Below are 121,905 nucleotides of genomic sequence, written 5' to 3'. Positions count from 1 at the left end.
TAAAATTGGGGGTAATGTCGGTATCTTGATGTAATATGCAAAACTATGGATAGATGGCGCCACCATAGATCGGCCAAAACTGTTTGCGGCCAGAAACGACTTACTTTTTGGCCCCTTTGGAGGCTTAAAAATTCCATTTTCAGTTTAAGTTGCCTAAAAAGTTTATTTTTTACATAAAAGTACTCAATTACTATAAAATTTACAAGTACTACGACTAGATAAGAGATTTATCTTTCAGCGTAATGTCAATAAAACTCCGATGTCGCGCTCATGCCATTTGCGTAAATTGGTTTTGTGGACTATTTATCAGCTCATACCTTTTGTGAAAATACCTGCGAAATCTTTTCTTAAGGCGAGTGCCAAGACTCGTCGCTGGTCAGAATTCGAGCTGAGCTGTCACATCGGGAAGGTTGTCAAGCGGTACCTCTGTTTACAACACCCCTTACTGTGCTATCGTAAAGTGATAAATGCTTATTTTGCCTCTGTCTGGTAGAAATACTTTTTCATGGGTAAAATAATATGAATAAAAAACTTTTATTTTAAAATTGTAAGTACATTAGTACGTTGTTCAAAAAATAATTAGTCAAATAATAAATAGATTAAAGTATTATTTAATATTAGAATGCCAAACAGAAATTTTCTAAAAAAAAACTAAACTTATCTGTTTTATGTTTAATTTTATTTGTTTCCAAATAGATACGTATTTGGTATGATGGTATACTCAAAAGATACAAAATACATAGTATAATAATGTATATAATATGTACATGTTAGTAAGAATTTATAAGAAAAGTGGTATTTACATAATAGGTACTTATTTACAATATTGACAATTAACTAGTACATAGGTAATACAAACTCAATGACGGCGGATCGGAATAGACAATCTTTGTTTCCTAGAGTCAATTACGAGGGTAATTCCAAAAATTTTGAGAATAAAAAAAACAGAACAAGTTAGATCAAAACTGTTTATTACAGCTTTTCGAAACAGGCTTCTTGAGCTTCTATACAAGAGTGCATGCGTTTGAACCAATTCCTAAAGCATCCAGCTCATGCCTCTTGGGGTAGCGCGCTAACTTTGTCCTGGAATGCTTTCATCGCGTCATCAGGACACTGAAACGATCGGTTTCGGAGTCATAGGTGTATACCCAGGTTTCATCATCTGTAACAATCTCTGATCCACGATTGGAAATGCCATCTTCAAAACGATCCGGTATGTAGCGGCACCAATCTACGCGCGCGTCCTTTTGCTCCTGCCTCAGCTGGTGTGCCATCCAACGCAATGCAATTTTTTTACTCGCAGGTGTTGGTGCAAAATGCTGTCCAACGCTGCCGATCTAATGTTTAAGATGTGCTAAATCTCGCAACAAGCAATTCGACGGTTATTCACTATTAGTTCCTCCACAGCATTAACGTTTTCTGGAGTAATTGCGGTTGAAGGTCGGCCGCTTCTTTCTTCATCCGTCAATGTTACACGTCCACGCCGAAATTCACCATACCAGCGGTAAGCCGTTGCTTTGGAAGGACTTTCATCCCCAAATGCCCCTTTCAATTTTTCAAGGCACCGATCCTCCTTTATGCCAACTTTGAAGTCGTACAGGATTATCGCCCAGAAATGTTCTCTGGTCAGTTTCATTTTTATCACTGATTCGCGCTTCTATTATAGACTAAAGGGTTAGAGGAGGTGAGTGAAATTTTTGTGGTATAGTCACCAATAGTCGTCTGTTATTGTCATGAAAACAGATAACTTCCCACCCTTCTTGTTTTTTCTATTCTCAAAACTTTTGGAATGACCTATGTAATTCCAGCAACATGTGATCAAAATTAAACTTAATCAATTTTGGTTCCATTTTTTTTCCAAAAAGTTGTGTCTTCATAAATATATTCATATTTCATATCACTTTCTTGTCCAAACCAAACACCCAGAATACACATTTTTTTTCGTGTTATTCTTAACTGCCCTTGGATTTGGTAATACCAATTATGATTTGAATTTACAATGTATGTTCCATTTTTTTCTAGTTACCAGAAGTCAACCTTTTTATTCTCCCAAAAAAAATTTATATTGTTCTCAAAGGAACAAGATTTAGTGGGTTTTTCAGTAAAAGTTGAACCGGCCGGCGGCAAAATGAAAGAAATTGTCATCACCTAGTAAAACTTCGGTCAGTTTGTTAGATAAACTCTAATCCAATATTGCAAACATCAGGTAAATTGCATCCGGTCAGGTTGCTCCATAGAGACATACCATTCAAAACAATTTTGTTTCATTCAACATTTTTTATTCATTGATGAACTTTTAAATTCTAGTGAAATAAGAAAAAAATAAAGATAAATAATAAAATATGTAATAAGAAAAATAATAATAAATTACTATTTTATTAAATTTCATTTTCTAAATTTTACGTCCAACACCGTGAAGTAGTCGAGAAATTAATTCGTGTGTCATTGAAAGACTTTAGTTGAAAACATGACTATAAATTAAATGAATTTTCATACTACATAGTTGTTTCTATAATTTCATACATCAAGCATTATGAAACTTCGATGTGCTTGTACTTATTAGCACTTTTAATAACGCTCTTCTAATTGTAACCATTTTATTATCCTCTGTGCGAAACAAGCAGGTAAAAACTTTAGAAGAAATCCCTTGATCTACAACTTCGAAAGCTGGTCAAGAAACCGCAAATGAGGGTACGCTTATAAATCAACCTAGTCGTAAATTATCTGCAAAGCTCAGAGCTTCGATTGAAAATTTTTTAGTTTATCTCACTCATAACTAGACCAATTTTAATGATATCGATTTAAATTTAGCGGGAAAGTGATTTTGAAAGTATTCTTTACTAATTCTAAGTTTAAAAATTCACAAAAATCGGACATAAACTTCTATTCGTAAAACTACCCCTAAATTATCGAATTTTCAAGTCCTTTAACTTTTAAATTAAATGTTTTTTTCAATGTTTGATTCTTAGTTTTAGAAGAAAATATGAATACAAGCAGTTGAGAATAAGAACGAAACTGATACATTAAAAAATAAGCGAAATATTTAGACGATACTTTACATGGGATTCTCCATAAGAAAAATGTCTTGGCACTCGCCTTAAATTGCAGGAAGATGCGCTGTGAATGGTCAACTTTAAATGCTTGTAACTTGACTACTATAACTGACTAAGCATTGTGCGATACAGCAATCAACTCGGATTTTGATGGAGAATTTTCAGTTAAAAGAAAGTGCGAGTGTTCTGTATGCACCGACATGCACGATTTATTCAAAAAATGCAAAATTCGCTCTTTACTTAAGGTGGCTCGGGAGTGACAAAAATCCTTTTTTCGCTTTTTTGCCACTTTTTTTCAAATAATATCAACTTGTTATGCAGTATGTCCCCGGATTGAGTTCACAAGAGGGAAAAAAAGTATATTTTCCATTTTACAAACAAATTTCAAAGGAATAACATTTTTTGCTTATTTCAAAACAGATAAATCGGCAATTAAAATTTCAAAATTTTTAGTTTGTACTCTTAAAATTATTTTTTTTATTATTTTTATTTATTAAATTTTGTAATCGTGTTTAAATAACAACAGGCTGTGCATTCGCAATATCAAATAGTGCGTTAAAGATTAAAGAAAAATTTACCCAATAATGTGTAAGTATTAAAAAATTGGAAAAAAAATTACAATTGCATCCTTAACAATAATCGAGAAAATTCGAAACAGTCTTAAAGAATTACGAGTTTTAGAATTGAACTATGTTCTAAAACAGGTAATGGGTCAATCAAATAGTGGAAATTGGTTGAGTTAAGGAACAAATTTCATTCCTTTGACATTTTTTGCAAAATTAAAAATAAAAAAGTTCTTCGTTATTTTTTGTTTTTTTAGATTTTAAGAAACCAGCTTGATAATATTAAAGTTTTCTTTAAAGATTTATTTATTTTAAATTAAGCAAAAAATATTATTCCTTTGTCATTTTTTTGTAAAATGAAAAATAACGTTTTTTTTCCTCTTGTGAACTCAATCCGGGGACATACTGCATATCAAACTGTGTATTTTTTCATTTTGAAGGGAGGATGCTATGTTATAAGTTGGTTCACTTTTTTATAACAATATAAGAGCAAAAAAACGTGTTTTTTTTGCTTTTTTTCTATTTTTTTCTCTATTAATTTTAAACTAATATGGACATGTTTACATCAAAATGTGTATTTTTCAATTTTGTAGTGAGGATGCCATGTTATAACTTGGTTCAGTTTTTTCTAATCTAATTTAGTAATTATGAAAGAGTTCTAATGGATACTAAAAAGCGTTTGTGCTTCATATAAAGATCGATTGTCGATCGAGCTCTTCCACACTTGTCTTGGTTTCTGATTCGATTTTTACCTTGATTTTTGCTTGGCTTATATTTAGGACAACGTTTTGACTTTCACACTTATTTAATTTCAAATGTAGCAGATGTTTAGCAAGACATAGATTTGGCATTATACAACCCAAATCCAAAGAAATTCTGTTTTTCTGTAAATTGGCACTTAAAACGTCTTGGAATGGTAGGCCTCAATTATGTTCTTGCACAAATTAATTTGCAATTTAATGTCCATAATTCCCTTCTCCAGTACAATTTTAACAAAAGTGGAATGGAGTCATGTTGTATTTTTACATTATGCTATTAAACAATTTAAATTATTTGGAAGCTCTGGGAATACGTAGGTCATTAGGTGCCAGCCTAGTAATTTTCAAAACCTTTAATTGACATCCCCCTACATTTGACCACCCACCCCATCCCCTGCTATTATAAATAAATATTATAATTAAGCGAAGGTACTGAATTTACGATTTGCGATTTTTTGTGTTTGGTCAAAATAGCTTCCCATGATGCAAAAAAAATCTGTAGCATTTAATAAATTTTATTCCATTTTTGATTTTATTTAAAACTGATTTTTATTTCAATTACAAAAAAATACACAACTAAATTTGAATGATCAATAATATGTAGGTATGTACGCCACAAAAAAGTATTATTTTTAAGGGAAGAAATGTGCTATTCGTCTCAGTTATGATTTTGTGAACCAAAGCAGGTAATATTTTGGGGTCCGCAAACTTCGAAACTTCTCTTGCGCAACTAGTGGCAAAACAGGCTTACTAACTGCTCAAATAACTTTACAAACAATCATTCATAATAAAAAAACGACAGGTTTTATAAGCAACAAATTTTGGTGGATTCAACGTAGATATTTTTTTTCTATTTATTTACCCAACTTTAGGCATTTCTTTCGAAGATATTATGCATTTTGTAAAATAATTAATATTTAAACAAATGTAAAAGATTACAATGATTTGTCAAGTTAGCGCCCTTTATATTGACATATCAAATGTTCATACCAATTTTTGTGACATTTTATGAAGATTTAGAGTATAAATTATGAAAAAAACATGGTTAAAAGCTTGTATTTTTGCTTTAATTACAATACAAATAACTGAACCAAGTTATAACATAGCAATCCTCCCCTACAAAATTAAAAAAATACACATTTTGATGAATAACATGTCCATATTAGTTTAAAATTAATAGCCAAAAAATCGAAAAAAGCAAAAGTTTGTTTGCTCTTATATTGTTATAAAAAAGTGAACCAAGTTATAACATAGCATCCTCCCTACAAAATGAAAAAATACACAGTTTGATATATAACAAGTTGATATTATTTGAAAAAAAGTGGCAAAAAAGCGAAAAAAAGGATTTTTGTTACTCCCGAGCCACCTTAAACTGATAAGATATAATGAAGTTGTTGACAATATTCTTATAATTACACAGGGTGATGAAAAAAAGACGCCTTTGCTAACTATCATGTTACAGTTAATTGTTTCTTGAGCCCAAAACTAAAAACCAAAATAAAATTTGTGCTTTTTTAACTAAGATAGAAGCTTTTTTTTATAAACGATCAAACAAGCAATTTCATAGTTAGGCATTACATTTTACAAAACAAAAAGTGCTTTAAATCAAGTTTCTTAAACTTAAAAGTACCATTTTTTGACTTTGTAGAAAAATTTCAATGTTGCAGCTTTCTAAAGCTCTTAGTATTAGTTGCATTGTTACGGAGACTGGCGAAGGTAAAATTTTATTACTAAGGTTGAGCTGCATTGCTCGTTTTTCCTTTAAAAAAAATTCATATTGTGGAAAGGAATGGGTTTAAATCAATTTTGCTTTGATTTCTGAGATGGTTTCACTGAAAAGGACAATAGTACTTTCACTCATGGGCGTCTTTTTTCATCACCCTGTATAAATAGATTAATAGTCTCAGAACTCGCGCCCCAGAAAGAAAGGGCTTGTGGAGGCAACAATTCTGGCAAAAAATGTTGAAACTAAAATTTTTTTAACTCAAAAAATTATTGAGATAAGACAAAAACGGTTGCCAAACAAGCGTTTATTAAATAGATTAAACTTAATTTTTAAATCTAAACTCTGAAATTCAGTTGTGTGTATCAGTTTTGGCGTTATTAATATTTTATATTTTTCAAAAATTGAAAGACTGCTGTTACAAAAACTTTATTTTGACCCTTGCTTGTAAAGTTAAAGAATTTGAGAAATTTAGTTTATTCTTCTCCTCTTAGAATACTTCTCAACCAAATGTAATACGGACTGACTCTTGTGTACCCAGAAGGATTGGTACTCTCACATCCATTTCCACTAATAAAACTAGCAACTCCTACCAAATAATACCTATTGAAAGCAGATTCCAATAATGGACCACCATTATCACCCTAAAACCACATCTTGTGTTAAAAATGCGTGTTAAATTTAGACACACTTTGACCTACAGTACAAGTTCCTTCGTTGTAATTCCCCGCAACACAAACCATCCCATCGTCAATTTGCGACCCATAATAAATTTTACATTCATCATTTGACAATGCCGTTGTTTCTACATATTGCAGATGCTCAGATAACTCTGGTGTTTCTAAAATCTCCGATAAGAAATTAAAATTTATCAGCAAAAATATTATATTTACGATCGCTGGTTTGACCCCATCCTAAGATTTTCACGGTTGTGCCAGGTGAGACATCACCAATTAGCCAAGTAGCACCCTTAATATAATCTGAAAGCTGAAATTAACCCAATGCCGTACTTAACAAAAATTTACCGGTATGTGTCACATTCATTCTTAATTTTATAAGTCCGATGTCAGCGTGGAGAGTCTCTGGATCAAAATCTGGATGAACGAAATACTCGGAAGTGGCCACAGTCACTCTGTTGGGATCGGCGGTTGAAAGAGTTGCAGAGCCCAATTGAATGGTGAACAGGGTACCACTGAAATGTCACTGCTTGATACGAAAAATAGTGTGTTTTTTATAGCAGAGCACATTATTATCGGTCCACTCATTAAACAGTTAAGTTGGCAGCAGTTCTTAGCGATTTTTATCAGCAACAATTGGTAGCAAAAGCGTTTGACCTTGACGCAACTGTGTTTTTTGTTATTTTGCAACAAATTTGTAGTTATTACACTCAACTTGGGAATCCAAGCCAGAAAACGGCGAGAATCAGCGAGAAATCGCCGTTTAGTATCGAAATAAGCGGATTTTTCTGAGTTTTGATGATTTCGTGCAGATTTTTGTTGTTTTTTTGCAATTCAGCCGTTGAATCTTGATAAAAAGTGATGGTTTCGTGGATTTCGAGCTCTTCTTTGCAAATCCAAGCCAGATAACGGCGAGAATCAGCGAGAAATTGTCGTTTGGCATAGAAATAGGCGGATTTCTGTAAGATTTTTGATGATTTTGGGCATATTTTTGCTTTTTCTTGCAATTCAGCCGTTAAATCTTGATAAAAATTGGTGGTTTTGTAGCTTTCAAACTTTTCTTTGCAAATCCAAGTCCGAAAACGGCGAGAAATTGTCGTTTAGCATCGAAATAAGCGGATTTCTCTAAGAATTTTGATGATTTTGTGCAGATTTCTGTTGTTTTTTTGCAATTCAGCCGTTGAATCTTGATAAAAATTGTTGGTTTTGTAGATTTTGAGCTCTTCTTTGCGAATCCAAGTCAGAAAACGGCGAGATTCAGCGAGAAATTGTCGTTTAGCATTGAAATAAGCGGATATCTCTAAGATTTTTGATGATTTTGGGCATATTTTTGCTTTTTCTTGCAATTCAGCCGTTAAATCTTGATAAAAATTGGTGGTTTTGTAGATTTCGAGATCTTCTTTGCAAATCCAAGCAAGGAAACGGCGAGAATCAGCGAGAAATCGTCGTTTAGCATTGAAATTAGTCGATTTTTCTAAGAATTTTCACGATTTCGTGCAGATTTCGGCTGTTTTTTGAAATTCAGCCGTTGAATCTTGATAAAAATTGGTGGTTTTGTAGATTTCGAGCTCTTCTTTGCAAATCCAAGCCAGAAAACGGCGACAATCAGCGAGAAATTGTCGTTTGGCATAGAAATAGGCGGATTTCTGTAAGATTTTTGATGATTTTGGGCATATTTTTGCTTTTTCTTGCAATTCAGCCGTTAAATCTTGATAAAAATTGGTGGTTTTGTAGCTTTCAAGCTTTTCTTTGCAAATCCAAGTCAGAAAACGGCAAGAAATCGTCGTTTAGCGTCGAAATAAGCGGATTTCTTTAAGAATTTTGATGATTTTGTGCAGATTTCTGTTGTTTTTTTGCAATTCAGCCGTTGAATCTTGATAAAAATTGGTGGTTTTGTAGATTTCGAGCTCTTCTTTGCGAATCCAAGTCAGAAAACGGCGAGAATCAGCGAGAAATTGTCGTTTGGCATAGAAATAGCCGGATTTCTGTAAGATTTTTGATGATTTTGGGCATATTTTTGCTTTTTCTTGCAATTCAGCCGTTAAATCTTGATAAAAATTGGTGGTTTTGTAGCTTTCAAACTTTTCTTTGCAAATCCAAGTCCGAAAACGGCGAGAAATTGTCGTTTAGCATCGAAATAAGCGGATTTCTCTAAGAATTTTGATGATTTTGTGCAGATTTCTGTTGTTTTTTTGCAATTCAGCCGTTGAATCTTAATAAAAATTGTTGGTTTTGTAGATTTTGAGCTCTTCTTTGCGAATCCAAGTCAGAAAACGGCGAGATTCAGCGAGAAATTGTCGTTTAGCATTGAAATAAGCGGATATCTCTAAGATTTTTGATGATTTTGGGCATATTTTTGCTTTTTCTTGCAATTCAGCCGTTAAATCTTGATAAAAATTGGTGGTTTTGTAGATTTCGATATCTTCTTTGCAAATCCAAGCAAGGAAACGGCGAGAATCAGCGAGAAATCGTCGTTTAGCATTGAAATTAGTGGATTTTTCTAAGAATTTTCACGATTTCGTGCAGATTTCGGCTGTTTTTTGAAATTCAGCCGTTGAATCTTGATAAAAATTGGTGGTTTTGTAGATTTCGAGCTCTTCTTTGCAAATCCAAGCTAGAAAACGGCGAGAATCAGCGAGAAATTGTCGTTTGGCATAGAAATAGGCGGATTTCTGTAAGATTTTTGATGATTTTGGGCATATTTTTGCTTTTTCTTGCAATTCAGCTGTTAAATCTTGATAAAAATTGGTGGTTTTGTAGCTTTCAAGTTATTCTTTGCAAATCCAAGTCAGAAAACGGCAAGAAATTGTCGTTTAGCATCGAAATAAGCGGATTTCTCCAAGAATTTTGATGATTTTGTGCAGATTTCTGTTGTTTTTTTGCAATTCAGCCGTTGAATCTTGATAAAAATTGGTGATTTTGTAGATTTTGAGCTCTTCTTTGCGAAGCCAAGCCAGAAAACGGCGAGAATTAGCGAGAAATTGTCGTTTAGCATTGATATAAGCGGATTTCTCTTAGAATTTTCACGATTTCGTGCAGATTTCAGCTGTTTTCTTGCAATTCTGCCGTTGAATCTTGATAAAAATTGGTGGTTTTGTAGATCTCGAGATCTTCTTTGCAAATCCAAGTCAGAAAACGGCGAGAATCAGCGAGAAATCGTCGTTTAGCATTGAAATAAGTGGATTTTTTTAAGAATTTTCACGATTTCGTGCAGATTTCGGCTGTTTTTTGAAATTCAGCCGTTAATTCTTAATAAAAATTAGTGGTTTTGTAGATTTTGAGCTCTTCTTTGCAAATCCAGAGTGGACTGAAAACAATGATTGCACCTTATGTACTTATGATACCGAAATCAGTAATTTTGACATTGATTTCGGTGATTGAAATCGCATCTGAATCACTCTATGTCATTTTTCCTGCAGAGAATGTACCGATTTATAAGCAGTAATTTTAGACATCAGCGGGATTTTAAAGAAATATTTTAGATACCTGTAATGGATACTAGTCAGTTTTGATTTATTTATGGCTCCACAATCAAATGTCAAAGTTTATTAGTGCAAATGGGATTCGAACCACCTGAATCAATGTTAAAATGACTAATTTGAATGTCATGAGTAAAAAAAAATGAGTAAATACCCGTAGATACAGCTTGCTGAGGTGATCACAAATTGACTGTCAGTAAAAGCACCTCCACAAAAGTGTCTTCCGCCCTCTGTTTGAACAGTAATGGCGGCGGCGTATGGAAATTCACCGGCTGCAGCATTTTGGCCACCAATAATGCGAGAACCTAGGAAAGAAAATCAAAATTTTAAAATTGAGGTTTGATAGGATTTACCTGGTTTAGCGATTACTCCAACGAGCAGTATTGCCCCAATGTTTATGCACAAGATGGATTTCATTTTTGATGGTATAAAGGAGTTTCCTCGGATTTTACAAAACGACAACTAAATAAGAAATGACTTTGTGGGATAAATATATATTTGAAAATGATGATCGATCATCGTTTTATCTAACTATTTTTAGATCGAAATCATGTGACTATTGTGTTACGCACAGGTAGTAAGTTGAGCGTGATTTTTATTGATTCATCTTGCCAACTTTTACGCTTATTATCTTCGAAATATGTGTACTATATCGTAAAAATCTACTTAAAAATGTCAAAAAGTTGATAAATGTACATCGTGACCACGACATGACATGAACATGACCAGGAAGATGTACAAGATTAGAATGTTTTGACATAAAATTTTGACAGTTTTATGACAAAATTGAATGACCATATGCAAGAACATGACGTTAATTTGGACGTAAAAAATTGATTGCCTCGCCAATATTAAGATAATTGAAGAAAAAAATACTTGGATTTCTCTCATTTCTGGTAAATAAAAAACAAAATGATTAAAATTTTGCTATTAGACAGTTACCTATTTTATTAGCATATTGAAAACAGTAGTGCCACCAAATTTCACTGTCTTACTATCAAAACTTCTAATAAAAAAACAAAAACAAAAAGTTTCAAATTTGCAATTTCAAATTTTTTTTAGTTCTCAAATTTGATAATTAGGCTTACAATTAGTTAGCAGGTGGCTTAGTAAAAGTGGCATCTAAGGCCGAAAGAAAATCCTTGTTTTAACATTATAATAATATAATTCCAAGTTTATCCTGAAAAGGAAAATTTTAAAATTTGATGCAATAAATGTATTAATAAAGGAATTAGTGTTCGCCAAATTCTATCGTTTTTGTGTTAAAACCAAAAATTTCGAATTAGCCCAAAATTTTGTCTCTTTTGTTCTAAAACTTCGTTAATAGTCTCTTTTTTTCTCAAAATTTTGTAACATTAATAACTTTCTGACTATTAGAAATTTAGGAAGCACTGTTAAAAAATACAGAAAATCTTGCTTTATGTTAAAAATGTATAATATGCACTTAGTGATAAAATTATTTGTCGACATTGTTTTGATCCCAAAATTTCTTTAAATGTTCTAAATCAGACTTTTTTGTTTTAAACTTTTCGACAAATTTGACAAAGGCAATTAGTAGCGTAATAAAATTTTATTTTCATCACAATAAAACTACCAGTATTACCAAATTAAAAAAAATCTTCGAATTTTAAGTCCATTTATAAACAAAGATTTCTCAAATTTTTCATTTTTGTTCTAGAAATTTGTAATTTTGTACTACACCAGTGTGTTTTAAAATTTGACTGTTTTATTGGTGAAACTGGGAGGATATAGAGTTAAATCAAAATTTGAAATTTTTGGTTCATGTAGTTTGAAAAAAAAATCACTTTTCTGAAATTTGTTTGTTGACTTTGGTAAATATTAATTAGTGACATCACAAAATTTATTTCCTTATCTTAAACATTCTAAAAACTACGGGATTTAAGTGAAAATCCCATTTCAGATTCCACCGATGTCCTGTTAACTTGTAGTTGCAGTAATTAATGTTATTAAAGCAACATATTGTTAAACCAAAAATTTAATTATGCAATAACATCCTAGGAATATTTTTTTCTTTTTTATCGTGGTAAGAAAAATGTCAAATTTAGTCATTTCTGCCAATCAAAATATGTCACTCTGTTGTGACTGTTGGAGAAAAACAACTACCTAATTTATTGCTCCAATCAATTTGACAACCCTGACCCTACTAACTTTATTGTTCTTTGAGTAAACATAATCTGACAAACAATTCTGTTTACCATCAAGCAATGATTTGATTACGTTATCTGTTTTTGCAGTCTTTGTATCTTTCAAGACAATATTTATTCTGTTCTATTTTTCTGCTCTTTCTTTCGAAAAAAAATTCTTCGTCTTCTTTTCTCTTATCTTCCCCTTTATAGGGTGTAATGTCCTCTACTAGGCTTCTTTGCTTAAAATAAATTCCTTCCATCCAGTCTTCATCTCTTCTTCCTTCTTTATTAAAAGCACCCCTGTTCTTGCTTTTTCTGAATTCACATGAAACTTTTTAATACAACATTGGAAAATAAATATAAATAAATAAGCTTTCCAACGAGCTATAGAAATCGCCATTAAACAGGAAATTTCAGTTTTAGTTACGGTTTTGTGTCAAAATTTTTGATTTTCAGGTTTCAAACCACAACTAGAACAGTTTTCTTCTCAAAACTTACTTTGTTCTATGATTGAGGTTAACTACAAATGTCAGCTCAAAAATCTAAACCCTCTGTTTAATCCGGGCAAACAAAATATTCTTTCGTATTGTTATTTTCACCATATTGAAACTGACACGCCCGAGGAGTCTAGAACCTGAAATCTAATGGTTCGTTTCAAAACTGAGTTAGGGTTAGTTAGTGTGATTCAAATAATCGAGAGAAAGAAAAGAAAAATTTAAAATAAGTTTAAAGACAAACAGACAATAAATAGAATAAACAAACCAATCAGAGAAGAAATATCGTAAAACTGTTCTGTATAAGCCATTCTTCTGGTAAATGTTCACGAAACTGTTACAATTTGTGCAGTTTATCTGCATCTGTTTGTTTAAAGTAAATTGTTATATTACTTTGTACAATATATCTTTAACTTATCCACAATATAGTTCAAACATTAGTCAATTTTTTATCAAATAATTTTGCACAAAACTGTGTGACTTGTAATGCACAATATTGTGTGAATATTAATTACAGAATATTAGGTGAATTTTAATTGCACAAAATTGTGCTAATTTTTAACGGACACTATAAGAATATTTTGCGCAAAATTGTTCGAAACATTTTTAAATATTGTGTATGAAAATTGCCCAATCTTATACTTTAAAAACGCCCAAAGAAGGGTAATGTCAAAAAAAGTGCACATATAATATTCAAACATTTTTATTATTTATTTACTTCTAATAATACAAATACATATAAATGGCAAGATATTTTACAGAATTATTTAAAAATTATACTAAATATCTTAGTGAGACAAAACATTTATTATTTAGGGTTGTAACAAAGCACGAAAAAAAACCAATGTAAATCTGCAACTTTAAAAAATTCCTTTTCCTCACTTTCTACATCAACTTCAAAAGCATAAAATGTCGTGAAAACCCAATAGTTTTTATTATTTTACAGTAAAAACAGAAGTTTTGATCATTTTTATTTACAATGATTTTCTCAATGAGGCCGAAATCAGGAAAACCATCAGTCCAGTTTTCCGTTACATCAGTTTGGTTTTCATTTTGATGTAGAAAATGGGTTTTTAAATGTTTCCGAAATGAATTGAATTTATTGTAAATTCTCCAACATCTTTTGACATTACAAGGCAAATTATCATCAAATGATGGTTTCTTAAATGTTTTATGTAATTATTAACATCACATTTTAATGCAGAATCACATTTGAAACAACACAACATGTCAATATTATAAACAATGATTATAAATGAATAATAAAAATATAAAAATTAAAATAAAAGCATGCATAATAATGATTTAAATTAGAAACTGATTATAAACTACACATAAAATAAAAACAATAAAGCTGGTATATACTTAATTTAGATTTGTCAAAAATTATAAAAAGTACAAAATGTAGCTTAATCCTCAAACTGACGCAATTGTTAATTAATTGTCGAGTTAAAATTCAAAAAATTTTGACACAATCAAGTTGAAAAAAAGTAAGCAGTGGTTTAACATCAATTAACGCAATTGTAAGAAAAATTGTGACAATTTACACAACGTTGTGCAACAGATTTCTAGAGCATTTTCTCTGTGTAGTAGTAAAATTTAGCAGCAAAATCGTTTGACTTGGCGCACCTATTTATCTAATTGATCTACTTATTTTGAACGGAGGTATTTACAGTAGAGAGCAAAAGTTTGTCATATTTGGTTTTTGAAATATTATTTTGTTTTCGTTTTGGTTATCAAATTATACTTTATCCAACTACATTTATAAATGATTTCACAATAAAAAAATAACATTTTTTCCAAATAATACTTCAATACTAAAAAATTTTTTTTTTGCAAATTTCATGAACAAAAGTTTGTCATATTTTTTTATTTCAGAAAAAACTAAGTAAACATTAGACCTAAAACAATGTATTTAATATTTGGTTGGATAACCCTTTCAGGCAATAACTGCCAGGCAGCGCCGAGGCATGGACGCAATAAGGTTATCAATTATTTTTTGTGGAATTTTTTGCCACTCGCTCAACAAGTCATCATACAATTCTTGCGTATTTTTATGAGTTCTACAGCCAACACGATTAGCCAGAGCATCCCACAAATGCTCTATTGGATTGAGATCCGGGGATTGGCTGGGCCACTCAAGAAGACGGATTTTCTTTGTCTGGAGCCAGTTTGTCACAAGTCTGGATCGATGCTTCGGATCGCTGTCCATTTGATAGATTCAACCACGAGGCATTTTCCTTCCTTCCTAAGGCCAATCTCCATGTTCAGTTCTTTTTTCTTTGGGTCGGCAACCGATTTTCTTTTAATAATTTTGCTCAATCGATTTGAAATTTTTCTCGGTCTACCACAGCGAGGAAGATCCTTCACGTCATTATAAACATTTTACTTTTTAACAATGCGAGAAACACCACTTTGAGTGATATGAAACTGGCGACGTCCTTCTGTGATTTTCCAGATTGAACAGCTTCAACAATTAGTTTACGAACTTCAGGGGTAACATTTATACCTGTCTTTACCATTTTGTCAGGTAACACTTTTTCAGTAACGCACTTGTTAATTCACAGTCACAGGTTATAAAGAACATAGCCTACTATCGATAAGAAAAATGCACCAGTAATCAGAAAATTAGTATGACAAACTTTTGCTCTCGTAAATTAAAAAAATATATATTTTTATTCTTAAATTATTATTTCAAATGTGTCATTAATTTTTTTTATTGTAAAAATCTTTTCTAAATGCTTGAATAAGATTTAATCTAACAACTAAAACAAAAAAAATATTTCATATCAAAAACCAAATGTCAAACTTTTGCTCTCTACTGTATTTTCCTATTAGTCAACTCCGGACTACTTTATGAAAAAAAAAAACAAAAAGCAGTTCAAAGGTTACTAAGAGAAAAAATAGTTTTTCAGTGGTACAAACATTAGAACATTAGCAGCTGATTTGCCTAGCAAAAAAACACATGTGGAAGATTGTTTTTGACAGCCAAAAATGCAACTTAAAGACGGGTAACATTCAAAAATGTGGGGGTCAAAACGGCATCTGAGTGAACTGTGTTCGTACTATGACACAAAGCAACATAAGTATAGACTTAGTTTACCTAAAAACAGTTTCTCAGATTGACGATAAAATCTGCTGAAATTAGAAATGAAGACTCTTGTCGGTCAGGTCAGTAATTGTGTATATTATGTATATTTTTAGTGTCTATTGTTTTGAAAAAAAATAACATGGATAGAAATTCAGGGTAGATTTTTACACGAGTATACCACCATACAACCTCATAGAAACAGTTTTTGTTTGCTTTTTTAACTGTATGAAATTCAGAAATTTTCAACATTGAAATGTTATTTTTTCATTGTCACATTAATTATGTGTAACTTTTCTCAATAAATTCTTTAAATATGATCTTGATGTGTATTTTGTTAACCACTTCGTTTTCGTTATCTTACAGTGTTAGACACGTGTTAAATATAATAAAAAAGTGGGTTTTTGTAACATGAATTTTGTGAGATTCGAACTTACGTTCATCTTATTATCACCTTTGTTGTTTAATTAATTCATTTTATTCCCGGCTGGATGGCGCTCCTTCAATGGGTGCGATAAGAAGCGAATGATCTTTTGTTTTTGTCATACAGCGCGCCAATTACGAATCTTATTAATTTGCATACAAATTTGCCAAGTGCCAAGGTCAAAGTTGCAGTCGTCGGTTGATTTGCATAGATTATGCCATGTCGGTAAGAACACATGTAGCGCATTGGAATGCGCGAGAGACTTCAAAGTCCTCATCAGTCTGGGAAGAAGCGAAGCAGGTTCGAACCCCGACGACAAACTTTTATTTTTTTTTTCCAGTTTAGTACATGGGCATAACGCATGATGGCGCTCTCTTGGAACCAACAATTTGCGTTAAGTCAGCGTTCTGTATTACCTATGGAGTGCGGGCACTACCGCCTGTAAAGTATGCAACCTCCCACTCTGGAGGATCAACAAACCGTGTCGGTTCATTTAAATACCATTGAAAGTGTGTAATTATTTTTGACTGTGTTTTTACTATGATTGGGTTGAAATCTTTTAATATGTATTATCTATACTGTCATTGCGTAGTATTTGTTAATTTTAGGACACTTTTGGCGTAATTAGTGGCCCAAAAACGCCAACGAATGACGACTTTCCAAATTTGATATTTTAAAAATCGCAAAAAAAGTTACAGGCTTTTGTCACTTGACGATGAAATATTATTTTTTGCACGATAGAACAATTTTGCTTAGTTACTGCGCCTGCTGTTGGAACAGTAAGTTGAGTTTACTGGTTACCAAGATAAACAAAACGGTAAGTACAAAATTTAAAAATAGTCATTAAAAAGAAAAATTTATATTCATTCTCAGACCGAAATTTTGACTTTTCAGGAATTATTGAAGAACAATTAATGTCAATTATTTGTAACATTTTTAGTTTTATAAAAATAATCGAAATTTGTCTATCGTGCAAAAAATATTATAAGCATCACAAACGTTAAAGACTATACCGATCTCAGACAATAATTCGCTGCGCTCCTCCTCCAAACAATTGTCTTCGATCGGTAAAGTGTCCTTACCGTTCTTAATACTTAATATACTAATTTTGTTCATTTCTGCGAAATAAATGATTTTGTTTATTTTTTAGTTCGCATACAATTATACTTAATGGGAACTCAAAATTTAAAGTTGAAAGTGGTTCAAAATTGAGAGCATTGACAACATTTTATGTACTAAAAAATTCATGGCTCATTGTGGTTGGCCAATTCTTATTATTCAATGTATTACTGCTTAAAAGAACTGTATGTGATAAAATAAAAATTGGAAATTTTTCGTTTAAAAACTCCTCATTTGGTATAAATGAATTTAAAATTCGATTCTAAGCAACTTCTCTTAGAATAATACTCCTCATTTATTTTGAATACCGCATTTCAAGGTCATAATTTGTGAAAATTGTGGAGCTCTACAGCAAATTTGAGAAGATTTATCCATTGAATTGAACATAAACGAGTACTGGAACACCCAAAGACCTGTTCGTGATTGTTTTCAATACATAAATCCTCTTAAATTTGTCGTAAAGCTCCACAACTGTCACAAATTATGACCTTGAAATGCGGTATTCAAAATAAATGAGGAGTACCTAATTTTTAGAAATATTCCTAACGCGAAGTAAATTACAAGAAAATAGCTTTATTCAAAAAATCCTAATAGATTAAATTTGCCATATCTGCTCTATTTAGTATCGTCATGGATTATGCAAAGTTGCAAGTTGCATATAAATATCCCTAAAAAAGAAATTTACGATTTTGTGAAAATTTAACAAAATATGCCAAAAATTAATAGAGCTTGTATTCTGGCTGAAATTAAACATTTATTATTCACTGATCAAAATTATCATTAAGGCAATACATTTTAAGTCGTTGCAACCCAACTACAATACAAAAAATAATTAAATACTGCATCTAAACAACTCTTTCAATGGTATTTAAATGGACTGGCAGAGTTTGTTGATCCTCCAGAGTGGGAGGTTGCATACTTTACAGGCGGTAGTGCCCGCACTCCATTCTGTGGTCCAAACTAACCTCACTTTTTAAAGATTTGGAGCATTTGGAGATTTCTTTTGGAGACTAACAACCATGTCTAACGTTTCAAAACTCTTGTTCTAAAGCCCTTGGAATTTATAGTTAAGTTGCTTTAAAAACAATTTTCAAAGTTTGTGAATGAATAGAATGAGCAGCATTTATGCTACAACTGAAATGCATCTCATTTGTCAAGACGCTCTGTTAAGGGATTATTTGCTTTACCAGACGCATTTTAGAAATGACAAAAAATATATAGCAGGGATTGTCGAACAGAAGAACACAGGCAAACATCGGTGTTTTTCTTTTAATAAGAGTTCAAAGGTTCAAAGTTTTCGCAACATTTTGTTAAATTTTAACCTCATTTTTGCACAGACTCAAGTTAGTTATTTCGGAAACCAACAATTTGGACTTAGAACAAGAGTTTTGAAACGTTAGACATCGTTGTTAGTCCTCCAAGAGAAATCTCCAAATATTTAAAAAGTGAGGTTAGTTTAGACTCACGGTGATCTGCTGTCACAATGACAAATATCAAAGTTTCAATTGTACCGACATTTTGGCGGAAAGTTTGAAATTAACCGTTTTTTTTAATAATGTTGTAAAAACATAGAATTAAAATAATTACGGTCTGATTGAGAATCAGTCAAAGAATAATCCACCATTGACCGAATTTCATTTCGGGGTTCGAGAGAGCAGGAAAAAAATAAAATTCATTTTCCCATGTTATTTCCCTATGTTCAGCAATCGCTGGAACACCCGGTATGTGTTTCATTGATGGTGGTGATTTTGATGCGCACTGATATGTGAAAGGATTAGAAGAAACTCACACCCTTACCGAGTAAATGTGTCCGTACTATGACAAAATGCAACATAAGGACGGATCACATTCACCTGGGAAAAGCGAATATTGTCTAGAGAAGGCGTCAAAACTGCCTATGAGTGAACTATGACCGTACTATGACACAAAACAACATACGTATAGGCCTAGTTCACCTAAAACAGTTTCTCAGGTTGACAATTAGAAGTCAAGAACGAGTCACATTCACTCGGGAATGTGAGTATCGTCTAGTGAAGGTGTCAAAACTGCCTCTGAGTGAACTGTGTCCGTACTATGACACAAAACAACATAAGTATGGACTTGGTTCACTTAAAAACAGTTTCTCAGATTGATTAAACAATTGCTGAAATTAGATTTGAAGTTTCTTGTGGGTCAAACAACTTTGCATGAGTTCTAATGGATACATGTCAAAAATTGTTTACCAACAAAAAACTTCAACATGTCTTAGTCAGTTTACTATGCAAGTGGAATCCATACTAGCTGCCCCTTTGTTAAGCAAAACACACCCGTACTATGACAAGATGGCACATAGTTGATTTGCCTGTCAAAAGTCAGAAATAATGCACTAGTGGACGTCGACGAGCAAACCAAAACCCAAACCGTTCACTTGACAAAAAGATTGATTTTGTGGTTATTGGACTTACCTTCGTCATTTATAACTTGGGACGCCTCACATTGTAAATCTTCAACTGTTAAACCGACAATGTTCTTATATTCACTTCGAATTTGTAAACTCAAAATATCGTCTGCAGATTTTATACCCATTCGTAACAATGAGCTTGTGGTGGAAAAAGTGGAGGAAGAAGTGGTGGGCTTATTAGGCTTTCGGAAAGTTAGGGTTCGTGGAAGCAGGTAATTTTAAAATAATTACCAAAATTTTTAAGGTCCATTTGAATAAATTATCTTTAACACAGCACGCTATGGACCAAAATTGTCAGTTTGACATTCAAGTGGCAAAAAAAAGAGTAGGTAAACCTTTTCGTCGAAAATTATTATTGGTTTATTGTCTTTGCGATAGAAATAACTATGATTTGTTGGAGCAATGATTGATGATACAATTATCCTAAAATCCGAAAATTACCAATGTGTAAGACAGGAGAACTTTTTAGAACCACTCGAACCTGTCAAAGTGACAATTTCAGCCATAGAGTACTGCTTGACAGGTAGCGGCCAAATTTATTCAAATGGACTATATGTAAACCGTATTTCAACTGAAACTGTGGCCCCAATTTTGGCGGCGACAGGTGTGTGTAAGTTCAGAGTGTATCTGGACAGCTAGCGATTTTATTTAAAATTGGTAAGGGTTTAATGAGTGGGAGAGCTGTCAAAATTAGTTTGGTTACAATTATTGACATTTGTTGTGAAATCAGGAATTTGTTGGAAAAGCAAAAGATTTATGTCCCATTCGATACAAAGTGAATAATAAAGAAGTTCTACGATTTGCTATACGTGATCTCTAAGTTAAAAAACAAAAATAGTAAATAAAATACTTCTGTTTTTCCGAATTTTACTGTGAGTTGGATTCGTTTAATTGCTTTTAAAATGTAAAATTGCTGAACTGGTGGTTGAACACTAATTACTAATTATGTCCTAGTCTACAATTGCTACAAATTGAGCGGAAGAAATGGAAAGTCCGTTCTGCTCCATCAGATTCGGATTCAAAGATATTCTTGAAAAAATATTTTTTAGGTTCTATTCTAGTTAACTTGTTTAACTTCTTCATATTTTTTTGAAAATTTGCAGAGCTATGGGTTTTGGAATACTAATTAAATAAGCTTTTTCACGATTGATAATGTATTTTTCATGATATTTTTGAAAAACTGATCTCATGTCTCAAAAAATCGCCGTTTTTAGTGACTTCTATTTGCAGTTTTGGTTAATACTAAGGTTTTAAAGTTGTCTAGATAACAAGAAATAGTGAAATGTCAGGATCAATTTTTATTTATAATATAAATAAACATGAAAATTACAATTACTATTGTTTGAAATTTCAAAGCCCGCCGCTTTAAACTGGTTACTGTTGTTTGTTGCTTCTGATTCATAACTAGTAGAAGATTTTTCATTTTCATTCTTCTGTTGGACGTCCATAGCTCTTGATAAAGTTGATTTAGCAACCGATGTGTTCAGAACACCAGCAATGCGTTTGGAAACAACTATTTTGTTTGAAGTTGATTCTTCAATATAGCTACTAGCCACACTCGAAGATTTCCATTCCACCTGTTGTTTCAACTCATCGATGCTCATACCACTGTTTGCCATAATCATATGAAGTTCGTCGGAAAGCATGACTAAGTCTATTTCTCAGCGTCGGGTAGATTCAGAATTAATCGCAGTTATGCATGTTCTGCTAGCCTTTTAATATCTTCACTCATTTTCTGAACAGATTTTTACAAACGTAAACAAACAATTCACATTTTTTCAATGTTCCTAAAGGATTGTAAATGGATAGGTATAATAAAAAATAGCGTCTTACACTCGTTGCTTATAAACTTGTATTATAATATACTATTTCTTAAATTTTGTATAACTACAGCGTGTTTCAATATTATTTTCATCTAATTACTCTAGGAATATAATTTCTTATGTGCCGCTCGCATTGTACTGTGTTAGAACTACTTCTGTCACTTTGGACTTCAGTAAATATTGTCACTTGTCGAACGTGAAAATCGCCAACAGGAAGAGAATTTAAACGACAAACACAAAACTGAACAGAATCAGTTTTATCCCTTCAGTAATCCAGTTGGCCTGGATCAGTTTCTATCTAACAGTAGTAATAATTTTTAAAAAGTATTGTGAGGTTATGTAGCAAGGTTCTAATCATTACTTTTTGTAAAGCGCCACTTTTTACTTTGTACGGAAAATCATAGGCGACTAGATGACCAATTTCAAAAAATACAATACATTTTCAGTGTTGGCTTTGTTTTCTAAATTAAAATTTCAAAAATACAATCAGGGATGCTTTATATCAACCAGTGGTGTCATAAAAATTTGTCAATTTTTGCAAACTAAACTTAATACTTTTAGTTTTGTCTTTGCAAAAATGTATTCTAACAACGAGAAAAACGAAAAAATCGATGTTGACCTCAATTTCGAAAAGAGCACAATTACATCTATCTCCAATACATCGGAAAAAACATCGATTTTGAAAAATAGTAAATAAAAACTCAATATAGCATAGTTTGTGTAAAAAAATAAATACAATTCTTAATGAAGCAACAAAATAATAAACAAATACGAGAAAAACAAAAATAAATAAAAACCTAGTAATAAACAAAATAATAACTAAATAAATTATAAAAAATAACAAATTCGAGATTAATAAGAATAAACAAAATTCAAAAATAGAACTCCCTTAAGTTAAATTCCAGTCTTCTTTATTTAGACCGCAGCACAAGTAAATCCCGCCTTGCTTTGGTTCTATACGTTGATTGTCGTTGATTTTTACTGATACATTGAAAATAAAATTATACTTATGTATTAAAAATCTTTGTTTTTTTGGCGAAATCAATATTAATAAAAAATCGATGTAAAGATCCCAGATTTGCTGCAGATTTATATGCACAGAGATATCCTGACCGTGCTGCACACCCAACACACAAAATTTCACGAAAATTAAAAAAAGAGTTTAGAGAAAATTGGCCCCAACAAAAACTAGTTAGTACTAGAACAGCCACAGGTATTTGTTGGAATGATTTGTCTCCAATTTTTGTTAAATTCGTTAGGATTACAACATAAATTTGACTTGCAGTTTTGTTATCTTAATAAATCGTTGAACAATAAGTGTCAGTTGATGTTTTTTTTAAAAGTCTAGCCTCAAACATGCAGACATCGTTGATCGATTTTATATATTTCAATTTACTAAAAGCAAAGGTTGCTTAAAGTTTAATCATCGCTCTGATGATAGCGTCAGCATTTTTTGACAAAATTTGGTGTTTGGGAATAAATTGTAATTTTGATAATTTTTGTCAACACCAAGATTTGATCAAATAATTTTTTTTGAAATTAAAACGGGGTTGAAATAGTACCGCAAAACCACAAACTACTCTTTAAGTGGTTTATAACAGTATTTTTACCCTCATTAGGACAAGAAACGTTTAAGTTTTGCCGATTACCAAAGTAGGGATAATTCTTTTCTTGGAATCCACTGCTTTTAACTACAGTGGAACCTCAATTATCCGGAGTAATGGAAGGGAAGGGTCGCACGGATAAGTAGAAAACACGTTTATCGAAACAACTTTTTTAGTTTTTAGGGGCTAAAGTAGGTACGAAGTTTTTGTTTTTTGCAGTTTGACACTATTTTTCGAACGTCAGTTCTAATTTTTCTTAAACTGAGGATGTTATAAAAATCAAAATTTTTCTGTTCGCAGTTTAAGGCGAGTGCCAAGACATTTTTCTTATGGAGAATCCCATGTAAAGTATCGTCTAAATATTTCGCTTATTTTTTCATGTATCAGTTTCGTTCTTATTCTCAACTGCTTGTATTCATATTTTCTTCTAAAACTAAGAATCAAACATTGGAAAAAACATTTAATTTAAAAGTTAAAGGACTTGAAAATTCGATAATTTAGGGGTAGTTTTACGAATAGAAGTTTATGTCCGATTTTTGTGAATTTTTAAACTTAGAATTAGTAAAGAATACTTTCAAAATCACTTTCCCGCTAAATTTAAATCGATATCATTAAAATTGGTCTAGTTATGAGTGAGATAAACTAAAAAAATTTCAATCGAAGCTCTGAGCTTTGCAGATAATTTACGACTAGGTTGATTTATAAGCGTACCCTCATTTGCGGTTTCTTGACCAGCTTTGGAAGTTGTAAATCAAGGGATTTCTTCTAAAATTTTTACCTGCTTGTTTCGCACAGAGGATAATAAAATAGTTACAATTAGAAGAGCGTTATTAAAAGTGCTAATAAGTACAAGCACATCGAAGTTTCATAATGCTTGATGTATGAAATTATAGAAACAACTTTGTAGTATGAAAAGTCATTTAATTTATAGTCATGTTTTCAACTAAAGTCTTTCAATGACACACGAATTAATTTCTCGACTACTTCACGGTGTTGGACGTAAAATTTAGAAAATGAAATTTAATATAATAGTAATTTATTATTATTTTTCTTATTACATATTTTATTATGTATGTTTATTTTTTTCTTATTTCACTAGAATTTGAAAGTTCATCAATGAATAAAAAATGTTGAATTAAACAAAATTGTTTTGAATGGTATGACTCTATGGAGCGACTTGACCGGATGCAATTTACCTGATGTTTGCAATATTGGATTAGAGTTTATCTAAGAAACTGACCGGAGTTTTACTAGGTGATGACAATTTCTTTCATTTTGCCGCCGGCCGGTTCAACTTTTACTGAAAAACCCACTAAATCTTGTTCCTTTGAGAACAATATAAATTTTTTTTGGGAGAATAAAAAGGTTGACTTCTGGTAACTAGAAAAAAATGGAACATACATTGTAAATTCAAATCATAATTAGTATTACCAAATCCAAGGGCAGTTAAGAATAACACGAAAAAAAATGTGAATTTTGGGTGTTTGGTTTGGACAAGAAAGTGATATGAAATATGAATATATTTATGAAGACACAACTTTTTGGAAAAAAAAATGGAACAAAAATTGATTAAGTTTTATTTTGATCACATGTTGCTGGAATTAATTGACTCTAGGAAACAAAGATTGTCTATTCCGATCCGCCGTCATTGAGTTTGTATTACCTATGTATTAGTTAATTGTCAATATTGTAAATAAGTACCTATTATGTAAATACCACATTTCTTATAAATACTTACTAACATGTACATATTATACACATTATTATACTATGTATTTTGTATCTTCATACCAAATACATATCTATTTGAAAACAAATAAAATTAAACATAAAACAAATAAGTTTAGTTTTTTTTAGAAAATTGCTGTTTGGCATTCTAATATTAAATAATACTTTAATCTATTTATTATTTGACTAGTTAAATTATTTTTTGAACAACGTACTAATGTACTTACAATTTTAAAATAAAATTTTTTGATTCATATTATTTTACCCATGAAAAAGTATTTCTACCAGGCAGAGGCAAAATAAGCATTTATCATTTTACAATCACTTTACGATAGCACAGTAAGGGGTGTTGTAAACAGAGGTACCGCTTGACAACCTTCCCGATGTGACAGCTCAGCTCGAATTCTGACCAGCGACGAGTCTTGGCACTCGCCTTAAAAGATCATCAACTGCTTCCATTGCTTGATATGCCTAAATTTATTTTTCTATTGCCAAAAATTTCATCGTCCAAGTTAGATGTACACTGGCGGCCTTTAGTTTGGAAACACCAAAATTTTTCTAATGTAAAAACGTTGGTTACTTGTCAAGCTTGTTAATTTTATAAAAATATGCCTCGAAACCTCACAGAAGCAGCAAAAGTACGAACCATCAGTAAATCAGAAGAAGGTTGGAGCTTAAGACGAATTGCAAGAGACCTAAACGTTAGCCACAGCTGCATTTCAAAAATCATAAAGAATTGGAGATTACAGCATACAGTGGCACGTGCTAGAATTCCTGGCAGACCAAAAATTTCGACCAACGTGGAAGATGCAGCCTTGGTTGACCACATCGACCAGGAGCCTTTTTCAAGTGCTGTAAAAGCTCGCCAAGAAACTAATTTTCCAGGTTCTGTAAGAACCGCTAGAAAAAGAATTAAAGCAGCAGGTTTGGCTAATAGGGCGGCAGCTAGAAAGCCATTTTTAACTGAGGCGCATAAGGAAAACAGAGTCTTTTTATGATGGTAGAGTTCGGATGTACAGACCGAGAAATCAAAGATATAACGAAAAATATACGCATAAAATAAACAACTGCGGAAGATTTTCAGTGAATGTATGGGCCTGGATTAGCGCTGATGGTAGTGGGACATGTGTAAGAATCAACGGAAGACTTACTGGTGCTGTTTACCAGAACATATTAGAAAACACCATGTTACCAACCGTCACTGAAAGATTTGGCAATAGAAATTACATTTTTCAACAGGATAACTGTCCTATCCACACCAGCCGGATAGTGCAAGAGTGGTTACGGACCAATAATATTGAAGTATTAGATTGGCCGTCGCGAAGTCCTGACTTAAACCCAATCGAAAACATATGGAGTTTAATTGTAAAAAAATTAGAGAATTGAACATCATTCCTAGAAACGCGGATGAATTGTGGGCAGGAATTCAGCAAGCATGGAATGCAATAAGTGAAGATAGTGCAAGAAATACTGTTGAGTCAATGAGCAGGCGATTGACACAAGTGGTAGAACAAAATGGTGCTGCAATTCGATATTAGTGCATTCTTATTGCTTGATGAAAAGTAATATTAATAATTTTAATTTTTTTATTGCTGGATTATGTAATTTAATTAAATACTGTATTATTCCATGTTTTATTAAAAATACAAGAAAAACAATTTTGTAAACCTCGCTTTTCCGTGGCGTTGGATTATAATTTGGGATTGCTTATTTATTAGATCTACCGAATTCCGAGGGCCACCTAATTAATAGTAACATTTAACATTTAGAAAAGGAAATTTTAAGTTACCTCATATTTTGTGTTTTTCGATTCTTGAAACTTTAATAGAAATAATTACGCATAGCAAAATGTAAATTTTCCTGATAATTTTAAAATAAAAAAAAAACAGTTTAAAAAAAATAAATTAAAGAACCAACGGGCTTCGATCTTAAAAATTTAACAGTACTACGCAGAAAATTCATAAATCAGGCAGGCTGCGCCTTTTATGGTTTGGAAACAACCTGTTTGTTGAAGTTTATTCATTTATAAATTGTATTGACCAGAGACTGATTTCCTCGCTGACTGTCTTGTGATTTCGTCTAACTTCCCCTGATTTTCTTTTGATATCTTAATATCTTAATATCTTAATGATTTTTCCTTATTGTCTAATAATTTCTCATTGATGACATGACTTGTCAGAGGTTAATACTTCTCAAAAATGGCATACACTTAACTTCCTCTTATTTCCTCGCTAATTTACCCTGATTTCCTTTAGATTTTGTCTAACTTTCCCTGATTTTCTTGTGATTTCGTCTGACTTTCCCTGGTTTCCTATTGATTGCCCCTCATGTACTAATGATTTTCCAATGATTTTGTCTAACTTTCTTTGATTTTATTTCGTCTAAGTTTCCTCGATTTCGTAACGAATTCTTCTGATTCATAGTGATTTACTAAGATTGATACTCTGAACATATTAATTTCAGAAGTTAAATTTTTTAAAATTGCATACGCCAAACTTCCCTTGATATACTTATTTATTATTATTTTTATATTTTTTGTCTAACTTCCTCGGATTTTCTTGTAATTTTGTCTAAATTTGCCTGATTTTCTTATGATTTTGTACAATTTCCCCTGATTTCCTTTTGATTGGCCCTGATGTTCTAATATTTTTCTCTGATTTTTTAGTGATTTCGTCTAACTTCTCCTGATCTAGTGATTTCCTCTGATTTCCTATTGATCCACCTTAATTTTCAAGTGATTTTATTCATCCATCATTTATTATTTCTCTTTATTATTCATTTATTATTTTCGAGGGACATAATATTTCGAAATCGGGAAAACGTTCGAAACAAACTCCAAAGCAAGGCAAATTCATCTGCCTGGTTTATTACTAGAAAATATGCTAATTTTACAGACGATTTTCACCCTTATCATAAATCAAACACTTTAGATGAGTAAGTACGGTGTAGTAGGCGGAATGAAAACACTAGCGCCAAAGTGTTTGTGGGGAGAATTAAAATTGAATTACGGTTAGTATTACTATTATTTTTATTGTAGTTTCACTTAAGATCAAATAACCCAAAAATCGCTGTTGGAATTTTTATTTCTTAGTAGTACGTACACTGCACTTTAACTGATGTTCTTGAATAGTTTTATGTATGTTGGGAACAGCCAATCTTGCAAACGATTAGTTTTCCCCCGGTGTGATCCATTCACAGATAACATTTTCCAGTTTCTTCCTGTTGATTGATTATCGGTTTCGTTATTCATTCTTCTTGGCGATTTTTCGCTAGAACTCTGGTCTATCCATCTATGTATAAGTCCACATCTCAAAACTTTACATTGTCCTTTATTTTGAGCGTTCATCCTTCCATTTTGTGCCTGTTCATCTGGACAAGAGAATCTCTTGTTTATTCCTAGATAATTGAATGTGTTAACTCGGTTTAGGGAATCATTATTTTAGTATACCTTTCTTTCCTGGCATATTATCTTCGATATTTTGTTAATGGAGAACTTGTTCATTCCTGATGAAAACAGTTCAGTTTGTTTGTTCTTTATAGCTGATGATGGTACCTGGACCTGATGTACTTAATGTAGAAAATTGATGTCCTCTGGCTTCAATTAGTGTTAAATCAATTCTTGGGCTCGCATTTACAACTGATTTGAACGTTTTGGAGAATGATAATGTGACAACACCACACATTTGCCTGCGCAGCAGGGTCCGTCAACTCAAAGTATGAGAACTCGGTGCCAGGAATCTAGTTCAATATCCAAAAATTGGCGGCGCTGCACGTTATCTAAATGTCAAATGTCGGTAATGCAGGTTTTTATTCTGGATAAAATGTCAAAAAATTAAATTAACGTCTGTTAACGACATTTTTATACGTGTGAACGCTCAAACTGCTTCAAACGCTTTAAATTAGCAAATCGGTTTCTTTTTATGTAAATTTGGTGAACTAGGTATGTAGTAAAGATAACAATTTTAAATGCTTCAAATTTAAATGACTGTCCTGCGCAGTAACATAAAACGAGTTTAAAACATTTTACGCAGACGCACTATGGGAGACACATCAATTTCAATTGCAGACATGTCTGTCCTTATTTGAAATTAAAATACCACAGTCTTCTGTAAGAAATACGGAAGTATCCATAACATATTGATAATTTCATATCCTAACCTACAAATTTACTACTCATATCCTACAATGATGTAATAAATTAAATACATTATTAATTAGAAAATTATTAAATCATTGGTATCACAATACAAGTTTCGCTCCTAAATTTTTACCGCCCTTTGTAGATTTTGATCAGATAAGTATGTAACCCATAATATTGCTCGTTCTTAAAAGATTCTTTTTTCAAATATTGTGCTTGTATTTCGCCTCCCTGCTCCATATCGCTGGAAAGTGTCTTGGACTACTTTTTCTGTGACGGAAGATGTTCCACTTCCTTACTGCGACTCTGGAGTTACTCGAACTGCTGGTATGGACTCCTGTCCTGGTAGCTTCTCCGCATTTTTTTCTTTCTTCAAATACGGCGAAGTCAACCATCACCGTACTCACCCTCCCGCACTGGAAGTCAAAGATCCAGCATACCGCCTAGAAGTCAACCATCCAGACCCCTCAATCGTGCACAACACTTATTTTTCACCTTCTCTTCCACCGGTCACTACACATTCTGGCGCATAATTCACTGAGCCAATCTAAGGGCATTTATGACTACCAGTTATGTTATAATTATTACCACATATTACTGATTGATTACTTGATCATATACAATATGTAATAAATATGTATTTGTTTTATGGTTTTTAATAAAGGCATTTTTGTGGACAGAGATGAATTAAGGAACCCAAATTATAGCTTCCATGTGTTTCAGATTCATTTAACCTGACTCACTCCTTTTCCCTGTCCTTTTGTGAATTACTCATAAGTGGAAAATTTTGGAAAAGTGATGGCTGAGGTAATTATAGCTCTTATTTAATAAGAATTTTAAATATAATTTTTCTTAATTTATAGGAACTCTCTACTCACTCGTGTTGTTTCATTGGGTGCGGAAATCGGAAAAAACCTCTATTCCGGTTTCCGAACCCGAAACGGTTTTACGAACGGTTTACAAAATGGGTGGAAAATGTGGCCAGTCCCAAGTACCAAAACCTGACTGCTCAAGAAATTTATGAAAGGGGTTTTGTGTGCTATAAGCATTTCACAAGTGATGATTTTCTTTTCGGTGGAAAACGCTTAGGACCACTAGCAATACCGCGAAATATTTCTGGTAAATTATTAATTAATGATACTTATATTTTTTTATTTGCAAATGTTTGTTTGAATATATCTAGCTCAACAACAGGACATTTCTGTTTATGAAGATGCAGGTGACAGTATTTCCGAAGGTTTTAACTCTGTTGCAACTGAAGGTATGTACCTAAGATTTGGAGTTTAGTTCTCCTGTTTTATATCAGTCATTTTATTATAAAAAGGTAATTAAAATCCTACTGTTTTATTGTCCCATTGACAATAACTGCAAATTAATTTATGATTCTTTATCTTTAGATTCCAAAAATGAGCCAACAAGTCTTCTGGAAGCGAAACGTAATTATTACATGTTGCTTCAAAATCGTGATTAATAAAATTACTTAATTTTCAGGCATTTCTCATACGCTGAAGCCACGTCGCTTATATACGGTAGAAGAAAAGCGCTTATATAAACTAAGCCAAGCGCTTAAAAAAAGAGTTAGTCGTTTAACAAATAAAATGCGATCAGTCAAGGCGGCAACAGCAATGGCTTCAAATAAGCAGTTTAAAAAAGTTATTAAGGGCATGACAAAGATGCAACAACGATTTTTTGAGAGCCAGATAAGGAATATGGGCCGCAAAACTTTTGGGAGAAGATTTACATTCGAGGACAAGGCAGATGCCATTGTCTTGTGGAAGAGCGGTCCTCGAACCTATAATCTTCTCTCAAAAATGTTTGTGTTGCCTTCAGTCAGCACATTGAAAGCAACTTTTAACAAAGTTCCAGTCCAACCAGGCATCTTAAAACCAGTTTTTGAACTTTTGGGGAAAATGGTCCAGAAGAGGGGTAATGGATTCAAATTTTGTACACTCATTTTTGACGAAATGTCCATCAAACCCCATTTGGACTATTTACCTGAAAAGGACATGGTAATCGGTTTTGAGGATGATGGTTGGACTAGAACGGAACATGTTGCTGATCATGTCACTGTTTTTATGCTTCGGGGGGTTCTCAAGAGGTGGAAGCAACCGGTTGCTTTTGCCTTTTGTAAAGCGACAATGAAAGCGGAAAAAATAATTCGTTTTTTTAAGGCAATTATAGCCGAAGCGGCAGAGATTGGTCTAGATGTCATTGCCTCAGTTTGCGATCAAGGAGCCACCAATTGTAAAGCGATTAATTCTCTTCTTGCGGATTCGAAAATTGGAAATAAAACAAACGATAATGTAATTATCATTAATGGTCATCAGATTATTCCAATTTTCGATCCACCGCATCTTTTAAAGAGTTTGAGAAACAATCTCTTAAATAAAGATTTAAAATTTAATTTCAAAAGTAATGCAATGGTGGCAACTTGGGACCATGTTCGGGAGCAATATCGTGTAGACCAACGCAGAAACTTACGGTGCATACCGAAACTGACATTACATCACGTAGATCCTCGAGATAAAAAAAAAATGAAAGTTTCGTTATGCACCCAAGTTTTTAGCAGGACTGTAGCTTCGACTATGATTGCCGACGCGGGCGGAGAAGGCGGGAGATGTTTATTACCACCTGAAGCACAAGAAACTGCTTGTCTGTTCAACTGTTTGGACCAGATTTTTGATAGCGTCAATGGAGGGTTTGGACATTGTCGTGGAAAACCTCTACGGGAGATGGTTACAATTAAATCTCCTCATTTGCGGCAGTGGATAGAAGGGAAAAAAATGTTTAATGAGATGGAATTTGTGAAATCCAAAGCTGGAGATTTGGTCAGACCTCCAGTTTTAGATGAATGGCGTCGGACTCTGGAAGGCTTTATTTTGATCAAAAAAACTCTCAAAAAACATGGGATCAGCTCGTTTCCAGCACGCGCTTTTAATCAGGATCCCATAGAGAATTTTTTTGGTCAAATAAGGCAATACGGAGTCAGAAACACAAATCCAACTTGCAAAGCGTTTATTCCCTACTTTAAAACGCTGCTAATAAGAAATTTTAATTGTTTTCACTCTCGTGGATTTAATTGCGAGTCAGACGATGACAATCTGGTCCAAACAGTTAGACATTATCTCGAGTCAAACACAAGAAATGATGGTCAGACACGGGCTGCTGTTGATCGATGGTTTCCTCCAGAAGTCGATGATGACGGTGAAGTGAACAACATTCATGTTTTAGGTTACATAGGCGGGTTTCTCATTAATAACATTTCACCTGAAAAGTTTCATTGTGAATTATGTCTATGTAACCTAAAACATTACGGCGATCCCGATCATCTTCATCATAGACTTGTGGAACTAAGGGAATACGACAGTGATAAAAAGCATTTGCAGTACATGAATATTGACGTAATTAAAGTTCTAATAAAAATCTACAATTATGTCAAGATTCTAGTACCATCTGCTATTTACCACTATCATATTTTAGGAAGAGTTATTAGCCACATTCGTTGTTCAATTGATTTTAATTTTCAGAATTGTGAGCACAGTGAAACAATTAAGTCTCAAATTTTTAACACTTTTATAAAGATATATATTTTTCAATATATAAAAGATTTAAACAGAATTTCTTCAGGAAAAACTGCACTTCCTGAAAATTCAAATCAGTTGCAACAAGAAATGCATAATTTGTGGAACCGTTTCCAAAAATAACAAGAAAGAGGCTACACGGGAAACACATTGTATGTAAGAGCATTGAGTATAAAAATAATTTTAATACTCAAGGGTAAGAGTAACAATTACACTGCGTTTTGGTACCCTAAAAACTGTTATGTGCAATAGGTAGATCACATTTTTACGTATGCTTTTAACCCTATCATGTTGCTTTTAAAAGCTACTGGTATGTCTTTTCAATAATACCAATTTTCAAATTGGATTCTTAAATCAAATAGCTATATCTTTGTTAGTAATAAACCTTTTTTTATTTAAAACTAAAGTTTTTACATTGTTTAAATACAATTAATTCAAAATTAAGATAAAAAAGAACAAATTTTTGTGAGTGTAAAAATTCGCATCAAAGTAGACGCCTAAACATGATAAACTGCATATTATTTTTTTTGTTTTTGTCATCCTTGTTTTTCCTGATATATTTTAATATTTATATCCATAAATACGTTAATATCTTTAAATAAACCTGGAAAAGAATTTCTTTTCTATGGTTTTTAACTATTTTTTAAATTGACATAACAAAAAAAATGATACGGAATACAAAGTTTTTGAGGTAAAAATATCGTTTGGCACTTTGTTTAGGTGACAACATAGCAATTTTAAAAAAGGATACTCAAAATTAGTTTGTGCACTGTTATTATTCCAATCTGGTTCTCGTCAAATTTCTTTGTAAAAATTGGTTACTTAATTAACTCTTTGTTCATTTAATTTATCTTAGTTATATTTGCTTATTGACAGTTATTCAGAGAAGATGACCCATTTCGAAACTCTATTCTTTAGATAATAAACATTCTGTTCTAAAACCCCTCAAATAAAAGATTGTAAAAACATTTTTCTGTTTAATCGTTAGTATTTATTGCGACGTTTAAATATTGACACCTGAGCTGGACCTGCCCCTAATTAATTGTGTTAAACATTTATTATATACACATTAACTATTTTATATCTAAAATCTATTTGCACTTGTTCGTTGTTAGTTTTTACATTTAGAGTCGGTTTACAAAATAATTCAATTAAAATTAAGTTAATCCTGCTAATTTGATTATTTTTACATGATTTTAATTTTTACTTTTAACATGATTTTAAGTATAGTTTATTGAAATTTAAGTTTTAAATTTAGTTTTTGTAAACCGGACCTTAGTTTTAAAATTAATAATTTTATTTTAAAGTTTTTAAATAATTGATATTGCTGATTCAAAAACAGTAAAAAAGGCTAATAAAGACATTTCTTCTAAAATTGCTTTTACTCTTCCCGCAAAAATTATTAAGAAACTTGACGATATTTTGATCCACACCTTTTAATTTAACATGGTAAGTTTTCCGTTTTTAGATGTTCAAAACTGATCTATTGTGTTATTGTTATGCTTACCTCTTCCTATTATTGGTTCGTGCAGTATTTAATGTTATTCTACGTTAAGCAATAAAAAAAATCCAAAACGGAGATACCTAATTGATGTTCCATTGTTAAATTGTGCAATATCCAAAAAATATGTGGCGCTGCTAAAAAGGCTCCTTGATATGTTCATATTTATGGAAAAAATTGAAGCATGTTATTTTCCATGAAAATATGACTATTAGGGAGAATCGCTAATGGAGTAAGGAGGGAAGAAAGAGTTACTGAAGACAACAGCAAAAGCGCAGCACAAGTGCATCAAGTTCGAATCCCGGCGAGAGCGTACTTTTGACAGTTTTTTTTCAATTTAGTTCCATATCCAAAAATTGGATGGCGCCACATTCATAGGAGACAACGGTAACTACGAAGCTGACGTTCTATTTTATAAACAAAAACCTTTTCTATGCTGCGCAGTTTGTAAGTTTGTAACAACCATAACGACTCAATGCTCTTAGCAACCAGTTCGGCCAATCAGAACCATTAGAATCATTCACGTGGCATTTGCAGCGACCGCAGCGATGTCTCACAATTGTGGGGGAAAGTTTTAGCAAAGTTTCAAACCTTCCAAATTTAATCCCGGCCCTCTTAGGGGAACTTTCTCATCTAAAGTGTTTGATTAATGACCCTTATGGATGATTGGCATGTGTCAAATGGTTAGTACGTTGGGTTGCATATTTTTCAAAACACGAATTTTAGTTGAGGAACAGCCTTAATCTTGGATTAAACGATATAGTCTGAGACTAAACATAATCTCACAGGTTTGATGGATTATACGACGAACTAAGTTGACAGTTCTAAGGAAAATCTTTTAGGTTATGTGGTTTTGCGACTTGTGCATATTGAAATAATGGTGACAGGCACTTTCTTGTTGTAGCTCTGGATGTTCAACTAAACATGATTTTTGGATGGATATTATTAGAGCCAACTATAGCTTATATATAGCTATAGTTGGCTCTGGTATTATGTGTTTTCAGGAATCAAACATAGGTGGGCTACAAGAGCTTATGGGCTAGGTCGCCAAAATCACGTACTCATATGTGGGGTCATAATTACTTATTTTCTTGAAAATAACAACTGTTGTGTGAAAACCACTGACCAAGCGGTTGTTCTTTTCGATTTTAAATTAATTTAAGCATTTAGGGGTTGTTTAAAAATCAAAATTGCTTAAGTTCGTTATTTTTTAACCGATTTCGTTCGTTTTAATAACGTTTGAAAGAGAAAACATTTCTAGACCAATTTTTGATCAAAGTTTTGATAGATAGTAAGAGTGTTTCTATACAAGATTTTACACTGGATTCTAGACATAAATCGGCTGTCCCAAGCAAAAATACAGTATCTGCTTTAAAAAAAAATTAATGGACCTAGAATTAACTTATTTAAATCGCTTTCACAAATGATTTGAACTCTACTTTTGTAATTTATCTGAAGATTTTTAAATAACAAAAAGATAAATGACAAGTGAAATGGTAAAATCGTATGAAAAGCATTTTAAACAGGTCAATTCTAGGTTCAGCATTTTTTTTAAAGCAGATACTGTGTTTTTGCTTAGAACAGCCGAAAATTATCTATAATAGTCTGAGTCGGTAGATATCAGTTAAAACGACATTTTAAAACTTACAATAATATTTACATAAGGAATAACTTTAAATTTAGATAAATTTTTAGTTTTCTAAGCTGCAGTACCCATTATTTGCAAATTTTGGATCCATTCGTAAAATACATGTCAAAAATGTGGTTCGTCCACAATCAAAAACGATTTATCCTGGATTACGTAATTTCATCTATAAACCACGTTTCTGTAATAGGATCAAAATATAATTCAGGACTAAATTTAATCCACGATTTTATATTCCGTCGTTTAATCAGCGTTTCTGCAATCGGCCCTAAGAGGCTGAAAAAATGAAAAAAAAAATACTTCTGATTCTAAATCCTACGCCCGTTTTGCAGATCAGGACTCAGAGATATTTGCAAAATAAGTTTTTTTTAATACCCCGCGTTCACTTTTGTTTTTCTTTCAGTCTTGCTTGACAACTTACAAAATCATGAACTATCGAAGTCGCCGGAAAAGTTAGATTTTGACAAGATATTTGAGAAAACCTGATGAAAAACAAAGAATTTTGTAAAAAAAATTTGACGCTTTTTTGCATAGAACATATTACATATTATCTCTTGCCATTTAAAAGTTAGGTACATGACAAGTAATATACTGTGATTTTAAAAAAAAAATTGTTGAATACCCACAAAATTGTACTTTGGATTCCTAATAAATGGTTTAACTGGTCAGAATGAATCATAAATATAAATTAAGGCATCAACTGTTAAAAAATTATTGTTCCAATTTTATACATACAGGGTGTCCCAGAGAACAAGAGGAGGTGCAGAATTTAAACTGACTTCTAATTATTGCACAAATCTCTTCTCTTACAGGTCTTAATTCGGAAAATGCAGCTACTGTCGTCGAAGTACCGGAAAATCCAGTTTCGGAAAACAGCTCGGAGTGCCCAGATGAATTGTACAACTTGACGAAGTTGGCAGAAGTGGCTGTTGCTACTGGGCAAATTCTGGAACAGAAACAATTGGGAGGGAACCAACCGTCCTTTACCTACACCCATAAGCTATTCGACAAGTCCTCCAGGACCCCACGGCCCCACCTTATCAAGGTAAGTTGTGTTAAATTCCAATGAGTCTTTGACTAAACAGTAGATTGCATCAATTTCCCCAGACTGATCAGTACTCTAAGAAAAGCGCGCGTCCATCATCCCCTTCCTCGGTGGTTGCCATCGCCCACAGCACCACCCAGTTCTTACCATCTTCACCAGAGGTCAATGAGCACGAATGCACCGACTGTGGGAAAAGATACAGCACTTCGAGTAATTTAGCTCGCCACAAACAAACTCACAGAAGTCCTGGCGACAAAAAAGCTCGCCGCTGCCCTCACTGCGACAAGCTCTACGTCAGCATGCCCGCCTTCTCCATGCACGTCCGCACCCACAACCAAGGCTGCAAGTGTCAATACTGCGGCAAGTGCTTCTCCAGACCTTGGCTGCTCCAAGGCCACATCAGGACTCACACAGGTACCACACCTCCCAGTGTAGTTTCCAGTACTGACGAGCATTTTCAGGTGAAAAACCGTTCAAATGTACGATTTGCAACAAAGCTTTTGCTGATAAGTCCAACTTGCGCGCCCACATCCAGACCCACTCCAACACCAAGCCGCACATCTGCGGACGCTGCGGGAAAGCGTTCGCTCTAAAGTCGTACCTCTACAAGCACGAAGAATCGTCGTGCATGCGGATAAACGGGCGGCATTCATCTCGCGAAGCCACGCCGGACAAAAAGCTCGCGTCGCCGACTTCCGTGATAGTGCCCGGTCCCCGGATCGCCGACTCCGTGATCAAAAGTCCGGAGCGACCGCTCATTTATCGATCGACGGTGATTTCTCCAAATCCGGAGCGGCTGTTGTGTTCGACCATCAAGCATCCGGCGGTCATTTTGAATACTTCCGCGCGGTTCGGGACCACCATCAGACAGATCCTTCAGGAGCAACCGATGGACTTTTCGGTTCAGGCGCGGAGAGATTATGGGACAAACTCAGAAAGAGCCGGTGGTTACAATTTGGGTTTAGCAATCTCAGTTTGAAGAGTTAGAGAAATATTCCGTCTAGGGACCATGGATGAGGTACCGTGCTAACGAAAACGAAATGAAGGGAGTCGCCTCTAGTTCAATTGTTGCACCGTAGCTGTTTAATTTAGTGCCTTTTTCACATACCTGTAAATTCTGATGTGCCATGTATGTTGTTAAAAGCTAGATCCTTCGGTGCTAAGTATCGCCCCTACAGGCAGCTTGCAGTACACTTTAACAAACGCTCTAGTGCGGTTATGGCTTTGACTTTTTAAATCGTTTAAAGCCACCTTACCGCAAACCCCCATAAACATAATAACGCTTAAATGGTTGGGTCTCATCCAATAAATATTTTTTCCCAGCTGGTCAGTCTTACAAACCAACTCCTTACAGGTCTACATTTCGAGGTGATTTTGTCACTCAACTGACCCAAACTTACTCAAATTGATGATAATCGCAATTATATTAATTGGGGATACTAAAGAAAAAAATCCGTGGATTGGAACATTTGGAGATTTGTCGAGTTTATAAGTCTTGACTGTCTTATTAATGGTACCAATTTAGAAAAATTTAAACCAAAAAGTATATTTAGAAATTTTTATTTGGACAACTGAAAATGTCAATTTTTTCAACACTGTAATTTCGTTATTTCTAGTGCGAGAGGAACTAAATTTATGCATTTTGTTTCTTTTGTTTGTTTTAGTAATCACTAATTTGCAAAAATTTAGATCAAAAAGTCGAATTTTTAAAAATTTTCGTTTTAAGACCAAAAAAATGCCACCAATTTTTTTTTATTCTGTAATTTCTTTATTTTTTATGCGATTTTAACGAAATTTGTGGAGATTATCACTCTCGGCTGCCTTGTTAAGAGCGTCGATTTAGAAAAATTTAGACCGAAGAGGAGAATTTTTAGAAATTTTGATTTCGAGAAGTCAAGAAAAATTTTTGTTTTTTGACCAAAAATTTTAATGACCTGTAAGTTCTTCATTTTTAATGCCACTGTAACCAAATTTGTGAAAGTTATAAGTCTTAACTGTCTTATTAAGAGTTTTAGAAAAATTTAGACCAAAAAAGGAGAATATTTAGAAATTTTTATTTGGACAACTGAAAATGTCAATTTTTTTCAACATTGTAAATTCGTTATTTTTAATGCGACAGGAACGATATTTATGCATATTGTTTCTTTTGTTTGTTTTAGTAATATCACTAACTTGCAAAAATTTTGATTAAAAAGTCGAATTTTTAAAAATTTTCGTTTTAAGACGAAAAAAATGCCACCAATTTTTTTTTAATCCTGTAATTTCTTTATTTTTTATGTGATTTTGACGAAATTTGTGGAGATTATCACTCTCGACTGCCTTATTAAGTGCGTCGATTTAGAAAAATTTAGACCAAAGAAGAGAATTTTTAGAAATTTTGATTTCGAGGAGCGAAGAAAAATGTTTGTTTTTTGACCAAAAATTTTAATGACCTGTAAGTTCTTCATTTTTAATGCCACTGTAACCAAATTTGTGAAAGTTATAAGTCTTAACTGTCTTATTAAGAGTTTTAGAAAAATTTAGACCAAAAAAAGGAGAATATTTAGAAATTTTTATTTGGACAACAGTGAAAATGTCAATATTTTCAACACTGTAATTTCGTTACATCTAGTGCGACAGGAACAAAATTTTTGCATGCTGCTTCTTTTGTTTGTTTTAGTAATCACTAATTTGCAAAAATTTATATCAAAAAGTCGAATTTCTAAAAATTTTCGTTCGAAGACCAAAAAAATGCCACCAATTTGTTTTTTTTTATTCTGTAATTTCTTTATTTTTTATGCGATTTGAACGAAATTTGTGTAGAATATCACTCTCGACTGTCTTGTTAAGAGCGTCGATTTAGAAAAATTTAGACCGAAGAAGAGAATTTTTAGAAATTTTGATTTCGAGAAGTCAAGAAATTTTTTTTGTTTTTTGACCAAAAATTTTAATGGCCTGTAAATTCTTCATTTTTAATGCCACTGTAACCAAATTTGTGAAAGTTATAAGTCTTAACTGTCTTATTAAGAGTTTTAGAAAAATTTAGACCAAAAAAGGAGAATATTTAGAAATTTTTATTTGGACAACAGTGAAAATGTCAATATTTTCAACACTGTAATTTCGTTACTTCTAGTGCAACAGGAACGAAATTTTTGCATGCTGTTTCTTTTGTTTGTTTTAGTAATCACTAATTTGCAAAAATTTATATCAAAAAGTCGAATTTCTAAAAATTTTCGTTCGAAGACCAAAAAAATGCCACCAATTTGTTTTTTTTATTCTGTAATTTCTTTATTTTTTATGCGATTTGAACGAAATTTGTGGAGATTATCACTCTCGACTGTCTTGTTAAGAGCGTCGATTTAGAAAAATTTAGACCGAAGAAGAGAATTTTTAGAAATTTTGATTTCGAGAAGTCAAGAATTTTTTTTTGTTTTTTGACCAAAAATTTTAATGACCTGTAAGTTCTTCATTTTTAATGCCACTGTAACCAAATTTGTGAGGGTTATAAGTCTTAACTGTCTTATTAAGAGTTTTAGAAAAATTTAGACCAAAAAAGGAGAATATTTAGAAATTTTTATTAGGACAACTGTGCAAATGTAATTTTTTTTCAACACTGTAATTTCGTTACTTCTAGTGCGACAGGAACGAAATTTTTGCATGCTGTTGCTTTTATTTGTTTTAGTAATCACCAATTTGCAAAAATTTAGATCAAAAAGTCGAATTTTTAAAAATTTTCGTTTTAAGACCAAAAAAATGCCACCAATTTTTTTAAGATCCAGCAACTACTTTATTTGTTATGTGATTTTAACGAAATTTGTAGAGATTATCACTCTTGACTGTCTTATTTACATTACCGATTTACAGAAATTTAGAGCGAAAAGGAGAATTTGTAGAAATTTTTATTTCGAGTAGCAAAAAAATTACAAAAAAAACTTGAACGCGGTTAAATTTCCACATTTTTAGTGTCACAAGAACGAAATTTGTGGGAGTTATTTTTAAGGTTAAATAGTCCATAAAAGTTGTTGAATTTAGGTTAATTTTAACATATCTTTGTTAGCCATTATTTCTAATAACGGTATTATTTTTATTTTTGTAAAAACATTGTTAATTTTTTTTGAAAGTTTCTATTACTAAGTGGGACTTAGGTCAAGATAATCTAATTTTTTTTTATTACGCACGATTTGAAATAAATAGTCATCAGTAACTCGCAATTCAATATTCTACTTGAAACTAAAAAGTTTTTTACATATCTTCATAATTATGACAGATTCAGGAAACTATTTTTGTTTATTTGTTGATGGTTGCCATGGAGATGTTTGCTACTAGATTAAATCAAATTTAGTGAAAATGTTAGTTAGAACCTTAGGGCCCGATTTCAAGTCAGTGGCGGCAAATTGCGTTGATGCAATTGATGCCGATGACCAGCCGGAAAAGGCGCCGCCATCATCTGTGCGCCTGATTGGTAGATGACCAGCAATACATAGCCAGACGAGCGGTCGCGATTACGACTTCCGCTGCAGAACCGGTTTTGTATCACTAATCCCATATATTATTGCAATTTCAGATTCTACATCCAAATTAAGGGTGACTTTAGGTATAATGTGCTATACTTAAATTTAGAGATATCTTGATTTTTCTAAAAAAAATTGCACCACAGAAGTGAATTTTTTTTTTCCCAAATAAGTACCCTATAATTTATTTCAAAATCGCCACGATAATTGGAAAATAAACACAATACAAACGTACAATGAAATTTTGCATTAACTTTATGTATTAGACATCTGGCTTGATTTCGCAAAGAAGAGCTCGAAATCTACAAAACCACCAATTTTTATCAAAATTCAACGGCTGAATTGCAAGAAAACACGAAATCTGCACAAATTCATCAGATTTCTTAGAGAAATTCGCTTATTTTGATGCAAAACGACGATTTTTCGCTGATTTTCGCTGTTTTCTGGCTTGGATTCGCAAAGAAGGCAAAGAAGAGCTCTACAAAACCACAAATTTTTAGCAAGATTCAACGGCTGAATTGCAAGAAAACGGCAGAAATCTGCACAAAATCATCAAAATTCTTAGAGAAATTCGCTTATTTTGATGCAAAACGATGATTTCTCGCTGATTTTCGCGACAACGCGTTGGTCAACATTGGATATCAAGAATGGAGTTGATATCAATGTAAATATTTACAGTTTACAAAGATGCAAGTTTATCGCTTTTTGAAAACTGTGTTAAATAATTCAATAAAAAAAAAATATGTTGGCTTACGTCTACTTGAATTGGTATGCAGGCAAGGTAAGAATTTGCGAAGAATTTGAATTACTTCTATGCAGTACAATTTTTTTTCCAAAATTTGTTGACTGGTTGAAGAATGTTTCTGTCTTAATTGTTTTTATTTGCTTGATGATTCGGAAGTAAAATTCTATAATCTTTTGGCACAATTTATTTATGAAGAAGAAAACTTTTTAGTACCACCTATATGTGGTCCCAAATTAATTCTTTTTCAACTTTTTAGCTTTTGTTTGTGAACACAATGAAAATACAATTTGAGCAACTTTACAAAAAACATAAAGACCCAACAAAAGTCCAATAAACATCACAGCTATCACATCTAGAAGTAAATACTGGTACCAGGGCAAGTCCACCCCTGCCACTTTCAAATGAGGAGCCCCTCGATGACGAATTACATATTCAACCCAATAGATTGCCGTATCCATGGGGTTTACGACTCGATCATGGAAAATCTTCGATCTTTTCTTGGCATTCTCTGTGTACCTAGAAATTTACAAATGTAGTCAACATTTTAAAGCAACTATTTTTACTTGGGGTTGGTTAAAACTTCTTGTAATGTCTGCGTCAGTGTCTTCTCTGAGAGCTCTGGAAACTGTAGCAGCACTCCAAACCCTTCGTTAGCGACTTTTCTGGCGTTGAGTTTCTGGTCGGCTGTTATGGGGATGGCGAGTACTGGTACTCCATGGTAGACTGTCTCAGTAGTGCTCAAGAGGCCACCATGGGTTATAAACAGTTTGAGATTAGGATGAGCTAAAGTGGAGTTAATATCTATCTTTCTAAGTACCTGAGAAACATAAGGTCTATCTCCAATTTTTGTGAAAATGAGTTAAATTGTAATGTTTTTTATTACTCTTTACATCTTCTTTAAGACAGAAAAAAATATCTCCATTAGATGAAAATAAACGATTTTAGGTTTCTCTAAGGAAATAAGTACCACATGAACTGATCCAAACTTACTCAAATTAATGATAAAAGCAAATATATTATTTGGGGATGCTAAAGAAAAAAATCCGTGAATTAAAAACTTGTAATTTTTTTATTTTTTATGCGATTTTAACGATATTTGTGGAAATTATCACTCTTGACTGTCTTATTAAGAGGTCGAATTAGAAAAATTTATACCGAAAAAAAGAATTTTTAGAAATTTTGATTTCGAGGAGCCAAGAAAAATTTTTGTTTTGACCAAAAATTTTTAATGACCTGTAAGTTCTTCATTTTTAATGCCACTATTACAAAATTTGTGGAGTTTATAGGTCTTGACTGTCTTATTAAATGTACGGATTTAGAAAAATTTAGACCAAAACGGATAATATTTAGAAATTTTTATTTGGACAACTGTGAAAATGTCAATTTTCTTCATCACTGTAATTTCGTTATTTTTTGTGCGGCAGGAACGAAATCCATGCATGTTGGTTCTTTTGTTTGGTTTAGTAATATCACTAATTTGCAAAAATTTAGATCAAAAGTCAAATTTTTAAAAATTTTTGTTTCAAGACCAAAAAAATGCCACCAATTTTTGTTTAAGATTTTGTAAATTCTTTATTTTTTTTTGCGATTTTAACTACATTTGTGGAGATTATCACTCTCAACTGTCTTATTAAGAGTGTCGAATGAGAAAAATTTTAGACCGAAAAAAAGAATTTTTAGAAATTTTGATTTCGAGGAGCCAAGAAAAATTTTTGTTTTGACCAAAAATTTTTAATGACCTGTACGTTCTTCATTTTTAATGCCACTATTACCAAATTTGTGGAGTTTATAGGTTTTGACTCTCTTATCAAAAGTACCGATTTAGAAAAATTTAGAGTATAACGGAGAATATTAAGAAATTTTTATTTTAACAACTGTGAAAATGTCAATTTTCTTCAACACTGTAATTTCGTTATTTTTAGTGCGACAGGAACGAAATTCATGCATGTTGGTTCTTTTGTTTGTTTTAGTAATATCACTAATTTGCAAAAATTTAGATCAAAAAGTCGAATTTTTAGAAATTTTTGTTTTAAGACCAATAAAATGCCACCAATTTTTGTTTAAGATTTTGTAAATTCTTTATTTTTTTTATGCGATTTTAACTACATTTGTGGAGATTATCACTCTCAACTGTCTTATTAAGAGTGTCGAATTAGAAAAATTTTAGACCAAAAAAGAGAATTTTTAGAAATTTTGATTTCGAGGAGCCAAGAAAAATTTTTGTTTTGACCAAAAATTTTTAATGACCTGTAAGTTCTTCATTTTTAATGCCACTATTACCAAATTTGTGGAGTTTATAGGTTTTGACTCTCTTATTAAAAGTACCGATTTAGAAAAATTTAGACTAAAACGGAGAATATTTAGAAATTTTTATTTGGACAACTGTGAAAATATCAATTTTCTTCAACACTGTAATTTCGTTATTTTTAGTGCGGCAGGAGCGAGATTCATGCATGTTGGTTCTTTTGTTTGTTTTAATAATATCACTAATTTGCAAAAATTTAGATCAAAAAGTCGAAATTTTAGAAATTTTTCTAATAAGACCAAAAAAATGCCACCAATTTTTTTTAAGATTTTGTAATTTGTTTATTTTTTATGCGATTTTAACGATATTTGTGGAGGTTATCACTCTCGACTGCCTCATTAAGAGTGTCGATTTAGAAAAATTTAGACCGAAAAAGAGAATTTTTAGAAATTTTGATTTCGAGGAGGAAAGAAAAATTTTTGTTTTGACCAAAAATTTTTAATCGCCTGTAAGTTCTACATTTTTAATGCCACTATAACCAAATTTGTGGAGTTTAGAGGTCTTGACTGTCTTATTAAGTGTACCGATTTAGAAAAATTTAGACCAAAACGGAGAATATTTAGAAATTTTTCTTGCAAGACCAAAAAAATTCCATAACTTTTTTTTTAAGATTTTGTAATTTGTTTATTTTTTATGCGATTTTAACGATATTTGTGAAGATTATCACTCTCGACTGTCTTATTAAGAGTGTCAATTTAGAAAAATTTATACCGAAAAAGAGAATTTTTAGAAATTTTGATTTCGAGGAGCCAAGAAAAATTTTTGTGTTTTGACCAAAAATTTTTAACGACCTGTAAGTTTTTCATTTTTATTGCCACTACAACCAAATTTGTGGAGTTTATAGGTCTTGGCTGTCTTATTAAATGTACCGATTTAGAAAAACTTAGACCAAAAACGGAGAATATTTAGAAATTTTTATTTTAACAACTGTGAAAATGTCAATTTTCTTCAACACTGTAATTTCGTTATTTTTAGTGCGACAGGAACGAAATTCATGCATGTTGGTTCTTTTGTTTGTTTTAGTAATATCACTAATTTGCAAAAATTTAGATCAAAAAGTCGAATTTTTAGAAATTTTTGTTGTAAGACCAAAAAAATGCCACCAATTTTTGTTTAAGATTTTGTAAATTCTTTATTTTTTTATGCGATTTTAACTACATTTGTGGAAATTATCACTCTCAACTGTCTTATTAAGAGTGTCGAATTAGAAAAATTTTAGACCAAAAAAGAAAATTTTTAGAAATTTTGATTTCGAGGAGCCAAGAAAAATTTTTGTTTTGACCAAAATTTTTTAATGACCTGTAAGTTCTTCATTTTTAATGCCACTATTACCAAATTTGTGGAGTTTATAGGTTTTGACTCTCTTATTAAAAGTACCGATTTAGAAAAATTTAGACTAAAACGGAGAATATTTAGAAATTTTTATTTGGACAACTGTGAAAATATCAATTTTCTTCAACACTGTAATTTCGTTATTTTTAGTGCGGCAGGAGCGAGATTCATGCATGTTGGTTCTTTTGTTTGTTTTAATAATATCACTAATTTGCAAAAATTTAGATCAAAAAGTCGAAATTTTAGAAATTTTTCTAATAAGACCAAAAAAATGCCACCAATTTTTTTTAAGATTTTGTAATTTGTTTATTTTTTATGCGATTTTAACGATATTTGTGGAGGTTATCACTCTCGACTGCCTCATTAAGAGTGTCGATTTAGAAAAATTTAGACCGAAAAAGAGAATTTTTAGAAATTTTGATTTCGAGGAGGAAAGAAAAATTTTTGTTTTGACCAAAAATTTTTAATCGCCTGTAAGTTCTACATTTTTAATGCCACTATAACCAAATTTGTGGAGTTTAGAGGTCTTGACTGTCTTATTAAGTGTACCGATTTAGAAAAATTTAGACCAAAACGGAGAATATTTAGAAATTTTTCTTGCAAGACCAAAAAAATTCCATAACTTTTTTTTTAAGATTTTGTAATTTGTTTATTTTTTATGCGATTTTAACGATATTTGTGAAGGTTATCACTCTCGACTGTCTTATTAAGAGTGTCAATTTAGAAAAATTTAGACCGAAAAAGAGAATTTTTAGAAATTTTGATTTCGAGGAGCCAAGAAAAATTTTTGTGTTTTGACCAAAAATTTTTAACGACCTGTAAGTTCTTCATTTTTAACGCCACTATAACCAAATTTGTGGAGTTTATAGGTCTTGACTGTCTTATTTAAGTGTACCAATTTGGAAAAATTTAGACCAAAACGGAGAATATTTAGAAATTTTTATTTGGACAACTGTGAAAATGTCAATTTCCTTCAACACTGTAATTTCGTTATTTTTAGTGCGGCAGGAGCGAGATTCATGCATGTTGGTTCTTTTGTTTGTTTTAATAATATCACTAATTTGCAAAAATTTAGATCAAAAAGTCGAAATTTTAGAAATTTTTCTAATAAGACCAAAAAAATGCCACCAATTTTTTTTAAGATTTTGTAATTTGTTTATTTTTTATGCGACTTTAACGATATTTGTGGAGATTATCACTCTCGACTGCCTCATTAAGAGTGTCGATTTAGAAAAATTTAGACCGAAAGAGAGAATTTTTAGAAATTTTGATTTCGAGGAGGAAAGAAAAATTTTTGTTTTGACCAAAAATTTTTAATCGCCAGTAAGTTCTACATTTTTAATGCCACTATAACCAAATTTGTGGAGTTTAGAGGTCTTGACTGTCTTATTAAGTGTACCGATTTAGAAAAATTTAGACCAAAACGGAGAATATTTAGAAATTTTTCTTGCAAGACCAAAAAAATTTCATAACTTTTTTTTTAAGATTTTGTAATTTGTTTATTTTTTATGCGATTTTAACGATATTTGTGAAGATTATCACTCTCGACTGTCTTATTAAGAGTGTCGATTTAGAAAAATTTAGACCGAAAAAGAGAATTTTTAAAAATTTTTATTTCGAGCAGCAAAGAAAAATTTTTGTTTTTTGACCAAAAAATATGTGACCAAAAATTTTTAACGATCTGTAAGTTCTTCATTTTTAATGCCACTATAACCAAATTTGTGGAGTTTAGAGGTCTTGACTGTCTTATTAAGTGTACCGACTTAGAAAAATTTAGATTAAAAAGTCGAATTTTTAGAAATATTCGTTTCAAGACCAGAAAAAATGCCACCAATTTTTTTTAAGATCCTGTAATTTCTTTATTTTTTATGTGATTTTGACGAAATTTGTGGAGATTATCACTCTTGACTGTCTTATTTACATTGCTGATTTACAAAAATTTAGAGCGAAAAAAAGAATTTTTAGAAATTTTTATTTCGAGCAGCATAAAAAAATTACAAAAAAAAACTTGATTTTTCTTGAAAGTTTTAATTACTACGTGGGACTCAAGTCCAGATAATCTAATTCTTCCTGAAGGCATAAGGAACCAAGTGTAAAAGTATGCCCAAAAAATAATTTTTGGATCGAAGGTTATGACTATTACGCACGATTTGAAGTAAATAGTCAACAATAACTTGCAATTCGCATTGCATATTTGAAAAAAGATTAATAAGACCTATAATTTATGGAGATAAACCCTTATGCTTCTGAGACACCGAATTAAAGGAATAACTAACCTAAGATGTCCTGTTGCGGTAACCATTTACCCAGTTTGACGTTCTTTGGTTGTCCGGGTAAAACGTCATCCTCCCATTTCCACAGTACCTTCATCTTCAACTTTGCAAAACTTCTAAGAAAAGCATCGCGCTTCTCCTCAGGCATATCCGCACTCCTGAGATTAGATCCCATGCTGAAATAGATAGCGCCCTCTTTGGCTTCATCAAGGAACCTCTGCAGATCCTCAGGGAGCTTCTTTGGTGGTTGAACGTGAAAACCGCCCACATCAATCATGTTTGGCACGAAAGGCACAGGTTGGTTGACACTCGGATGGGAATTAAGCAAAACCAAAGAAGTGTTATATAGAATTTCATGAAATTCTGGACCTTTAGGAAAGTACTTGTCGTACATTTTCCGGTGCTGCGGGAACGAATAGCCATGGTAGAAAAGATGCGAATAGGTTTGGAACAAACTGTTGACCATTCGCTCATAAAACGTCATTTCACCAGAGAAACTCAACAAGGCGTCGGCTACATATGAAGGCGGCGCCGGGTTTCCAACCATCATGTTGACCCAGGTGTTGGCACCAATGGTACTGAAGAGAACCATCGGGGCTTTAAAATGCGCCGCGAAGCCTTTATGCGCCTCATTCATGAACTGCTCGATTATGACAACATCGAATTGCTCTTGGGAATGCAGCAGTTTTTGGACGTTGGTGTGGTTGAGGGTGTTCTCGGCCATCTCCAGCACCATGGGGACCATAAACGGTAACAGCATGAAAGGATTCATGTCTTGCATTTGGAACATGTTTATGTCTTTTCTGCGCTCTAATGGGAGTTACAAAGACATTGACAAGTGCCAACTTAACTTACTTTCGCGTTGTTCGGTGAATCCGGTCAGTTCGATTTGGCGCAGAGAGTTTGGCGGGTTTTTTGCGATGATTGGGGTGATTATGGTGACATCGTGACCTTTTTCGGCGAGGCCTTTCATTAAAGCATTGCCTAATATGCAGTGGCTTGGGGCTGGGATTGGGAAGATTCCCAAAATTTTGGCACTTTGCGACCAATGCGGAGTCGCCACTAAGAGGACGAGGAAGACAGATGGGTGCATTGCGGCTGCTGGCGAGGAACTGATATCTGAAATGGGTGTGATGTAGCTATGATAACTGATAAGAGATAGTCGAAATCATGATGTGTGCTAATGTTATGATGCAATGACAATTATTTGTTTCATTAGAAAGTATGGAAAGGTTTTTTTGACAATCTATTGCGATTTGTTTGAGGGCTACATTTAGATCCTTGCCCCAAATTTTAACACAAAATATGTATGGGGTGTTCCATACCAAATCGACCACTTTTGACCCCGACCCTTTTTGATTTGGCTTGTACTCTATAAAAAAAATTTCAAATTTTTGTTGCCAACCCAAAAAAAAATTTCAAAAAATGGCTTTTATATTTTTAAATGCTACACCTTTTTCAAAATATATTTGTCAGAAAAAATACAAAAAAAAGTTGAGATAAACTTTATAAAATTTTCGCCCTTAAAACGCTATTTTCTCGCTATTTTTTACTTTTTATTTTATTTTCTCAAAAAAGCTTCAATTAATTCTGCAAGCACTCCTGCATATCCCAGTGTGCTAGAATTAAAAAAAAATGTAAATTAACCTAAAAATTTGTCATTTTTGACATTTCTGAAGACCTGACACATAAATGGAGCCACTTCAGTCAAAATAAGCGTTAAAATTCAAAAGAAATATGTAAATTTACCTAAAAACCTGTAATTTTTGACATTTTTGAAGTTCCAGACCTAACACATAGATGGCGCCACTTTTGAGGCAGATCAGGTCAAATTATACCTAAAATTCAAAAAAAATATGTAAATTAACCTAAAAACTTGTAATTTTTGACATTTCTGCAGTTCCAGACCTGACACATAGAGGGCTATATTTAGATCCTTGCCCAAAATTTTAACACAAAATATCTATGGGATATTCAATACCAAATCAACCACTTTTGACTCCAACCCTTTATGATTTGGCTGAAAGTTAATTTCAAATTTTTGTTGCCAACCCAAAAAAAAAATGGCTTTCATATTTTTAAATTCTACAACTTTTTCAAAAATTAACTTATTGGGACTTTTTTCCCAAAATTTTGCTTTAAAATGTACTCAGAAAATAATACAAAAAAAAAATTATGATAAATTTTTTAAAATTTTCGCCTTTTTAGAGAAAAAAACGCTATTTTCTCGCTATTTTTTACTTTTTATTTTATTTTCTCAAAAAAAGCTTCAATTAATTCTGCGAGCACTCCTGCATATCCCAGTGTGGGCTGATTTTTTTTTCTATTAGTTAATTTTTGAAAAAGTTATAGCTATTTGAAAATATAAATGCCATTTTTTTGGAAAAATTCATCTTTTTTAGGTTGAGAACAAGAATTTGAAAAAACTGTTTTTTCATAGGGTAGAAAAACATGAAAAACTTTCAGCCAAATCGAAAAGGGTCGATTTGGTATGGAAAAATTTCTACTCAAAAATTAACAGAAAAACGAGCTTGTAAGTGCAACAGATTTGCTGCTGAAAGTCATGTACCCACTTATTCATTATCTCCACAATTTCTTTATCAATTTGCTACTTATCGTGATTTCGCATTACTCATTGTACAATGATTTGCAAAACTAAGAACTACTAAGAACCTTGAAGTACTTTGATAAAATACAAAACTTATACACCGTGGCCCACGAGTGATAATGAGCCTGACCAAACTCAAACTGCAACCCAACATACATTTTCATAGCTGTCGTAGATATTTGAAATAAACGTCAAAGTTGACAAATTTTTTAGAACAATGTAATCGCGCTGTTGTGGTTTTAATTTATGAAGATTGCTAAGTTTTAGCATTGCTTTCACCTGCTTAAGGTTTCGTCGGAGGAGATGCCATTCCACATGCAATTAGAAACTATCTTGAGTGAAAGAATTTGTCGAAACTCTGACAGCTGTCTTGTTGTAAATATAAATTTGGCAACGAATGCTATGAAAATGTATATTGGGTTGCAGTTTGAGTTTGGTCAGGCTCATTATCACTCGTGGACCACGGTGTATAACTCCTGTCTACTTCTATTTTTGTCATTTTATTTATTCTCAATCATCTTTCATTACAACAGCCATTGAAATTAAAATTTTTATTGATGATCCTATATATTAACGTTATTGCCTCGTTGACTGTTGAAACTGAAGCCAGCATGTATTTAATAATTTAAAATTATCAAGTCAGTTCTGTTATTTTGAAATTTCAACATACACTGTGTTTCAAAATGATTACCATCTAGTTGCCTTTGGATTGAAATCTTTTGTGCCGCTCGCACTGTGCTAGTCCTGTCACTTTAGACTTCTGTCAAAGGTGTCACTTGTCAAACGTTAAAATCGCCAATAGGGAAAGAATTTAAACAACTAACAGCAAAATTAAGCAAAGGTTGAGTCAGTTTTATGCCCTCAGCGATCCAGCCGTCCTAAATCCCTTCTATCTTATAATTTTTGAAAAGCAGGTATTTTAAGGTTATGTAACCAACATTCCAATCATTATCTTCGCAAAGCGGCATTTTTTAATTTATACGGGAAATCAGAGGTGACTAGATGAAAATCTTTTTGAAACACGGTGTACAATATTGTAATTTATTGTATTATCATAAGTAATATAACGAGTGGGCTCGAAATTGTCGGAAATTTTTCCGACAGACGAGTAGTTTTTTCGACGATCAATTGCACGAGTGAGCGAAGCGAACGAGTGCCAATTGTCTGGAGAAACAAACTACGAGTACTAGAGGAAAAATTTCCCACAATTTCGAGCTCCCGAGTTATATTCGTCATGAGAATTCAACGAACTGACAAGCAACTGACAGCTCGCGTGTATTTTCGCGTGGAATTGTCACTGAAAATTGCACTCGTGAAATTTCCAGAAAAAGTTTGTTGTGATTGGTTGATTTGAAAAAATTAAAGTCTCTGATAGGTCGAACCTATGGTGAGTTGAATTCTCAATATAATTATCAATAGGATTACTTGTATGTCGCTGGGAATGCGCAAATTTAGCTCTATGTAACGTCGGTTCAACCGTGTTTGCAATTAATTAGGACGATGAGAGCGAAAAATATACATTTTTTAAATAACATTTTATTGATACTTACAAAATCAGAATGCAAAAAATAAGTGAATTGATTAAAATTTGTCTTTATGTCCAGAATCAGTGATAAAAGAGAGATAATGATTGACGAGCTAAATAAAGGATCTTTTTGAAAGGCAATATTATAAAGGATTCTCAGCCATAGGTTCAAATTTCTAAATAAATATTTCAAATAAAAGCACAATTTGCAATTGAAAATTGGCACACAGATACTTTGATCTTAATACAAGGTGTTTATAAATGTATCTAGCGTCAAGGGTGGCTCTGGAACTGACTCTGACTCTGGACTATTTGGCCGCTTTGTTTTCATAGTGAATATAACTATGTTGAAAATTATTGATAATGTTACTTACGTCAATGACGTTTCAGTTACAGTTTTGTGTCCAAGATTTTGATTTTCAGGTTTTAACCACAACTAGAACAGTTTATTTCTCAAAACTTACTTTGCTCCATGTTTGAGGTTAACTGCAAATGTCAGTTGAAAAATCAAAACCCACATTTGTAATGAGCGGCAAATTTCATTGTCATTTCATAGTCACCCTTGATGCTTGAAATATTTATAAACACCTTGTAGTGCACTTTGTCATTAAGAGCAAAAATGAAGCTTTGTGTGCTGAGCCTGTTCGTGTGTCTACCAAACGTAGTAAAACATTTTTTTTGCTAACGATAGAAAATTGCTCTATTTTACTTTAAAAAAAAATATGCAGAATCATAGTGCAATGGAGGAAACATTTCTATGGTTACGGTGGAGCCCAATCATATAAAGTGCTGTATTCTGCTTAAGCATATGAGAGAAACTTTGACAATCAATTGACCTAAAAACTTGTAATTTTTGACATTTCTGCAGTTCCAGGCTTGACACATAGATGGCGCCATTTTTGGGTCAGGTCAGGTCAAATTATACGTAAAATTGAAGAAAAACATGTAAATTAACCTAAAAATTTGTCATTTTTGACATTTCTGAGGTTCCAGACCTGACACATAGATGGAGCCACTTTTCAGTCAAAATAAGCGCTAAAATTAAAAAAAATATATGTAAATTAACCTAAAAAACTTGTAATTTTTGACATTTTTGCAGTTTCAAACCTGACACATAGATGGCGCCACTTTTGAGTCAAAATAAGCGCTAAAATTAAAAAAAAAATTGTAAATTAACCTAAAAACTTGTCATTTTTGACATTTCTGAAGTTCCATACCCAACACCTAGATGGCGCCACTTTTGAGTCAAAGTCAAAATAAGCGCTAAAATTAAAAAAAAAAATTTAAATTAACCTAAAAACTTATAATTTTTGATATTTCTGCAGTTCCAGACTTGACACATAGATGGCGCCACTTTTGGGTCAAGTCAGGTTAAATTATACGTAAAATTGAAGAAAGATATTTAAATTAACCTAAAAACTTGTCATTTTTGACATTTCTGAAGTTCCAGACTTGAAACATAGATGGTGCCACTTTTGAGTCAAAATAAGCGCTAAAATTAAAAAAATATATGTAAATTAACCAGTAAGGTGCCATATATAACTAGAGGCAGAAAAATACCTACCATATTATTTTCACATGGACTCTATATTGGAAATAGTTTTACATTGTCTTATATTTGCATCTATGCAACCAGAAATATATGTCAACATTGCTGTACATGTGCTCTAATTCCCTAATTATTCTAATTTAATTTCATATCTATCTAGCACATATAAACTTTAACAATTATTCCATTACAAATTTTGAATGTACTGGAAATGTTTTTGAGTGAAATTTATTGCAATCAAAGCATTTTTTTGCCAGTTTTAGGCAACCAGTATGTCACTACTAGTATTGTTGCAATTTTACTATTTCCAATATGGCTCCATGCCCATTTCAAAAGTTTTACCCCTTCCACTAGGTTTTCTTCCTCTAGTTATATATATCACCTCACTGAAATTAACTTAAAAACTTGTAATTTTTGACATTTCTGAAGTTCCAGACTTGAAACATAGATGGCGCCCCCTGTGAGTCTAAATCACGACCTGCTCTATATCTACGACCTGTGCATTCGTGTAGTTCCGCTGTTTCTCCGCATATGCTTTGTTTCTCCGCCGCTGCTCGGGCACTTTTGGGAACATTTTACCACATTGGGTTTATTACCAACATTGTTTTTGACATTTTAAATTTTAAGTTTGAATATTCAAATTATTACACGTTGTTTGTTGCTTTTTCAAGTTTTCGTTGTGTGCTATGTTTACGATCGTTACTTTGTTCTACGTTTGTGTTTCTTGTAGCTTTCAAAAGTCAAAAATCTTACTAACCCCAAAATTCAATTTGTCAACAATGTCAAAAGCGCCCGAGCATCAGCCCTCCTCGGCAAAAAAATGCGTTTTCTCGGAAACATTCTTGATACTGGAAAATGAGATTTTGCACAGGCCGTAGTTATACAGCAGGTCGTGGTCTAAATAAGCGCTAAAATTCAAAAAAAATATATAAATTAACCTAGAAACTTGTAATTTTTGACATTGCTGCAGTTTCAGACCTGACACATAGATGGCGTCAATTTTAAAGACAATCAAGATAAAAAATGTGTCCATTTTTTGACGTTTGAAAAAAATAACATTTTGTTCAAGTAGGATCAAACGTTTGCGCCTTAGTGACGTCATTACGGACCCTCTAGTGGTGACGTTACATCAAGCGCGCTCGCCGGCTTTTTCTTGACTCCCTCTATTTCTTTCATAAACTCTCTAATATCAACCTAACCTCTTTGTCATGACAGTTGACATTAATGACATTTAAACGCAAAACTCAGTTAATTATTTGTAATTACTTATAAACATACATAGACAGTCAACATAAATGAAATAGTTCTTCTTAAGCGGTTAATAATAAATAAACTTATCACAATGGTATGTATTTCGAGTCTAGTTGACATGTTTTCAATTTTATTACCTACCTTGTATTCCAAAAATGAATAATTTTATTTTAGGCTTACTGCAGCAAAGGCAGGGTGTGCATTACATTGAAGAAAACCAGCCAGCTTAAAACTGATATTGAAGTCCCCGCAAAAGAAAATTTCGACTTTGCAGAAGCTTTAGAGTCTGTTTACCCTTTACTGGAAATGGTTCTTAGTTACTTGGACTATAATGACTTAAAAAATGCCAGTTTGGTCAAGCGATCGTGGCAAATAACTGCAAATCGAATTTTACAAAAGCGCAATGATGTCAGTTGGATTACAGTCTTTAGAAAGAAAAGACAGAGTTATGTTTATTACAGTAATAATTACCTCTATCACAACATCAGTTTAGGCATTATTCTCTTTAATTATCGTGCAGTATCTTTGAGTGATTGTTTCTGTTGTCACGAACATTTATCTTCAAGAAAAATCAAATGTAAGTTGTAAAGTGCAAAGATTTGTCATTCTAAAGTTTTTTAAAGTTTCAGACTTTCTAGCTGATCATGTGGTGCCCCCAGGAACTCGCTACTGCGTAATTGGGTGCCCGGGTGTTTCTAATATGTTTACAAAGCCAATAGTTCATCATTGCACTAGTGTACCTCTTTTTGATGGCTGTTTTATACCACCCATTCCAAATGTTAGAGTTTCAATGTTTTATGATAATGTTCTCCCAGCAAAGGAATCACAAATTAAGCCAAATGAGAAACTCAAATGTTTACTTTTATTCTGTAAAATGGACCCTGAGGAAGGTGTTTACAACATTCTAGATCAGTTATTACCAAAGTGAGTATGTATTACATTACATTAGAATTTTAAGAAGGGAGTTATGGCCAAAATGAACTGCGACACTTTTTTAGTCAATATAGAACGGGTTTAAAACTAAATTAAGCAGGCAATTAATTAAATAAATGTAAAAATACGTTTAAAAGTAAAAGAGAATAAATATCCAAACTGTATAGCCGCTACAGTATTCATTTTAGTTTCTAGAAGGAGGCTGTGTTAATTTTTGTATTTGTTTTATTAAGACCCAACCGCACACCACCTTCTAAATACTTATGGCATAAGCGATTTATCAAAAAAAACAATCGTAATACAGGGTATTTTTAATTTTATAAAAAAAATTGTAGCTCTAGAACATATTCTTTACCTATCTGTAGTATTTTGTGTTATTCGGAAGTTCACAAATATCAGTTTTAAAATTTGGTGGAATTGATTTTATTAATTTATTTAAATTTATTATCAATTAAAACACTGCGTAATAAAGTTTTAGTAGCCTAAAAACTGTTATGTTATATAGGTAGGCCACCTTTTGATAAAACAACCGCAAGTCACCACCAAATTATATATTTAATTTTAAAACTAAAATTTTATGACTTTGAAAGTTTTAAAAACATTTTTGTTTCCAAAATAAAAGTCAATTTCAAATTACTGTAAAAAAATCGAATTTTATAATAGAGTAAAAAAATTGTATCAAAGTTGGCGGCTAAACAAGTTATAATTTCCATATAATTTTTTAAATTTTAGTTTTTTTATATGTATTTTAAACATTGATAACCATACATACATAAAAATTGTAAGTAAAATAGAAAAAGAATCTCTTTTTATGTCTTTTTAACTACATACTTACCTTTCGGGTGCTGACCGCAGTCTAAATAAAATACAGGGTGATTTTTTTAAAACGGCAGGCGTTGTAGAATTTTTATTTATGAACTGATTTCAAAAATTTAAAAAACAAATTAAATGGTTTTTAATTTACTATAAACTGATGATTTTAAATTTTTTCTAAATGTCGTAGTATCTTTTGGTCGATACTCAACTTTCTTATTTTAAATTGGCAACCATATATTTTTTTTCATAATTTGGAAAATATTAATTTTCTTGATTCAGAAATGTGTAATATGTTCTACTTTTACAAAAAATATTAAAAAAAAATATCAAAAATGAAAAAAATTAGGCAATAAAAGTTAATCTAGGTGCGTGGTGTCAAATAAAAGAATGCCGTTATTGTAATGTCAAAAAGCAGCAAATAACAGAAAGGATTAGCATTTTTTTTTAATTTTTAACAACAAAAGACAAAAATAATTACAAATCAGAAAAAACATCTACCTAATTTAATTAAAATACAGTTAAAACGCCATTCCGTGTTTTTCATGGCACAATTGACATCATGCACTTAGATTTTATTAACTTTTATTGCCTATGTTTTTTCAATTTTGATAATTTTTTTTTAAATTTTTTTTTGTAAAAGTAGAACATATTACACATTTTTGATTCAAGAAAATTAATATCTTCCAACTTATGAAAAAAAAATAGGTTCCAATTTAAAATAAGAAAGTTGAGTATCGATCAAAAGATACTAAAACATTAGAAAAATTTTAAAATCATCAGTTTATAGTTAATTAAGAACCATTTAATTTGTTTTTTAAATTTATGAAATCGATTCATAAATAAAAATGCTGCAACGCCTGCCGTTTTTAAAAAATCACCCTGTATAAGAGACTCTAAGCAAGTAGAATCTAAGGAAAATCTAAAGACAATTTCAAGAATCTAACGACCGTCTAAAAACACTGATCACATTTAAACTACTCAAAAATTTCGATGGCTAATGGTTAGAATAATTGAATTACTTCACTGTTAACAACCAAATAAGAAATCAACTTAAAAATCATTCCAATTTTGACGGTAATTTTTAATTTCCATAATTACAGAATTTCTTGTTTTGTTCCAAAAACAGTTAACTGATTTTTTTGTTACCTTGACGTAATTTTTTATTACTTTTGTAATGTTGCATTTTATTACTTTTGTCATGAGCATGACTTTACTTATTTTTGCATTTCATAAAATTTGTTTTCCAAATAGGGTAAGTTTGGGTATTTTTTTTTATGGAAATTGACACAGTCATCTTTTCCTTGCAACTGTGACCTAAGTTGTTTCCTCAAAGTTCAGGATCATCGAACGTAAATTCTCGATCTCTATCGAATAGAAATTTTAATCAATTTAATTTTTTTTTAGTTAAATGTACTAAATTTACTAATTTTAATTTATTAATAATTATGACTTTAATGTGTACAATTTGATGTACTCATTTGTAGAAATTCAGTTTGAAGGGAACGAATCCAGGAACTTTACACACAAAAAAGTCACGGTTAATTCTGACTCAAAAAACTTTCTAGTTGAATAGCAGGCAAGAGAGTTTGTGCCAAAGATAACTTCAAACGTGGACAGCCAACTACAAATCTGCTGTGTGCATGTGGCAGCCTCGTTCGGTCTTTCCCTGCGCCCTATATTACCCCAACTTACCTTACATAATTTTCTTTTTTTTCTTTATCAAAAATTTATTTCAATAATTTCTCACTCTGTTGATCCTAACAAACCGTGCCGGTCCATTTAAATACCATTAGAAGCGTTTTTGGCGTAATTAGTGGTCCAAAAAATCGAAATTTTAAAAATCACAAAAAAAGTTACAGGCGTTTATCGCTTGACGATGAAAATTAAAATAGAATTAAAATATCTGCAGATTAGACAAAAAAATAATACAGTGCTTTGTACTTTAAATGAATAAGCTTTTATCTTCTTTAATTTTAGAAGAAAGAATTCGAAAATAATAGATTTTTCACGAGTTTTTGAATAAAGTGAACTTTTCCTTGGTGTTGGACATCTTCGATTTTTAAGAAAAGTTGCTCAGAATACATTATTTACAAAATTTCAACTTGAAAGTCTTATTTCGATTTTTTAATATTAATTTTTAAAATTGATCGTTATTACATTGTGTAACAAAATTTTAGAAAAGTCATATTTGTCTGATTTTTTTTGTTAATATCGTTGCAATTTAGCTTTTTTTTAAAGAATATAAATATTATTTGTGTGAGCAGTTCCCAAGAAAAATTATAAATTCATTTGTTTCTCGCTTTAGAAAATTGACAATTATATTCATAAAATAATACAAAAGCGTTAAAAATACAATAAACTATAAAATAAAATGCGGTTTTACGTTAAAAATTCAAAAAATAATTTTTGTTCTTTTCCTTTTTACTAGCAAATGAAAATAACAGCAACCCAAAATAGCAGTTACTGAAATGATCTTGAAGTTCTAAAGACACTGGGATTTGTAAATGTTATTGTTATGTCAAAGACTCAAGAATACCATGTCTTTAGATTCGAGAGGCAATTTTTACAAAAAAAAATTAAACCCTTGACATAGTCAATTTGGAGATTTTAATGCCAAAATTATTATGAGTTTTTCTTATTTAATTGTTATATAACATCCCTATGTAGATAAATAGATCCGCAAATAATTTACATTGTCATCTTTTGTCACTTTTTAATTCGCAATGAGGCAAACAGCGAAAACAAAAATTTTTGAAAATATTTTTTTCTCTTAATATAACGACATTTCGACAAAACTAATGATAACATGTCAGTTCGTCAGTCTAATGATAAATATGAAAAAATAACATAATAATTTTTGTTGTTACATAGTGTTATTGATAATTAAATATTATTATTTTGTTCATTTCTGCTAAATAAATGATTTTGTTTATTTTTTAGTTCGCATAAAATTATACTTAATAGAAACTCTAATTTTAAAGATTTTGGTTTGGCAATTCTTATTATACTATGTATTACTGCTTAAAAGATAAAATAAAAATAGGAACTTAAACGTTTACCATTCACTAATCAAAATTATCATTAAGGCAATACATTTTAAGAAGTTGCAACCCAAATACAATGCAAAAAATAATTAATTACTGCATATAAGCAACTCTTTCAATGATATTTAAATGGACCGGCAGGGTTTGTTGATCCTCCAGAGTGGGAGGTTGCATACTTTACAGGCGGTAGTGCCCGCACTCCATTATCTAATTTAACCTTACTTTTTAGATTTACTTGTGCGTGGATAGGACCAAGGGTAAACTGCTTCTTTTGCTCTACAACGTTCAAATTTGGGGGAGTTGATAAGTAGATCAACACTAGTAACTTCCCTAAATTTCATTGCCGTGGCGTAAAAACTTCCAGAGTTACAAATTTTTATTTTCAAAAATTGGAAGTTTTAAGTTCATCTGCGAAATAAAAAATTCTAAAAACTGCGTCTTTTGCTCTACAATGTTCAAATTTGGGGGATTTGACAAGTAGATCAAAACTAGTAACCTCCCTAAATTTCATTGCCGTGGCGTAAAAACTTCCAGAGTTACAAATTTTTATTTTCAAAAATTGGAAGTTTTAAGTTCATCTGCGAAATAAAAAATTCTAAAAACTGCGTCTTGTGCTCTACAACGTTCAATTTTGGGGGATTTGACAAGTAGATCCAAACTAGTAACTTCCCTAAAATTAATTTGTGGCATAAAAACTTCCAGAGTTACAAATTTTTCATTTGTAAAATTGGAAAATTTTAGTTCGTTTAAATAAAAAATTCTAAAAACTGTGTCTTTTGCTCTACGACGTTCAAAATTAGGGGAGTTTATAAGTAGATCTAAACTAGTAACTTCCCTAAATTTAATTGCATTAACGTAAAAACTTCCAGAGTTACAAATTTTTCATTTCAAAAATTGGAAGTTTTAAGTTCATCTGCGAAATAAAAAATTCTAAAAACTGCGTCTTTTGCTCTACAATGTTCAAATTTGGGGGATTTGACAAGTAGATCCAAACTAGTAACCTCCCTAAATTTCATTGCCATGGCGTAAAAACTTCCAGAGTTACAAATTTTTATTTTCAAAAATTGGAAGTTTTAAGTTTCTGCGAAATAAAAAATTCTAAAAACTGCGTCTTGTGCTCTACAACGTTCAATTTTGGGGGATTTGACAAGTAGATCCAAAGTAGTAACTTCCCTAAAATTAATTTGTGGCATAAAAACTTCCAGAGTTACAAATTTTTCATTTGTAAAATTGGAAAATTTTAGTTCGTTTAAATAAAAAATTCTAAAAACTGTGTCTTTTGCTCTACGACGTTCAAAATTAGGGGATTTTATAAGTAGATCTAAACTAGTAACTTCCCTAAATTTAATTGCATTGACGTAAAAACTTCCAGAGTTACAAATTTTTCATTTCAAAAATTGGAAGTTTTAAGTTCATCTGCGAAATAAAAAATTCTAAAAACTGCGTCTTTTGCTCTACAATGTTCAAATTTGGGGGATTTGACAAGTAGATCCAAACTAGTAACCTCCCTAAATTTCATTGCCGTGGCGTAAAAACTTCCAGAGTTACAAATTTTTCATTTCAAAAATTGGAAATTTGAAGTTCATCTGCGAAATAAAAAAATCTAAAAACTGCGTCTTCTGCTCTACAACGTTCAATTTCGGGGGATTTGACAGGTAGATCCAAACTTGTAACTTCCCTAAATTTCATTTTCGTGGCATAAAAACTTCCAGAGTTACACATTTTTATTTTCAAAAATTAGAAAATTTTTGTTCAATTAAATAAGAAATTCTAAAAACTGCGTCTTTTGCTCTACAATGTTGAAGTTTGGGGGAGTTGATAAGTAGATCCAATCTAGTAACCTCCCTAAATTTCATTGCCGTGGCGTAAAAACTTCCAGAGTTACAAATTTTTCATTTCAAAAATTGCACGATTTGTTGATCCTCCAGAGTGGGAGGTTGCATACTTTGCAGGCTGTAGTGCCCGCGCTCTATAATTTTCGAAAAGTTTGTTGAGGTTATGTATCCAACGTCTAATAATAATAATTATCTTCGTAAAGCGGCATTTTCCAATTTGTATGAAAAATCATAGGAGATTTCATGAAATATGTTTGAAACACAACGTATACCAGAATAAAAAAAAAATTAAAAAGTTAAGTTGGCAGCAGCCCTTAGTGATTTTCATCGGTAACAATTGGCAGCAAAAGCGTTTGACCTTGACGCAACTGTGACATGCGTAGAAGCTAAGCATCTTTCACAACTTTGCCAAAACTTGTTAAATCTCTATTAAAATAATTCTTTTGCAACAAATTTTTAATTAGTTATTGATTAATACACTAAACTTGGACAACGTGTTAACCTTAAAAAATCGTTATATTCAATTTTCCCCTAATTTTCTCCCTAAGAAATTGATTTACACTTAAAAATTTTCGAAAATTTACACAGGAGAGTGGACTCTCTCATGCGTCTGGTGCTTCCTTCACCCGTTCTTAGTCCGCCTCTCAGTAAAGTTTCGTATTGTCTTCAGGATTATGCATTATGTCCAAAAATTTTCCAGGCAAAATTTTCGGAGTGTGGCTATAGGCGGTGGAATAGTCCGCAGAACAATACTGTTTCCTGAAGCTCAAGAATGTTTCAAACTCCGCAAATGTAGCAATTTATGCATAACTTTCACTGAAGACATGTGTTCTGAATGTGTTTTCAACGCCTCTTCGGTTGTAATAAGTGGGAATAATTTATCATCCGAAGATTTCGAAAATGAGTTAATGAAGGTTTTGTTGTGTTATAAAAGTTTTCGTTTAATCACTCTGTAATTGCAGTTCAAAAGCAACATAGCGATTAGGAATAATAGTATGGCATTTAGAATATGCTGTTCTGCGAAAATGCGCAAAAATCACGAGTCGAAAGTTTTCCATAAGGTTTTTCCTGACACGCCGCTTTTGGGCTTGGAAGCTGAAGGGGAGATCGGGTGGACTAGCCTGAATTTATCGGAAAACACAAACGGTAATGTATCACGTTATTTATTCTTTTTTAAATAAAAAACTGAAAATATTTATGCTATTAGTCAGTTTTTTATTTTACCCTCAACTCTGTAATTTTAGGAAATGTAATACAGGGTGTTTATAAATGTTTCTAGCATCAAAGGTGGCTATGGAATTCCTGTCATGCACTACTTTGCCGCTTTGTTTTCATAGTGAATATAACTTTTGAAAATTATTTATGATGTTATTTACGTCAACGACGTTTCTGCTTCGGTTTTGTGTCAAAATTTTAGATTTTCAGGTTTTAAATCACAACTAGAACAGTTTTCTTCTCAATGATTGAGGTTAACTACAAATGTCAGTCGAAAAATCTAAACCCACATTTATAAGGAGCGGCAAATTTCTTTGACATTTCATAGCCACCCTTGGTGCTACAAACATTTATAAACACCTTGTATGTATTTTTTTAAATTGAATCTAAATCCAACAACTTTTTAAATATTCACATAATTTACAAAAATATGAGTTTTTAAACTGCTGCCAAAATGAAAAACGCATATAACCTCTGTACAAAAATTTAATTTTTTTCGAAAAGCTGTGAATTTTATGTAGGCTTGACACAAAACTGAAAACATTTCAAGTTTCATTTTTTTTTCTAGTGATGTCAAACTTAAAATTTTTGAATTACTTCTTTTGCAATTTTGCAATGAAAACCTGCAATGAAATAAATAAAAGTACCTGAATTTTTTACAACAAAATAGTTACTTTATGTAATACAAGGTGTTTATAAATGTTTCTAGCATCAAGGGTGGCTCTGAAATTCCTGAAGTACACTATTTTGCCGCTTTGTTTTCATAGTGAATATAACTTGTTTGAGGTTAACGTTGAAAAATCGAAACCCACATTTGTAATGAGCGGCAAATTTCTTTGACATTTCATAGCCACCCTTGATGCTAGAAACATTTATAAACACCTTGTATGTCTGATAAGAGTTGATTATTTAAATGCCTTTTAATATTTAAAATTGTTATTATTAAGATGTTGATAAATTTTCTTATATACAGGGTGATTTATAAAAAACGGCAGCCGTTGTAGAATTTTATTTATGAACCGATTTCAAAAATTTAAAATACAAATTAAATGGCTTTTAATTTCCTATAAACTGATGATTGTAAAATTTTTGTAAATGTCTTAGTATTTTCTGAATCAAGAAAATTAATATCTTCCAAATTATGAAAAAAAAATATGGGTTCCAATTTAAAATAAGAAAGTTGAATATCGCCCACAAGATACAAAGCCATTTAGAAAAATTTTAAAATCATCAGTTTATAGGAAATTAAAAACCATTTAATTTGTTTTTTAAATTTTTGAAATCGGTTCATAAATAAAAATGCTACAACGCCTGCCGTTTTTAAAAAATCACCCTGTATAAGAGACTCTAAGCAAGTAGATCTAAGGAAAATCTAAAGAAAATTTAAAGAATCTAACGATCGTCTAAAAACACTGATCACATTTAAACTACTCAAAAACTTCGATGGCTAATGGTTAGAATAATTGAATTACTTCACTGTTAACAACCAAATAAGAAATCAACTTAAAAATCATTCCAATTTTGACGGTAATTTTTAATTTCCATAATTACGGAATTTCTTGTTTAGTTCCAAAAACAGTTAACTGATTTTTTTGTTACTTTGACGTAATTCAAAAATAAAACATTTTTATTACTTTTGATTACTGGCAGTCATGAGCATGACTACTTATTTTTGCATTTCATAAAATTTGTTTTCCAAATAGGGTAAGTTTGGGTATTTTTTTTTATGGAAATTGACACAGTCATCTTTTTCTTGCAACTGTGACCTAAGTTGTTTCCTCAAAGTTCAGGATCATCGAACGTAAATTCTCGATTTCTATCGAATAGAAATTTTAATCAATTTTAACTAAATTTACTAATTTTTTTTTAGTTAAATTTACTAAATTTACAGCCAACTACAAATCTGCTGTGTGCATGTGGCAGCCTCGTTCGGTCTTTCCCTGCGCCCTATATTACCCCAACTTACCTTACATTTTACAACGCCTGCCGTTTTTAAAAAATCACCCTGTAAAATGCTGTCAAAATGAAAATCGCATAAAACCTCTGTACAAAAATTTCAATTTTTCCCGAAAAGCTGTGAATTTTATGTAGTCCCTTGGCCTTGTCTGAACTCAAAACTGAAAATATTTCAATTTTCATTTTTTTTCTAGTGATGTCAAACTTAAAAATTTTGAATTACTTCGAAATTTTCTTCAGATTTTTTATACAGATTATCGATTATCCGGGTGCGGATTATCCGTGCCGTACAAAAAACACGCAAATTGAAGATCAACTACTTCGTGCTTTTACTTAAAATTTGGAATGAGATTAAAGTCAGTGCAGAGACCCAAAACAAAATTAGGAGCTAAAATACAAGGTGTTTATAAATGTTTCTAGCATCAAGGGTGGCTCTGGAATTCCTGTCGTACACTATTTTGCCGCTTTGTTTTCATGGTGAATATAACTATCTTGAAAATTATTTATACTGTTACTTACTTAGATGACGTTTTAGTTACGGTTTTGTGCCCAAGTTTTCGATTTTCAGGTTTTAAACCACAACTCGAACAGTTTATTTCTCAAAACTTACTTTGCTTCATGTTTGAGGTTAACTGCAAATGTCAGTTGTTAAATCGAAACCCACATTTGTAATGAGCGGCACATTTCTTTGACATTTCATAGCCACCCTTGATGCTAGAAACATTTATAAACACTCTGTATGTGCCTTTGAATAGTAGTGTTCGCAAACATTAACAAAAATGCTTGAAATAAATTCTTTTGCAATGAAAACCTTCATAATTAAGGAAATTAGAAACTCAGCGGGAGAGAAAATTTTGGGACCAAAAAAGAAATAAATAGTACCTGCATTTTTTACAGCAAAATAGTTACTTTATGTATTACAAGGTGTTTATAAATGTTTCTAGCATCAATGGAGGTTTTGGAATTCCTGTCATGCACTACTTTGCCGCTTTGTTTTCATAGTGAATATAACTATTTTGAAAATTATTTATGATGTTATTTACGTCAACGACGTTTCTGTTTCGGTTTTGTGTAAAAATTTTAGATTTTCAGGTTTCAAATCACAACTAGAACAGTTTTCTTCTCAATGATTGAGACAAATGTCAGTTGAAAAATCTAAACCCACATTTATAAGGAGCGGCAAATTTGTTTGACATTTCATAGCCACCCTTGGTGCTACAAACATTTATAAACACCTTGTATGTATTTTTTTAAATTGAATCTAAATCCAAAAACTTTTTAAATATTCACTTAATTTACAAAAATATGAGTTTTTAAAGTGCTGCCAAAATGAAAAACGCATATAACCTCTGTACAAAAATTTAATTTTTTCCGAAAAGCTGTGAATTTTATGTAGACTTGGCTTGACACAAAACTGAAAACATTTCAAGTTTCATTTTTTTTTCTAGTGATGTCAAACTTAAAATTTTTGAATTACTTCTTTTGCAATTTTGCAATGAAAACCTGCAATGAAATAAATAAAAGTACCTGAATTTTTTACAACAAAATAGTTACTTTATGTAATACAAGGTGTTTATAAATGTTTCTAGCATCAAGGGTGGCTCTGAAATTCCTGAAGTACACTATTTTGCCGCTTTGTTTTCATAGCGAATATAACTTGTTTGAGGTTAACTGCAAATGTCAGTTGAAAAATCGAAACCCGCATTTGTAATGAGCGGCAAATTTCTTTGACATTTTATAGCCACCCTTGATGCTAGAAACATTTATAAACACCTTGTATGTCTGATAAGAGTTGATTATTTAAATGCCTTTTAATATTTAAAATTGTTATTGTTAAGATGTTGATAAATTTTTTTATATACATGGTGATTTTTAAAAAACGGCAGGCGTTGTAGAATTTTTATTTATGAACCGATTTCAAAAATTTTAATAACAAATTAAATGGTTTTTAATTTACTATAAACTGATGATTTTAGAATTTTTCTAAATGCCTTGTATCTTTTGGGCGATATTCAACTTTCCTATTTTAAATTGGCACCCATATTTTTTTTGCATAATTTTCTTGATTCAGAAATGTGTAATATGTTGTACTTTTACAAAAAAATATTTTTAAAAAAATTATCAAAATTGAAAAAAGATTATTATTTATTATTATTATTATTTATTAACTTTTATTGCCTAAATTTTTCATTTTTGATAATTTTTTTAAAAATATTTTTTCTAAAAATAGACTATATTGCACATTTTTGAATCAAGAAAATTAATATCTTCTAAATTATGAAAAAAATTTACTTTAATTTAAAATAAGAAAGTTGAATATCTTTCAAACGATACTAAGACATTTAGAAAATTTCTAAAATCTAAAAAAATTCTAAAGAAAAGAAATTCTAAATTTCTAAATTCTAAAAAGCTTATAGTAAATTTGTTGTCTTAAACGTATGTTTATTTAACAACTGGTTGTACTGTAGCTACAAAATTGTAATGACAAATTCTATAATTAATTTGTATTCGCCTTTTCAGCGAAATTGTATTTTGGAAAATCTGAGGAATCACATTTGTTAAACATTTTTAAACTTTTTTTTAAAGATGTTAATTTATAAAATAACGCTGAATTCTTGAACTTTTTATAAATTCCAGCCATGGAAACTCATATAATCCAACATTAATAAAGATATTTTATTACATTACAGAATTTGAAGATCAGAAATCGAAAAAGCCTAGAGAAAGCTATCCTGCCGTACAACACCAGTGGTCAACTGTGATTGTGTTTATTACTTGGGGACATTTATTAAAGAAATAGAGACAGTATTTTATAAGATTTAGTAGTGATGTTAGGAGGTAGAGTTATTAGTAACACGTAACACCCAAACAACTTTGCTGTTCAATAGCAGTAGGTTTTATTTCTTTGTGTTTTTTATATAGTGAACACCATCATTTTTGTTATAATTGTACTAAACCAAAATACACCGTGTTTCAAAATCTAGTTCCCTTTGAAATGTAATTCCTTTTGTGCCGCTCGCATTGTACTGTGCTTGAACTACAAGGTGTTTATAAATGTTTCTAGCATCAAGCGTGGCTTTGGAATTCCTGTCGTACACTATTTTGCCGCTTTGTTTTCATAGTGAATATTACTATCATGAAAATTATTTATAATGTTACTTACTAATCACGTTACGGTTTTGTGTCCAAGTTTTTGCCTTTTAGGTTTTAAACCACAACCAGAAGAATTTCCGTTTCAAAACTTACTTTGCTCTATGATTGAGGTTAGCTGCAACTGTCAGTTGACAAATCCAAAGCCACATTTGTAATGAGCGGCAAAAGTCTTTGACATTTCATAGCCATCCTTGATACTAGAAACGTTTATAAACACCTTGTAGTTCTGTTAGTTTGAACTTCACTTGTCAAACGTCAAAATTGCTGATAGAGAATGAATTTAAACAACAAACGTAAAAAATGAGCATAGGTTGAGTCTGTATTCTGAGGTTATGTAATCATTATCATCGTCAAGCGGCGTTTTTTAATTTGTGCGGAAAATCAGAGGGGACTAGATGAAGCACCATGTAGTTGCATTAAGTTGGTTAGACCTATTAATTTTGTCTTTATTTTTTATTATTGTTATGAATAATATAATTTATTTTATAATTATTGGGCAAATAAATTTATGCTATATAAATTTCAATATAAATTTTCGTTGATTTATTGGAATGCAGTCGAGAAGGTGAATGAAAGTTGAATTTGGACATTAATTTGTATTCAAAATTTATTTACATTGAAGCATTTAGCGTAAAAAAACATTAAAATCACACTCATCTTCAGTATATTCAGTATGGAGGCTAATATGCTCTTTAACTTTAACTTATTTCACCGCCAGTCAATACAAGAGGTTATCAACAACGACGCGGCTGATTTTAAGCGTTTGGTTCTCTTCAATTGCTATTTGCCGGACATCATACATGATGACCCATAGAGCAAGCGATTTGCAAAGAAGAGCTCGAAATCTACAAAACCACAAATTTTTATCAAGATTCAACGGCTGAATTTCAAGAAAACAGCAGAAATCTGCACGAAATCATCAAATTTTTTAGAGAAATTCGTTTATTCTGATGCAAAACGACGATTTTTCGCTGATTTTCGCTGTTTTTTGGCTTGGATTCACAAAGAAGGCAAAGAAGAGCTTGAAATCTACAAAACCATAAATTTTTAGCAAGATTCAACGGCTGAATTGCAAGAAAACGGCAAAAATTTGCACGAAATCATCAAAATTCTTAGAGAAATCCGCTTATTTTGTTGTGGAACGACGATTTTTTGCAGATTCTCGCTGTTTTCTAGCTTGGATTCGCAAAGGAGAGCTCAAAATCTACAAATCCACAAATTTTTATCAAGATTGAACGGCTGAATTTCAAGAAAACAGCAGAGATCTGTACGAAATCATCAAATTTTTTAGAGAAATCCGTTTATTTCGATGCAAAATCACCATTTCTCGCTAATTTTGGCCGTTTTGTAGCTTGGATTCGAAAAGAGGAGCTCAAAATCTACAAAGCCACCAATTTTTATCAAGATTCAACGGCTGAATTGCGAGAAAACTGCAGAAATCTGCACGAAATCATCAAAATTCTTAAAGAAATCCGCTTGTTTTGATGTGAAACGACGATTTTTTTGCTGATTCTCGCCGTTTTCTAGCTTGGATTCGCAAAGAAGAGCTTGAAATCTACAAAACCACCAATTTCTATCAAGATTCAACGGCTGAATTGCAAGAAAACAGCAGAAATCTGCACCCTTGATGCTAGAAACACTTATAAACACCTTGTAGTTCTGTTAGTTTGGACTTCGGTCAATGATGTCACTTGTCAAACGTCAAAATTGCTAATAGGGAATGAATTTAAGCAACAAACGTAAAAATTAAGCATAGGTTGAATCAGTTTTATCGCTTATAATTTTTTTTTTTAATTTTTACGGAAAATCAGAGGGGACTAGATGAAACACGATGTAGTAGCATTAAGTTGGTTAGGCCTATTAATTTTGTCTTTATTTTTTATTATTGTTATGAATAATATAATTTATTTTATTATTATTGGGCAAATAAATTTATGCTATATAAATTTTCGTTGATTTATTGGAATGCAGTCGAGAAGGAGAATGAAAGTTGAATTTGGACATTAATTTGTATTTAAAATTTATTTACATCGAAGCATTTAGCGCAAATAAAACCATTAAAATCACACTCATCTTCAGTATATTCCACACTTATTATACTGAGAATAAAAATATTAAATACTTAACTAAAATTAGCAATAAAATAAATACTACACTAAATTAATAAAAATGACGATGACACATAGAATTTTGTGACTGAAAAGGCGACAACAACCCTGAGGAATGTCTTACATTCGGTAACCAAAAGCGAAACGTGTACAACGTAAACCTTCCCTAAAGTAACTAAATTTAATATTAGGAATATTATGGTTCCTCTCGAATTATGGGCTGGCCATGTTCATCAATCTCCTGAGATGGTCTTAGTGGAGGTTTGAACCCATACTCTATCCTTAGGTTGCTATTGAAATTAGATCTAGGATTTCTAAACTTCCTAGGAATATTCACATCGTCTTCTCCAAGCCTTGGGGGCGCAAGGCCAATATAATCGTCAGGTTGAATGGTATAGTACACGCTTTTGCCGCTGAAACCGCTCACTTGATCGCAGTCATGAACTCTTGTCGGAGCGGAATTTGATGGTGGAGGTAAATACTCGTTTGAAGACAAACTGTTTTGTTTCAATTGAACTTGCTCCTGAGCTGGTAACTGTTGACTTAGTAGAAATGGTTGCTGGTAGTCTTTAATGGTTTTCACAGGTCCAGGATATGATTTCTGCGGTTGTGGTGCAGAGAGAGTGGTCAAAGGCGCACCTTGGCTAGATTTCGCAAGTTGTAAAGTGTAAACCTGGACAGGAACTCCAACTTGCACTGGGTACGGCCGGTCAATATAATGTGGTACTAATTTTTCTACAATTCTGTCAACTGGTACTTTCTTTTCGACGATTTTTTCTACAGGGAAGGGCACTTTTACCTCAACTGGAACTTTAACAGTGACGGGGTATGGTTGTTTAACAATTTTCTCCACCACCCGATCCACAGGGTACGGGACAGGTTGAGCCACTGGTACTTGAACTGGATATGGCCTGTCAATGTACCGTGTCACTTCAAAAGGCACATGGACTTGTTTTTCAACGATTTTTTCCACCGGGTACGGTTGAGGCACATGAACTCGTTTCTCCACAAATTCAGTGACTTTAACAGGTTTTTCGACAATTTTGGTTTGAACCACTGGGACAGCGACTTGTTTTTCAACTACTTTTTCAATGAAAAGAGGAGAATTAACTTGCTGCACAACCTGGTGCTGGATGCCCTGAGCCTCTTGTTGGTCGTGGACGCAATTCTCTTTGACCGAAGTCTCCGCTAGTTGTCCACTTTGTTGTTCCAAGTCAATATTACCTTGAGGAAAACTGTGTTGTTGCGCATTGTCGTGTTGTTCAAGCCTAAATTCAGGCAACGCCAACGTCTTGCCTAACTCTATATTCTCAACGGCTTTCTCGTGGATCGTTGGTTGACTTTGCGTCGTCCTCGTCGCTGTTTGCTCCGCCGCACCAATGGCCGAAGGGTTTTGCTCATATTCAAATTTACCCAAATAGTAAGGCAAACTTTTTTGAATTTCTACGATAATTTTCTGGCCGCTTTCTCTGCTGGCAACCAGTGGACTAGCTTCGGCGCCTTGAATTTCAATCCTATTCTTATCTGCATTTTCTAGTTGAATACCGGCGGTGATGGGTGCTAAAAAGGTCGTACTCACTGGTCGAGGAGTGACTAAAATTGCTGATGGTTCAGTGATGCCAAATGACTTAGTTGAAACAGTACTAGCAGTGGTCGAATAGATTTGTTCTCTGGCTGCTTGTAAATTTAAATAACCTTCGGTACTTGAAACTATTTTGTCGTCAAAATCGGCGACAACAATCGGAGCATTCAAAAGACTACTTTCAGTGACGGTGCTAACACCTAAGAAATTTTCGCTAGCAGATAATGGTTTGGCTGTAGAGGACTCAAAACTTTTAGCTTTTTGCTCAAGCGCTCTGTTTATGTCCAACACGTTTTGGCCAGAAACCAAGTTTCTAGTATTAGCAATTAATTGTTCCTTTCTCCCTTGGGCATTTAGTCTTGCTCCGAAATCAATATTAATCTGACCTTCTTGAAGAGTTTCTTGGGATCTGTGTTCATGCAAATTAGGCGACAATTGTTGATTAGTTATAAGATTTTCTTGAATTTGATTGTCATTCTGTTGTAATGCGCCGCTCTGCAAAGTTAAAGCTTGTGGTTGTGGTAATTGTTCAAAACTCAACTGTTGAGCGAATTGATGCGAAATTTGCCCTTGCTGAAGTTGCTGTTCGCCTACGTTTTGTTGAGGTTGAGGATGTGATATTCTGAACAAAATTTGTTGAGGTTGTTGTTGTGGTTGAGGTATCGCATGCTGAGCATTATTAATTATTTGTTGTTGTTGTTGCTGTTGTTGTGCTTGTTGTTGTTGTTGTTCTTGAATGAATTGTTGTGGCCGGTTTCTAGCCTCGACCACAATGGAATCAGATTCATCAGACGCGAACTGCTGAGACTGTCCACTTTGTTGAATATTATTGATGTGCTCAGCTTGTTGAATGTTGTTAATTTGTTGCGGCTGCTCAAACGCGACTTGTGGAGGTTGTTGAACAAAGCTTTCTTGATGTACAGTTTGGGGTTGTTCTACCGCCACCAATTGAGGTGATTGTTGAACAATAATTTGCTGGGGTTGCTGTTGTTGTTCTACCGCCACCAATTGAGGTGATTGTTGAACAACAATTTGCTGGGGTTGCTGTTGTTGTTCCACGACGATTTGAAGAGGTCTGTTTTCTTGAGCTTGAGGTGCAATGGACTGCCCTCCTCTGCTGTTGACTAGTTTATTGGAAATGGTTTCGGCCACATGTTGTTTAGGTGGTACAGAATGTGGTGTAAACTTGAAAGAAAAAATATTTTAAATTGTTGGACTATCGCAGATCAAAGTGCTCACCTTGTTAGACGCCAGAGCTTTTACAGCTTCTACACCTAATAATAATTGAGTTCTGGTTTTGCTGTGTGGACCCACGTTGCTGTATTCAATGTAGGGATGGTAACCCCAATCATCTGCATAGTATTGGACATTGTGGGTGGAGTCAACTCCTTGGACGTAATACCTATAATTATAATAGCATACATAAATATTTAAAAAAAATAGATTTTAAGAAAAAGTTTTTTATGAAGATGGAAAGAAAATCAGAAGAGAACTAACAAGGGAGGCTAATATGCTCTTTAACTTTAACTTATTTAACCGCCAATAGTCAATACAAGAGGTTATCAACAATGACGCGGCTGATTTTAAGCGTTTGGTTCTCTTCAATTGCTATTCGCCGGACATTATACACGGTGTCCCAGAACTCATGACCCATAGAGCAAGGGATTCGCAAAGAAAAGCTCGAAATCTACAAAACCACCAATTTTTATCAAGATTCAACGGCTGAATTGCAAGAAAACAGCAGAAGTCTGCACGAAATCATCAAATTTTTTAGAGAAATCCGCTTATTTCGATGCTAAACGACGATTTTTCGCTGATTCTCGCCGTTTTCTGGCTTGAATCCGCAAAAAAGAGCTCGAAATCTACAAAACCACCAATTTTTATCAAGATTCAACGGCTGAATTGCAAGAAAACAGCAGAAATCTGCACGAAATCATGAAAATTCTTAGAAAAATCCGCTTATTTCGATGTGGAACGACGATTTTTTGCTGGTTCTCGTCGTTTTCTGGCTTGGATTCGCAAAGGAGAGCTATAAATCAACAAAACCACCAATTTTTATCAAGATTCAACGGTTGAATTGCAACAAAACAGCAGAAATCTGCACGAAATCATGAAAATTCTTAGAGAAATCCGCTTATTTTGATGTGGAACGACGATTTTTTGCTAGTTCTCGTCGTTTTCTACCTTGGATTCGCAAAAAAGAGCTTTGAATCAACAAAACCACCAATTTTTATCAAGATTCAACGGCTGAATTGCAAGAAAACAACAGAAATCTGCACGAAATCATCAAATTTTTTAGAGAAATTCGCTTGCTTCGATGCTAAACGATGATTTTTCGCTGATTCTCGCCGTTTTCTGGCTTGAATTCGCAAAGAAGAGCTCGAAATCTACAAAACCACCAATTTTTATCAAGATTCAACGGCTGAATTGCAAGAAAACAGCAGAAATCTGCACGAAATCATGAAAATTCTTAGAGAAATCCGCTTATTTTGATGTGGAACGACGATTTTTTGCTGATTCTCGCCATTTTCTGGCTTGGATTTGCAAAGAAGAGCTCTAAATCTACAAAACCACCAATTTCTATCAAGATTTAACGGCTGAATTGCAAAAAATCAGCAGAAATCTGCACAAAATCATGAAAATTCACCCTGTATACAAAAAAAATTTGACATTTATGCAAGAACGAGCTTTCCTACCTGCCTAAAGCGTAAATACCATCTCTAGTTTCGACTTTTCCATGGGAGGCTCCTTTTTCGTCTTCTATGTTGTAGCCATATTCATATTTTGGGGGATTCTGCAATTGAAATAATCAAAATTAAAAATGGATATGGTTGATGATGGTTTAGTTTTTTATTATTAAATTAATCTCTTAAATAACAATTAGCAATCGATTAAGTATAAATATTTGCAATACATCAATACAGTGCTTTAATGTAGAAGTTTTTTGCATTTGATTTGCAGATACATATACAGGGTAATGAAAAAAAGGCGCCCATGAGTGGAAGAACCATGTCCTTTTCAGTTAAACCACCTCAGAAATCAAAGCAAAATTAATTTAAACTTTTTCCTTTTCGCAATATGGATTTTTTTCAAAGGAAAAACTTGGCAATGGTAATAATAGTACATTATGTCATTAAGTGCAAAAATGAAGCTTTGTGTGCTGAGCTGTTCGTGTGTCTGCTAAACGTAATGATACGATTTTTATTGCAAACGATAGAAAATTACTCTATTTTACCTAAAAAAAAATAAAATTTATGCATAATCTTAGTGCAATAGAAACATTTCTGTAGTTACGGTGGAGCCCAAGCTGTAAATAAATAAAGTGCTGTATTCTAATTATAAGTGAAACTTTTACCGTGACAATCGAGCTAAATAATGTGTCAATTTTTTGACGTTTGAAAAAAAAATAGCCATTTGTGTACAACGGCCAAAAAGTGATTCTTTTTTGGCCGAGCTTTTTTTTAATGGCCGAGGCGCTAGCAAAATGGCACTTTTAGGCCGTGATACACACAAGATTTTTTAGGCGACATCATTAAATTTACAAGTTAATAAATTTTTATTTATGATTTATTGATTTAATCAATTATAACAACTGAATAATTGTAAATATTTATGAATTCTTGAGAAAAGTTAATATTTTCTTGATGTAATATGCAAAACAATGGATAGATGGCGCCACCATAGATCGGTCAAAAATGTTTGCGGTCAGAAAAGACTTACTTTTAGGCCGCTTTTGAGGTCGAAAAATTCCATTTTCCGTTTAAGTCGCCTAAAAAATAATTTTATTTATTATTATTTCATGATTGTCTTATTTTTTTGACCTACAAAAAAAAAGCTCAGTTTTCCTTCGTTTTTGGACTGAACAATTCCTGTTCTAAACTTTGTATTGATGAATTAGTTAATATTCTTCTCAAATAAATAGCTATAAAAATTTGTTTTCTCTTTTTTTTTAAACGAAATTGCAGTATTTGTTCTTCCTCTTATTGACGCCACTGATTTCAGTAATAAATTATTTTTCAGTTGGTCGAAAGACAACCAAAATTTAAAATTAGATTAAATGAATCTAATTGGCTGATTTTAAGGCTTAAAAAATGAAAAAAATAAAAACGGATTCCAAGATAGGAAATTTTACCACAGGCTAAAGTTAAGTTTAATGGCACATAAGCGATAACGATGCATTTTAGTTGCATTTTTAACCTAAGATTTGAGGTTTGAATTAATGAAAACGCAAAATCTAACTTAAGTTAATCCACAGCAAATACAACTTTGTGCTTCTGGAATTTCTGGAATACATTCCGATTAAGAAAACAGAAAATCAATGTTAAAAAGAGAATTTTATGAAAATCTCGATTTTCGTCAAAAATGCAGTTAGAACCTTGTTATTCCAAACGCGCGACATTTTAACGGATTCTGTGTCAATGCAGTGCAATAATTTCCAAAAGATCGAAATAATAAACCATAATAGAGCCGTACTTAAGTAATAACCTGAAATGATTTCCTAGCCGATGATAATTTTGTAGCTTTTGGAAATTAATGTAGACTTGGTTTTCGCTTTTTCTTGAAAACTGAACGGTGGATTTTCATTTTTGTTAAGATTTTTTTTCTTGTAAATATTTAATCGATTTAATGGAAAAACTATTCTATTCTATTCGCGAATTATCTTGTTCAAAAATATGTCAATAATTAATTATAGTATATTAAGTTTCGTGATTTTCCTCCATCGTTCGTTAAATTTTATCTAAACAGTAATTTTAGACTAAAGTCAAGCTAAAATCAACTAAAGTCCAGCTCATTACCATCAGTCTACTCTCCTGTGTAAATTTTCTAAAATGCTTGGGTGTAAATCCGGCTTTTAATTCTTTGGGGAGAAAATTAGGGGAAAATTGAATAACGATTTTTGAGGTTAACACGTTGTCAAAGTTTAGTGTATCAACATCTCACATTAGTTAAGAATTAATCAAAGATAAGTTCTAAAAGAGAGATTTAAATAAGGATTAAACTAGATTTGACGATTAGGTTCTACGCATGTGACAACTGCTCCAAGGTCAAACGCTTTTTCTGTCAACTGTTTTCGATAAAAACTTCTAGGGACTACTGCCAACTTAAATTTTTAATAAGTGGACCGATTGTAATGAGCTCTAGTATATAATATATCTGGTGAGAGATTGGGAGATTTTGACAGTTGACACATAGGTTGGTACACAATGCTGCAAAATACGCTAAAAACACTAAATTTCTACTGGGTTGACAGGGTTTACAGTAAGTGGGCTTAATTTGTTATTTTAAATTTCGCGCGTAATTTTAGTGACTTTTCTGTCATTCTAATCAAAAAATAAATCATGCAATATTTCACTTACTTTGTCGGCAGGTTCTGCTTGTTTTACATATCCTGGAGGTGCTTCTGCATTCGTGTATATAAACGTCAAAATCAAAATTGACGTTATCTAGAAAAAATGCGGAATATTAATATGTATACAAAATATTTAGTAAAATCTATGGAACACTAGTAAACTACCAATCAATTTTTTTCAGTATGACGTCAGAATAACTCAATAATAGCGTGACGTGAACACTAACCGGCATACAAATGTGACATGAATAGAAATCAAATTCCCAAATTGGTCTCTTATTAAAGCAGTTTTGAACATGTAAAATCCAATTTTTTCCAAAAAATTAACACTAAAAAATAGCCCCTAATGTAAATTTTATAGTCAAAATTAATTGTATTAGAATTTAATAAGTTTTTTACTTTAAACCAAACGAAAAAGTTCTTAAATTACCGTTTTCCATCAGATATGCAGTTTTGAAAGGGCCAATCTGACCATTTTGGCAAATATTTTATAAACAAAAAGGGCCAATCTAATTTTTTTTTTTCGAATGTACTCGTATTTGTTCAATATGTAGTACAAATAAATGTGAATATAAAAGTAGAAAAGAAAGGATTTTTTCAATGTCAAATGCGCTGCTTAGCACTATTCGACGACAGTTACTGAATCTTTCTTGCACTAAGCCACCGAACTAAGTTTGCAAACTTTGTAGAAATAAAATTTACTAAGCGATGCCTATGAAATTCTAGCATCAAGGGTGGCTATGAAATGTCAAAGAAATGTGCCGCTCGTTACTAATATGGGTTTAGATTTTTCAACTGACATTTGCAGTTAACCTCAAACATGAAGCAAAGTAAGTTTTGAGAAATAAACTGTTCGAGTTGTGGTTTAAAACCTGGAAATCGAAAACTTGGGCACAAAACCGTAACTAAAACGTCATTGAAGTAAGTAACATTATAAATAATTTTCATGATAGTTATATTCACCATGAAAATAAAGCGGCGAAATAGCGTACGACAGGAATTCCAGAGCCACCCTTGATGCTTGAAACATTTATAAACACCTTGTAGAAATGTTCTTTTAAATTAAAGTTCTGTTAAATTGGTGTGAATCATCAATGATTTTTTTAAAGACATTTTAAATGAGTAAGTCGATTTCATCGAACTCTTAGAGAGTTGCAGCGTGAACTGCTATTGAAGTTTTTCTTTGCATAGTAAAACAAAACATTGTAGACAACTTCCGCTATCTCAGTTCAGAAAATATCTCGATATTACTTTATCTCAGATGAATGAACTTGGTGGCGGAGTTTACTGTATTTCTGAATGAATCCAATCTTAAGCTAAGAGTCATGTAACAAACACACATTTCCAAAAAAAAAAAAAAATTAGTTTTATACATACGTCCAAATTATCTACATAAATGGCGGTGAAGAATGCAAGAAAGACGATCATTAGAAACGTCTTGACCTCAAAGAACTTTCGCTTCCACCTTGACAGAAAGGTGTCATATAACTTGACGATTTTTTTTTTTATATTTTTTTCACTAACCAAGTTTGTGTTTCATACGAGAAACCAAATGTAAAGTTGAAGAAAATATAAAATAAATTTTATACTGGGTGTTTCTGAAATTACAATTCATGTACAAAAAGAGTGGTAATTCCTTGTCACAAATTGAGCCTATTAAGAGAAAAAAGTTTTAGTAAAAGTCTTTTTGTTTTCGAGATAAAATTACACAAAATTTTCAAAAAATAAGCTTGCGCGCCACTGATTTAAAAGTGAACAAAAATCGAGTTGCTGGTTGCTTAGGAAACAAGTGATAAATTATCACTTGCGATAAATGTAATTGCGTAACTTTTAAACTTTTGTTTGCATTTGTTCTTTGTATATAAGCTTATTAAATGCTCAAAAGTTTACAATTACCTTAATTTTAAGAACTTGTAACTCAGAACTACGATTTTGAACTTCTATTTTGACATAAATTTCGAGGTTATGTCTCAAAAATTTATCACTTCATTCAGAGCTGGCGAGAAAATATCACTCCATGAACACTTGATTTCGTGACAAAATCGAGAAATGTGACAGAAATGAAGCGTCTCAACCAATCAGCAAACGAGATTTTATCGCTATCAAGTTTTTTTCGATAGAGAAACAAAATCGCACCCCAGATGCGTTTTTTGCCAGTGGTGTAGAAAGTACTTGAATTGGGGTTCATTTTACCTTGTCAGTTTTTGATTTAAAAATTACTTTTTCATACTTCATACTCCTTCTGTAGATGAGTAGTGTGAAGGAAGTTAGTGGTAAATCAGGAAAAAACAATTCAAATTTCGTTGCGTTAAATAAACGTTGCTTTCTATGAATCACCAGTCAAGTTTTTTTTAATAACAGTAACAGAGAATAATTTTAATTATCTCCACCTCTGCATAAAAATTGCATAACGGACAAGGATATAAATCTTTTCCGGGGAAAAAAAATAGGTCGGCCTAGGGGGCTGATGATTGATTGGAAACATAGTGAAAGAATTTTTTCTATTTGATGATGTAAACCGTGTTATGTCATGAGATAAAAAAATTACTTCCTCTGTCTGAAAATATTAAAATCCGGAATACTTTTTAAAAAAATTTCACTCTTTATTTTCGCAGTAGAGCCAAAATAAAATTAGGAAAATGGCAACATTGCTAAACTGTTACCCAATAAATTAAATTTAAAAATTAGAAGAACAGTTACCGTATACAACAAAAAAGAAAGGAAAGAAGGCGATACAACGTAGAGTTACTAAAATAGCGATAATAATAATAATAATAATAATAAAATAATTTCGGAAACAAGGAGAAGCAAATGTCATACAAAATACAGAAAATTAAGAATCGAACTCAAATGAAACCGCAATCATGGAAGCTGCAATCGCTACCTAGAGACTCCAGACATAATAGAACGAAAAATTCAGGTTTGATAAAGAATGTCAGGAAACTTTAGCAGCAAGAAAATTGAAGAAAATCAACAACACTGAGGGAAATAAAAGAAAATTCTTTAATTTAGCAGAGTGCTTTTAGTTGTTTCATTTTGACAGTTTGTTTCGAGGTTATTTAATAAATATTACAAAATAAGATAATAAGAATTATTATCGCTCAGTGTAATCTTCATCGCCCTCGCTTTCTTTCAAATCAATTACAAATTTAGGAAAATTAGGCGACAAGTACATTATTATTTATCCATTAAAATTTTCGTTGAAAGACCAAAAAAATGCCACAAATTTTTTTTAAGATTCTGTAATTTCTTTATTTGTTATGCGATTTTAACGAAATTTGTGGAGATTATCACTCTCGACTGCCTTATTAAGAGTGTCGAATTAGAAAAATTTAGACCGAAAAAGAGAATTTTTAGAAATTTGATTTCGAGGAGCAAAGAAAAATGTTTGTTTTTTAACCATAAAAAAATGTGGCCAAAAATTTTAAACGACTTGTAAGTTTTTCATTTTTTATGCCACTATAACCAAAATGTAGAGTTTATAAGTCTTGACTGTCTTATTAAGAGTACCGATTTAGAAAAATTTAGACTTTTTTTAGAATTTTTATTTGGACGACTGAAAATGTCAATTTTTTCAACACTGTAATTTCGTTATTTTTGGTGCGACAGGAAAGGAATTTATGCATGTTGTTTCATTTGTTTGGTTTAGTAATATCACTAATTTGCAAAAATTTAGATCAAAAAGTCGAATTTTTAGAAATTTTTGTTTTAAGACCTATAAAATGCCACCAATTTTTTTTAAGATTCTGTAAATTCTTTATTTTTTATGTGATTTTAACGAAATTTGTGGAGATTATCACTCTCGACTGCCTTATTAAGAGTGTCGATTTAGAAAAATTTAGACCGAAAAAGAGAATTTTTAGAAATTTGATTTCGAGGAGCAAATAAAAATGTTTGTTTTTTAACCATAAAAAAATGTGGCCAAAAATTTTAAACGACTTGTAAGTTCTTCATTTTTTATGCCTCTGTAACCAAATTTGTGGAGTTTATAAGTCTTGGCTGTCTTATTAAGAGTACCGATTTAGAAAAATTTAGACTTTTTTTAGAATTTTTATTTGGACGACTGAAAATGAATTTTTTCAACACTGTAATTTCGTTATTTTTGGTGCGACAGGAAAGAAATTTATGCATGTTGTTTTATTTGCTTGGTTTAGTAATATCACTAATTTGCAAAAATTTAGATCAAAAAGTCGAATTTTTAGAAATTTTTGTTTTAAGACCTATAAAATGCCACCAATTTTTTTTAAGATTCTGTAAATTCTTTATTTTTTATGTGATTTTAACGAAATTTGTGGAGATTATCACTCTCGACTGCCTTATTAAGAGTGTCGAATTAGAAAAATTTAGACCGAAAAAGAGAATTTTTAGAAATTTGATTTCGAGGAGCAAAGAAAAATGTTTGTTTTTTAACCATAAAAAAATGTGGTCAAAAATTTTAAACGACTTGTAAGTTTTTCATTTTTTATGCCACTATAACCAAAATGTAGAGTTTATAAGTCTTGACTGTCTTATTAAGAGTACCGATTTAGAAAAATTTAGACTTTTTTTTAGAATTTTTATTTGGACGACTGAAAATGTCAATTTTTTCAACACTGTAATTTCGTTATTTTTGGTGCGACAGGAAAGAAATTTATGCATGTTGTTTCATTTGCTTGGTTTAGTAATATCACTAATTTGCAAAAATTTAGATCAAAAAGTCGAATTTTTAGAAATTTTTGTTTTAAGACCTATAAAATGCCACCAATTTTTTTTAAGATTCTGTAAATTCTTTATTTTTTATGTGATTTTAACGAAATTTGTGGAGATTATCACTCTCGACTGCGTTATTAAGAGTGTCGATTTAGAAAAATTTAGACCGAAAAAGAGAATTTTTAGAAATTTGATTTCGAGGAGCAAATAAAAATGTTTGTTTTTTAACCATAAAAAAATGTGGCCAAAAATTTTAAACGACTTGTAAGTTCTTCATTTTTTATGCCTCTGTAACCAAATTTGTGGAGTTTATAAGTCTTGGCTGTCTTATTAAGAGTACCGATTTAGAAAAATTTAGACTTTTTTTAGAATTTTTATTTGGACGACTGAAAATGTCAATTTTTTCAACACTGTAATTTCGTTATTTTTGGTGCGACAGGAAAGAAATTTATGCATGTTGTTTTATTTGCTTGGTTTAGTAATATCACTAATTTGCAAAAATTTAGATCAAAAAGTCGAATTTTTAGAAATTTTTGTTTTAAGACCTAAAAAATGCCACCAATTTTTTTTAAGATTCTGTAAATTCTTTATTTTTTATGTGATTTTAACGAAATTTGTGGAGATTATCACTCTCGACTGCGTTATTAAGAGTGTCGATTTAGAAAAATTTAGACCGAAAAAGAGAATTTTTAGAAATTTGATTTCGAGGAGCAAAGAAAAATGTTTGTTTTTTAACCATAAAAAAATGTGGCCAAAAATTTTAAACGACTTGTAAGTTCTTCATTTTTTATGCCTCTGTAACCAAATTTGTGGAGTTTATAAGTCTTGGCTGTCTTATTAAGAGTACCGATTTAGAAAAATTTAGACTTTTTTTAGAATTTTTATTTGGACGACTGAAAATGTCAATTTTTTCAACACTGTAATTTCGTTATTTTTGGTGCGACAGGAAAGAAATTTATGCATGTTGTTTTATTTGCTTGGTTTAGTAATATCACTAATTTGCAAAAATTTAGATCAAAAAGTCGAATTTTTAGAAATTTTTGTTTTAAGACCTAAAAAATGCCACCAATTTTTTTTAAGATTCTGTAAATTCTTTATTTTTTATGTGATTTTAACGAAATTTGTGGAGATTATCACTCTCGACTGCCTTATTAAGAGTGTCGATTTAGAAAAATTTAGACCGAAAAAGAGAATTTTTTGAAATTTGATTTCGAGGAGCAAAGAAAAATGTTTGTTTTTAACCATAAAAAAATGTGGGCAAAAATTTTAAACGACTTGTAAGTTTTTCATTTTTTATGCCACTACAACCAAAATGTAGAGTTTATAAGTCTTGACTGTCTTATTAAGAGTACCGATTTAGAAAAATTTAGACTTTTTTTTAGAATTTTTATTTGGACGACTGAAAATGTCAATTTTTTCAACACTGTAATTTCGTTATTTTTGGTGCGACAGGAAAGGAATTTATGCATGTTGTTTCATTTGTTTGGTTTAGTAACATCACTAATTTGCTAAAAATTTAGATCAAAAAGTCGAATTTTTAGAAATTTTTGTTTTAAGACCTAAAAAATGCCACCATTTTTTTTAAGATTCTGTAAATTCTTTATTTTTTATGTGATTTTAACGAAATTTGTGGAGATTATCACTCTGGACTGCCTTATTAAGAGTGTCGAATTAGAAAAATTTAGACCGAAAAAGAGAATTTTTAGAAATTTGATTTCGAGAAGCAAAGAAAAATGTTTGGTTTTTAACCATAAAAAAATGTGGCCAAAAATTTTAAACGACTTGTAAGTTTTTCATTTTTTATGCCACTATAACCAAAATGTAGAGTTTATAAGTCTTGACTGTCTTATTAAGAGTACCGATTTAGAAAAATTTAGACTTTTTTTTAGAATTTTTATTTGGACGACTGAAAATGTCAATTTTTTTCAACACTGTAATTTCGTTATTTTTGGTGCGACAGGAAAGGAATTTATGCATGTTGTTTCATTTGTTTGGTTTAGTAATATCACTAATTTGCAAAAATTTAGATCAAAAAGTCGAATTTTTAGAAATTTTTGTTTTAAGACCAAAAAAATGCCACCAATTTTTTTTTTAACACGGTAATTTCTTTATTGTTTATGCGATTTTAACCACATTTTTTAGGGCGAAGAGGAGAATTTGTAGAAATTTTCATTTCAAGTAGCTAGAAAAAATTTACAAAAAAAACTTGGACGCGCTTTAATTTCGACATTTTTGGTGTCACAAGAACGAAATTTGTGGGAGTTATTTTTAAGGTTGAATAGTCCATAGAAGTTGCAGAATTTGGGTTAATTTTAATATATCTTTGTTACCCATTATTTTTAGCATAAGGAACCAAGTGTAAAAATACCCAAAAAAATATTTTTGGATCAAAATTAATAAAAAAAATAAATAGTCATCAATAACTCGTAATTCGTTCATAAATTGCATATTTGAAAAGAGAGTAATAACACCACCGTGATTTTTTAGAAAACCTGTTTTGTCAATTTTTTCGAAACTTTAATTTATGGAGATAAAATGTTAAATTTTTGCCGTTTCACTTTTATAATAAATATTTCAAAGCAAATCGTAGAACTCAGAGATGCTCTTTCTTATTTGTTTCTTTTGCACTTACAAATACCGGAATTTTTATATAAAATAAGATGCATTTTTTCTTGTTTTTACATGTGCGTCATATTATATTCGAGGTATATTTTTTAATAATGGATAAATTGATGAAAATCGAAACTGATTGCAGTAACATGAAGGCACAAAATTTATATATTTCGCCTGAAGGTCTTTTACCAAGTACAGCTTTTGTTGCAATGTAAAGCAAACTAAAGAATCGAATGATAACTGATATTTTTACCACATTTATATTGAAAAAAATAGCCAATGGTTCCACTTACTCTCGAAAATCGCTAAATTATCGGTAATAAAAAACAAATTTTTGCATCAGATTCTAGAGCTGTGATAACTATAAGTGTTTGTAAGTTTTCAAAATGTTATTTTAAAAATTAAAGACGTTTTTGGGGGTGTTGCAGGACCCTATAAATGAGTACATGAGTACTTTAAGAGATTTTTACTAATTTTAATGCTGCCACCAAAAATCGATGAAAGTAAGGAGAAATCCCATGATTTTAATATATGAATTCTAGCAAGCGCAATTGTCCAGTAAATCCAATTTATCAAGAATGATTTTTTTTATGAAAAACAAGTATTCTGAAAAGTAATTTTACTATTTTTAAGTTAAAATTTTAGAAATTTATCTTTCAAAGACGAACCAAAAAAAACAACGTTTTTTATATAAAAATTCGTAATTTGACAATTTTAATGCAGTAGCAATAAAATTTGGGAAAACTACAATTTTTAAGTTGTTTATTAACCGTGCCATAACACAAAGATATCGAGCAGAAGACCCAAATTTTAAAAATTTATATTTGTATTTAACACACTTTGTAAACTTCGTGGATTTTGTAAAAAAAATAATTCCACAGAATTCTATTTTTTCCATAAATTATAAAGTCTGAATTTCAACTCGTTACGAGAGGCGTTCAACAAAAAAAAACAATTACTTCCATCGTTTGAGTCGACTTTTTTTCGAAAAAAAAAACGAAATAAAACAAAATAAAACAGAAATTTAAAAAAGTCTGAAAGATGAATAAAACTCAAATTAAAGGAACCAAAAAATAATTACATTATAAGTTAAAAATTACATATAAGTTAATACAACATTAAAAAATACAATAAAAATTACACCAAAAAAAATCAAAAATTTACAAAATGTAAAATATATAAAAAAGTAACGTTTGATAAAGAGTTTTTAGTATTCAGGGTGATTTTGAAATCGGGTGGAAAAATTTATTACGGCTTATTGTAAATGAAGGAATTTGGCAGGTTTCGTTTTTTAAATTGCTGTTTTAGTTTCAAGAAAAAAAATAAAAGAAATTGATTCCAATTTCCATGCTACCCCAATGATTACTAAGGTTACATTATTAACGAACAGTTTTGGAATTTTGGAATTTTTACATTTATTTTAAAATTAATACAAATCATTTATTAATGATAATGATTTTAATTTGCACTGCAACCGACTGCCGCCATTTATTATTATATAACAAAAAGTTTTCTTTCGGCCAGGAATACAAATCGATTTACTCGTTTTTCAAAATATACTTTTAGCTTTTAGAAAGCTATGTCTGTTCTCATGGAAATGAAGGATGCTTTTCTTTATGGTCTCTAGAGAGTAATAGAGTGCTTTATCTGTCTCAAATAATTGAATGAAGACCACTTTATTAGTGCATTTTGGATAATTACAAAAAATTGCAAATTAAAATCGTCATCATTAATAATTAAAAAAGTGAAGATTGATTGTGAATATTAGAAATACTTTATCAAACGTCCGTCCAAAAATTTCAAAGAGCTCCAAATTATTCTGAAATTGCCCTAAGAATTGAAATATTATAGCGATTTTTGGGTTTCTGGGAAAACACTCGCTAATTAAAATTCTAATGACATAACTCATAAAAATATCTCTGTTTTTATTTTAAACCTTATGCAAATCATGTTTAAAATTTGAGAAAAAGAAGCGCTGTTTTATCAAGGTAGTTTTCAAAATCACGTGTATAGAAAATTTTTTGTAGTAAAAGTTTTTATACATTTGTCAACATATTGAATCATATTGACCTTCTGCAGTTCCAAGCGTTTTGAAATTTACCGTAAATTATTTACTTACCATAAAATTTCTCTATACTTAACAATTAATACAAGTGAAGTTTTTTTTTTCATTTTTATAGCTTTATACTTTGATGTGTAAAATGCATTTTCTGCCAATGAATTGAAAACAAAGTGCTGAAACTGAACGAAGTTGGGTATCTTTATATCTTAATTTTGATGCAGCAAACTTTATTTGAGAGTATTTTGGTTTTTTTTTGTATTTTGAAATCGTAATTTCAAAAATTGTTTAAAAATTTGGGTTTTTATTGCACACCCAGTTCAACTGACCACATACCTGTCGGATTATCTTCCACCTCTATAAATATGCGGTAAATTTTTAAGCAAATCAATTTCTGAATTTTCCCTAAGATCCCACGTTTTCCAGAGCAAAACAATAATGTTATGTCACTTTTTTACACATTTTTTATATTTTTGATTTTTTTTTATATTTACCGTTTTTGTAATTTCTGTTTATTTATTCTTTTGTATTCGGATTTAAGCTTTAACTTAATTTGTTTTATTTAATATAAAAATAAAGTTTAATTTTTTTATTATACATATGTTTTATCGAGATTTAGCACCAAGAGTCGAATTCTTTTTTGGAAAAAACAAATTTTGGATTTCTGAAAGGTGGATTTATAAGCAAGAAAAACGAAATCTGACTTTTTTGTAGCCGCCAAAATCAGGTTACGATTACGTGTAGCACTAAAAAGTCACAAAATTTATGACGCGATTTTTGGGTGTTAATTTAAATGTACGCGCGAGATTTTAATGTACATTAACAACGTTAAGAGTTGACATTTATCTGTAGTATTTATGCAAACAAATCATGATTAACAATAATTAATTTTTTTCCTGTAAATGTGGCACTTCAAATGGGTTAACCGATGTCCATGGGCCAATTAAAATTGCACTTTTATCACTACTATAAATGTAAACTGAGAGAAATTTTATAAATTTCCCATTTATGATTAGTGATTAAAGATTAAGTGGCAATAATCGCATAATTTCTCTCTTCAGACGAATTAATTTTAATCTGTTTTTGTTAATTATGTACCCTACAGTACTTAAAAATCACTTTTTATTGTTTATAACTTATCTGATTCACACATGGAAAGTTGAACTTCACTTTTATTGTATTACCTTTTCATTACAATTAAGACCATTTCTCACCAGCGACTAGTATGTAGGTTAGACGATCTCAACACACTTTTTAATACAACAAGAACCGAATGAAACCAAAAGTCGCAGTAAAATAAAAAATTAAATTTCATCCTGCGTTCCTGGCTTAAATGTAAATTCATTGTTTTGATCGCAGCCAATTAAATTCCTCCCGTTTAGCCTAGATAAACAGTTTATTTTTTAACAGTTCTAATTTGCATGTCCGGATGTGGAAAACGCACCTCTTTAAAAGTGAAATAAGAAGAAATTGCGCGCATGGCAATAATTTCAGTGATTGATTAAGTAGCACTTGCTAGAGTAATTGTTATAGCTACTCAACTATAATTACGTAAAAAGGAATAATAAACTTCTGATATCATCATTGACTTTTTGTCGCTTGAAATAAACTTTCACGTTGGTTATTAGATTACACTAATTTATTATAAATTAAGTTAAGAGCCTGAGTGACTTCGTGGATGTAAATGAAAGTATTTCCAGTGACCTACAAACAGCCACATTATATTGACTGAATATAAATGAACCAAAAAAATTGCCAAAATGAAATGTGCTGAATGATTTATTCCGAAACGTAAACGTAAACATAATTTTTGATTTTAAATCTTTTATTTATTTATAATAAAAGGGAAAAAAACATGTTGCATTGCTGTGAAATTATAGGTTGAAGTTGAACTTGAAATTAGCTAATCTGAGTTTCCACATAAAATTTAGTATCAATAAAAGAAACCCAAATGTAGAGCAGCGAACTCTTTAAACAAGAAAGACGAGATTAGATTTTCTCAAGTTGATCATCACCTTGAACTTTTACTTTCGCGTATGAACCAGTTTGGAAATACTCAAAACTGCATTTTCTTTGTTTTTGCAACGTTTTTGTCCAAATGTCAGGTAACTTTTAAATCTATAATTAACTTTAGTTTTGTGACAGTTAATGATTTTTGAAATGCATAAAATTTGGGGCACTTGGTACCAAATACAAGAAAGACCTGATTTTTTCATAATAACATCAAGTTTGAAATATCAATGTTGAGCAAATGATTGTAATTGAATCTGGCATTTTTAATTGGAACCTTGCACTGTCCTATATTAACTGCTTGATTTTCTACTTTTAACTATTGCTGCAGAATCTTGAAGCTCAAATATTCCTAATTAATATAAATCAAGAGAAACGGAAACTTTTACTTTCTCTAAATCTCATTCGCCAAATTTGTTACGATTTTTTATTTGTAAATAAACAAAAAGCAAAGCTCGGTAATTTTATTACAGAGTTCTGTAATGTGTGAAACAAAACAACCGAAAATAAGAAAAGTTTGTTTTGTTGTGGTCACTTTCGAATTACCTTGACCATCTTAATTTTTTTACGTTAATTAATGACACCAATCCACAGTAATGTCAACCTAAAAAACTGTTTTCTTCAAAATTGATGTGAGGTTTAATGATGCTTTTTCCGTCTAATAAAAAATATCAAATTATTGTGATGTGTGAAAGTGAGAGATGAAATGAGAGTAAAAGCATTTGCTTCTTTTAACACTAAAATTTCTATTAGAGGATTGGAAAAATACAAATTTTTATTTTCTTAGAAATTTGCGATTCTTAATTGAGCGACACAGAAAAAAGACTTTATGAATGCTATTTACAGGGTGCGGCAACGTTTTTGGTCACCCCAAAGATAAAAGTTTAAAAATTTGCATACGCTCATCATAGTTAATAAAGCGCAAAAATTTGGTTTTTATCGGTTTTGGTGTCGTAATTGTTGCCACTTTTAGTCATTTGTGAGGGTTTGTGGAAGCAATCGTTAATTGATTTTTGTTAATATACAGTATGTCCTCGGATTGAGTTCAGAAGAGGAAAAATTTTTTACAAAAAAATGACAAAGAAATAACATTTTTTGCTTATTTCAAAACAGATAAACCTGCAATTAAAATTTCAAAATTAGTAGTTTGAACTCTTAAAATTAATTTTTTCATTATTTTTATTTATTAAATTTTGTAATCGTATTTAAATAATAGCAGGCTGTGGATTCACAATATCAAAAAGTGCGTTAAAGATGAAAGGAAAATTTACCCAATAATGTGTAAGTATTAAAAAATTGGAAAAGAAATGCAATTGCAATGGAAGATTTTACGCCACGGCAATGAAATTTAGGGAGGTTACTAGTTTAGATCTACTTGTCAAATTCTCCAAAATTGAACGTTGTGGAGCAAAAGACGCAGTTTTTAGAATTTTTTATTTCGCAGGTAAACTTAAAATTTTTGAAATGAAAAATTTGTAACTCTGGAAGTTTTTACACCACGGAAATGAAATTTAGAGAGGTTACTAACTTGGATCTACTTATCAACTCCCCCCAATTTGAACGTTGTAGAGCAAAAGACACAGTTTTTCGAATTTTTTTATTTCGCAGATAAACTTAAAATTTCCAATTTTTGAAATGAAAAATTTGTAACTCTGGAAGTTTTTACACCACGGAAATGAAATTTAGAGAGGTTACTAACTTGGATCTACTTATCAACTCCCCCCAATTTGAACGTTGTAGAGCAAAAGACACAGTTTTTCGAATTTTTTTATTTCGCAGATAAACTTAAAATTTCCAATTTTTGAAATGAAAAATTTGTAACTCTGGAAGTTTTTACACCACGGAAATGAAATTTAGAGAGGTTACTAACTTGGATCTACTTATCAACTCCCCCCAATTTGAACGTTGTAGAGCAAAAGACACAGTTTTTCGAATTTTTTTATTTCGCAGATAAACTTAAAATTTCCAATTTTTGAAATGAAAAATTTGTAACTCTGGAAGTTTTTACGCCACGGAAATGAAATTTAGAGAGGTTACTAACTTGGATCTACTTATCAACTCCCCCCAATTGGAACGTTGTAGAGCAAAAGACACAGTTTTTGGAATTTTTTTATTTCGCAGATGAACTTAAAATTTCCAATTTTTGAAATGAAAAATTTGTAACTCTGGAAGTTTTTACGTCACGGTAATGCAATTTAGAGAGGTTACTAAATTAGATCTACTTATCAGCTCTCCCAAATTTGAACGTTGTAGAGCAAAAGACACAGGTTTCAGAATTTTTTATTTTACAGATGAACTTAAAATTTCCAATTTTTGAAATGAAAAATTTGTAACTCTAGAAGTTCTTATGCCACAAAGATGAAATTTAATGAGGTTACTAGTTTTGATCTACTTGTCAAATCCCCAAAATTGAATGTTGTAGAGCAAAAGACGCAGTTTTTAGAATTTTTTATTTCGCAGATGAATTTAAAATTTCCAATTTTTGAAACGAGAAAGTTGTAACTCTGGAATTTTTTACGCCACTACAATGAAATTTAGGAATGTTACTAATTTGAATCTACTTATGAAGTCCCCCAAATTTAAACGTTGTAGAGGAAAAAACACAGTTTTGTAATTTTTTATTTAAATGAATTAAAATTTTCCAATTTTTGAAAATAAAAATTTGTTACTTTAAAAGTTTTGACGCCACGGCAATAAAATTTAGGGAAGTTATTAGTTTGGATCTACTTGTCAAATTGCCTAAAATTTAACGTTGTAGAGCAAAAGACGCAGTTTTTAGAGTTTTTTATTTTGCAGATGAACTTAAAACTTCCAATTTTTGAAATTAAAAATTTGTAACTCTGAAAGTTCATATGCCACAAAAATGAAATTTAATGAGGTTACTAGTTTGGATCTACTTGTCAAATCCCCCAAAATTGAATGTTGTAGAGCAAATGACGCAGTTTTTGGAATTTTTTATTTAAATGAATTAAAATTTTCCCAATTTCCAAAAAGTTTTTATGCCACAAAAATGGTTTTGGTGTCGTAATTGTTGCCGTTTTAGTGATTTGTGAGGGTTTCTGGAAGCAATCGTTAATTGAATTTTTTTAATATACAGTATGTCCCCAGATTGAGTTCACAAGAGGGAAAAATTTTACAAAAAAATGACAAAGAAATAACATTTGTTGCTTACTTCAAAACAGATAAATCTGCAATTACAATTTCAAAAAAAGTAGTTTGTACTCTTAAAATTAATTTTTTCATCATTTTAATATATATAAATATAAATATTAAAGGAAAATTTACCCAATAATGTGTAAGTATTTAAAAATTGGATAAAAAATGCAGTTGCATCTTTAACAATAATTGAGAAAATTTGAAACAGTCTTCAAGAATTACGAGTTAGAATTGAACTATGTGCTAAAACAGGTAATCGATCAATCAAATAGTGGAAATTTGCCATTTTGTGCAAAATTAAAAATAAAAGTTCTTTATTTTTTTTGTTTTTTTTTCGATTTTACAAACACAGCTTGATAATATTAAAGTTGTAATTAAAGATTTGTTTATTTTAAATTAAGCATGAAATATTATTCCTTTGTCATTTTTTGTAAAATGAAAAATAACATACTGTATATGTGTTAAATATTATTCAGATGTCATTTTAGATCCTATGTAAATTGTGTTAAAAATTTAAGGGAAAAAATTCTTAGGCGTTGCGACGCTAAAGACTAAAATGACTAAAAATAAAATTTGATCAACTATAAACATATGCAAATTTGCAAGTTTTTCGCTTTAAAATTAAAGGCAATTTTGGGGGTGTCAATCCATAAGTGTTTCTAGACCCTGTATTTGAGGCTTTGTTCTATTGATTAAAATAACAGTTTACTACTTTTACTACAGCGAACACAAAATTCTCATTGTTTTAATGGGACTTGAACAAAATTTCACACCATCCTCTCTAATTATGATTCATAAGCGGATAATGTACATGTTAAAAATTTCTCAATAGAAAATTCACTTTCTGTAAAATGTACCTACTTACATTCACTTACATGAAAAATTTAGCAATAACAATGAGTTATAAATTAGTGTGATGATTTTCAGAAACCAATTTTCTTCGTACCTTCATTAAAAAGCTAAAGAACGTGGACCCGAATTGACTAATTTATTGTTTAAAACAGCCGTTATTCACTTATCTAATATGATTTGTCACCAAACTGAACATAAATGTCAATCAAACTGACAGTAAGATTCATTCAAGTTTTTCGATCCCAACTGTATTAATTTCGAAAATACAGGGCGTCGCAACGTAATGTAAAAAAACTCTACATTTTTATTTGCCAAGATGTGCAGTTCCAAAGGCCATCTTTTTCACATTTTAATTGGTTTTTATAATTGCAATTAAGTATTTTAACAATGGATTAATAATAAGATGTTAGAATAACAAAGGTCGAAACAAATCCAAAAAGTTATAGTTGTGTTATTATCAACTTCTTGCAGTTGTTGGTTTCCCTTTTTTTGAATTTTTTCATCGCCAACTTAATTTATTGCGCTAATAAGACGGCTTTGACATAGAGAAAAGCCAAGGTGAAGGTTGTTGTAACTCACCTTCATCGACAGCGGCATTTCTCTTGACTCCACTTCGCGCAGCGAAATACTATCACCAATTACTAGCTGGGCGAAACTGAGACTGAGGTTACAGCAGCTGGAGAGTGAACACAACTGATCTCTTTTAGAAATGTATCAGAATTTCATCTGATTCCTTCCACAAGTCCTTTCACCTGCCCTGCCCATGTCCCAAACAAGTCGTTGCACGCAATACAGGATCCGTATATCAATTTGATAACACTAGGTGGACTTGTTTTTTGACATTTATGCAAAAGTTTTATTCCCGAACAGACGGCAGTGTAATTGCTTTTGCTGGAGCATAAGACTAAAAATGTTTCATTGACTCTGTTGGATTTGTCTGATAATGTGGGCACTTCGCAAATTTACTTATTTATGTGTCTCAAGAGTATCGGAGGATTGAAAATTCTTATGTTTAATTTTGACAATTCTAATAATAATTATAGGCGCAACTCTAACGTGTAACGTGGTGAACCAAAAGGAAAGTAGTTGTAAAACTTGCGAATTAAAGCCTACAAAGGGTTAGAACAACCAGCTGGAACCAAATTGATGGAATCGAAAACAGTGATAATCTAGCTAATTTAAATGTACAACCTCAATACTGTCCAATTTTTGCAGTTGACATTTCTTACATTAGCAGCGTTCACAAAGAATTTTAAACGTTAATTGGACCTAATATTATCGTTGTAAACATTGCACAGCGTGTTTGGTAAATAAAGCACAAACTTTTACCTGGAAAATTAGATAGCTTACAAAAAGAAACTGTGCGTAAAAATTGGTTTTTCTTGTAAAATTTGTAAGGCTGTAAAGTTGACCAACTAGGACTCGAAAATTTGACTTTGAAAACAAATATTTGTAACTTTGGACGTTTTTATGCCACGGAAATAAAATTTAAGGAGGTTGCTAGCTTGGATCTACTTATCAACTCCCCCAAATTTGAACGTTGTATAGCAAAAGACACAGTTTTTAGAATTTTTTATTTAAACGAACTAAAATTTTCCAAATTTTCCAATTTTTGAAATGAAAAATTTGTAATTCTAGACGTTTTTATGCCACGGAAATGAAATCTAGGGAGGTTGCTAGCTTGGATCTACTTATCAACTCCCCAAATTTAAACGTTGTAGAGCAAAAGACACAGTTTTTCGAATTTTTTATTTAAATGAACCAAAATTTTCCAATTTTTGAAAATAGAAATTGTAACTTTGGACGTTTTTATGCCACGGAAATGAAATTTAGGGAGGTTACTAGTTTAGATTTGCTTGTCAAGTCCCCTAAAATTGAACGTTGTAGAGTAAAAGACGCAGTTTTAGAATTTTTTATTTCGCAAATGGACTAAAAACTTTCAATTTTTCGAAAATAAAAATTTGTAACTCTGTAAGTTTTTACGCCACAGCAATTAAATTTAGGGAGGTTACTAGTTTAGATCTACTTATAAACTCCCTGAAATTTGAATGTTGTAGAGCAAAAGACGCAATTTTTAGAATTTTTTATTTAAATGAACTAAAATTTTCCAATTTTTGAAATAAAAAATTTGTAATTCTAGACGTTTTTATGCCACGGAAATGAAATTTAGGGAGGTTACTAGCTTGGATCTACTAATCAACTCCCCCAAACTTGAACGTTGTAGAGCAAAAGACACAGTTTTTCGAATTTTTTATTTAAATGAACTAAAATTTTTCCAATTTTTGAAAATAAAAATTTGTAACTTTAAACGTTTTTATGCCACGGAACTGAAATTTAGGGAGGTTACTAGTTTGGATTTACTTGTCAAGTCCCCTAAAATTGAACGTTGTATAGTAAAAGACGCAGTTTTAGAATTTTTTATTTCGCAAATGAACTAAAAACTTTCAATTTTTCGAAAATAAAACTTTGTAACTCTGTAAGTTTTTACGCCACAGCAATTAAATTTAGGGAGGTTACTAGTTTAGATCTACTTATAAACTCCCTTAAATTTGAATATTGTAGAGCAAAAGACGCATTTTTTAGAATTTTTTATTTAAATGAACTAAAATTTTCCAATTTTTGAAATAAAAAATTTGTAATTCTAGACGTTTTTATGCCACGGAAATGAAATTTAGGGAGGTTACTAGTTTGCATCTACTTATCAACTCCCCCAAATTTAAACGTTGTAGAGCAAAAGACACAGTTTTTCGAATTTTTTATTTAAATGAACCAAAATTTTCCAATTTTTGAAAATAGAAATTGTAACTTTGGACGTTTTTATGCCACGGAAATGAAACTTAGGGAGGTTACTAGTTTGGATTTACTTGTCAAGTCCCCTAAAATTGAACGTTGTATAGTAAAAGACGCAGTTTTAGAATTTTTTATTTCGCAAATGAACTAAAAACTTTCAATTTTTCGATAATAAAAATTTGTAACTCTGTAAGTTTTTACGCCACAGCAATTAAATTTAGGGAGGTTACTAGTTTAGATCTACTTATAAACTCCCTTAAATTTGAATGTTGTAGAGCAAAAGACGCATTTTTTAGAATTTTTTATTTAAATGAACTAAAATTTTCCAATTTTTGAAAACAAAAATTTGTAATTCTGGAAGTTTTTATGCCACGAAAATGAAGTTTAGAGAGGTTACTAATTTGGACCTACTTGTCAAATCCCCCAAAATTGACCAAAATTGAACTTTGTAGAGCAAAAGACGCAGTTTTTAGAATTTTTTATTTAAATGAACTAAAATTTTGCAATTTTTGAAAATAAAAATTTGTAACTTTGGACGTTTTTATGCCACGGCAATGAAATTTAGGGAGGTTACTAGTTTGGACTTACTTGTCAAATCCCCCAAAATTGAACGTTGTAGAGCAAAAGACGCAGTTTTTACAATTTTTTTATTTAAATGGACTAAATTTTTTTAATTTTTGAAAATAAAAATTTGTAACGTAACTCTGGACGTTTTTATGCCACGGAAGTGAAATTTAAGGAGGTTACTAGTTTGGAACTACTTGTCAAATCCCCCAAAATTGACCAAAATTGAACTTTGTAGAGCAAAAGACGCAGTTTTTAGAATTTTTTATTTAAATGAACTATTTTTGAACTAACAATTTTTGAAAATAAAAATTTGTAACTCTGGAAGTTTTCATGCCACGGCAATGAAATTTAGGGAGGTTACTAGTTTGGATTTACTTGTCAAATCCCCCAAAATTGAACGTTGTAGAGCAAAAGACGCAGTTTATAGATTTTTTTTATTTCGCAGATGAACTTAAAATTTCCAATTTTTGAAATGAAAAATTTGTAACTCTGGAAGTTTTTATGCCACGGAAATGAAATTTAGGGAGGTTACTAGTTTGAATCTACTTGTCAACTCCCCTAAATTTCAACGGTGTAGAGCAAAAGACACATTTTTAGAATTTTTTAGGGCACTTCGCAAAATTATTTATTTATGTGTCTCAAGAGAAGCGGAGGATTGAAAATTCTCACATTTAATTTTGATAATTCCAATAATAATTATAGGCATAACTCGATGTTTTTAGACGATGGTAATTAATTGCACTAAGAAACACAGGTTCGCCTCCAAATATGTGTTACATGGTGAACCAAAAGGAAAGTAGTTGTAAAACTTGCGAATTAAAGCCTACAAAGGGTTAGAACAACCAGCTGGAACCAAATTGACGGAATCGAAAACAGTGTTTAATCTAGCTACTGTCAATACTGTCCAGTTTTTGCAGTTGACATTTCGGTACCTCAGAAGCGTTTATCTCCATAAATTATAGTTTCGAGAAAATTAACAAAACAGGTATTTTAAAAAATCACGGTGGTGTTATTAATTTCTTTTTAAATATGCAATTTAAGAGCAAATTGTGAGTTATTGATGACTATTTATTTCAAATCGTGCGTAATAGTCGTAAACTTTGATCCAAAAATAATATTTTTGCATATTTTTACACTTGATTCCTTATGCTTTTAAGAAAAATTAGATTATCCAGACTTAAGTCTCATTTAGTAATAGAAACTTTCAAAAAAAATTAACAATCTTTTTACAAAAAAAAGGTAAAACGTTATTAATATTGGCTAACAAAGATATGTTAAAATTAACCCAAATTCAGCAACTTCTATGACTAAAAAAACTCCCACAACTTTTGTTTTTGTGACACTAAAAATGTCGAAATTAAAGCGCGTTTAAGTTTTTTTGTAATCTTTTTTAGTTGCTTGAAATCAAAATTTCTAAAAGTTCTCTTTATCGGTCTAAATTTTTCTAAATCGACACTCTTAATAGGGCAGTCAAGAGTGATAATCTCCACAAATGTCGTTAAAATCGCATAAAAAATAAAGAAATTACAGTGTTAAAAAAAATTGGTGGCATTTTTTTGGTCTTAAAACAAAAATTTCTAAAAATTCGACTTTTTGATCTAAATTTTTGCAAATTAGTGATATTACTAAACCAAACAAACTAAAAACAACATGCATAAATTTTGTTCCTGTCGCACCAAAAAATAACGAAATTACAGTGTTGAAAAAGTGACATTTTTACCGTTGTCCAAATAAAAATTCTAAAAAAAAGTCTAAATTTTTCTAAATCGGTACTCTTAATAAGATAGCCAAGACTTATAAATTCCACCAATTTGGTTATAGTGGCATAAAAAATGAAGAACTTACAAGTTGTTTAAAATTTTTGGCCACATTTTTTTTGGTTAAAAAACTAAAATTTTTCTTTGCTTCTCGAAATCAAAATTTCTAAAAATTCTCTTTATTGGTCTAAATTTTTCTGACTCGACACTCTTAATAAGGTAGTCGAGAGTGATAATCTCCAGAAATGTCGTGAAAATCGCGTAAAAAATAAAGAAATTTCAGAATCTTAAAAAAAATTGGTGGCATTTTTTGGCCTTGAAACAAAAATTTCTAAAAATTTGACTTTTTGATCTAAATTTTTGCAAATTAGTGATATTACTAAACCAAACAAATGAGACAACATAAATTTCTTTCCTGTCGCAAAAAAAATAACGAAATTACAGTGTTGAAAAAAGTGACATTTTTACCGTTGTCCAAATAAAAATTCTAAAAAAAAGTCTAAATTTTTCTAAATCGGTACTCTTAATGAGACAGTCAAGACTTATAAACTCCACAAATTTGGTTATAGAGGCATAAAAAAATGAAGAACTTACAAGTCGTTTAAATTTTTGGCCACATATTTTTTGGTCGAAAAACAAAAATTTTTCTTTGTTCCCCGAAATCAAAATTTCTAAAAATTCTCTTTTTCGGTCTAAATTTTTCTGACTCGACACTCTTAATAAGGCAGTCGAGAGTGATAATCTCCACAAATGTCGTTAAAATCGCATAAAAAAATAAAGAAATTACAGTATCTCAAAAAAAAATTGTGCCATTTTTTTGGTCTTTCAACGAAAATTTTAATGGAATGTTCCAATACACGAATTTTTTCTTTAGTATCCTCAAATAATATTACTTGGGTTTATCATCAATTTGAGTAAGTTTGGATCAGTTGAGTAACAAAACCTCGAAATGTATAGACCTGCAAGAAGTTGGTTCTTTATGCTTCTAACATTATGTGGTACTTAGTTCCTTAGAGAAACCTAAAATTGTTTGTTTTTCATCTAATGGGGATTATTTTTCTCTGCCTTAAAGAAGATGTAAAGAGTAATAAAAAACATTATTTAACTCATTTTTCGCAAAAATTAGAGATAGACCCTTATGCTTCTAAGGTACCGATTTCTTACATTAGCAGCGTTCACAAAGAATTTAACACGTTAATTAGACCTAATATTAACGTCGTAAACATTACACAGCCTGTTTGCTAAATAAAGCACAAACTTTTACCTGGAAAATTAGATAGCTTACAAAAAACAGGTTTGATTGTACGTAAAAATTCTTCTTTCAACTTTTCTTGTAAAAGTTATAAGGCTGTAAAGTTGACTAATAAAAAAAATAGATTTGACTGAAGACATAGTCGTTCGGTTTTGACAAAAACGAGAGTGCCAAACAACTGTCACAATAGGCGTTTCTAAATCTGGGACTTTTACATCGATTTTTTATTAATAATATGGATTTTGCCATGAAACATCGATTTTTAATACATATATTTTTATTTTTGATGTATCATTAAAAATCGATAATTGCGGTTTCGATGTATATTTTAGATTTTTGTTTATTTATATACTTATTATTTTGTTTATTATTTAAATTTTTTATTTATTTTTGTTTTTCTCGTATTTGTTTATTATTTTGTTGCTTTATTAAGAATTTTATTTATTTTTGTTTTTTTTTACAATAAACTATGCTATATTTAGTTTTTAACTCTATACTAAAACGCGTGCAACTTTCTCGCTTCGATCTTGAGATATTCGAGTTCGAAAAGATGCGAATCGGGGGAAGAGTCTGCTCCGAAACCGTGCCTTTTTCGCTGCTTTTGCCTCGCTAGAAAAATCGACGAGTTTCCAAACGAATCCAGAAACTAATTTTCGTCCTCTTCGGCCGTTTGGTTTTCGCGAAATAAATTTTTAAAACGCTGGGTACGAGTCCTGTGTTTTCTGGAACCTCGCCGTACGTCGGTTTCGTGGGGACAAAACCATGACCATTAAGTCGAGAGACACAGTCGTAAACATCTCAAAAGGGTCTGATTTTTTGTACACACAACATTAGTATTAGTATTAAAAAATTACGAGGAAATCAGGGAAATCAAAAAGAAATCGTTTGAAAATCAGTTGAATTCATTAAAACATAAGAGGCAACCAATAGGAAATCAGAGAAAATAATTAGGAAATCTGGGGAAGTTAGACGAAATCACAAAAAAATCCGGGAAAAATATTAGAACACCAGGGGTCAATCGATGGGAAATAAGAGGACAGTACTAAGAAATCAGAGAAATTCAGACGAAATCACAAGAAAATCAGGGAAATTTGGACGAGATTACAAAAAATCCGAGAATGTTAGGCGAGAACACAAGGAAAAAAATATTAACTTCTGGGATTAATCTTCTCGGGAAATCAGTGTATCAGTCGTAGGAAAACACTATGAATCAGAAGAATTTGTTACGAAATCAGCAAAACTTGGACAAAATACAAAAAATCAAAGAAAGTTAGACGAAATCTCTGGAAAATTTGGACGAAATTACAAGAAAATCCGAGGAAGAAAACACAAGGAACTCAAGGGCGTATGCTATTTTTAAAAAATATTAATCTTTGGGATTAACTTTCCTGGAAAATCAGTGTATCAGTATTAGGAAATCACTACGAATCAGAGGAATTCGTTAGGAAATCAGGAAAACTTAGACGAAATAAAAAAAAATTAAAGAAAGTTAGACGAAATCACTGGAAAATCATTAGAACATCAGGAGCAATCAATAGGAAGTTAGGGAAAATCAGACGAAATTACAAGGAAATCAGGGAAAGTTAGAGGAATTCAAAAAGAAATCAGGGAAAATTAGCGAGGAAATAAGGAGTTATGTGTATACAATTTTTGAGAAGTATTAACCTCTGACAAGTTATGTCATTATTAAGTAATCAATATGATATCAATAAGGGAAAATTAGTAAGATACGAGTATCTGGGACAATCAATAGAAAATCAGAGAATATTACTTGAAAATCAGGAGTTAGACGATATCAAAATAAAATCAGCTGAAGTTAGACGAAATCACAAGGAAATCAGAGAAAGTTTGACAAAATCACAAGACAATCAACGAGGAAATCAGGTTAACTCAGACACTAACTCAAAAATCGTCTGTATTCATAGAAACTTAACAATTTATATAAATTCGCGAGATTCTGTTGTATATTTTTTCCTTGCTATGACGTGGTGCCCAAAGGGACTACACCGTGTGTCTTATATTTTTTCTTCTTTCATTGTATGAGTAATAGAATTTGCAATGGGTTCAGAAACCACGAAAGGCGCAGCCTGTCTGATTTATGAATTTTCTGCGTGGCACTGTTAAATTTTTAATAGCGAAGCCCGTTGGTTTTTAAAACCTTTTATTCTTTTTTTGATTGTAAAATTTTCAGGAAAATCCAAATTTTGACATGCGTAATTATTTGTATTAGAGTTTCCAAAAACAAAGACCACAAAATATGAAGTTATCTTAACACTTTCTTTGCTAAATGTTAAATGACAAAATGCAATTAACTAGGTGGCCTTCGGAATTCTGTAGAACTCGGTTTTTTTGGGAACCTAATTTTTCCGAGGCCATCTTTGTTTCATAGTATAACAAATAAACAATCTCAAATTAAAATTCAACGCCACGGAAAAGCGAAATTCACGAAAAAAGCGACATCTACAGAATTTCGAGGGCCACCTAGTAAAATCACTATTTGGTAGAGAAAGAGATTTGGGAATTAATAGATGGGGGGACATAGTCAAAAGTCTTAGAAACATATCTACGACTAGCTTTAGAACTTTCGTCCTTGTCTGTTGCACGCATTCACTGGACACAATGTATACCTATCTCTCTCGCCAGGATGGAGAGTTTTTGATTGGCTAATTTTAAAACTTGACAACAATTGTAATGTGTGACAGTTCACAGCAAAATGAGTAATCCAATTTTTGGTTTAAGACGCATTTGAACAAATTTGTGTGAGAATTGTCGAAACAGATTTTGTAATAAGTGTAGAATAGAAATGGTACAAATAGGGGCTAACTAGTGAAATAAAAATCAATGGAATATTACAACTGGCATGTTTCTGAACTAAATCGTCGTCTGTGGAGAAATTGAGAAACAAAATATGAAAATTAACCACAGACTACAAAGTGCAAAGAAAGTGATTATGCGATTAGCAGATGATTTATAATTGAAACGGAAGTCACCAAACATACGGAGAGGAAGAAAAACATGGATTTTGACGAAGAGAGAAAAGATCAAGATTCAATTGAAAGAAATATACTAGTTAATAAAAATCCAAGGTGTACCTAACTAAATTGGATGAATGGAGAAATGTTCAAAGTATTGAAGAAAAATACATGAAAGCAGTAAAAAAATAAGTTAAAAAGGGACAAGTAGATTGTTGAGAACATCAAAAGAATATGAAGCTCAGAACTGGTTAACAAAATAATGGACAGCTCTGACGACAAGTAAGAACAGAAAGAAGAACACGCTAGGAAACCTGCGACATTGTAGCAAATAAGATTCTGTTTAAGATTTGAACAGAGGCAAAAAGGTTGACAATGAGTAGAAAGGAGTAAAAGAAGATCGTGGCAGACCGAGAGAAGACTGCGCTTTTTTCTTACACTCGCACGAGGAACAAAATCAGATTGATGTAAATAGTGGCAAATACATCTTAAAAGAGACTTTCTGCATTTTCTTCTTTAGAAGTCTGGGTCTAATGTAAAGTTTTCTATGTTCTTACAATTAATCTAGGCTGTTTGAATTAGCTTCTCCATTTTGCCAGGTTTCTGGTGTCAGACTAGAAAAGTGTTGGTCACACGTTGGTAATTTTGATTTTGTCATTAGTGTTTGACCTTAAACCTATTGAAAACTATGTTATGCACACTGAGAATTGTATCAATATCGTTTAATTGTAGAGCTATAAATGATCGGTTTTACCGCATTCATATTGTGGGAGTCGCCACTTGATGTAGAAGAGCTTCGGCCTATTAAGGAATGAAAGTTTCAACATTAAAAGACAGCAAAACGAAATCAAACTAGTGATGAAAGAGCTTGTCACAAAATTTAGCAACATACAAAAGAAATGACGTCTAAAACCTTTAAATTCACAAAACTTTGCATTCAAAGTTCTTTACTGACGTCATGATCTCTGATTGGTTCCATCCTGACGATAGAGACAATACTGCATGAGGGTATCAGCGATAGGAATCAGTGCAATAGGTAGAGACGGAAATAAAAATTCTTGTTGCACATGTTTTGTGTAACGTATGTCCAAATTTCCATATGGTAACCGGATCTATTATTTTCCAAATCTCTGGTATCGACATCCACTCCACACCCTTTGTCACCAGAAAAAAAACCGACCATCAGACAGGGATAGTCGGGTGGCTCATTTTGCCGATGTTTTTCATCAATAACAAAATCTGCTAGTCGGTAGTTTGGTACTATTGTGTAGTGAGTACTCCAATTAAGTCTTAAAGTCATGCCGACGACTGTTCAAGCGGAGATAAGGAGGAGGTATAACATATAAGGATTAATGTACACTACAAATGAACCGATAAATAAATATGAATTCGAAGAGAACAATAAATTTACAAGGAATAAAATGATGGTCGTTTTATTGTAGTTTAACAAAAAAAAATCAGAACCTTGAATACCCCAAAAAGTACGTTTATAATTAAACAATGTTTAAATACATAAAATATTGTTTTCCTCGAGAGAAAGAGCTGTGAAGAAAACATAATCTGACATTAATTAATTACGGATCCGTACTCTCAATTTACAAAAAAATACGATTTTTCACGCATGTTTCGGATACAAGTATTTGCTTTGAGTGAGCTATATGAGTTTTTTAGGTCCCTATTTCGGTAAAAAAAGAATGATTTGAAAGGTAACTGGAGAATTCCATGAAAAATTATCAACAGCATTTTTTCTTCTTAAGACGAGTGCCAAGACTCGTCGCTGGTCAGAATTCGAGCTGAGCTGTCACATCGGGAAGGTTGTCAAGCGGTACCTCTGTTTACAACACCCCTCGTAAAGTGATTGTAAAATAATAAATGCTTATTTTGTCTCTGTCTGGTAGAAATACTTTTTCATGGGTAAAATAATATGAATAAAAAACTTTTATTTTAAAATTGTAAGTACATCAGTACGTTGTTCAAAAAATAATTAGTCAAATAATAAATAGATCAAAGTATTATTTAATATTAGAATGCCAAACAGAAATTTTCTAAAAAAAACTAAACTTATCTGTTTTATGTTTAATTTTATTTGTTTCCAAATAGATACGTATTTGGTATGAAGGTATACTCAAAAGATACAAAATACATAGTATAATAATGTGTATAATATGTACATGTTAGTAAGTATTTATAAGAAAAGTGGTATTTACATAATAGGTACATATTTACAATATTGACAATTCACTAATACATAGGTAATACAAACTCAATGACGGCGGATCGGAATAGACAATCTTTGTTTCCTAGAGTCAATTAATTCCAGCAACATGTGATCAAAATAAAACTTAATCAATTTTGGTTCCATTTTTTTTCCAAAAAGTTGTGTCTTCATAAATATATTCATATTTCATATCACTTCTTGTCCAAACCAAACACCCAGAATACACATTTTTTTTCGTGTTATTCTTAACTGCCCTTGGATTTGGTAATACCAATTATGATTTGAATTTACAATGTATGTTCCATTTTTTTCTAGTTACCAGAAGTCAACCTTTTTATCCTCCCAAAAAAATTTATATTGTTCTCAAAGGAACAAGATTTAGTGGGTTTTTCAGTAAAAGTTGAACCGGCCGGCGGCAAAATGAAAGAAATTGTCATCACCTAGTAAAACTCCGGTCAGTTTCTTAGATAAACTCTAATCCAATATTGCAAACATCAGGTAAATTGCATCCGGTCAGGTCGCTCCATAGAGTCATACCATTCAAAACAATTTTGTTTCATTCAACATTTTTTATTCATTGATGAACTTTTAAATTCGAGTGAAATAAGAAAAAAATAAACATAAATAATAAAATATGTAATAAGAAAAATAATAATAAATTACTATTTTATTAAATTTCATTTTCTAAATTTTACGTCCAACACCGTGAAGTAGTCGAGAAATTAATTCGTGTGTCATTGAAAGACTTTAGTTGAAAACATGTCTATAAATTAAATGAATTTTCATACTACATAGTTGTTTCTATAATTTCATACATCAAGCATTATGAAACTTCGATGTGCTTGTACTTATTAGCACTTTTAATAACGCTCTTCTAATTGTAACCATTTTATTATCCTCTGTGCGAAACAAGCAGGTAAAAATTTTAGAAGAAATCCCTTGATTTACAACTTCCAAAGCTGGTCAAGAAACCGCAAATGAGGGTACGCTTATAAATCAACCTAGTCGTAAATTATCTGCAAAGCTCAGAGCTTCGATTGAAAATTTTTTAGTTTATCTCACTCATAACTAGACCAATTTTAATGATATCGATTTAAATTTAGCGGGAAAGTGATTTTGAAAGTATTCTTTACTAATTCTAAGTTTAAAAATTCACAAAAATCGGACATAAACTTCTATTCGTAAAACTACCCCTAAATTATCGAATTTTCAAGTCCTTTAACTTTTAAATTAAATGTTTTTTCCAATGTTTGATTCTTAGTTTTAGAAGAAAATATGAATACAAGCAGTTGAGAATAAGAACGAAACTGATACATGAAAAAATAAGCGAAATATTTAGACGATACTTTACATGGGATTCTCCATAAGAAAAATGTCTTGGCACTCGCCTTAAAATTTTTCATATAATTTTTCCTTTACTAATTTCCTAATTTATCGTTACAGTTTGTTAGATATCCCCTTAAACTGAGAATCTATTGTGTGATTGCATGAGTTCAAGAAAAAGCGCAAATATACCTTTTTTGCAAACAGCGTGTCTGCTTATCAATACTCGCGAATCACTAGAAAATCAGGGGCAGTTAGAGGAAACTACTAAAAATCAGGAGAAAATATTAGAACATCGGGGGCCAATCATTAAAAAATCAGAGAAAATCACTAGAAAATCAGGGAAAATTAGACGAAATCTCAAGAAAATCAGGGGAATTTGGACGAAATTACAAGAAAATCCGAGAATGTTAATCGAAAACACAAGGAAATCAAAGGAAGTTTGACGTATACCATTTTTGAAAAATATTAACTTCTAGGATTAATCTTCCTGAAAAATCAGTGTTAGTCTTAGGAAATTACTATGAATCAGAGGAATTCGTTAAATCAGGGAAACTTTGACGCAATATAAAAAAACAAACAACGTACGACGAAATCGATGGAAAATTATTAGAACATCAGGGGCATTCAATAGAAAATCAGGAAATGTCAGACGAAATCATAAGGAAATCAGGGGAAGTTAGGCGAAATCAAAAAGAAATCAGCGGAAATTAGCGAGAAAATAAAAGAAAGTTAAGTGTGTGCCATTTTTGGCAAGTATTAACCTCTGACAAGTCAGATCATCAACTAAAACTGACGGTTTTTGCCCACAGACCTCGGTTTTTCCGACCGTTTCGTTCCAACCGTCGAAACCGTCGTTCAAACACGTCGTGCAAGAACGAGGTTTGTGGGGCCCTTAAAAGTTTAACGTGTCCACAAATGACGCACTTCTTCATTTTTAATGGTGACTGTTTAATGTTTAAACACAAAATCACCGTACAGAGAACTCAAAAACTGTGTCCTTTATTAGTAACGGTTAAGTTACGGGTTGAGGTAACGGCTTTCAGTTTAAAATTGACAGTTAATTGACAATTGTCAGTATGATGACAGTCCTACACTATCCTAGCGACACCTAGCGAGTGTTTGACCTGGGCCCAAAATTACGACACAAAATGGCTACCGAGTTGGCGTACCACACGGTGAATCGAGTAGATACGGTGGCCGCATCTCTCTAGCCGAGCAGAATGATGACGTCACAGTCGCCCTGAAGAGAGGCGCTTGCATGAACATTTTACGATTATTTCAATGAAATTTCGCAGAAATAATGTTTAAACTTTTATTAACATATCAGAAAATTATACAGCAATTCCTTTCACTTTGGGGAAATACATTTTTAACCATATCTTAGCTATAATTTAGCATAAATATTATTCCTAGTTTTTTAACTGTTGTTATAATTTTTGTTTCTGTAACATGTTCTATCTCTTTTTTGAATTAAAAATAACAAAAAAACACATAATAATAAAAAAAAAGTATGTATCTAATACTAGTGTGGGTTTTTTCATTTTTTTAGCATTTTTAGATTTTATCTGTTATATTTTATATGTTTATAGGGTCTTGCGGTAAGTTTGGTGGAAACTGTTTAAAAAGTTAAAGTCATAAACGCTCCACAGTATTTCTCCGTTTCTCCATTTAAAATCATTTAAAAATGAGATCAGATTTTTTTTCGCAAATTTACTTTCAAAACGCAAGATAGAAACGCAAGATAGAGCTCTTCGCCAGTTCTGTAACGCCAAGTACAATGTGTTTAGGAATCGTTTTAAAAAATCATTTCAAATTTCAGAATTTGCAAACACGGAAATTAGATTTTTTTATAAAACGTTTTATTTTATTTACGTTTTACTCAAATTTAATAGAAGTAATAATTAATTTTAAGGTTTTCAACAAGCAACATAAAATAATATTTTCTTCGTAACTTCAGTAATATTTTTTTAGCTCTTGTAACAAGATCCACAGACACGCATCCATATCAATAATTTTCTAGATCAAAATATACTTACTCAATCTCAGTTTCGTAACTATTCTTGAAATTAAAATGTTAATATCGTCTTTTCAGTCTCTTATTTAATAATACTTGATTGTTTATATAGAACACTTAACAAAAATAGTTTATACTATAATAGCACAATAACTTCACAACACACCCACACTACAATAAACAGTGAAGAATAAGTCGAACCTTCTCTTACTGTAAACAAAATTCAAATAAACAGTAAGCAAAATGCATATTGCTATTCTTTTTCTTTTAATAAGTCGGCATCGGCACTTTTTGATGTCGGCGTCTGATCAAACGCCACCTTGCATTTTTTATCAACGCGTAATAAAATTATAAACACAATAGAGTTCAGAACGGTTGGTCATTTAAAACGTACTCATTGTATTTTACAAAACTATCAAGTTAGAAAATGCATTTTGGCCTCATTTTCGTACGACGTATGATTGTTAATAATGTTTGTAACAAAATATTGTAGTGTACACCGTAAATTATTGACTGCTGTTTAAAGAAGCTGTTAGCTGTAAAGCATTATTGCCACATATCGTAACGACTTAAGCCGACGATATATTCTTTAACGCACATACATGAAGGTAAAAAGATTAAATACGAGTCAAGAAGAATCTGCGAGGGCAAAAAGAAAGTCACGTACACAGATAAAATCTAAAAATGCTAAAAAAATGAAAAAACCCACACTAGTATTAGATACATACTTTTCTTTTTGATTATTATGTGTTTTTTTGTTATTTTTAATTCAAAAAAGAGATAGAACATGTTACAGAAACAAAAATTATAACAACTGTTAAAAAACTAGGAATAATATTTCTGCTAAATTATAGCTAAGATATGGTTAAAAATGTATTTCCCCAAAGTGAAAGGAATTGCTCTATAATTTTCTGATATGTTAATAAAAGTTTAAACATTATTTCTGCGAAATTTTATTGAAATAATCGTAAAATGTTCATGCAAGCGCTCTCTTCAGGGCGACTGTGACGTCATCATTCTGCTCGGCTAGAGAGATGCGGCCACCGTATCTACTCGATTCACCGTGGGCGTACCAGTCTTCTATCTATCTTGGTTGGGACCCATGACAGGTGCCAGAGCTTCTCAAACGCAAAATCGAAAAGATTAGACAAATTTTGTAACTTCAATCATCCCCGTTAACATCATCGCTACGTCAACATTCTATTTATTTATATTTTTTTTATTTCTTTGATTAAATAGAAATTTAGTAAGAAAGCGAACTCTGTTATTCTTCATAATCTTTTTTGAACCCGTTTTGCAACTGCTGCTCTATTATCGATGGTTTGCTGTTTTCCTTTTCCAACCCCTGTTATCAGATGTTGTAAACGAAGACCGACAACACTTAGCCGAGAGTCGTACCGCATCACATTCACAGAAGAAAATCGTAAGTTGAGTAATAAGGAGGTGATTATTACGGATTTACAACAGCTCCATCTTATGGCTTAGAGGACACCAACTCAGAAATCGCCTGTATTCATAGAAACTCACCAATTTATATCAATTCGCGAGATTTTGTTGTATCTTTTTTTCTTGGTGGTGCCCAAATGAGAGACTATGCCATGTGTCATTTCTTCTTTCATTGTAATAGAATTTGCAATGGGCTCAGAAACCATAAAATGTGCAGCCTGTCTGATTTATGAAGTTTCTGCGTAGTGCAGTTAAATTTTTAATAGCGAAGCCCGTTGGTTCTTAAAACCTTTTATTTTTTTTTAACTCTAAAATTTTCAGAAAAATCTACATTTTGCCATGCGTAATTATAATGTATCAGAGTTTCAAAAAACGAAAATCACAAAATATGAAGTTGACTTAACACTTTCTTTGCTAAATGTTAAATGACAAAATGCAATTTACTAGGTAGCCCTCGGAATTCTGTAGAACGCGATTTTTTTGTGAACTTAATTTTGCCATTTTTGCTTCATGAGTATAACAAATGAACAATCCCAAATTAATATCCAACGCCACGGAAAAGCGAGGTCCACGAAAAAAGCGAGTCTACAGAATTCCGAGGGCCACCTAGTTTATTTACTATTTTTCAAAATCGATTTTTTCTCCGATGTATTGGAGATCGATGTAAATTGTGCTCTTGTTGAAATTGAGTTCAATATCGAGTTTTTTTTACTCGATGTTTCCAGATTTAGGCGTATCGCAAAAAACTTGCATCAGACATTTTTATTAGTAAACCTCTTATTAACTACACACACAATGAGCAGGAAAAGCGAGCAAATGCTTAACTTCATCAATTCGTTAGTTTTATTACCAAATAACGAGACTCAAATCGTTCCGAAAGCAAATTATGTACAATTCCAGTAAATTTTAAATAACATATTAGTTTTTTCTTTCCACAATATCAATTATTGTGGTTTACGAATCTATTTGTCACGGCTGTAAAAAAATAGAAAGAAGGCTAAATTCGTGCAAGATGACCATTTTGTTGTCTTACAAACCAGAAAAACCGATAAAAGACTTAATTTTATACTCAAAACGAAACCACAATAGTGTCTCTGCATGGAGTTTTTTTAAAAGTAACAATTTTGGATTTCGGAAATGACTTTAGTTTTTTATTAATATCTTTGAAATTACTAACTCCAGTGTTGAGTTCTATAACTCGTTGGAAAGCTTATTTAATTGGGTTTCTAAAACAGTATTGTACAATTCCATCTTTAAAAAAAACTGAGTTAAGCAGCATAACCTAAAAAAATATTTTTTCATTAATATCTCTAAGAGCTGACCTGATGGATCAAAATAAACTTCAGATTTCAAATTAGAAAAGAATTTAAGGTTGAAAATGACTTTCCACTTCTCCAATTAACTAGTGTAATCACGAATTAAATAAAAAAATAAGCCTATTATCAGGTTTCATGTCTTTTACTTAAGTAACACTGCAGAAACGTTTACTGGAGAAATCTGTTTATGCAAAGTGTACAACAAAAATTCTGCAGGACAATGCAATTTTAAGACCCGAAAGTATCGCAATAACGAGGGAAACGCTTCGTTTACTACCAAAAATGCAATCACTTGGCGGTAGACGGCGCTGAAGTCAAATGTGCGATATCCCTAGTCATAAATAGTTAGTGGTAGCACAAATGTAGGTACTTGAAACTAAATATTTAATTCAAATAATAATAAAGGTTTTAAAATCGTCCAATTAGATTAATTCAATCCAATTTGGAATTTTGCGAAAATCCCCATAGCCTTTTGATCAAATGAATGATTTGTCACTGAAATCAGTGGCGTCAATAAGAGAAATGCAATTTTGTTTGAAAAACTAAGAGAAAACAAATTTTGAATAAATGCTGAATATGACCATAATTTTGAATAATATAAACCAACTACGCCACTGATATAAAATAATAACTGTCAGTTTGACGTTAATCAAAAAATTTCCTATGATGACTTTGATTCAAAATACGGTGGTTCTTTGCAAATTAATCTCTGATTGGTTACAAATAAAGCCTTCCAGTTCTTAAATGGTTAGGTCAGGTCAGGTCAGGTCAGTTCAAGAAACATTTGTTATAAGCAACCTTTGATATTGTCTACTAATTTAGTTTCTGTCATTCGATATAATCAGATCAACTGTCAGTTGCTAAAATAACCGTGTTGAAGATGCAAAAACAGAAGAGACAGTGTTTATCGTTCTAAAGGATGTTTCTGCTAATTTCTTCTTACATTTTTTCCATGTTTTTTCCTTTTCTTGTTGTATCTTACTGTTTGTTTTTGCTCTCGAGAATTTTTTGTAGTTTTCTATATTTGTATTTGCAAGGTATTTCTTTAATTTTTGTTTCTTGTGTTTTATTGTTAATTTTTTGTTGTTTGTCTACTAACACTAATAATATTTTTTTACTATTTTTCCTCTTTTGGTTTGTATATATTCTGATATACAATTCTTATTAATTTGCGATTCTTTCGGTTTATACCTCTTTTGTTATTGTTTATGCTCTTTACCTTGTCCCACATTTCTTAATTATTTATTATTGATTTTTCGTTTAAAAATTTTTTTGTTTCGCTAATGAAATAAAAATTTGACATTTTTGTGAAAATAAAAATTTGTAACTCTAGGAGTTTTTACGCTGTGACAATGAAATTTACAGATGTTACTAGTTTGGGCCTACTTATCAACTCCCTCAAATTAGAACGTTGTAGAGCAAAAGACACAGTTTTTAGAATTTTTTTATTTTGCAAATGAACCAAAAACTTTCAATTTTTCAAAAATAAAAATTTGTAACTCTGTAAGTTTTTACGCCAAGGCAATGAAATTTAAGGAGGTTACTAGTCTGGATTTGCTTAACAACTCCTCCAAATTAGAACTTTGTAGAGCAAAAAACACTGTCACTAAAAATTTTTATTTTGGAGAAGAACTAAAAATTTCCAATTTTCGAACATAAAAAACTTATAACTCTAAGAGTTTTTACGCCACGACAGTGAAATTCAGGGAAATTACTAGTTTGGACCTACTTGTTAACTCCTTTAGAATTAAACGTTGTAGAGCAGAAGACGCAGTTTTTAGAATTTTTTATTTAAATGAACTAAAATTTTCCAATTTTTGAAAATAAAAATTATTTGTAACTCTGGAAGTTTTTATGCCACGGAAATGAAATTTAGGAAGGTTACTAGTTTTGATCTACTTGTCAAATCCCCCAAAATTAAACGTTGTAGAGCAAAAGACGCAGTTTTTAGAATTTTTTACTTCGCAGATGAACTTAAAATGTCCAATTTTTCGAAAATAAAAATTTGTAACTCTGTAAGTTTTTACGCCACAGCAATTAAATTTAGGGAGGTTACTAGTTTAGATCTACTTATAAACTCTCCCAAATTTGAACGTTGTAGAGCAAAAGACAGTTTTTAGAATCTTTTATTTAAATGAACTAAAATTTTCCAATTTTTGGAAAATAAAAATTTGTAACTGTGGAAGTTTTTATGCCACGAAAATGAAATTTAGGGAGGTTACTAATTTGGATCTACTTATCAACTCCCCCAAATTTGAACGTTGTAGAGCAAAAGACACAGTTTTTAGAATTTTTTATTTAAATGAACTAAAATTTTCTAATTTTTGAAAATAAAAATTTGTAACTCTAGAAGTTTTTATGCCACGGAAATGAAATTTAGGGAGGTTACTAGTTTGGATCTACTTGTCAAATTCCCCAAAATTAAACGTTGTAGAGCAAAAGACAGTTTTTAGAATCTTTTATTTAAATGAACTAAAATTTTCCAATTTTTGGAAAATAAAGATTTGTAACTGTGGAAGATTTTATGCCACGAAAATGAAATTTAGGGAGGTTACTAATTTGGATCTACTTATCAACTCCCCCAAATTTGAACGTTGTAGAGCAAAAGACACAGTTTTTAGAATTTTTTATTTAAATGAACTAAAATTTTCTAATTTTTGGATAATAAAATTTGTAACTCTCGAAGTTTTTATGCAACGGAAATGAAATTTAGGATGGTTACTAGTTTGGATCTACTTATAAACTCCTCTAAAATTGAACGTTGTAGAGCAAAAGACGCACTTTTTATAATTTTTTATTTCGCAGATGAACTTAAAATTTCCAATTTTTGAAATGAAAAATTTGTAACTCTGGAAGTTTTTACGCCACGGCAATGAAATTTAGAGAAGTTACTAATTTGGATCTACTTATCAACTCCCCCAAATTTGAACGATGTAGAGCAAAAGACGCACTTTTTATAATTTTTTATTTCGCAGATGAACTTAAAATTTCCAATTTTTGAAATGAAAAATTTGTAACTCTGGAAGTTTTTATGCCACAGATGAAATTTAGGGAAATTACTAGTTTTGATCTACTTATCAACTCCCCTATGTTTAAACAGTGTAGAGCAAAAGACATAGTTTTTATTTAAATGAACTAAAATTTTCCAATTTTTGAAAATAAAAATGTGTAACTCTGGAAGTTTTTATGCCACAAAAATTAAATTTAGGGAGGTTACTAGTTTGGATCTACTTATCAACTCCCCCAAACTTAATTACTAGCTTGGATCTATTTGTCAAATCCCCCAAATTTGAACGTTGTAAAGCAAAAGACACAGTTTTTGGAATTTTTTATTTAAATGAATTAAAATTTTCCAATTTTTGAAAATAAAAATTTGTAACTCTGGAAGTTTTTATGCCACGGAAATGAAATTTAGGGAGGTTACTAGTTTGGATCTACTTGTCAAATCCCCCAAAATTAAACGTTGTATAGCAAAAGACGCAGTTTTTAGAATTTTTTACTTCGCAGATGAACTTAAAATTTCCAATTTTTCGAAAATAAAAATTTGTAACTCTGTAAGTTTTTAAGCCACAGCAATTAAATTTAGGGAGGTTACTAATTTGGATCTACTTATCAACTCCCCCAAATTTGAACGTTGTAGAGCAAAAGACACAGTTTTTAGAATTTTTTATTTAAATGAACTAAAATTTTCTAATTTTTGGAAAATAAAATTTGTAACTCTGGAAGTTTTTATGCCACGGAAATGAAATTTAGGATGGTTACTAGTTTGGATCTATTTATTAACTCCTCTAAAATTGAACGTTGTAGAGCAAAAGACGCATTTTTTATAATTTTTTATTTCGCAAATGAACTTAAAATTTCCAATTTTTGAAATGAAAAATTTGTAACTCTGGAAGTTTTTACGCCACGGCAATGAAATTTAGGGAAGTTACTAATTTGGATCTACTTATCAACTCCCCCAAATTTGAACGATGGAGAGCAAAAGACGCACTTTTTATAATTTTTTATTTCGCAGATGAACTTAAAATTTCCAATTTTTTAAATGAAAAATTTGTAACTCTGGAAGTTTTTATGCCACAGATGAAATTTAGGGAAATTACTAGTTTTGATCTACTTATCAACTCCCCTATGTTTAAACAGTGTAGAGCAAAAGACATAGTTTTTATTTAAATGAACTAAAATTTTCCAATTTTTGAAAATAAAAATGTGTAACTCTGGAAGTTTTTATGCCACAAAAATTAAATTTAGGGAGGTTACTAGTTTGGATCTACTTATCAACTCCCCCAAACTTAGTTACTAGCTTGGATCTATTTGTCAAATCCCCCAAATTTGAACGTTGTAAAGCAAAAGACACAGTTTTTGGAATTTTTTATTTAAATGAATTAAAATTTTCCAATTTTTGAAAATAAAAATTTGTAACTCTGGAAGTTTTTATTCCACGAAAATGAAATTTAGAGGGGTTACTAGTTTGGATCTACTTGTCAAATCCCACAAATTTGAACGTTGTAGAGCAAAAGACGCAGTTTTCAGAATTTTTTATTTAAATAAACTAAAATTTTCCAATTCTTAATACCCATTTCGATATAATCAACATTTTTGATAAAAACAACTTTTAAAAAAATTGTTTCCAGACAGGGTGACAAATCGAATGTTTACTGTATGTACTTCTTCCACCACAAGCAAAATGCATCAAATTTTTAAAAACTACTTTTTTAAGCAAATGTGAAATTGGTGGTGTCATTGTTTTTAAATAATTTCGCGTTTCGGATTTTGAGTCGTGGGATTATAGTCTTGAAATGACTCCTTATTCCTTCATGCAGTACTTTTTTTCTAAAATTAGTCAACAAAAATGTTACCAAGTGCGCAAGCGCCAGTGGTGGCTATCAAAAAAAGGAAACGCTCGGTATTTCAATCACAACTAATTTGATATCTTACTATCACGACGATCATGTCAATAGCGATATAATTACAAATGAGTAAACTTTAAGTTCTTTAATTGTATTTTACATATTTTCAACCATTTGAATTATTAATATTGTTATTAACTTTTAGTGCACTTCCTTCATCAATTGCCGACTTCATTAACTTTATGATGATTAGAATTCCTTTTCGATTTCTTAGACCTTCAACTCGAATTGAGCGTCCTTCAAAAGTGAAATGAGTCGAAAAATTGTGAGATGAACACGCGAGCGACCATCCACGTGCCAAGAACTGGCGCATCGATGGAAAGCAACCATAAGCGCCGTTGACAATTCCTTCCTATTTTCTTCACACAAAAAGGTCCAAACTGCCAACTACATTATAGTGAGAGGATTTTCTTTCTACTGATCCTTGATAGGTCTCATTTATTTTAATTTAAGTTTGTTAAATGTTTTCCGCGATTGCAAACAAAGGAAAAAAACACAATCATATTTTATATGCACAATCCATACTTTTTAAAGATAAAATCTCTTGGATAACAGCCCGGATTGACCGAAGTCATTTGTCGCTGACTACGCCTCTGGTGGCATGGGTGCGCCCAACTTCACTCCTGCTTTCTTTCTGATGATCGCTGCGGGCTCGACCTTGCCTTACGTTGTTGCTTTTTTACTCACCATTGATTACAATCGTTGATGAAATTTCGATTTTACAGCTAATGCAATCATTATTATAGAAGGAAAAAGGTGACTCCACCAAACTTTGGCAAATTTACGTTGTGACATCTTAATAATAATTTAAAACTTTCTCTGCCAATTGAGTGCGCTCCTGGCTAACTTGCAAGAGAACCGTTTCGCGACTAATGCAGTTTTACTCCACTTATTTATTTAGATTGAAAATTTTGCAAGTTTTTACGTGGGCGTTTGGAAATCTTGAAATACATGAAATATATAAAATTGTTTGAGCAGAATTCGGAAGTCCAAAATTGGTTTGGACAACGAAAGTGTGTTAATATTATAATAACGAAATTACACGCTAGATTTTTCTTGAAGAGAGAGTGCAGTCATTGTTATGTTCATCTGCGAAATAAAAAATTCGGAAAACTGCGTCTTTTGCTCTACAACCTACAATTTTAAGGTATTTGACAAGTAGATCTAAACTAGTAACCTCATTAAATTTAATTGCAATGGCATAAAAACGTCCAGAGTTACAAATTTTTATTTTCAAAAATTGGAAAATTTTAGTTCATTTAAATAAAAAATTCTAAAAACTGTGTCTTTTGCTCTACAACGTTCAAATTTAGGGGAGTTTATAAGTAGATTCAAACTAGTAAACTTCCTAAATTTAATTGCAATGGCGTAAAAACTTCCAGAGTTACAAATTTTTCATTTCAAATATTAGAAAATTTTAGTACATTTAAATAAAAAATTCTAAAAACTGTGTCTTTTGCTTTACAATGTTCAAATTTAGGGGAATTTATAAGTAGATTCAAACTAGTAACCTCTCTAAATTTAATTGCAATGGCATAAAAACTTCCTGAGTTACAAATTTTTCATTTCTAAAATTGGAAAATTTTAGTTCGTTTAAATAAAAATTCTAAAAACTGTGTCTTTTACTCTCCAACGTTCAAATTTAAGGAAGTTAATAAGTAAATCCAATCTTGTAACTTCTCTAAATTTCATTGCCGTGGCGTAAAACTTCCAGAGTTACAAATTTTTTATTTCAAAAATTAGAAAATTTTAGTTCATTTAAATAAAAAATTCTAAAAACTGTGTCTTTTGCTCTACAATGTTCAAAATTAGGGGAGTTTATAAGTAGATCTAAACTAGTAACCTCTCTAAATTTCATTGCCGTGGCGTAAAACTTCCAGAGTTACAAATTTTTTATTTCAAAAATTAGAAAATTTTAGTTCATTTAAATAAAAAATTCTAAAAACTGTGTCTTTTGCTCTACAATGTTCAAAATTAGGGGAGTTTATAAGTAGATCTAAACTAGTAACCTCTCTAAATTTCATTGCCGTGGCGTAAAACTTCCAGAGTTACAAATTTTTTATTTCAAAAATTAGAAAATTTTAGTTCATTTAAATAAAAAATTCTAAAAACTGTGTCTTTTGCTCTACAATGTTCAAAATTAGGGGAGTTTATAAGTAGATCTAAACTAGTAACCTCTCTAAATTTCATTGCCGTGGCGTAAAACTTCCAGAGTTACAAATTTTTTATTTCAAAAATTAGAAAATTTTAGTTCATTTAAATAAAAAATTCTAAAAACTGTGTCTTTTGCTCTACAATGTTCAAAATTAGGGGAGTTTATAAGTAGATCTAAACTAGTAACCTCTCTAAATTTCATTGCCGTGGCGTAAAACTTCCAGAGTTACAAATTTTTTATTTCAAAAATTAGAAAATTTTAGTTCATTTAAATAAAAAATTCTAAAAACTGTGTCTTTTGCTCTACAATGTTCAAAATTAGGGGAGTTTATAAGTAGATCTAAACTAGTAACCTCTCTAAATTTCATTGCCGTGGCGTAAAACTTCCAGAGTTACAAATTTTTTATTTCAAAAATTAGAAAATTTTAGTTCATTTAAATAAAAAATTCTAAAAACTGTGTCTTTTGCTCTACAATGTTCAAAATTAGGGGAGTTTATAAGTAGATCTAAACTAGTAACCTCTCTAAATTTCATTGCCGTGGCGTAAAACTTCCAGAGTTACAAATTTTTTATTTCAAAAATTAGAAAATTTTAGTTCATTTAAATAAAAAATTCTAAAAACTGTGCCTTTTGCTCTAAAATGTTCAAATTTAGGGGAATTTATAAGTAGATTCAAATTAGTAACCTCCCTAAATTTAATTGCAATGGCGGAAAACTTCCAGAGTTACAAATTTTTCATTTCAAATATTAGAAAATTTTAGTTCATTTAAATAAAAATTTTAAAAAACGTGTTTTTTGCTCTACTCTATTCAAATTTAGGGGACTTGATAAGTAGATACAAGCTAGTAACTTCCCTAAATTTCATTGCCGTAGCGTAAAAACTTCCAGAGTTACAAATTTTTCTTTTCAAAAATTAGAAAATTTTAGTTCATTTAATTAAAAAATTCTAAAACCTGTGTCTTTTGCTCTACAATGTTCAAAATAAGGGGAGTTTATAAGTAGATATAAACTAGTAACCTCTCTAAATTTCATTGCCATGGCGTAAAACTTCCAGAGTTACAAATTTTTCATTTCAAAAATTAGAAAATTTTAGTTCATTTAAATAAAAAATTCTAAAAACTGTGTCTTTTGCTCTACAATGTTCGAATTTAGGAGAATTTATAAGTAGATTCAAACTAGCAACCTCCCTAAATTTAATTGCAATGGCGTAAAAACTTCCAGAGTTACAAATTTTTCATTTCAAAAATTAGAAAATTTTAGTTCATTTAAATAAAATTTTTTAAAAACTGTGTCTTTTGTTCTACAATGTTCAAAATTAGGGGAGTTTATAAGTAGATCTAAACTAGTAACCTCTCTAAATTTCATTGCCGTGGCGTAATACTTCCAGAGTTACAAATTTTTTATTTCAAAAATTAGAAAATTTTAGTTCATTTAATTAAAAAATTCTAAAAACTGTGTCTTTTGCTCTACAATGTTCAAAATTAGGGGAGTTTATAAGTAGATCTAAACTAGTAACCTCTCTAAATTTCATTGCCGTGGCGTAAAACTTCCAGAGTTACAAATTTTTTATTTCAAAAATTAGAAAATTTTAGTTCATTTAAATAAAAAATTCTAAAAACTGTGTCTTTTGCTCTACAATGTTCAAAATTAGGGGAGTTTATAAGTAGATCTAAACTAGTAACCTCTCTAAATTTCATTGCCGTGGCGTAAAACTTCCAGAGTTACAAATTTTTTATTTCAAAAATTAGAAAATTTTAGTTCATTTAAATAAAAAATTCTAAAAACTGTGCCTTTTGCTCTAAAATGTTCAAATTTAGGGGAATTTATAAGTAGATTCAAATTAGTAACCTCCCTAAATTTAATTGCAATGGCGGAAAACTTCCAGAGTTACGAATTTTTCATTTCAAAAATTAGAAAATTTTAGTTCATTTAAATAAAAAATTCTAAAAACTGTGCCTTTTGCTCTAAAATGTTCAAATTTAGGGGAATTTATAAGTAGATTCAAATTAGTAACCTCCCTAAATTTAATTGCAATGGCGGAAAACTTCCAGAGTTACGAATTTTTCATTTCAAAAATTAGAAAATTTTAGTTCATTTAAATAAAAAATTCTAAAAACTGTGCCTTTTGCTCTAAAATGTTCAAATTTAGGGGAATTTATAAGTAGATTCAAATTAGTAACCTCCCTAAATTTAATTGCAATGGCGGAAAACTTCCAGAGTTACGAATTTTTCATTTCAAAAATTAGAAAATTTTAGTTCATTTAAATAAAAAATTCTAAAAACTGTGCCTTTTGCTCTAAAATGTTCAAATTTAGGGGAATTTATAAGTAGATTCAAATTAGTAACCTCCCTAAATTTAATTGCAATGGCGGAAAACTTCCAGAGTTACGAATTTTTCATTTCAAAAATTAGAAAATTTTAGTTCATTTAAATAAAAAATTCTAAAAACTGTGCCTTTTGCTCTAAAATGTTCAAATTTAGGGGAATTTATAAGTAGATTCAAATTAGTAACCTCCCTAAATTTAATTGCAATGGCGGAAAACTTCCAGAGTTACGAATTTTTCATTTCAAAAATTAGAAAATTTTAGTTCATTTAAATAAAAAATTCTAAAAACTGTGCCTTTTGCTCTAAAATGTTCAAATTTAGGGGAATTTATAAGTAGATTCAAATTAGTAACCTCCCTAAATTTAATTGCAATGGCGGAAAACTTCCAGAGTTACGAATTTTTCATTTCAAAAATTAGAAAATTTTAGTTCATTTAAATAAAAAATTCTAAAAACTGTGCCTTTTGCTCTAAAATGTTCAAATTTAGGGGAATTTATAAGTAGATTCAAATTAGTAACCTCCCTAAATTTAATTGCAATGGCGGAAAACTTCCAGAGTTACGAATTTTTCATTTCAAAAATTAGAAAATTTTAGTTCATTTAAATAAAAAATTCTAAAAACTGTGCCTTTTGCTCTAAAATGTTCAAATTTAGGGGAATTTATAAGTAGATTCAAATTAGTAACCTCCCTAAATTTAATTGCAATGGCGGAAAACTTCCAGAGTTACGAATTTTTCATTTCAAAAATTAGAAAATTTTAGTTCATTTAAATAAAAAATTCTAAAAACTGTGCCTTTTGCTCTAAAATGTTCAAATTTAGGGGAATTTATAAGTAGATTCAAATTAGTAACCTCCCTAAATTTAATTGCAATGGCGGAAAACTTCCAGAGTTACGAATTTTTCATTTCAAAAATTAGAAAATTTTAGTTCATTTAAATAAAAAATTCTAAAAACTGTGCCTTTTGCTCTAAAATGTTCAAATTTAGGGGAATTTATAAGTAGATTCAAATTAGTAACCTCCCTAAATTTAATTGCAATGGCGGAAAACTTCCAGAGTTACGAATTTTTCATTTCAAAAATTAGAAAATTTTAGTTCATTTAAATAAAAAATTCTAAAAACTGTGCCTTTTGCTCTAAAATGTTCAAATTTAGGGGAATTTATAAGTAGATTCAAATTAGTAACCTCCCTAAATTTAATTGCAATGGCGGAAAACTTCCAGAGTTACGAATTTTTCATTTCAAAAATTAGAAAATTTTAGTTCATTTAAATAAAAAATTCTAAAAACTGTGCCTTTTGCTCTAAAATGTTCAAATTTAGGGGAATTTATAAGTAGATTCAAATTAGTAACCTCCCTAAATTTAATTGCAATGGCGGAAAACTTCCAGAGTTACGAATTTTTCATTTCAAAAATTAGAAAATTTTAGTTCATTTAAATAAAAAATTCTAAAAACTGTGCCTTTTGCTCTAAAATGTTCAAATTTAGGGGAATTTATAAGTAGATTCAAATTAGTAACCTCCCTAAATTTAATTGCAATGGCGGAAAACTTCCAGAGTTACGAATTTTTCATTTCAAAAATTAGAAAATTTTAGTTCATTTAAATAAAAAATTCTAAAAACTGTGCCTTTTGCTCTAAAATGTTCAAATTTAGGGGAATTTATAAGTAGATTCAAATTAGTAACCTCCCTAAATTTAATTGCAATGGCGGAAAACTTCCAGAGTTACGAATTTTTCATTTCAAAAATTAGAAAATTTTAGTTCATTTAAATAAAAAATTCTAAAAACTGTGCCTTTTGCTCTAAAATGTTCAAATTTAGGGGAATTTATAAGTAGATTCAAATTAGTAACCTCCCTAAATTTAATTGCAATGGCGGAAAACTTCCAGAGTTACGAATTTTTCATTTCAAAAATTAGAAAATTTTAGTTCATTTAAATAAAAAATTCTAAAAACTGTGCCTTTTGCTCTAAAATGTTCAAATTTAGGGGAATTTATAAGTAGATTCAAATTAGTAACCTCCCTAAATTTAATTGCAATGGCGGAAAACTTCCAGAGTTACGAATTTTTCATTTCAAAAATTAGAAAATTTTAGTTCATTTAAATAAAAAATTCTAAAAACTGTGCCTTTTGCTCTAAAATGTTCAAATTTAGGGGAATTTATAAGTAGATTCAAATTAGTAACCTCCCTAAATTTAATTGCAATGGCGGAAAACTTCCAGAGTTACGAATTTTTCATTTCAAAAATTAGAAAATTTTAGTTCATTTAAATAAAAAATTCTAAAAACTGTGCCTTTTGCTCTAAAATGTTCAAATTTAGGGGAATTTATAAGTAGATTCAAATTAGTAACCTCCCTAAATTTAATTGCAATGGCGTAAAAACTTCCA

At 31.2% G+C, this 121,905-nt stretch overlaps 4 protein-coding genes across 4 annotated transcripts; 1 reads left to right on the top strand and 3 right to left on the bottom strand.

The window, feature by feature from the left end:
* Positions 1-6,573: 6,573 nt before the first annotated feature.
* LOC148178131 (brachyurin-like) lies at positions 6,574-10,732 on the bottom strand. The gene is made up of 6 exons (XM_088031487.1): positions 10,607-10,732; positions 10,408-10,558; positions 7,123-7,289; positions 6,991-7,077; positions 6,799-6,938; positions 6,574-6,741 (listed from the first exon to the last, which is right to left on the bottom strand). The coding sequence occupies exons 1-6, from the start codon at positions 10,668-10,670 to the stop codon at positions 6,574-6,576; spliced, it is 777 nt and encodes a 258-aa protein (XP_087887613.1). The 5' UTR covers positions 10,671-10,732.
* Positions 10,733-42,434: 31,702 nt separating this feature from the next.
* Positions 42,435-49,298, bottom strand: LOC148178130 (UDP-glycosyltransferase UGT5-like). Its single transcript, XM_088050798.1, has 4 exons — positions 49,031-49,298; positions 48,179-48,985; positions 42,829-43,048; positions 42,435-42,781 (listed from the first exon to the last, which is right to left on the bottom strand). Exons 1-4 carry the CDS (start codon positions 49,266-49,268, stop codon positions 42,499-42,501), a joined length of 1,548 nt encoding a protein of 515 aa, XP_087906924.1. The 5' UTR covers positions 49,269-49,298; the 3' UTR covers positions 42,435-42,498.
* A 5,722-nt stretch (positions 49,299-55,020) lies between these two features.
* On the top strand, positions 55,021-68,568 carry LOC148178129 (uncharacterized). The gene is made up of 6 exons (XM_088050799.1): positions 55,021-55,202; positions 55,283-55,685; positions 55,732-56,032; positions 62,437-62,650; positions 62,699-62,882; positions 67,598-68,568. The coding sequence occupies exons 1-6, from the start codon at positions 55,200-55,202 to the stop codon at positions 67,705-67,707; spliced, it is 1,215 nt and encodes a 404-aa protein (XP_087906925.1). The 5' UTR covers positions 55,021-55,199; the 3' UTR covers positions 67,708-68,568.
* A 1,496-nt stretch (positions 68,569-70,064) lies between these two features.
* LOC148178128 (uncharacterized) lies at positions 70,065-93,433 on the bottom strand. The gene is made up of 5 exons (XM_088030082.1): positions 93,059-93,433; positions 77,108-77,194; positions 74,447-74,544; positions 72,990-73,152; positions 70,065-72,935 (listed from the first exon to the last, which is right to left on the bottom strand). Exons 1-5 carry the CDS (start codon positions 93,074-93,076, stop codon positions 70,365-70,367), a joined length of 2,937 nt encoding a protein of 978 aa, XP_087886208.1. The 5' UTR covers positions 93,077-93,433; the 3' UTR covers positions 70,065-70,364.
* Positions 93,434-121,905: the final 28,472 nt, after the last annotated feature.

This window comes from Gnatocerus cornutus, chromosome 2 (genome assembly GCF_029298725.1).
Source record: "Gnatocerus cornutus isolate USDA-ARS CGAHR chromosome 2, icGnaCorn1.1, whole genome shotgun sequence".
NCBI classification, from domain to species: domain Eukaryota; kingdom Metazoa; phylum Arthropoda; class Insecta; order Coleoptera; family Tenebrionidae; genus Gnatocerus; species Gnatocerus cornutus.
Note: the sequence above shows the minus strand (reverse complement) of the source record. Positions and strands in the feature narration are given on the sequence as shown.

Coding starts and splice junctions, on each gene's coding strand:
- LOC148178131 (XM_088031487.1), bottom strand. CDS start 10,670: ATGAAATCCATCTTGTGCATAAACATTGGGGCAATACTGCTCGTTGGA. Junction 6,939..6,990: donor ATGGGGTCAAACCAGCGATC/GTAAATATAATA, acceptor CGGAGATTTTAG/AAACACCAGAGTTATCTGAG. Junction 6,742..6,798: donor ACAACGAAGGAACTTGTACT/GTAGGTCAAAGT, acceptor ATGTGGTTTTAG/GGTGATAATGGTGGTCCATT.
- LOC148178130 (XM_088050798.1), bottom strand. CDS start 49,268: ATGCACCCATCTGTCTTCCTCGTCCTCTTAGTGGCGACTCCGCATTGG. Junction 48,986..49,030: donor ATTCACCGAACAACGCGAAA/GTAAGTTAAGTT, acceptor AACTCCCATTAG/AGCGCAGAAAAGACATAAAC. Junction 42,782..42,828: donor GAAGTTTTAACCAACCCCAA/GTAAAAATAGTT, acceptor GTAAATTTCTAG/GTACACAGAGAATGCCAAGA.
- LOC148178129 (XM_088050799.1), top strand. Junction 55,686..55,731: donor ATCTTCAAGAAAAATCAAAT/GTAAGTTGTAAA, acceptor AGTTTTTTAAAG/TTTCAGACTTTCTAGCTGAT. Junction 62,651..62,698: donor TCGAAAATGAGTTAATGAAG/GTTTTGTTGTGT, acceptor CTGTAATTGCAG/TTCAAAAGCAACATAGCGAT.
- LOC148178128 (XM_088030082.1), bottom strand. Junction 74,545..77,107: donor AAGCAGAACCTGCCGACAAA/GTAAGTGAAATA, acceptor TTTCAATTGCAG/AATCCCCCAAAATATGAATA. Junction 72,936..72,989: donor AAGCTCTGGCGTCTAACAAG/GTGAGCACTTTG, acceptor TTTTCTTTCAAG/TTTACACCACATTCTGTACC.